Genomic DNA, 140,103 nt, shown 5'->3' with positions numbered 1-140,103 from the left:
TGCCCTTTTGGTCTTACAAATGCTGCAGTTTAAAGTAGTAGATTCACAATAAGACAGATTCAAATGGAACAAGACTTTAAATGCTTTACAATGAGCGTAAAAATGTACATAGGCTTGAAAGAGAGAGAAAAAGGAATATATACAGTTATATAAAAAATAGTTTTTAAAAATAAAGTCTTTAAAGAGACAGTAAAGGTAGTATAAAAATAAGCCATGTAAAGATGGATATTACACAGAGAATCTGGATTGTGTTATCTTTGGGATTCTTAACTGCAGAAAAACATTTGATCATAAAAGTCGTTGAGTTAAGCCAATATGTATATTTTAAAAATACCTTGACTTCAAAATCTGGATCTAAGGATATGTTGCTTTGGAAAGGAGGCTCTGCTTTTGTTTCCACAGAAAGCCAGAGGCTATTGATTTGTTCCAGATTAAGATACATCAGGTTTGACCAGCCAAGACCCCCTGAAAGGTCTCCGATGACACCATGGCCCAGATGATCCAACATCCAGAACGGTTTCAAGACAACTGGCTCAGACAATACGCCCTCACAGACTACTCCATAATCCTAAAATTTTCTTTATGTCCCCATAATACAGCGCCCCCATCCAGCAGGAAGTAGTAAGAGAAGCTACACCCAAATTCCCAAATATATCAAGCTGGCTTTGGAAATGGAATTGGCTCACTCCTTCTCTAAACCCAAACATATTGCAAAAAAAAAAAAAAAAAGGTTAAGAGATTCTTTTGTCCCATATCAGAAGAGCCCTCTGGTGTGGGACAGAGAAAAACCAGTATTTGTTTTCCCCCCAGAGCTGAGGACCAAACCCAGGGCCTCAAGCGCTCTACCACTGAGCTAAATCCCCAACCCCCCAATGTTTTTATTTAAAACAGGTTAATTATAAATACCTTTCTAAAGAAGAAAGGCGGATATAATATAGATATATAGGACATAGATATGATAGGATAAAAGGGTAGATTGCTGAACCTATTTTTTTGGGGGGGGGGGGTTTCGAGACAGAGTTTCTCTGTGTAGCTTTGCGCCTTTCCTGGAACTCACTCTGTAGCCCAGGCTGGCCTCGAACTCACAGAGATCCACCTGGCTCTGCCTCCCGAGTGCTGGGATTAAAGGCGTGCGCCACCACCGCCCGGCCTATTGAAACAAATTTAAAGTCAATTTTGGGGTTGGGGATTTAGCTCAGTGGTAGAGCGAGCGCTTGCTTAGCAAGCGCAAGGCCCTGGGTTCAGTCCTCACCTCCGGACAATAAATAAAGAAGGAAGGAAGGAAGAAAAAAGGCAATTTTGTTATACTGTATATATATTTCTACTCTCGTTTGAGGTATTATGTTTATGTAACTCATTTAGATTGTAATGGATGATTAAAAAATACAGATTAATAGTCTTCTATGATAGTCAAACTTGTACCATGTTAAGTTTTCTAGGTATACATAGATATATTTCAGCTAGATAGGTAATCTTCAAACACTTCAAAGACCTACAGAATATGGCATTTAAAATGTTTCAAAAATTTAAACTTTCTGGACAGTGAGACATGTCTACTCCTGGCAGCACCAATTTACTTCAGAGAGGAGGATGGGCATCGAAGACACTCCATATGGAGTTTATCTTCTTCTTGGCAAAAATAGCCATTTGGGCAAGAAACTGTTCTTGCCTGGACTCCTTGAAAAAAATGTATCGACTGGACATGCAGGACCCATAGGAAAATGACCACTGAACTTTGCTTGGCAAAATGGTCCTTCAGGTTCCTGCTTCGCAGAGGAAACTGCCAGACATTCTACAGAACACAGAGAAAAATGACTGGGAGACTCTAGGCCTGTGGGCTAAAGACAGACGCCCCAACTTTACAAAGAACTTTGGATAACTGTCCAGGCTGCCAGCTGTCTGTCTACTCTCCCAAGACTCCCGAAAGTTACTTGTATCCATCTCTCGTTTCTCAGGTAGTATTATATCCTCCTGAGGTCTTTGATGTAGTTGAAGACTAGATAGTCATAATTTTCCTTAGTTATGATAAAAGATAAGTTAGATATGAAACCTTAGACTCACAAATATGGGATAGATAGGATATCTTCTTTAATTTTGCCAAATACAAATAGACTAGATATTATAAATAGACTAGACATTGTAACTGTAATTCTTGCTTGATAATTGTTTTGTTATATATAATTTTACTATGTGAAAGTTAAAACCTTCCTTTTGGAAAAAAAAAGGGGGAAGTGCTGTGGGATGTTCTGTATGTTAAATGTGTAGCTCTGATTGGTTAATAAATAAAATGCTCACTGGCCAGTAGCCAGGCAGGAAGTATAGGCGAGACAAGCAGAGAAGAGAATTCTGGGAACAGGAAGGCTGAGTCAGGAGATGCCAGCCTGCTGCCCAGGAAGCAAAATGTAAAGGCAACAGGTAAAGCCATGGAACATGTGGAGACATATAGATTAACAGAAATGGGCTAAGTTTAAGTGTAAGAGCTAGTCAGTGGTAGGCCTGAGCTAATGGCCAAGCAGTTTAATTAATATAAGCTTTTGAGTGATTATAAGCAGTTGTGGGATCTGTGGGGCTGGGCAGGACAGGAGAAAACTTCAGCTACTACATAGCTCTGGTGGCCAAATTCAGATCCATCTGCCTCTACCTCTCAACTGTGAGGGATTAAAGGTGTGAGCCACTACACTCAGCTAGGCTCCTTATCTTTGTAGTCATCATCACCATCACCCCTAAACACCTCAAATATATTCTAGGGCTAGCTGACCTTTTATTTAACTTCTGTCCCTGCCTCCCATCTACCCATAGGACTCATGAGATTACAGATGCTCACCCACTCCCACTCTCTCACCCAAACTACATAGCTATCTCCCTCTGCTAACACATCCACTGTGCACATATTTATGAAGGTTCTGCAAGTTCAAACTCAGGTCCTCAGGCTTGCACAGCAAGAACATTACCCACTGAACCATCTTTTCTTGAGACAGTTTTCACCATATAGCCCTGGCTGTCCTAACTCATCATCTTCACACCGTTCCTTTGGTTTTTTTTCCTTTGGTTTTTCCAGACAGGATTTCTTCTCTGTAACCCTGGATGTCCTCAGACTTAAAGATATGCCTGCTTCTGCCTCCCAATACTAGGATTAAAGGTGTGAGCCACCACACCCAGCATGCCTCTCCCTTTTTTTCAACTCTTCTATAAATCTAAAATTATTTCAAAATAAAAGATTTTTTAAACTGCATTTCTTTGAAGAATGTGGTAACACATGCCATTATTTCCAACACTCAGAAAATGGAAACAGAAGCCTGAGGGTGGTGGTGAATGCCTTTAGTCCCAGCACTTGGGAAGCACAGGCAGGTGGGCCTCTGGGTCAAGGAAACTCACAATAGCTGAGGTTCCAGGACAGCCAAGATACAAAGTAGAAACTGTCTGGAAAAGGAAAATGAAGGATCTGGAGTCAAAGCCAGCCCGGGCTACATAGGGAAATCTTGTTTCAAAAAATAAAATCTTTTTGCCACTGTAAAAGAAAGTGATGGCAGGCTTGGTGGCACTTGCCTCTACTGTCAGCACCTGGGCAGCAAAGGCAGGATAAGCATGAGGCCAGCTTAGGCAACAGTGAGGTACTGCCTCTGAAAAAAAGTGGGGAAAGGTTACAATCTACTTCTCAATTCTAATTTTCTTGCATTTTATGGAAAACTAAAACTTACACATCAACTACTCATGCTTGATGTTTAAAAAAAAAAGGTTGGGGGGACTGGGAATGCAGCTGAGCAGCAGAGCTTTCACCTACCCCATGTAAAAGTTTCAGTCTGCTGGGAGCCAGTGGTGCACGCCTTTGATCCCAGGAGGCAGAGCCAGGCAGATCTCTCTAAGTTTGAGGCCAGCCTGCCTTGAGGGGTCCAGGACAGGCACCAAAACTACACAGAGAAATCCTGTCTCAAAAAAAAAAAAAAAGTTCCAGCCCTTGAACTGGGTGTGGTGTTACATGAATTCAAAGTCAGTCTGGCCTATATAATAAGACCCCTTCCTCAATAATAATAATCCACAAATTTTATAAATTGTTAACTACAAAAGTCTACAGTCAAAATTGAATCACCAAATTCAGAAACATGGTTAGGAAAAATCAAATCTCTAGCTAAAGCTAAGCTATCTAGCTATAAGAAATCCCAAAGCTAGATGTGGAGATATAACTGTGATAATCCTAAGCAAGAAAGAATATGGCTTGAGTCCAGAAGCTCCAGACCAGCCTGGGCAATACAAGACCCCAGTCTCAGGGGGAAAAGAGATTCCAGGTGCTTCCTTCGCTTGTCAGCAAACAATGGAAAATGACTTTAACCTTATTTGTATATTTGAGATTTTAGCACAGGCACACTGTTAAACATATGAATAGATTTGTTTTTAAGCCTGGGAAGGGAGAGTATTGGGACACACCCCAACCTGGGTATGGTGACAGATACCTACAATCCTAGCATTTGAAAGGCTGACACATAGCCCAGCAGTGGTGGTTATGCCTTTATGTTCATGCCTTTAATCCTAGCACACAGGAGGCTGACACAGGTGGATCTCTAAATTGGAGGCCAGCCTGGTCTATGGAGGGAGTTCCAGGACAGTCTGGTCTACACAGACAAACCCTATCTTGAAGAAAAAAAAAGGGTGTCTTGCCTTTAATCCTAGCACTGGGGAGGCAGTGGCAGGCAGTTAGTTCTCTTGAGTTCAAGGCCAGCCTGCCAAGGCTGTTATACAGAGAAACCCTGTCTCAAAACACTAAAAAGGAAGGCTGAGGCAGGAGGACTGCCATGAGCTCATGGGCAACTGCCATGAGGCCAGTCTAGACTGGGCTACAGAATACACCTTGTCTCAAAAAAAAAGAAAGAAAGAAAGAAATCTAAATAACAGAGGCTTGAGAGATAGCTCAGAGATTAAGACTGTTGCTCTAGCAGAGGACCCAGGTTTGGTTGACAGCACTCACAGCCATCTGCAAACTCCAGGTCTAAGGGAATCCAACCCCCTCCTTACTTCCATGAGCACCAGGCACACACATGGTGCACATAGAGACACAAGAAAACACACTTATGCATAAAATTAAATCTAAAATAAAAATTTCAAAAATAATACAAGTCTCCAGAGGCACAGGGAGATGGATCTCTGTGGGTTCAAGGACAGCCAGAGATAGAGACCCTGTCACTGTTTCAAAAAAAAAGAAAAGATGATGATGATGATAACGGGAAGGTCTAATTGCTCAATGAGTACAAAAGCACTTGCTGCCAAGCCTGAGGACTTGAGTTCAATACCCAAAAAGCTCATGGTAAATAAAGAAAACTGACTCCCAAAGTTGTCCTTTAACCTCCACCCGACTCATGATGTGGCATACGTATACACACACACCCCAAATAAATGTAAAAAATAAGCAAATAAGCCGGGCGGTGGTGGCGCACGCCTTTAATCCCAGCCAGTACTGGGAGGCAGAAGCAGGTGGATCTCTGTGAGTTTGAGGCCAGCCTGGGCTACCAAGTGAGTTCCAGGAAAGGCGCAAAGCTACACAGAGAAACCCTGTCTCGAGAGAAAAAAAATAAAATAAATAAATAGGCAAATAAAATACAATAAAAGACACACTCTTGCACTTTCCAACTTCAGTGTTTGTGTTGTTAACAATAGGAAAAGAAGGCAAACTCAACTAAGCTTCAATAACTTGATTAAAATATCCCTGAGAACATTCATTGCCCTCATTCCAATATTATAGTCAACTGTTTTACTGATTAGGCTACCAGGAACAATGGAGGTATTTTGGGCCAGTGGATAATTAAATCCAATTGTGTACAAGGCATCAATACTTTCAACACTCACTGGAACCTGATTTACCAATCTGCTGAGTTTGCTTTGCATGACTATATTCCCTTTGAGAGAGAGAAAGAAAGAGAGAGAGAGAGAGGACCCAAAGTACCTGGAAGATGGTACTGGCTAAAAAAAACAATAGCTTTAATCACCTAACGCTAAATATGAAATGAGATTACAACTGAGATAAAAATATCACCTTTGAAAGGAAGTGCTATGGGCGATCAAACTCCATCAATTGAAAAGCCATCACCTGAACTCACTCCCATTCTAGAGAGTGGAGAAAAAGCAAAGTTACAGAGTTACAAGTATCTGCTGCACTGTACAGATAGATGGAGCTTCTTGCTTAGCAACTGTAGTGTTGTCTACCAAACACACAGCCTGTCATAGTTAGGACCTGACAACTGTTCACTCTAAATCCATGTGCTCAACTTGGATTCAGGATTGATTTATAAAAATAGCTGCTGCTATTGCTGGTCTTTGAATCTCTACGCTGATGACTGGGCAGTGTTACCCTATAGGCCTGGAGCAGCTGTATTTCCCTCACCACACCCATCGCTCTGCCTACCCAGCCAAGCTGCCGGCAACCGCCCCCCCCACCCACTTGCCACCCTCCCGCCCCCCCATCTCTGCACCATACTATTCTCCCTCCTCCTGGGCTGAGTGAGCAAATTACAAGCACAAATATCCCCTGATGCAATGCCACAACCATCCCTGGGAAAGAGCAGAGGCAGTTGCCAAAAGTGCAGCAGTAGGGAAATGGGCGGGAGACACTCACAGGGAGCAAGACACACTGCAGGGACCCTGAGGAGAAATGCTGTAACTGGACCAGAGGAGGGAAAGGGGGATTCCAGGAGAAAGCTGGGTAACACTACTCTTCCCTGAGAAGTACAGCTACACCACCCCACCTCACCCCGGGAGAGGGCGAGTTCTGGATTCCTAACACAAGCCTGTGGGGAAATCAATCTCTTCCCCTAAAGCAGCAAACGCACTTAATCTACACAATAATGGAGATAAGCAAAACCTCTCAAACACGCCCAGGAGGCAATCTCAACCAAAGCTGAGCTCCGGCTGTAACAGTCCAAAAGAGCTCGTCCCGTGTGCTAAATAAACCACAATCTCTGCTCTGAATAACGTTTCCAACGGCCGCTGCTAGTCCTGCTCCCTAAGTTTCCCGGCTCTGCACCCTTACAGTGACCCCTCTGCATTCCCGAAGCCAGACACTAGAAGCGCATCAGTCGCCAAACTGTGCGGGGCCCACGCACACAAGGGCTCGAGTTAAGATCTGCGGACCACCCCTCAGCCCCACCCATAACCCCCAAACCCGACACGCGGAGGCAATCCTCAGTCCCCACATCCACTGACGCCCCTCCTGAAGCCTGGAGAAACGTCCCCGGCGTTCTGCATCTCCCAACCCCCCGAACCCCACCCAAGGCCCCAGGCTGTAGCCGACCCTCGGTGCCTGGACTCAGCACATGCCCAGGCTGGGGCAAGCCGCTCGGCTCCACAGCCCCAGACGCCCTAAAACAGGATCTCTTGGCCCGTCTCGGCCCCTACGGTCCCCTCAGAAGGCGCCACCGAGACTCGGAAGGTCACGCCCGCAGGCCCCCCGCCGGGCCCCCTCTAGCAGCTACCCGGGCGTCCGCAGGCGGGCAGCCACCGCCCTTCCCCGCCTCGGGCGGGACCTGCAGGGGTCCCCAGCGGTCACCAGGAGGACCTAGGGCAGTGTCTCGGGGGAGAGGGGGGGACAGTGAAGAGGCCGACCCTCGGATCCCGACCTCACCAGCACTCACCCGCCGCCGCCAAGCCCAAGCCGGAGCCGCAGGAAGCCGGGAGAGGGCAGAGAGGAGCCGGGAGCAGCCGGGAGGAGCCGCGGGAGCCACAGAGCAAGCCGGAGGGGCGGGGCGCAGGGAGGTGGCCGCTTCCTCGTCGCCCTCTTGAAGGCCGGCACGAAGGCGGGGCGTCCCCCACAACCAGCGGCCGCCGCCCCAACCAATGGGCGCCACCGAGGGGCGGGCCAAAGCGCCGCCAGCCAATCCACGCCTGCCCCTGCGCCTCGACCTCTCCGTGGAAGCGGCACGAGCGACGGACGGTTGGCGAGGCGCGCGTCGGAGGTCTAGGCTGCGGCCTCCTGCCCGCGGGTACCTCCGCGAAGGGCGAGCCTCAGGCCGCCTCCGCCGTTCTGAGATGGCCACTGCTTCCTTTCCCAGCAGGGAGGATGCTGGTGTCAGGCGCACACGGCCGGGGTGCGGGTGGGCCCAAGTGGGCCCCGCGGGCGCTGACTGGTGGGCTCTATGATGTCATCTGGGAGGGGCGGGGGCGGGTCCTTGGGCCCTCTGCCGCAGGGAACCCTGACGGGCGAGCAGAGGGCACGACTCTGGGCAGCTCCCTAGAGCCGGCCTTGAAATGTGACTCGACCAAGTTGAGAAGGGACATTGTTTATTGCAAAACTAATTATATAGTTTGGCGAGTATTTAGTAACTTAATTTCATGTTTCTTTTAGTTTTATTCCGTTCAGTTACTTAAAAATCGCCTTTGTTTGGTTTTGATTTTTTGAGACAGAGTCTCACACCATAGCACAGGCTGGCCTGAAATTCACTATCACCCACCTGCCTCAAAGTGATGGCAGTCCTTCTGCCTCAGCCTCCCGAATTCCTGGCAGCATCCACACCCAGCTTAATTACCTCCTCCTCCACCCTCTCCTTTTTTTGAGACAGAGTCTCACTATGTTTGATTCACATTATATTGCCTGTGGATAGTACTGGTCTGGAAGAAACAATGGTACTTAATCCTTTTGAGTGCTTATTCCATCTCCCAGATAGCAACACTAGCTCTTAATCACAACAATCCTATATGGTTAGGAAATAGATCCTCATTCCTGTTTATATTTTTGGTTGTGAGCCTGGCCACAGTTTAGTCGTCTCTCCAGCCCTCCTCATTCCCTGTTTATGAAGGAGGGGACAGACAAGTTTAGTAACAACATAATGACAAGGCAGTATTTGCCTAGTGGGGCTTTAATTTAGGTAGCCAGGTGATAGGGTTGTAAACTCAGCCCTATAGAGGTTACTAGGAAGACTTGTTGAGAAAGCACAGCTGTGTTTTGTAGCTGTGTAGCCTTGAGAAAACTAAGGTTCAATTTCCTCACTTATGAAAATTAGATAATAGTTAGATAATAGTCACTCTCAATAGAGTTATTAATAGGATGCCAGTGGCAAAATGCTGATGACCCATATTCCCTGTAAAATCTCAACACAGCCTAACAAATTGTGTAAACTTGTGGAAGACTTCTAAATCTATTCTAAATCACTGTTGTGTAACAGTTTCCTTTAACATCAGAACTTTCCATCCTCCAGGGAAGCTCCTTAAGCATGAAGGTAAACAACTCAAAATAGCTTCAGGAAGTTCCTGAAACCAACCAGATTCACCAGGCTCCTCTCTGCCAGAATTCAGTGTTCCTCTCAGACCAGAGCCAGGCTGCAAAAAAGACTCTCAGAAGAGCAAAGCGGCAAAGACTCTGAAACCAGCCAAACTGCCTAGAAGAGGTTTAGACCAGAGTTACCTGGAAAGAATACTCTCCAACCTGTTGAGTGGCCTGCAGGCTGTGGAGTGTTATCCAGGAATCCCAATTCTGTGAGCTGTCACCCATGCTGGGGTGGGCCTTGGTGATGCGGCTGTCTTTGAGTCTTTTCTGCTCCTGTAAGTAACCCCTCTCTCATATCCCTTCATATTCTTATAAGTAACCCCAATAATACTTATTGTTTGACCAAGATGAACTTTGGTCTGTCGTGAGTTCCCTATCTCCCTATCTGGGGTGAGTGGACATGTGTATTGCATCTCCCCAGGGAAAGTTTTGTCATTGATTTTAACTGTAAATGGAGATGATAATTTCATGGGATCCATACTAATAACTCTCCTAGAGCTTGGCAGTGTTGGCACACACCTTTAATCCCATCACTGAGGTGACAGAGGCAGGCAGATCTCTGAGTTCGAGGACAACCTGATCTACAGAGCAGGAGAGCCAAGACTACACAAAAAAACTCTATCTCAAAAAACATAATAACAATAATAATAATAATAACTATTCTAAAGTACATACATTGGTACTTAGCATTTATGGTCATGGTTCATGCTGGGCAGCAGTGGCGCCTGCCTTTAATCCCAGCACTCAGGAGGCAGAGCCAGGCGGATCTCTGTTAGTTCAAGGCCAGCCTGGTCTACGAATCGAGTTCCAAGATAGGCTCCAAAGCTACACAGAGAAACCCTGTCTCAAAAAACCAAAATAATAATAATAATAATAATAATAATAATAATAATAAGCCAGGTGTGGTGGAGCTTGCCTTTTACCCCAGCCCTCGGAAGGCAAAGGCAGGCAAATCTCTGTGAGTTGGAGGCCAACCTGGTCTGCAAAGTAAGTTCCAGGACAGCCAAGGCTGTTACACAGAGAAATCCTGTCTCGAAAAACCAAAAATAAATAAATTAACTAATTAATAATAATAGTAGCAAAAAGCCAGTAGTCCATGCTTGTAATTCTAGCATTTAGAAATGGGAGCCAGAGGATCAGTTCATGAGACCCTGTATCAAACAAAAAGGTAAAGGTTTGGTAGGAAAGATCCAGAACTATAGAGAGCGCGCTCTCTCTCTCTCTCTCTCTCTCTCTCTCTCTCTCTCTCTCTCTAACAAACACACACACACACACCAGAACACCCACATACACTCAACTCAGCACACCCACATACACTCAACTCCAAGGAGAATGTAAGGAAACTAACAGTCATTTTTCTAACAAATATATGTATAGTGCACCATTCTGTTAGGTAAGCCACACAATGAGTAAGCAAATTCACAAGGATACATTTGATAGATTTCCTAACTGAATGAACTGGTACACACCTGCAATATCAGCACTCTGGAGGCAGAGACAGAAACTACTGAGTTTCAGATCATCCTAGGCTCTACGGCAGGTTTGATTCCAGTCTGCACTACATAGCAAAACCCCATCTCAAAAAAAAAAAATTCTGGATCTTGGAGGCTGAACTTGGTTGGGAGCTGTCCCACACGTAAGGCAGGAAGATGGTGGCCTCAAAGAAGACGAAAAAGTCTCTGGAGTCAACTCTAGGCTCCAACTTGTTATGAAAAGTGGAAAGTACGTGCTGGGATACAAATAGACTCTGCAGATGATCAGACAGGGCAAAGCGAAATTGGTTATCCTTGCCACCAACTGCCCAGCTTTGAGGAAATCTGAAATAGAATACTATGCCATGTTGGCTAAAACTGGTGTCCCTCACTACAGTGGCAATAACATTGAATTGGGCACAGCATATGGAAAATACTACAGAGTATGCATACTGGCTAGCATTGACCCAAGTGATTCTGATATTATTAGAAGCATGCCAGAACAGACTGATGAAAAGTAAACCAGGAAAGTTTTCCTTTGATAAAACTTTACCAGAGCGCCTTTAAAAAAATTCTGATTGGTTAGCATTATTTCATATCAAGACTCTGGATTTTGTCTAATACTGGATTATTATCCTGAAAAATATAAAGTAAGTGTTAAAATGATTCTTCCTGGAGACTGAAGTAGCCAGTCCCAAGACCTGTCTCAGACTCCATGACTACAATTGTCTTTGAGCCCATTTGAAGTCAGATGTCTAGGAAAGCTTAAGTGTTAGAATCCACAGGGCAGTGGTGGCTCATGCCTTTAATCCCAGCACTCTGGAGACAGAAGTAGGCAAATCTCTGTGAGTTTGAGGCCAGCCTGGTCTACAGAACTAGTTAGACGACAGCCAAAGTTATACAAAGAAACCCTGTCTCAGAGGAAAAAAAAAATGTTAGGAGCCTACATTCTTTAAATTAATAGATTCCCCATATTATGAGTGCCTAGGGTTGAGTCCAGGAAATCTTTTCTTTTTTTGTAAGACAGGATCTTGCCATATATGTAGCTCTGGACTAGATTCCCTATTTAGACCAGGCTGCTGTCAGATTCCCAGAAATCAGCCTACCTCTGTATCCTAAATGCTGGGATTAAAAGTGTGTGCCACCTTGGGGTAGGGGGTTGGCACATGCCTTTAATCCCAGCACTTTCAAGGCAGAAGCAGGTGGATCTCTTAAATTCAAGGCCAACCTGGTCTATGGAGTGAGTTCCAGGACAGCAGGGCTACACAGAGAAACCCTGTTTCAAAAAATGTGTGCCACCATGCCCAACCCAGAAATCATTCTTTTTTTATCTTTATTTTATTATTTTTTTTAACATGTATGGGTGTTTTACCTGCATGTATGTCTGTGCATCACTTGCATTAGGAAGGCCAGAGAAGGTTGTTGGATCCCCTGGAAGTGGAGTTACAAACAGCCACCATGGGGGTACTGAAAATCAAACCTGGGTCCTCTGGAAGAGCACCAAGTACTTTTAACAACTAAGCCATCTCTAGCCATCTTCCAGCCCCTAGAAGTCATTCTTAGTTATTCCTTCTTCCTTCCTCTCAGGCCTGTCAGATATACCTGCCCCAGAAATTGCAGCAGCAGCTAGCTTTAGTAATACACACTTGGAATCTCAGCACTCAGGAGGCTGGAGCAGGATTAGGAATTTCAGGCCAGCCTTGGCTACATGAGATTGTATGTCAGAACACTAGAAGAAGAAAAGCAACAGCTCTGAAAACGCTGATACTATTCAGGCTCAGTCTGTCTTCTCTTTTCTCTTTCATGTATACTGTCACAGCTTCTTCCAAACCCTCCTCTTGCCCCGCCTACAGTTCAGTTGCTGGGATTAAAGGTATGCTTCCCCACTGCCCAGCCACAAATGCCTTTAATCCCAGCTCTAGGATGACAGAGGCAAGTGGATCTCTGTGAGTTTGAGGCCAGCCTGGGCTACATAGTGAGTTCCTTGCCATCTAGGACTACGTAGTAAAACCCTCACTCAAAAAAAAAAAAAAAAAAAAAAAATCCAAGTCAGCAGATTCTTCTTTGTGGTTAGCCCTAGCCCAACCTCTGTTGGTGCAAACTGCCAATAGTCATCTGTAGCAACTACAATCCCAGCCCTGGACTGTAAGATAAAGAACTCCATTACAGATTGACCTGCACCAGGAACAGACTGTGTAGCCTTGGGTGAGCTATTTCCCATCCCTGGGCCTCAGGCTTCTCATGTCTATCAGGGGAAGTAGAACAGACAACAACGACTTCTACTTCTTGCTTTCTGTGGTCTCATCGCTCAGTGCACTGGGACTTCCTTTCACTTGAAATAAAGACACCTCTCTCAAGGCCGACTGATGTATCCTTGTTGCCTTGACTTTAGGAGCCTGCATGCTCTCAGTAGCTATTGGGAAGCACATACCTTTGGGGCATTCCCTTAACATCAAGTCACCTGAGTCAGGGCCTGATTCTGTCTTCCTTTTATGTATCTTCTCCTAGAGTGGTCAGAAGGCAGAGAAGGTTGTTTTCTACTTGTAAGGTAATGCTCACCTCATCCAGTACTGCTCCTGAACTTGCTGTGTGATTTCTCCTTGTAGAGCCTCAAATGAGAGGGTTAGAGACCCTCAACTGATCCTCCCAATGATGACATTCTAAGATTGAATCACATTTTTAGAAGATTTATTTTATTTTTCTTTATGTGTGTATGTATGTGCATACAAGTGCCCAAGGAGGCCAGATAGGGTATCAAATTCCCTGGAGCTGGAGTTACAGAAGGTTGTCAGGAACTGAACTCAGTTGCTTTCCAAAAAAAAAAAAAAAAAAGTGCCCTTGGTCTCCAGCTCCAACTTACTTCTTTTTCTTCTCTCCCTCTCTCTCCCTCTCTCTTTGTTTTGGCTTGTTGAGACAGGGTTTCCTTGTGTAGCCCTGGCTGTCCTAGTCCTAGTACTTGCTCTATAGACCAGGCTAGCCTCAAACTCACAGAGATCTGCCTGCCTCTGCCTCTGAGTGCTGGAATTAAAGGAGTAAGCCTCAACTGCCCAGCATTACATTTTATTTGAGACAGATTCTCATGTATCCTAGGCTGGTCTGGAACTCACTAAGTAAACCAGGCCAGTTTCAAACTCAGAGATCTACCTGTGTCTGCCTCCCAAGCATTGAGATTAAAGGAGTGCACCACCAAGTTCAGCCAACCCTGAATTCCTGGCCTTCTTGTCTCCCCAGAGCCTAGACTGGCCGCAAACTGTCTCACACTCCTAAAGTGCTCAGGTTCTGGGATTACAGGCATGTGCCACCATACCTGGCTAGTTTTTTATTTGTTTGTTTGGTTGTTTGGTTGGTTTTTGGTTTTTCGAGACAGGTTTTCTCTGTGTAACAACTCTGGCTGTCCTGAAACTTGTTTTGTAGACCAGGGTGGCCTCAAACTCACTAAGATCTTTCTGCTTCTGCCCGGCAAGTGCTGGGATTAAAGGCATGTACCACCACACCTGGCTTGTTTGTTGATTTTAATTTTATGAGCATTGACTGGTGTTTGACTGCATGTGTGGTCGTGTGAGGGTATCAGATCCCCTAGAACTGAAGTTACAGAAAGTTGTGAGCTGCCACGTGGGTGCTGGGAATTGAACCTGGGTTCTCTGGAAGAGCAGCCAAAGTTCTTAACCCCTGAGCCATCTCTCCAGCCCCAACCTGGCTAGTTTTTTGTTGTTATTTTGTTTTGTCTCTCTTTTTCCTTCTAGGATCTACTTCCTGGCTGCAGAGCATAACCACTGAGCTGTGACTCCAGGACTGCTCAAGTGATGCCCTCAGGTCTTTGGCATGCCTAACAGACACCTGGCTGCTCTCCAGTTCTTCTGTGTTCCATTCTGAACCCCAATAAAATATCCTAGTTTCAATTCTGACTTGTAATGTCAAACCCTCCAGATGGCCACTGTGTCTATTGGCCTCCTAAGCTAGAATCCAGCCCCTCTTCAATCAGTATCCTTGATACTGATACAGGATGATCATTCTCACCCTGGTTGCTTCTACATCTCACTCTGAGCTCCATCTAACCCCTTTCTTGTTCACCATCTGCAGCCACAAAAGAAATGAGTCATGAGGCTGGGGTATATAGTTCACAGGCCGAGTCCTGCCTGTCATCATGCAGGAAGTGCTGGGTTCCACTCCAAATTTGGGGTATATGAGTGTATACATATCAGAGATATCATGAACTAGAAGACTCTTTTTGATCCTTTTCTAGTCTCGAGACCGAGAAGAAACAGAAAGTAAGCAAGATTGCTGGTCATGATAGGAAAGGGCAAAGGGGGGCTCTGCAGAGCAGAGGTGTACAAACCCCAGCTCCTCCCAGTTGCTGCCAGTCACTAAGTATGGATACAGCATTGTGAGAGAACAGTCAAATTTTTCCATGAAATGGCCTAATTGTTGAGTGTAAATAACAATTAATTGAGAAAAAATGGGCTGGGTGGTAGTAGCACGCATGCTTATAATTCCAGCACTCAGGAGGCAGACGCAGGCAGATTATCTGTGAGTTTGAGGCCTGCCTGGCCCATTGTGGTGGTTTGTAAGAAAATGGCCCCCAAAGGGCGTGGCACCATTAGGAGGTGTGGCCTTGTTGGAGGAAGTGTGTTGCTGTGGGGGCAGGTTTTGAGGTCTCTTTGTCAAGTTTCCCTCAGTGTGACAGTTCAGTCAAGTTCCTGCCACCTTCTGGTCAAGATGTAGCCAGCACCACGTCTGCCTGCATGCTGCCATGCTCCCCTTCATGATCAGAATGGACTGAACTTCTGAAACTGTAAGTGAGCCACCTTCAATTATAAATATTTTCTTTGTAAGAGTTGCCTTGCGGGGGGCTGGAGAGATGGCTCAGAGGTTAGGAGCACTGGCTGTACTTCCAGAGGTCCTGAGTTCAATTCCCAGCAACCACATGGTGGCTCACAACCATCTACAATGAGATATGGTGCCCTCTTCTGGCCTGCAGGCTGAACATTCACTGTATACATGATAAATAAATAAAATCTTTAAAAAAAAAAAAAAAGAGTTGCCTTGGTTCCTGGGTGGTGGTGGTGAATGCCTTTAAACCCAGTACTTGGGAGGCAGAGCCAGGCGGATCTCTATGAGTTCGAGGCCAGCCTGGGCTACAGAGTGAGTTCCAGGACAGGCTCCAAAGCTACACAGAGAAACCCTGTCTCGAAAAACAAACAAACAAACAAAAAATGTGGGTTCTGAAGATTGACCTCCTAGCTGGGGAGCTGTTGGCAGTTGGTGGCTGCTAGAGGAAGGGGAGCCATTTTTCTTTGGGGTTGTGGCTACTGGTCATTTTTTTTAACGTTCCTGTTCATGTATGGCCCTACACCTATGTGTATGCAGATAGCACTAATGCGCTCAGTGGGTTGTATTTTAAAAAAAAAAAAAAAAAAAAGAGGACATGAAAGTGGGAGAAGCCTGTTTTGGAGAGGAGGGGAGCTGGAAGTAGCTATGATCAAGATACCTTGCCAGGCTTGGTGGTACAGACCTTTTAATCCCAGGTGTCAAAGCTCCAGGCCAGCCAAGGCTACATAGTAAGACCCTGTCTCAACAAACAAACAACAAAATGATACCTGATATATAAGTATGGAATTATTGAAGAAAAACATTAAAAACATTCTTAAAGAATAGCTAATTGTAATTACTGACTGTTTTTCAGGTACTTTTCTGGTGTCCAAGAAAGGAGAAGAATTCAGTCCTTAAAGCAACAACAAACCTCACACACCCATTAAGAGGAAGAACAGGTTCTTGACTACAGACAGTCTTCCATTGTTTTATTATTATTAATTGTATTTTTATTTATTATTACTGTGTGAGTGGGGGTGTACTATGGTGTGTTGTGTGTGTGAGAGAGAAAGTTCGGAGGACAACTTTATGGGGCCTATTGTTTCCTCCGTCATGGGCCTGGAAAGCCTTGGGTTCTGGGGATTGAACTCTGATCCTCAGGCCTGCTTTTCACCCACTGAGCCATCACTGGAGGGTTGGGGGGTGGTGAGGCGGGGGTGGGAGCCTTGATACATTATTGGTAAGAAGATTGTAGTAGCTGAGAGTTTTATATTTACACTTTCAAAGACATTAATGTTTCTGTTTCATTTATAGACTGTCTGAGATGCCTGAAACATCACATACCATCTGTTCTGCACTCTGTAGTGTGAGTGTTTTATACAGTCTGAAGCTTTCTCCTGAGGGGATGTTGTGTAGAGCAAGAAATTGATTCCTTCTTAGTATCGCTCTGCCAGCACTCCTTCAAGACTCTCATAAGCCACCACATTTATTTATGGTACTATAAAGATGCTTATTTTAAAATTTTTAATATATTAATTTATTTGTGCATGTGTGTGGGTGGGTCCTTGGACACACTGTGAAGGTGTGGAGGTCAGTGGACAGCTTGGTTGGTTTTTTCACCATGTGGGGCCAAGAGACTGAACTCAGGGTGTTAGAACTGGCAGCAAGCACCATTGAGCTATGTTACGGGTCTCCAAGATGCTTTATTAATTAATTAACTAATTTATTTATTTTTGATGTTGTTGTTTTGGGTTTTTCTTTAGGAGAAAGGGTTTCTCTGTGAAGTCCTGGCTGTTCTTTCAGTTTTTTGAGACAGAGTTTCTCTGTGTAGTTTTGGTGTCTGTCCTGGCTCTTGCTCTGTAGATGAGGCTGGCCTCAAACTCACAGAGATCCACAGCTAGGTTTGGTGGTTTGGGTGGGATTAGAATCCTAGTCTGAGGAGGTGAAGACCAGTAGTGTTTACACACTTACACACACACTTACACACACACACACACACACACACACCCCAAAAAAAGGAAAATAGAAAAAAGTCAGGTGTATAATTGGGTGTGATTCAGTCAGTTATAACCAAGGGGAGACAGATAACCATGGGGAGGCAAAGAGAAAAGATTCTTCCAACTTAAATCAGAGGAGAGGAAGGAGACAGAGAGAGCCAGGTACAGGGAGCAGGGTTGTCAAAGCAGACAGAGGTTTTACTTGATTTTGGAGACAAGGTCTCTCTGTATAGTCTTGCTGTCCTGGAACTCACTATGCAGACAAAGTGGACCTGGAACTCTCAGGGATCCGCCTGCCTATGCTAGGATTCATGTGCCACCATGCCCACATAATTTTTTTTAATTGAGATTAAGTCTTGCTATATTGTCCAAGTGACTGAACTCCTGGGCTCAAATGTCTCTCTTGCTTCAGCTCCTAAGAAGCTGGGCCCACAGTGTGCCCCACCACTCCCAAGTCCGGTTTGATTAACTAGCTGACCACAGAGGGCAAGTTTTATGAGAGAAAAGTGTTCACAATGTGATCTTCCCAGAGGCAAATCAGCAAGATAAATCCATATATTCTAATCTCAGTCCCTCTCCCAATACATCCTGTTCTCTTTTGTCACTCTAGGCTGGCCTTGGATTGTCCCTCTGGCCATCAGCCACCACACAGGGATGCAACTACAGAAGGAGCCCTCAGGGAGTCTGGAAGCCAGGTTTCAGGGCCTGTTCTTGCGCCCTTCCCTAGCTACACCCAGCTTTCTCCCCACCTTCTGTGGCTGCACCCCAGGATCCTCAAGAGTAAATTGGGTGTATTGGCCTGATCATTCTCCAGGCTTCCTTCATCATCCCATCTTTTTTTTAATTAAAAAAAATTAAAGCCAGGCAGAGTAACACAGCCTTTAATTCCAGCGCTCAGGAGGCAGAGGCAGGTGGATATATGTGAGTTCAAGGCCAGCCTGGTTTACATAGTGAATTCCAAGACAGCCAGACTGAAAACCTGTCTCAAAAAAAATAATTCTTTTATGTGTATGAGTTTTTGTTGTTGTTGTTTTGTTTTTTTGAGACAGGGTTTCTCTGCATAACTGTCCTGGCTGTCCTAGAACTTGATTTGTAAACCAACTCACAGACATCCACCTGTCTCTGCCTCCGTAGTGCTGGGATTAAAGGCATGCACCATCACTTCTGGCTTGTATGATTGTTTTGTCTGCTTGTATGTCTGTGTACCACGTGTGTGCCTGGCGCCCATGGAGGACAGAAGAGGGTGTCGGATCCCATGGAGCTGGAGTTATGGATGGTTGTGAGCCATTATATGGATTAGAGTACCGAAGCTGGCCAATTGCCATCATTGGCTGGCCTTATAGAATTTGTTTTTATGAAGTCCTGGGGTTTGAACACAGGGCCTTGTGCATGCCAGGCAAGCACTCTACCAGCTGACCTACTTCTTCAGTACATGTTTTTCAGTTTTTGAAACAAAGTCTCTAGAATCCTCTATGCAGCCAAGCTGACCTTGAACCTGTGATAGTATTTTTCCTCCCAAGTGTTGGATTACAGGTATGCATCACCACACCCAACTGTCAACCTCCTGTCTTCCCTCCTTGTCTCCCATTAAGGACCATTGTAATGTCCAGTCCAGTTCCTAACAAGGGCTTGAAAGAGCAGGCAGAGTCTCTGAGCCTGGGAATGAGTGTGTGAAAGGGGTAGCACTTTTGGCCCTCCCCAGGTTGTGGCAATGAAAAAGAACTGGAGCTAGCCAGATTTTGTGGCTAACTGCTACAAATCCAGTACTTGGGAGTCTGAGACATAGGATTGCTATGAGTTCTAGGCCAGTCTGGATGACAATGAGACTGGGTGGGGCCCACACAAAGAACTTGAGCTTGGAAAGCACATGGTCTAGGGCATTCAGTTCCTGTCTTGTACCCTACCTTTCCCCTTCCAAAGAGCTTATATTTATTTAAGAGGGGAGTCCCCAGGGATTGAATTTAGGTTGGGCAGCAAGCACCTTTACCTGCTGAACCATCTCTCCGCTCACCGCCTCCCCAGAGATCTTTTCTGAAAAGACCCCAGAATAGTCTCTGCCTTCCTTTATCCAGAAGCTGCAGTCCTCCCTTCTGGTCCTCCTGCTGACTCCCACAAGAAGGGCCAGACAGAAAGGCCCCGTTATCTGAACTCTGCCTGAGCTCAAGGAAGGACTCCAAATTTTACACACATCAGCACCTTTCATCCTCCCCAGAAGGTCATATTTATTCCTCCTCCGACAGATAAGAAACCAGGGGCTCAGAGAGGTTATTCAGCTTCTCCAAGATCACACAGTCAGAGCCAAGCAATTTTTCACAAAGGTATCTAGTAACAGAGTTTTCTCAGGCCTCATTTTATTTGTTTTTATTAAATATTTCAAAATTTTTATTTATTTTATTTGTAGGAATGTTTTGCCTGCATTATGTGTGTGCACCCAGTGTATGCCTAGTGCCCTCCGAGGTCAGAAGATGTCAGATCCTCTGGAATGCATGGACTTAAAAAAAATATTTCATTTTGTCTGGCAGTGGTGGTGGCACATGCCTTTAATCCCAGCACTTGGGAGGCAGAGCCAGGCAGATCTCTGTGAGTTCGAGGCCAGCCTGGTCTACATAGTGAGATCCAGGACAGGCACCAAAACTACACACAGAAACCCTGTCTCGAAAAATCAAAAAAAAAAAAAAAAATTAAATGTTTTACTTTGCTGTCTGTTCCCAAGCCTACATGGGATCTAGCTGTGAGAATGATGCTATTTAAAATCAGACCTGAGGCAGTGGAAAGATGGCTCAGTGCTTAAGAGCACTGGCTGCTCATCCCAAGGACCCTGGTTCAATCCCAGCACCCACAAGGCAGCTCACAACTGTCTGTAACTCTAGATCCATGGGATCAGATGCCCTCTTCTGGCCTCTGAGGGCACCAGGCACATACATGGCACAGACAACAGGCAGGCAAAACATCCACACACATTCAAAAAATATTTTTTTCACAAATTCTTTGACAAGTTCTGCTTTTTTTGTTTTGTTTTGTTTGTTTTTGTTTTTGTTTTTCGAGACAGGGTTTCTCTGTGTAGCTTTGGTGCCTGTCCTGGATCTCGCTCTGTAGACCAAGCTGTCCTCGAACTCAGAGAGATGCACTTGGCTCTGCCTCCCAAGTGCTAGGATTAAGGCGTGCACCACCACCGCCTGGCCAAGTTCTGCTCTTTAAGGCAGAGACTAGTTTTCCCTCTCCTGGATCTGAGCCAGACTTGTAATACAGACTGTGACAGAGGGAACAGTAGAGTACTTTGGAGGTTTGGCTGTAAAAAGATTGACAGCTTCCTTCTGGTTTCTTGCTCTTTCTGATGGCTCACTCTTGAGAAAGTCAGTCATTGAGTCGTCAGGATACTTCAGCAGCTGTGTGGAGGCGTCTCTGTGGGGAGGAAGTAATGGGTGAGCCTCCTAGAAAGGGGATCCCCCAGTCTTAGTCAACAATTGAGACAATACAGCCTCGGACAACACATGGCTGGTTCCTTCCTTTTTGTGTCTGTGCTGTTCTTTGTTGTTCTCTTGTTGTTGTTGTTGATTTTAAAGATTTATTTATTATGTATACAGCATGTACGCCTGCAGGCCAGAAGAGGGCACCAGATCTCATTACAGATGGTTGTGAGCCACCATGTGGGTGCTGGGAATTGAACTCAGGACCTCTGGAAGAGCAGTCAGTGCTCTTAACCTCTAAGCCATCTCTCCAGCCCTGTTGTTCTCTTTTTTAAATTGTTATTACATTATTTATTGGGGGGTGTGTATGCCATGACACGTGTGGAGGTCAAAGGAGAGCTTGCAAGAGTTGGTTCTCTCTGTCCGTCGTGTGAGTCCTGGCGACCAAATGCAGGATCATCAGGCTTGGCAGCAATTGCGTTTTCCCACTGAGCTGTCTTTTCTTTTTTCTTCCTCCCTCCCTCCCTCCCTTATCTCTCTCTTATCTCCCTCGCTATTTTTTCCCCTCTCCCTCTCCAACTCCCTCTTCCTCTCCTCCTGCATCCCCTGCTCCTCTCTCTTTCTGAGACAGGGTTTATGTAGCCCTGGTTGTTCTGGAACTCACTCTGTAGACTCATTCTGCTGGCCTCAAACTCAGAGATTTGTCTGCCTCTGCCTCTGTCTCCACAGTGCTGGGATTAAAGGCATGCACCACCACTGCCCAGTGGGCTTTTTTTAATTCCTTTTTTATGTATGTGCCTGTGTGAGTGTTTAAGTGTGAGTAGCTGTATGCAGTGGTATGCATGTGGGCGCAGAACAATGTGCAGGAGTCTATTCTAGCTTTCCACGGTGTGGTTCCCAGGAATTGAACTCTGGTTATCATCCTTGGCAGCAAGCACCTTTATCCACTGAGCCATCCCGCTGGCCCTGTTTTTTATCTGTTGACTTGGGTTTTGTTGTTTTCAGGAGGCCGAGATCAAACAGCCTTTTCACTGAGCTGTAGCCTCAGTTCTTCCATTTATTTATTTGTTTGTTTTTCTGGCCTTTTGAAACAGTGTTTCACGGTGTAGCCCTGACTTGCCTAGAGAGTGTAGCAATGCAGTTTCTTCTGCCTCTCAAGATTACAGGTGTATGCCACTATATCTGGCTGGGGTTTTGGTTTTAGGGTTTGTGTTTTGTTTTGTTTTCTCTTTGTTTAGTTGGGGTTTTGTTTGTTTGTTTTGAAACAGGGTCTCACTATTTAGTCCTGACTAGCCTGGAAGTCACTATGTAAGCCAGACTGGGCTCAAATTCACAGAGATCTACCTGCCTCTGTCTCTGGAGTGATAGGATTAAAGGCCTGTGCCACCACCACCCGGCTGGGTTTTTTGTTTTTTGTTTTTTGTTTGAGACAGTGTTTCTCTGTGTAGTTTTGGTGCCTGTCCTGGCTCTCGCTCTGTAGACCAGGCTGGCCTTGAACTCACAGAGATCTGCCTGGCTCTGCCTTCCAAGTGCTGGGAATAAAGGCGTGCACCACCTCCGCTGGGCCTGGTTTTTTTTTAAGACAAGGTCTCATTGTGTAACCCAGAGTGGCCATATTATAATTCTCCTGCCTCAGCCTCTTTAATGTTGTGTGAGCCGCTACATCCACCCTCTTGGTTTGCTTTTTTATCTTAGAGTAGTAGCTGGGGGCTCTTTAGCCCAACCCTGAAGTCAGGCTCAGTCAGAGCCTCTGTCCTTTGAGGAAATGCAGCTGCTCAAGACACTGATTTTGATGGCAAGTTCTACCACACCTTGGGTTGTTTTGTTTTGTTTTGTTTCGTCTCCCCGCTCCCCAGCTGAGGACCGACCCAGTGCTCTACTACTGAGCTAAATCCCCAACCCCCGCAACTTGTTTTATTTATTTTTTCACTACAGACCCTCCTCATGCTTTTTTTTTTTTTAGTGGTGACCTATTGAGTTTAATTAAGGTCACTTGCAGGGAGCTTGGGTTGGGGTTTATTTACTAACGCATTGGCATTGGCGACAGAAGAAAATGACCCCCATCCTACAGCAACCATTAGCTGCTACTATCTCCTCAGGGAGGGCTGAGCACTCTGTTAGCCTAACAGACTGTCACAAGTAGGCTAGAGAAGATGAACGAAGACAATTAAGATTCGTGACTACGGCTAGACACATCTGACTCCTTCATCAAGATAGTCCACTCTCCTCCCTACCCAAGCAAGCTGGGCAAGAGCCACCTCCGGGCATTTTTCCAGCACACGTCACCCCAGAACCTAGCCAGAGATGAACACTGATATCAGTGGGGAATCCCAGCCACTCAGCACTCAGGTCCAGGACCCAGCCGCAGAGAGGGAGACGGCAGCTTGTTTGGCTTGCCAGGTCACCCAGGCGAGAAAAGTAGTGCCCAGAGGTTTATTTAACTGGTTTATGCAGAAAAGCTCCTGCCGCAGAGAACTTGGCACCATACGGGCAGGTTTTGTACCTTCCCAGCCCACACCTGAGTCCCATAGGTGTGTGCAGCATTCTTCATTAAAAACTGAAGCTGGGCCAGGGGAGATGGCTCACAGGGTAGTGTCAGGCCGTCAAGCCTGGCAGTTCGAATTGGGTTCCTGGGACTGAGATGGTGGAAGGAGAAACCTTACTCTATGATCATGGGGGCTTTTTGTTGTTCTTGTTGTTATGGAGTTTTTAACCTACAATGGGTAAAGAGACCTAAAAGACTAATGGAAAAGAGAACAGTGGACAGGAATGGAAAATAATTTCCAGATTGCTGACAGACCTCAGGGCACGGACAGCTTTTTCCTAGGTTGAGTTTGGGATACAAAAGTCATTAGAGAGGACCCTGTTCAGCTGAAGAGCAAGAGAGGTGGAGGCAAGAAGATCAGGAGCTCGAGGTTATCATCTGATACATGTGTTTGAGGCCAACCCCGACTACAAGAGACCCTGTCTCAAAACAAACAAAAGAAGAGAGAAATAAGGAGGAAGAAGAGAAGGGGGAGGAAGAGGAGGCTGGCAGAAGGGAAGTTGGAAGAGACAGGAGGAGGAGAAAGACAAAGACTATAGTTTGCTCTTAGGCGCCACCTGGAGTCTGGGGTTGTCGTGCTCTGAGCCCCTCCCTGGGGTTCTAGGCACTGGGGTACTGCTGATGTGATAGAGAATGAAGGGCAAAATAAGTAGATTGGGAGCTGAGCATTTGGCCATGAGTCTGGGTGATCATGAGCAATCTGGTTAAACTCTATAAACCCCAGTCACTCTACAAAGACACCTATAAAAACAGAGGTCCTAACACTTGCGTCTCACAAGGTGAATGGAGAAAACATGCAAATGTTTTGTAAGAATGAGACAGTGTATGAAAGACAGGCACTAGTATTATTAAATAGCACCATGGCCAGGGGTCAGGGTTCTTGTATTGGCCTTGACCTTACCCAGAGTGCATCACTTCTTACCTGGAAGATCTTCACTGATGGATCAACAATGACCATTTTGGCTGGATGGTGAGATGGCTCTGCAGGCAAAGGGGCTTGCCATCCAGCCCTACAACCTAAGTTTGATTCTCAGGGCCACATGATGGAAGGAGATATAAGAAATAGATTGTTAGCCAGGCAGTAGTGTACAGGCATTTAATCCTAACTCTCGGGAGGCAGAGGCAGGTGGATCTCTGAGTTTGAGGCCAGTCTAGTCTACAGAGTGAGTTTCAGGACTATTTACACAGGGAAACCCTGACTCAAGAACAAAACAAAACAAAAAACCTGCTTTGTTTTCATTAGTCTCTTGAATTTGCTATCATCTTATTTCCAATGGACAGAACCAGTTCTGGCAGATTGTCCTCTGACCTCTGACACATGTTCTGTGGCATATGCATGCAAGCATGCATGTGCACACACATCGTACAAACACACACACACCCTGTCAAGATGGCTTAGTGAGCTAAGGCACTTGTCACATAACACACACAAAATAAAAAAGTGTAAAACAAACACACAAGAATGGTGGGACAAGCGGGCTGTGGGGACCTCTCGGAGGGCCAGGCAAGCCACCTGTGCTGGATGATGAAGGTGAGCCCACACGATGCAGGCCAGGATTTGGGCAGCCCGGGGTAAGCAGGAGGTCCCAGCTGATGGGTTCAGTTTCCCCAGCAGCCTTGGGAGGGATAAAACCTACCTTCTGAGCACCAGGCCAAACCTGGGACAAGACTTAGGGCCCCTGCTGCTTGGAAGGGCCACTCTAGCAGAACTGGCGTCTGCAGGCCAGGCAGACATTATGTCATCTGTGCCTCTGGAAACCACAGTCCCGCCCTCCTGGGTCCCCAGAGGCCCTTCTCCCCTGGCCAGGATCCCTGACTTCCGAGCTCTCTCTGTCCCCAATCAGGCTCCCAAGGAACTGAGTTGAAACCTCTTGGGCTTCTGTCCAAGCGATACTTCTAATTCCCCACTCCCCCATCCCTTAGGAGTAAACAATATAACCTTAAACAAAGGCCATGGCCTGGGCCTTGAGGAAAACACTGAGCCATGATGAGTGTGCTATTCATGTTTATTTCTTTATACCCACACTTTGTTCCAAGATAAAACCAGAAGGAGCTGTGTTTACTGCTATTTCCCTGTCCCACCCTGAACCTCCAGAACCATGGATGCCACTTGAATCGGGGAAGTGGAGCATGCATACTTCAGAGAAATGTGGGGAGTCCATCTTGACCCCTTTGCAGCCCCTTTTTAGTTTTGGGCTCTATTGTCATTATGTAGCCCAGGCTGGCCTCGAACTTCTAGGCCTTGCCTTAGTGTCTAGGATTATAGGTATGAGTCAACCAGAGTCACTATATGCAGCAGTTTTTGTTTTGTTTTGAAGGACAGTTTTTTATTTATTTGTTTATTTTTGAGGCAAGGTCTCATAGCCCAAGCTGTTCTTTTTTTTTTTTTATTTTGCAATACAATTCAGTTCTACATATCAGCCACAGATTCCCTTGTTCTTCTCCCTCCCGCCCCCCCAAGCTGTTCTTGAACTTGCCATGTAGACCAGGTTTGCCTTGAACTCCTGATCCTCATGCTTGTATGTTCCATTCCTTTAAGAGCTAATATTTTTTGTTTTATTTTTGATTTTTGAGACAGAGTTTCTCTGTTTCCCTGGCTGTCCCAGAACTTTCTCTATAGATCAGGCTGGCCTCGAACTCATAGAGATTGGCCAAGTGCTGGGATTAAAGGCATGAACTACCACTGCCTGGCAAGTTAGTATTTCTTACGATTTATTTATTTTAGGTGTATGGGTGTGCATGGTTGTGTGTATATATAGCTGTGCATCATGTGCTTACAGTATCTATGGAGGCCAGAAAAGGGCATCAGATCTTCTGAAACTGGAGTTACAGATGGTTGTGAGCCACCATGTAGATGCTGGAAACTGAACTCAGGTCCTCTGCAACAAGTGATCTTAACCACTGAGCATGTCTCCAGCCCAATCTCTCTCCAATTTATTTATTTATTTATTTATTTTGGTTTTTTGAGACACAGTTTCTCTGTGTAGCTTTGGAACCTTTCCAGGAACTCAACTCTGTAGCCCAGGCTGGCCTCGAACTCACAGAGATCCACCTGCCTCTGCCTCCCGAGTGCTGGGATTAAAGGCATGCACCACCCACCACCGCTCGGCTCTCTCTCCAATTTATTATTTCTAATGAATTCCTAAGTACTGGTCCAGGCTCACACACTTAGAGACCACTGTGTTAGGAATGTGGACTGTCATGGGCCTTCACTGTGGACAGGAAGTAAAGAGGTGTAAAGTGTGTAAGTTTGAAAGACATCAAAAGATAGTTTTGGGTTGGTAATACAAGTTAGGATAGAAAGTGAATTAGGTACAACATTTTGAACTCACCAAAATAGGATAAATAATGAAGTATTTTCTCTGAATCTGTCAAATGATTATGGACTGGACATTGTTAATGTAATTTTTGACTATATATTATATATAGTTATTGTATATAGTTTTTCTTATATTAGTTATAACTTTTTATTATTTTAGACAAAAAAAGGGGAAATGTGATATATTATGTGCCCTAATAAAATTTGCCTGAAGATCAGAGAACAGAACAAGCCACTAGATTAAACACAGAGGCCAGACAGTGGTGCATACACCTTTAATTCTAGCACTTGGAAGGCAGGAATCCATGTGGATCTCTGTGAGTTCAAAGCCACCCTGGACTACATGAGATTGACTCAGTCTAGAAAAGAAACAGAGTCGGGCAGTGGTGGCACACACTTTTAATCCCAGTACATGGGAATCACACACCTTTAATACCAACATTTGAGATCTCACACCTTCAATCCCAGTATTTGGAAAGCACACACACGCCATTAATCCCAGCTTTAGGAAGGAAGTGATAGCTGGGTGGAGAAAGCTATAAGGTGTGAGGAGACAGGAGCTAAGGTCCTTTTCAGCTGAAGCTTTTTTAGGCTGTGGAGTCCTAGAGGTAAGAGGTGGCTGTGGTTTGTTCCTTTGTCTCTCTGATCTTCAGGCATAATTTAGTAGGGTACACAATATATCATCACAAGGAGGTGGGAGGACTGTCCGCTGTTTGGGCTACTCCCAACATGGGTGCTCAACAGGGCCCTGTGATATATGGGTTAAATGTGAAGGGCTTCTTCTGTGTGTAGGTGTTTTGCCTGTGTGTGTGTCTCTGCAACCATGTGTCTGCTGTCAGAGGCCAATGATAGACTTTTAAGTTTTTGTTAAAACTACTGTGGTTGAACTGGTTGTGTTGGTGACCTGTTATCCAAGAACTGAGGAAGTAGGAGCAGGAAGATCAGGAGTTCAAGGTCCTCTTTAGCTAGATGATGAGTTCAAGAACAGCCTGAGCCACATGGTACATTCTCAGAAACAAACAGCTGCACAGCTCCTATACTAACCTCAGTTTCTCTAAAGTGAACTCTACAGAGACAGATAGAAAGCCTGGCAATGCCAGCATTTGGAAGACAGAAGCAGGAGGAGCAAGTTCAAGGTCATCCTCAGCTGCATGTAGCCTAGGCTACTTGAGACTGACTCAAGGAAAGAAAAGAGGGGGAGGGAGATGGGAGCCCCTTGCTTCTCCATCAGCACCTAGCACAGAAGCCATCCCTGAGCATCTCTCCCCCCATGGTCATCGCTCAAGTGCTTTGATTTAAAGCTGCCGATTATAGCATTTTGCCTTTCAGCTAGATGAAATTTCTCAAAGCAGCCAGGATGAGAGCGGCAACAGGATTGACCCATATCTCTTGAAATCCTGGAGCTTCTCATTCCTGAGCATCCCTAGGCCTTCGATGTTCCTCTGCTCCAAAAATAGCATGCTGTCTGTGCATGGCCAGAGACAAAGCCAGCACCCGATACGCAGCTTCCTACTGCAGCCTTCTGATTCACTGCTGGTTCTTGGCTTCCTTGACCAGACTGAGTTTGTGTCTAAAATGTCTCCCGGCCTCTGTTGCTTGTGTTGTAGGTCCATCCTGGGGCTGAGAGGTAGAGTGTTTTTGTTCATTCACTAGATTTTTCATTTTTTTTGGGGGGGGGGTGTTTTCAGACAGGCTCTCTGTGGCCCTGGCTATCCTGACACTCAATATGTAGAACAGTCTGGCCTCAAACTCACAGAGATCCATTTGCCTCTGCCCCAGGCACGTTGGGATTAAGGGCATGTGTCACGATGCCCAGCTGTTCTTTCTCTTGTATTTTATTATTTTTTGATAGTTTGAGATAGTCTCAATATATAGCTTAGGCTGGCCTCAAGCTTGTGATCCTTCCGCCTCAGCTTTGTAATGGCTGGCATTACAGGCCTGAGCTACCACATTCAGCTCTGTGTTCTTTCTGAGATATTTAAGTGCTTGCGAAAGGACAAAGAAGAGGATCACTTATATAGATTCTGTACACAAACACATTCCTTTGTAAGGGCTCAAAGAAATCAGTAGAACGAATACCATTTGCTCCAAGCCCGGGGCCACCTCTTTTCTTAGTGCAGTGGCCTTCTTCTATGACCAGGCAGCTTCTGGGCCCCAACCGTATACTGTGCCGCTTGGTAGAGAAGGTTCTGGCTTCACATCTAAGGTCTGGGTTTATATTCCTGTGCAGACTTCCATAAGCCATACCCTAGGGCTCCTGAGCTATGTTTGGAGTGATATTGTCCAACCTGCCTGCTCCCTGGGACCAAGATGACAGCTGGGGTACCCATCAAATCATGGGAGACTGATGACAGAGGAGAGGGAGGAAGGACTTTGTTCTTGGCAAAGGTGTAAATCAAAGTATCGACTCCAAAGGGCAAAAGAGAGGCCCTAGCCTCTCCTACCAGCAGCTCAGCCTTTAACGTGAAATCCAGACGCCTTCCCAGGCTGTCATCCCACAGCACTGCCCCATTACCCAAATGCTATACTTCCAATTAAAGCTGGTGATTAGGGAATGTTGCTTTCGGGGGTTTTTTAAAATTATATTTTAAGGGCTTGGCAAGAGCATACACACCTTTAATCCCAGCACTTAGAGGTAGAGTCAGGTGGCTGTCTGTGAATTTGAGACCAGCCGAGAGCAAGTTCCAGACTAGCTAAACTATACAGTGAGACTCTGTCTTAAAAAAAAAAAAAGCAGATGGGGAGGCTGAAAAATGGCTCAGTGGTTAAGAACACTGGTTGCTTGGTTGCTCTTCCAGAGGGACCAAGTTCAGTTCCCAACACCCATAGCTCATAACTGTAACTCCAGACATACACACAGACAACCACCAATACACATAAAATAAATTAATTAAATTAGAAAGAAAGAAAAAAATTACATTTTATTTAATTGGTGCACATATGTGTTTGGCTGGAACCTCCAGCTCCCTCCTGCTTGATCTGGAAAGCCTATTCCTTTTTCTCCAAATTCTGCCCTCTCAGAAAATCTCCAAAACAGAAAAGGTGCCAAAAGCCCTGTTCCACATTCTTGGTGGCTGCAGCAGCTCCTCCCCTAAAGTTGCCAGCTGCCCAAGTCCCCACCTAAAGCGTTCAGCTTTTGACCATACTTGGGCACAAACCCAGCTTGTGGCAGGCACATCATCACCCCTTGCCTACAGGCTATATAACTACCCTGCTTTAGTTTGGGTGTGTGACTTCTCCAGCCTGATGTCTGGGACAGGAGAACTTACCTGGGAGTTGCTTTGTTTGAATAGACCTGTTCTTTTACTTTTTCAGTTTGGCTTGATCTGGCTTACTGTGTTGGCAGAGAAACATATTATCTCCATACAGAGAAAATCCATTAGTGTTTATGATGTATGTCTCTCTGTGTATGCATGTGCATGCTCAGGGGTCAGAGGACAATTTTGAGAAGTTGGGCCTCTCCTTCCACACTATGGTTCCTGGGCAGCAAGTACCTTTACCCTACTAATAAATTTTCTGCCCCCGCAAGCCTTAATAAGTTTCTCCACTGATGCAGTGAGCCAGATCAGGCCGGATTGAAAAAGGATAACAAGAAGTTTATTGAAGCCAGGCAGTGGTGGTGCATGCCTTTAATCCCAGCACTCAGGAGGCAGAGCCAGGAGGATCTCTGTGAGTTCGACACCAGCCTGGTCTACAGAGTGAGATCCAGGACAGGCACCAAAGCTACACAGAGAAACTCTGGCCCGAAAAACAAACAACAACAACAACAACAAAAAGAGGTTTATTGAGCAGAGCAACTCACAGGTGGGTTCGAGGGTCTCAGAGAAGGAGGCCAGAGAAGTTGGGCACCCGAGTCAGGACAGGAAGGTTTCATAGATTGTAGGCAAGGGGTGACGACATCACAAGTTGGGTTTGTACATAAGTATGGCCAAAAGCAGAGCGCTTAGTCGGGGACATGGTGGCTGATGGCATCAGGGAAGGAAGTTGCAGTAGTCGCCAAGGATGTGGAACTGGGCTTTTGGCGCCTTTCCTTTGTTTGGAGGCTCTCTGAGGAAGATTTGGAGAGAGACAGGAATGGCGCTTCCCAGACCATGCAGTGAGGAGCCGGAAGCCCCAACCTAGCATCTACCCTCTTGCCAAACTTGTTTGTTTTTGGTTTTTGTTTTGTTTTTCAAGATAGGATTTTGCTATGTAGTTCTGGCTGTTCTGCAACTCATTCTGTAGACCAGGCTGGCCTTCAACTTACAGAGATCCACCTGCTTCTGCCTTCCAAGTGTTGAAATTAAAGGCAAGCGCCACCACCACCTGGCATTGAAACAGTATTTTTTTTTGGTTTCTCGAGACAGTGTTTCACTTTGTTACAGTACTGACTGTCCTCGAACTTGCTTGGCCTGCCTCTAACTCACTGAGATCCACCTGCCTCTGCCTCCCAAGTGCTGGGTTTAAAAGCATGCGCCACCACTGCCCAGCTGAAACAGGATCTTAGCATAGCCTGGAACTCAACATGCACCTGAGGGTAACTCTGAACAGTTGATCCCCTTGCCTCCTCCACTTCCCAAATACTGGTCTTACATGTGCCACCACAGTCTGCTGCCTCTCAATTACTTGAAACTTCAATTAAGCTTTTTCAGTTGAGTGACTATAAAGGGCTTTTGGGGAAGCAGCCTTTCAGAGGCAGCCACTCACTGCTTGCTCTCTAATGTATGAGTCAGATGCTGGCCTCACACTAGAGTGCAAGCTACAGTTCCTATAGTAACAACACAGGTTAAAGTTATCCAAAATGATCTCTCAGGGACCAGAAGCCTGGCTCAGTAGGAGAGTGCATGTTTAGCATGCTCAAGGTCCGGGGTTCAAGGGCCAGCACCAAAACCTCAATACCTTCGTGTTTGGTATGGAAAAGATAATTGGTGGTCAAAAATAAAGACTAGCACCGGTGGCAGCGCCTGCACAGGCCTTTAATCCTATCACATGGGAGGCTTGGCAGGCGGATCTCTGAGTTCGAGGCCAGCCTGGTCTACGGAGTGAGTTCCAGGACAGCTAGGGCTACACAGAGAAACCCTATCTGGAAAAACAACAAAACGAAACAAAAGAATGAAGACCAGGAGTATGTGGGCTTCTGCTAGCTCTTGACGAACTATTAGCATCTCTGATCTTAGTTTCTCATTCATAGAACAAACCTCCTTTCATGTTCTTGGAAGATTGAGGGAGTCCTTGTCGTCTTCTTCCACCTCCTCCTCTTCCTTCTCCTCCTTCTTCTCCTCTTCTTTTTTTCTTTTTGCTGTTGTTGTTGTTATTGTTTGGAAACAAGGTTTCGCCATGTAGCCCTGGGTGTCCTAGAACTCACTATGTAAACCTGGTCTTGAAATCACTCTGGCTCCTGAGTGCTGGGATCAAATGTGTGGGGCACTGTGCCCAGACTGTTAAGACGAGCTCTTTGTGTGTGTATCACTGGCTGTCCTGAACTAGCTCTGTAGACCAGGCTTGCCTCCATTAAAGGTGAGAGCCGCCACCACCTGGCTCTTGTTTCTTTTTTTGAAACAGGGTCTCTCTATGTAGATTTGGCTGTCCTAGAACTTATTATATAGAATGGGCTGACTTTTTTTTTTTCTTTAAATAAGAGTCTCATGCAGCCTAGGCTGGCCTCAAGCTCACTGCGTAGCCCAGGCTGCTGCATGTGAACTCTGGATCAGCTCCCAAATGATGGCATTGTCTGACTTTCTTCCTATTCTCTACAGAACTCACGATAGAGATTTGAGGCTAATGGAGGAGCTCTGCAGGTTTCTGTTGTTTTGGGCAGAGTTCCTGTAGCCCAGGATGGTCTTGAATTCCCTGTGTATGTAAAGATGACCGTTAAGGCCTCTGCCCTCTGTGCTGGGATTAAAGGCATTCGCCACCACACCCAGCTCACTGTGTGTCTTAGGCTGGAGTCAAACTCTCAATCAAGTACTGTGTATACCTGCACTACCATGCTCAGTTCCATGATTAAGTAATTATTTGATTGTGTTGTCATGTGTCAAGCTTTGGGCTTCATGTCTGATGAGCACATGATCTGTCACTGAGGTATGTCCCCAACCTATTTATTATTATTTCTTCAACATCTCAAAGTGGTACATTATTTTTTTTTAATTTATTTATCACACATACAGTGTTCTACCTACATGCCAGAAGAGGGCACCAGATCTCATTATAGATGGTTGTGAGCCACCATGTGGGTGCTGGGGATTGAACTCGGGACCTCTGGAAGAGCAGCCAGTGCTCTTAACCTCTGAGCCTCCTTTCCAGCCCTACATTATTATTTTTTAATTATATGTTTGTATGTGTGTGCTTGTCTATGTATGTGAGTTCAGGTACCTATGGAGGACAGAGGCATTGAATCCCCTGGAGCTGGAGTTACAGGGAGCTGTGAGTCACCTGATGTGGGTGCTGGGAACAGAACTTGGGTCCTCTGCAAGAGCAGCAAACACTCTTAACTGTGGAGCCATTTCTCCAGCCCTGTTCTTAAAAGCACTTTAATACCAAGTCCGTGTGTAGCTTCTTACTCCATCTCCTTGTTCTAAAATTCCATTTATTATATTGGCTTTGGATAGAGGATATATCAGTAGTAAACTGATGAGAAGAGGTGCTACCCATGTTTTATTTATTTACTTATTTATTTGGTTTTGTGATACAGGGTTTCTCTGTGTAACCTTGGCGCCTTCCCTGGAATTCACTCTGTAGCCCAGGCTGGCCTCGAATTCACAGAGATCTGCCTACCTCTGCCTCCCCAGTGCTGGCATTAAAGGTGTGCGCCACCACCGCCCGGCCAGCTTAGTTTTAATAGTATCCACTAGTGGTTTTTGTTGTTTGTTGTTTTGGTTTTGAGATAGGGTCTCATATAGCCCAGGCTAGCTTACCTTTAAACTTGCTAGGTAGACAAGGCTAGCCTTGAACTCCTGATCCTCCCACCTCCCCTTCCCAACTGCTAGGATTACACCTGTCCTGTACCACTTTGCCAACACAGCAGAAACCTCCAAATGCTAAGCCAGAATCTAGGAAATGCATCAAGGAAAATAACCAAAGTGAAGGTGTGTGTGATGGTTGGCCTTCTTGGTGCTCTTTCACAAGCATGGCCTTTCTGGCCTTCCCAGGTCCTCATCTGGGCAGTGGCGGTCCACAACTTTAATCCCAGCACTCGGGAGGCAGAGGCAGGCAGATCTCTGTGAGTTTGAGGCCAGCCTGGTCTACAGAGCAAGTTCCAGAACAGCTAGGGCTATACAGAAAAAGCCTGTCTCCAAAAACCAAAACCCAAACAAAACAAACCAAAAAGAAAAAAGAGAGAGAGAGAAAAGAAAACAGGATCCTCAGATGCAGTGATTCACCCACAGTACCAAGTAAAAATTGCCCCAGCCACACTCGGCCTCAGGCCTTCGGACACTGAATCCAGTTCATTTTACAGGGCACCTCCTGCTAGAGAATGGGGTAATTAATAAATGAGTAAGCTTGGGCCCCTCCCTGTGAGGCTCCATCATTGAGGCTCTCGGGACACTGAACATGGCCCCTCGCTGTAGCTTGTCCCTAAGCACCCCATTAGAGGGGCTTGTTTTTGCAGCTGCCTTCTCACCTCGCAGGATCCTGGAAGGCAGATGTGGCCCTGAGACATCTGTAGTCTAGTCTCCCAGAATAAGTGTCTCAGTCAGGCTGATGTCCTTCAAGGACCTCAGTTGCCAGCAATGGAGCAGGGAGGGTCAAGAGCATTGGTAGAGTTAGTTCCAGCTAGGAAGAGGCTAGGAAACAAAGGAAGGTCTGCCTTCTGACTGGAGGAATCAGACCCTGAGAGGAGCATCTCTAAATGTGCTCTGTGCTGGTCAGAATGTGGGGGCAGGGAGACCAGGACGCACCTATCCCTAAATAAAGGCCAGAGTAGGAAATCTTATCTAGGAGGGGCTCTGTCTTCAGTGGACTGGGAGTCAAGGTCTATATCTTCTTGTGGTGGCCAGAGTTGCCCAGACAAACTCCTGGGCAGGAAGGCCTCTGTCTGAGAGGCCAGCAAGACCGCTCAGTGAATAAAGGTATGTGCTGCCAATTGATCCCTTGGACTCCATGTGGTAGAAGGAGAGACCTGACTCCTGCAAGCTGTAGCAGCCTTCACACTGGCACTGTGGCCTGTCCCCCAATAAATAAATAAATGTAAAATTAAAAAAAAATTATTTAGCCAGGGAGTTGGTGCATGCCTTTAATCCCAGCAGTCAGGAGGCAGAGGCCGGTGGATCTTTGTGAGTTTGAGGCCAGCCTGGTCTACAGAGTGAGTTCCAGGACAGCCAACAGAGAAACACTGTCTCAAAAACTTTTTAAAAAATTATTTTTTTTGTATAAGTATTTTGCCTGAATGAATGTCTGTGTACCATGTATGTGTCTGATGCCCAGGAATGCAAGAAAAGGGCAGTAGATCCCCTGGAACTTTAGTTACAGATGGTTGTGAACTGTTATGTAGGTGCTGGGACTAGAGTCCGGTCCTTTCGAGAGCAGTTAGTGCTCTTAAATGTTGAGGCATCTCTCCAGCCTGCCACAGTATTTTTTAATTTTTGTTTTTTCAAGACAAAGTTTCTCTGTGTAGCCCTGACTGTCCTAGAACTCACTCTGTAGACCAGGCTGGCCTTGAACTCAGAGAACGGCCTGCCTCTGCCTCCCAATCTGCTGGGATTAAAGGTGTGCACCACCACCGCCCAGCCAATTTTTTTTTTTTTTTTTTTAAGAAAAAGAAAAGAAGCCTTTGAATTGTCCCTGGACAGCCCCTCACCCTGAACAGGCATGGAAACATGTGACTTTGTGACCCTGCCCTGTCTGAGTGTGTGGGCAGGATTCAGAGAGCCAACCACTCCCAAGTACCCAGGAGCCTCTGTGCCCAGGGACAGGCTGTGGTCTGGTAGGAGACATCGACTTGGGGAGGGACCTCAAGCCTGAGGGTGAGCATTCCAACAAATGGGGTCCAGCTAAGCTGCACGTTCCATGGGATGGTGCTCTTTTACAAACTCTGATACCTTATAGATGCACAAACTACTCTACTAATCACTGTTCCTCTGAAGTAGACTTTGTAGAGAACAGGGAGAAAGCCAGGCCTGGCAGCGCAAACCTGTGATCCCCCTACTTGGGAGGTGGATGCAGGAGGAACAGGAGTTCAAGGTCATTTCCACTACTTAGTAAGTTCAAGGCCAGTCTAAGCTAGATGAAGTCCTTGGGTGAGAAAAAAAGGTAAGGAGGGAGGGAAAGAGGGAGGGAGGGAGGAAGGGAGGGAGGGAGGGAGGGGGAGAGAGCGAGAGAGAGAGAGAGAGAGAGAGAGAGAGAGAGAGAGAGAGAGAGAGAGAGAGAGAGAGAAGGAGAGGGAGAGGGAGAGAGAAAGAAAGAGAAGAATATATAACTGCATGCATGGCAAGTTGTGGTGATCCGCAATCTTAGCAACTCAAGAGGCTGAATCAAGAATCATTAATTTGAGGCCAGCCTAGGCTGCCTAGCAAAACCTTGTCTCCAAACTAACTAAATACTTCAATGATCTTAATCCAAATGCTGAGAAGTTGAGGCTGGGAGTGGTGGTGCTCACCTTTACTCCCAGCACTCGGGAGGAGGCAGAGGCAGGCAGATTTCTGTGAGTTCGAGGCCAGCCTGGTCTACAGAGTGAATTCCAGGACAGCTAAGCCTACGCAGAGAAATCCTGTCTCGAGAAAAAAAAAAAATCCAGAATGCAGACAAGTGATTGATTAGATGAAGTAAATAATTGTGAGAACAAGCAAAAGGGTCACTGGTGCCACCCAGGGTGTCTCTGGAGGAGGATCGAATTGGGCAGAAAATAAGAGGGAAGGGTGTCTCACACATGAGGGAACAGCTTGTTCAAGGATAGGCAAGTGGCTGAGGAATGCTGAGAAATCTGGCTGGACCAGAGGATGGACAAGGAGACAGGAAGTGAGGCAGGAAAGGCCAGCAGGGCGAAACGGAACTCGAGACCTTGCTGTGACCTTCAGACAGACACTAAACAGCTTGGACGTGTGAGAAGCTTTGGATTTGGAAGAGAAATCAACATCTGGGATAAGAAGGAAAACTCCTGGCCTGGGAACACTGCTCAGTGTCACAGAACTTGCCCAGCTTGAGCAAGGCCCTGCGTTCATTCTGCAAGCCTCACTACAGGGAAAAAAGCTTTCAGGTTGAGGAGATGGCTCTGTAGATAAGCACTTGCCCCCAAAGCCCGAGGATCCACAGTTTGGATCCCCAGAATCCACATACAGCCTGATGAAGCTCTGTGTATCTACATCCCCAGAATACCTGAGTCAAGATGGGAGGTGTGGACAGAAGACTCCCAGGAAGCTCGAAGTAGAGCGTGAGGACCAACAGGAGGTTATCCTTTCTCTGACCTTGGTACACGCGCCATAAAACCATGCTCTCACACACATGCACATGAACAGTCACATGTGGGGAGCAAATGAAGTTCTGAGTGAGTGTGTGTTGTTGACATGACTATGACCATATCAAGGACCCCAATGCCTCAGATTCATGGAAAAGGGAAAGTCCTTTGGTCCATGTTGACAGTGTGTGCAGAAGGTATCAATCACAGCTTCCTCCTGGATTTTTATAGCTGAGACTGCGCCCTGCTGAGACTTCTTACTGAGATTAGCTAAATCTGCTTCCTTGTTCATCTGTATACAATAAATCTGCCTCCTCAATCCAGATGTATTAAATAAATGCACTGAGTTTCCAGGCTGCTTACTCCATTAGAGTGTATGGCCCACGCGAGCCCAGCTTTTCTGTACACATATCTGTGTGTCTGTCCTTTTCATCAACCCAATCAGGGACACAAGTACAGCGTTGTATAGGTCAAGGTGTGCATGAGCAAGCATGCACATGCGCGCGTGCACGCACACACACGCACACACATACACAGTACCACTCACATTAAAAAACAAAACACAATGGGCTGGAGAGATGGCTCAGCAGTTAAGAATGGGCACTATTCTTCCAGGGGTCCCAGGTTCAGTTCCCAGCACCTACATCAGATAGTTCATAACTGCAAGTAACTTCAGTTCCAGTAGATTCTAAATCTTTGAGCTGCCTGCACACACATAGTGGATATACAAGCATAAAGGCACATATACAGGAAATTATTATTATTATTATTATTATTATTATTATTATTATTATTTTTGGGAGGGAGCAGAGTCTCTATGTAGATCTGGCTGTTCTGGGACTCCTTATGTAGACCAGGGTGGCCTTGAACCTACAGAGATCCGCCTGACTCTGCCTGTTGAGTGCTGGGACTAAAGGCGTGCGCACTACTCCCAGCTAAACTTCTGTTTTAAGAAAAAATAAGAACAGCAAAACCTCATATGACACATAAGAACAACCTCTCCCCCTTTATTTTGAGACGAGGTCTCATGTATCCCAGGCTGGCCTCAGATTCCCTATACAGCTAAGGCTAGTCTTGAACTTCTGATCCTCTTGCCCCGCTTCCTCAGTATTGGCATTTCAGGAATGCACATCACGGGTTTATGTGGCATTGGGCTCATGCTTAGAAAGCACTTTCTCAGCTGAGCTTCATCCTGAGCCTTCACTCACCTCCCAGGAGAAATCACATGTAGCTCAGGATGGCCTGGGACTTGCAATGATTCTTTGGCTTCTGCCTCCCTAGTGCTGGAATTAGAGGCATGCAACACCATATCCAGCTGTGTTTTGACTTTGACCAACATCTGCAGGAAATATCAACCCCTTGTCTCTGGCTCAGGAAAGTTATTTGGAAAAGAAAGGGTTCCGTTCACTTCCCTTTAGGGTGAGTTCCTTAGAGCTCTTCCCAGTTCAATGAGCCTCTGAGAAGACTCCTGCTGGAATAGACATCTGGATGATCTGGGGAGGGAGGAGGGGAGGGATGGAATGAGGTCAGGGTCTGGGGAGGCTACAACCAGGAAGAATGTCAGTCAGCTCTATGCTGTGCCTATCACCTCCCAGGGTCTTATTTCTTCATCAGGGAGAGTTCTCATCAGCCCCCTTTAGGTAGTGGTGGTGTGTGCTTATAATCCTAGCACTTAGAAAACTAAGGCAGGAGAATCACCATTGGTTCCAGGCTAGATTGGGCTACATAGTAAAACTCTATCTCAAAAAACTGAACAAAAACACAGGGCTGGGGGTGTTGATTAGTTAGTAGAGAGCTGGCTTAGCATGCAGGAAACCCTGAGTCACTTGTACACACAGAATAAAACCAGGTATAGTGGTCCATGCCCTCAATCCCAGCACTAAGGGGTAGAGGTCCTCCTGTGCCATACAGTGAGTTTGAGACCAGCCTAGGCTCTGTGACACCCTGTTTCAAGGCAAAACCAAAGAGAGATGGCCTTACACTACTCAGTATAATATATTAAGAAATATAATCAAGTAAAAATAGAAGGTGGTTCTTATTCCTGTCTCAGCAGGTTCCTGTGACTAGGTGGTGGGTGGCATGAGAGGGCACAGGGAGGAGAGCACAGTGGAACGCCAGCTTTGTAAGCCAGAACCTAGACCAGGCTGCAGGCTGGGCGGTCACTGCATGCCTCAGCCTGGGTTGGCCAGGTATGGTGAATCACAGCCTCTCCTCAGGGCCTGTTTGTCCATTTGCAAATGGAAGGACTCCATGAGGACTCACTGAAATGTTTTCTGTTGCAGTCTTGATTTTTGTTTGTTGTTTTGTAGCTACATGGAGGCTAAGAATTGAATCAGACTGAATTTACCCTAAGTGCTGAACTCATATCGACTGTATTTGAGATTTTTGAGTACTTTCGGGAATAGCAGTAAGTACCTTACACTTATCACGTCACTTAATTCTCCAGCCACTCCATTATTTATCTGCATATTAGGGATCATAAATCTGAAGTTTCCATCCACCCATCCTCTCATCTGCTTAATTGCTCACCAAATCCTGGGGCCAGGAGACATTTCGTGACCTGTGTTTTGGGTCATCCCCCACCTGTCAGCACATCTGGACCTTCTGAGCCAGCCAGATGTCTAGGCAGGCCATGAGGCTCCCAGGCCAGACACCACACCCTATTTCAGCCCAGCCCGACCAGCTTCCCTACCATGGTATGTAGCCTGGCAGCTGTCAAGGCTTGTCATCCTTCTTCCTGCACACCCAGTTGTTTGGACACTGACAAATGCCAGGCAAGTGACAGGTGACCTGCCTCGGTTTCCACCAGCCTTACCCTTTTACCCTCCAGTGCAGGGTAGGTGTGAGACAGGGAGCAGGGGAGAAGCAGGGTGTGTCCCAAGATCAGGAGAGCAGAGCATGGACTGCCTCTGAACCAGGGCATGAACCTACCTAGAATTGGGACTCAGGACCACAAAATGCTGGGTCTGGGTACAGACATGACATTCAGAGGACAGGAGTAGCCGGGAGGTAGCCTTTGCCCAGGTCATTTCTCTCCTATGTCCAACTTGGGTCAAGTGGTGTTCAACCTCTTTCCGTATTCAGAACTCTGCTATGAGGACCCAGCAGGAAGAAGGAAGGAGAGCTGGGGCTGAAGCTAGAAAATTAAATCTCATGATACTCATTGCTGGAGTTAGCCAGAGACAACCACTGTAGTCAAAAAAATGAAGCCTCCTGGGCAGTGGTGCCTCATGCCTTTACTCCCAGCGCTTGGGAGTCAGAGGCAGGTGGATCTCTGAGTTTGAGGCCAGCCTGGTCTACAAAGCTAGATCAGGACAGCCAGGGCCACACAGAGAAACCCTGTCTTGAAAAACCAAACGGGGGCGGGGGAAATTGAAGTCAAAGCTGAATGTGGTGGGACACACCTTTCATTCCAGCACTGGGGAGGCAGAGGCAGATGAATCTCTGTGAGTTCAAGGCCAGCCTGGTCTACATAATGAGGTCTAGGATAGCTAGGACTACATAAGGAGACCGTGTCTCAAAAAATACATACACATTCACAGAAGGATGCACGCGCGCGCGCGCGCGCGCGCACACACACACACACACACACACACACACACACACACACACACACACACAAACACACACACATTGGGGTGATAGGGAACCCACCAAATCCTTAGCATACCAGCACTCCCCTCCAGACTGTGCTGTTTTGTTGGGGAAGGAAGTGTTCTTTGTGGAAGTATTCTGCAGTAGAAGAAGATAAAAACTTGTCTAAAGAGGGTTGGGGACCTGGAGAGATGGCTCAGTGGTCAAAAGGCTGCTCTTCCAGAGGACCTGGATTGGATTCCCAGAACCCACATAGCAGCTCACAACCACATGTAACTCTAGTCCCATGGGATCTGACATCCTCTTCTAGCCTCTGTGGGTGCTAGGCACACAAATGGTGCACAGATATACATGCAGGCAAAATACCCATATACATAAAAGTTAAAAAAAAAAAAAAGGTCTGAGAATGTAGTTCAGTTGGTATCGGCCCTTCCTAGCACGCACAAAGCCCCAGGTTCGATTTTCCAGCACTGAATAAACTAGATAAGGTATAGAAAGTCTATAATTTAGTGGTGGTGGCAGAAGACCAGGAGTTCAAGGTCACTCTCCACTGAACAGTGAGTTCCAAGCAAGGCTGGGTGACATGAGATTGTCTCAAAAAAAACCCAAAAATTGTTGTTTTTTTTTTTTTGAGACAAACTATAAAAGACCCCGAGTGTGGTAGGGTCTTTAATCCCATCAGGAGGCAGAGGCAGGTGGATCTCAATAAGTTTGAGTTCAGCCTGATCTACATAGTGAGTTCCAGGACAGCCAGGGCTACATAATGAGATCCTGTCTCAAAATACAAACAACGGCCGGGCGGTGGTGGCGCACGCCTTTAATCCCAGCACTCAGGAGGCAGAGCCAGGCGGATCTCTGTGATTTTGAGGCCAGCCTGGTCTACAGAGCAAGACCCAGGACAGGCTCCAAAGCTACACAGAGAAACCCTGTCTCGAAAAACTAAAAAATAAAAAGAAAAGAGACAAAAAAAGGTCCTGAAAATACTCTTCCACCCGTTTGAGGGCCTCTGTATTCTTTGATGGGTGTTCCTCGAGTCCTGCATAAAGGAATCGGTATATTAGGTGTCAGTGGATTTTCTTCTCTTTCCCAGACTAGTTCTTGTGGGCCTCTTTTCTCCCTGCCTTTTGTATGTTCAGGGACTCACACTCTGAGGGGTGTATAGTATATGTTTGTGCTCCTGCGGGTGAATATATGTATGTATGGGGTGATGCACTTGCATGTGGAGGCCAGAGGCTGACTTCAGGTATCTTTTTCTATGGCTCTTCACCCTCATTTTATTTTATTTTGCTTGTGTGTGTGTGTGAGCATATGTGCACACATTTGATGGCAGATGTGCATATGTATGTGGAGGTCCAAAGTTGAAATTAAGAGTCTTCAGTGCTAACTTTCTCAACTGTATTCTTTGAGGCAGGGTCTTTCAATTAACCCAGGACGCAGAAATTCCCAGACTAAAACAGACATTCTGACACAGGGCTTTGTCCCCAGTCACTAACTGCAAAGTCAGCCAGGAGTGATTCCCTAGAAATTCTCTTCGCATATTGTTCTAGTCAGGCAAGAAGCAAGTTCACAGCTCACTAGCAGTTCTTTGGAAGGTGACTTGAAAGCAAGAGAAAGGAAAGAGGCAAGGGCTTGGAACTGGAGAGCAAAGGCCTACTCCCACTTCCGCTGTTTGTTAATGACTAACCAGAAGGAATTCAATCACTGCTGGAGCAGGGGTGTTCCCATTCATAAAACGTGGGTAGTCTGCATCAGCACCAAAACCAAACCAACAAACAGTGGCTATGTAAAAGTCCTGGGAAACAAAACCAAACCCCAAGTAACAGTTGTTTAATGTGGGTTTTCCCAAACTTATCTGGACTAGAGTTTCTTTTTTTTAAAGATTTTTTTTGGGGGGGGCGGCGGTGGGCAGGTACTGTGGCACGTGCCTTTGATCCCAATACTTTAGAAGTAGAAAGAACTCTGTGAGTCAGCCTGGCCATCCGGGGCTACACAGAGTTTCTGTCTCAAAAAACAAAATCCCAAGACTTCTCTTTATTTGTGTGTGTGTGCCTTTTGGGTGCCGGTACCCTCAGAGGGCAGAAGGGAAGGTCAGGTCCCCTGAACTGGAGTTACAGGAGATTGTGAGGTGCCTAATGTGGGTGCCGAGTCATCTCCTCAGACCCCACCCCCCTTGCCTTTTCGGTAGGTCTCACTTTGTAGTCTAGGCTAGCCTCTAGGTTACTATGTAGCCAATGCTGGATTCAAGCTGGCAGCAAACCTCCTGCCTCCACCTCGCAAGTGCTGGGATTACAGGAATAAATCACTATGTCTAGTTAAGAATTCTTTACATTTTTTTTTGTAATTGTTTTTTTGAGATAGTTTCTCTGTATAACAGCCCTGGCTGTCCTGGAACTTGCTCTGTAGACCAGACTAACCTCAAACTCACAGAGATCCACTTGCCTCTGCCTCCTGAGTGCTGGGATTAAAGGTGTGCACCACCACCGCCTGGCAGAATTCTTTATATTTTTATTTTAATTTTATGTGTGTGTGTACACTTGTGTGTGCATGTGTGAAGGTGCCCCTAGAGGCTAGATGTGGAATTCCCTGGAGCTGAAATTACTGGTAGTTAAGACATATATACACAGGGCTTAGAGAGACAGCTTAGAGGTTAAGAGCACTGACTGCTCTTCCAGAGGTCCTGAGTTCAATTCCCAGCACCCACATGGTGGCTCACAACTATCTGTAATGAGATCTGGTGCCCTCTTCTGTATACATAATAAATAAATAAATCTTTGAAAAAAAAGATATATATACACATACACATATGAAATAATATCCTTTAAAAATAAACACTCCTTTAAGTTTTTATTTCCTAAAAAAAAAAAACAGAATATAAGCTTTAAAGAAAGCAGCATCTGGGGCTGGAGAGATAGCTCAGAGGTTAAGAGCAATGACTGCTCTTCCAGAGGTCCTGAGTTCAATTCCCAGCACCCACTTGGTGGCTCACAACCATCTATAACGAGATCTGGCACCCTCTTCTGTATACAAAATAAATAAATAAATCTTTAAAAAAAAAAAAAAAAAAAAAGAAAGCAGCATCTTTGTTTCTCAAATACATACTTGCCTCAAATTGCAAATCCTGTCTTTGCCTCCCAAGCAGTTTGGAGTTAAGATAGTGGAAAGGTTGATGTGGGGCTGGAGAGACGGCTCGGTGATTAGGAGCACTGGCTGCTCTTCCAGAGGACCCGGGTTCAAAATTCACACCACCACATGACAGCTCACCACTGTCTGCAACTCCAGCTCCAGATCTGACATCTTCACCCAGACATGCATGCAGGCAAAACACCAATGCATATAAAATAAATCATTAAAAGACAGGAGACAGAAAGAGAAAGTTGAAGTGGACCCCACCCCGTGTCTTTCAAAATAAACCATAAGGGACCAGGGACAAACAAGGAAGCAAACTTGTGGCCCAGGCTTCATCTCAGTTTCTTTCTGGGAAAGACAGCTGCCAAGGGACTAACCTGGGCACCATCGCCATCTGGTGGCCACAGTGTAGCTATGGCAGCATTCCTGCCATAGTGCTGACTGAAATCTGACAAGACAAAGGGGAGGCTGTGAGGGAGGCTGACTGGACAGCTGGGAGCGCTTCCAGGGTCACAGGAAGGGACTGTGTGTGCTGTTTTAGGAGTCCTTGTTCAGCCAAGGGCTCTGCACTTCCAGGAGTCCCTGCATGCCCAAGGTCTTAAGGTTTTCACATAGAGCTGAGAAGGATCCCAGTTCACCCATCTCGGCCTAGCTGCCATCAATTTCTACCTTAGTGTGGCCGCCTTACCGTGGGGCCCACAGCCTGGCCTCTTTCCCTTCCTTTGCTTCTCGCCTCCTTCCTGTTTCCAGCCTTGCTATTTTCCTACAGTATTCCTCATATTCATCTCAGCCATCTAGCACTTGACCAATCAATCCACTGCTCAGACCCACCCTGTATACTTGGGAAGCAATCCCCCCTCCCCACAGCCCTCACCTTTCCAAACATCTCCTTTGAAATATCAAATAGAGAAGTGAGGGTTTTCAGAATAAAGAGGTTTTTTTTTTAAAGACTTATCATGTATACAGTGTTCTGCCTGCACACCAGAAGAGGGCACTACATCTCATTACAGATGGTTGTGAGCCATTATGTGGTTGCTGGGAATTGAACTCAGGCCTCTGGAAGAGCAGCCAGTGTCTTTGAGCCATCTCTCCAACCCAAATAAACAGCTCTTTTTACTTTTTTTCCCCCTTTTTTCTTTCTTAAAGATTTATTATGTATACAATGCTCTGCCTGCATGTATGCCTGCAGGCCAGAAGCAAGCACCAGATCTCATTATAGATGGCTGTGACCCACCATGTGGTTGTTGAGAATTGAACTCAGGACCTCTGCAAGAGTAGACAGTGCTCTTAACCTCTGAGCCATCTCTCCAGCCCTAAAGATCTTTTACAGCCTTTACCAAGTCTCTCCCCTCCTGTTCTCCCAACTCCTGCCACTGCCCAGAGACTAGCATGTATCCAACATGCTAGACAATACTCTACCTACCACCGAGCTCCATTCCAGACCTTTAAATCTTTGAGATCAAGTCTTGCTAAGGTGCGAAGGCTGGTTGGTCTTGAACTCAATATCCTCCTGCCTTGGTCTGTAAGTAGATGGACCTGTCTCTGCCTCCTAAGAGCTGGGATTAAAGGCGTGCATCACTACCATCTGGCAACTAAAACTACTTTGAGATAGGGTCTTATCATGTGACAATGGCTGGCCTGGAACTACGAGATCCACCAGCCTCTACCTAGAATGCAAGAATCAAAGGTGTGCATTGCTTTGAGGCAAAAGCTTAATGCACACACCCATTTTATCCTGTTAATCACTGAGTACGGTTTTGATCTTCATTGTAATGGGATTGTTTCAGCCATTACTGAAGCCAAACTAATTTTTTTGTGTGTATAATTTTTTTTTTAATCCTCTTGAGGAAATATGATGGCCTTAGTTTTAGTTAGTGACCCTAGAACCCTAAGGGCAATGAAACTCCCTTTGAGTATATTAGGAACTAGGCAGAGAACATGGGTTCAAGATCACTTTTATTTGCAGAGCCTGCAACAGTTGGTTAACAGTGCTAACTAAGCTGGTACAACCCAAAAGCCATTCTCCTCCAAGGCATTCAACTAACAGAACCTCTACAAACCAGACCAGAGACCAATTGGGACATACTTCAACACTGGGGAAGGGGCTGCTCATTCCCTTGTTCTCCACATATTTTCCAACAAGATTTGTTTTATAGCCAAATGCAACTCAAACCCATAACAAAGCAATTAGCCATCTTCAATGCCACTGATTCCCTCCCCACCCCCAGATGAAAGCAGAGGCAGAGGGGAGACTTTTCCTAGGAAAAACCTGGCTAGACCCCAGCGGAGCAAACATGAGCAGGAGACTGATGCCTGAGGGTTTCCATGAATAGGCACCACAACAGGCAGCACAGAATTAAAGCAGCCCAGCTCCTCAGATGGAGGTGGTCCCTCGAGAGCCTCCCTTCCACGGGGTTAGATTAGGGGGTAACTGGTGTGATTCATCACTCCCTGTCCCTCAAATTAAAACATGATAAACCCGGAACATTTTTCTTCAATATTTACCACTCTCTCCTGAGAAATTCTACAGTCATCTGTAGACCAGGACCCCCCTCCTTCCACCTAATGGCCTGGACTTCTGGCCCCCTTCTCACCCTTGGGTGCCCACCCAACACTGATTTGATACCCCTCAACTCATAAAACGACTTTTTTTTTTTTCTTAAAGGACATTCAGTGGGCATGCTCCTCCCTCACCCCGTGGACTCCACTCATTCCTTCCCACTCTCACCTTGGGGTACCTACACTACAGCATACCAACACTGGCCTGGGGGTGGCCAGATGGAAGCTGCCTGAAGTGCTTTCCTGTGACTCTTACACCAGCCACTATCATGGGGTCCTGGGGCGAGGAGGATGGAGACAAAACTTCCCCAAGGACATCCCAAAGGACAGAGGTAGGTCTGGGAAGGTTAGCTTATGTCCTGTAGCCAAGCCTGGAACTGGTGCAGGCTCTCACCAGCATCTCAGTCCTTGTCTTTGAGTAGCAGCAATCCCAGTCCACAGCGCCTCCTAGGGGTGACTGAGCTCCTAGCGCTGGCCACAACTCGACAGGTTGCCTTTTCTTATTCCTGGCCCAATGTTTTTCTAAAAATTAAAAGTAGAGGTAGTTCCTGGGATGATAAAACTCTACCTAAAATGGCAGTATTTTGACTTAATGAAGCAGTAAAGTGAAAGTCTTGAGGAATTAAAAAAAATAAAATAATTGATGAAGCTGAATAAATTAAGTTATGGGTCATCCACGAGGACCTCTCCCTTCCAGCCTATCTTTGGTATTTGGCCAGCAGCACTCTGTCACGTATCTCCCCTCGTGACAGGAGGCCAGGGTCCGCCCATGAAGGCTCCAGCTACTTCTTCATGGGATGCTCAATCAGAGTAGCTTGACATGGTGTTCGAGACTATAGACTCCAGTCTGCGCTGTGGCATGTCCAGCTTAGGCAGACAGTCCTGACAGGGAAGGAGTCTTATAGGACAGAAGAGCGGACCAGCAGGATGCCCTGGGCTCCAACCTGGGAGTGTAGGTTTAAGGCACGGAAGGCCCAGTCTTTCTCCTCGTACCGCAGTCGGCTCCTTCACTTACTGCTCTGCAGCAAAGGGAAAGGGAAGGGACAGAGAGAAGCTCAGGCTGCTGCTGCCTGCCTTTAGAGCTTCTTCAGGCGACTGTACATCTCTCTTTTGCTCTTTTCCCCAGCCCAGGTCCGGCTCTTGGTACGGAACTTCTTCAGGTCTTCTTTAAAGTCTTCATGGTGCATTGGTCGGTAACTGGGGGGCTCACAGTGAGACTACAGGGACGTGAGAACAAGAGGACAAGGTCAGGACATGCCCGCCTCACACAACCTGGCTTCCCCTTGCCTAGAGCTGCAAGGCTGGAAGAAGCAAGAGGCAGGGCCAGTGAGTTCCACGGGAGCCTAGTGCTGAGTGGACGTTTATCTTGTCACCAGACCCCGGCAAACAGCAGCAGCTACAAACCCATTGGTCCAGTGTGGGCACATGGAGACATGCTCAGCACAGACCCCTCACCTGGCATTTCAGGAAAAACTCTTTGTATCCTCCCTTCAGGACATACAGTTCAGGGTAGTGGAGTTTGGGGTATTCATTGCCAAGTCGATCTCTTTCTCTCACATATCGGCACCTAGTGAAAAGGGAAAAAAAAGTCAGCTCACCCCCTTCAGTGCAGGAAACTGGAGACAACAGTCAGTAAGAACAGGCGGTGGTGCAGGCACTCCTTCCCAAGAACGCGCTGCTGACACCACCTGCAGCAGCTCTGAACCAACTTGCTCTCCATTCCCTGGTATCATCTCCTCCATTCACCTCCCTTTATCAATAGAATCCTTCTTCCTGGGCCTTTAGACAGACTAGCCCTTCTACTTCTGGGAGTACCTACTGGAACCCCATGCTGGGAGTGAGTACAGAAGCCCTTGTCTCCCTAGTCCACTCACCCAACCCTGTGTACAAGCTGCAGCTTTTGTGCCCTCCAGTGTGTGCTGCCACGTCTCACTCAGCCCACTATAGTCTCCTTGACCTTCTGCCTAGGAGCTTCTACCTTTGACCTCATTTTGAAGGACTTCTAAACATTTTGCACAATTTTAACTATTTGTTATGTTTCTCTGCTCCTGCTTACTCTGAAATGGGACCTCCACCAAAACAGGGTTTTGGTTTTGTTTTATAGTGTTATTGCTAACGTTTTCCCAGTGCTTAGAAGAGTGTCCGGCATATGAAAAATATGAAGCTGGGACACAAGTCCCTGCTATTTCCATTCATGTGTGAATACTCAGGTCCTGCTCAAATGTTACCTTTTCGTGTGTTAAATGTGGGGGTGCTTCTGGATTGTTTTGTTTTTCGAGACAGGGTTTCTCTATGTAGCTTTGGAGCCTGTCCTGGAACTCACTCTGCAGCCTGGGCTAGCCTTGAACCCACAGGGATCTGCCCGCCTCTGCCTCCCGAGTGCTGGGATTAAAGGCATGTACCACCACTGCCTGGCTTTTTTTTTTTGGTAACAGGATCTCACTGTCACTATGTAGTCCAGACTGACCTTGAATTCTCAGAGATCCATCTGTCTCTGCCTGAGTGCTGGAAGTATGCCATCACACCTAGTCCTTAAAAGTTGTATCAATACTGGCTAAACACACAAGGGTGGAGCTCAGTGACAGATCACTCGCCTAGCATGAATAAGGACCTGGGCTGGCTAGCTCTGAAGAAAACCAAGACCGAAAAGCAGGGCAAACTCCTATTCACACGCCTGAAGGACTTGAGATGGTGTTGTCCATTAGTACCTGCTGTCGTTATGAATGGAATGTGTGTGCAAATGTGGCAGAATAGTAGCAAGATGAAACCCCAAGTTTGCTTAGCTTAGCAAAAGGAGGAGTGCAGCTCTGCAGCAGCGCCTGCCCAGCACACCAGCAACCTGCTGTCAACCTCAGCAGTGTAACCCGAAGAGCAGACAAGGCCCTGACCAAGGCCCAGTCTTCTGAGCCTGTGCCCTTCACAGCTCAGTAGCCCACTCCCATCTATGCAGCGTGTCTTTCTTAAGAAATTCATTCAGAACAAAAACAAAACAAGGGCCCAGGACTTGGCTTTTCCGAAGTCTTTCCAGCAATCCCAGTTGAAGCGGGACTTACCCACCTGTCTAATTATCTGCCTTTATTTACTTGCACTTCTCATGACCATCGTTCTCCTCACCGGGACCACTTGTTAATCCTGCTCATGAATATTTTCTTGTTTGTTTGTTTATTGAGACAGGGTTTCACTGTGTAGCACTGGCTATCCAGGAACTCATTCTGTAGACTAGGCTGGCTGCTAACTCCCACCAAGCATGCTCAGTCTCACTACTGTATCTTTAATGAATGGCTCCATTTTATTGTCTCAATGGTATCTGCTATATAGCACATTTCTACTCCCCTGTTCTTTTGGGCGTGAACCCAGGACCTCACAAATACTAGACAAGTACTCTGTCTATCACAGACTTGAGCCACACCCCTAGCCTGTCAGTAAGTTAGTTTCTAAGTTTCTTTGAGGCAGGGTCTCATATAGCTCAGGCTGGCCCAGGAACTTCAGAGGTAACATTTGCATAAGAAACAACTGCTTGGTATTTAAAGGATATTCCATGAGACCACTAGGTAGAACTAAACACAGTGGGGCAGGGGAACTGGGTGAGCCAAAGGGGCAGAGGTCAAACTCAGGCGACAGTAGAGTTAGCACTGGTATCAACAATGACTGGTCTAGAGAAGCCTGAAAGTCATTTGTAACCGCAACTTCTAGGCTAAGTGCATAAATTACATTCAAGAAATCTTTTTGGTCTGGGCATTTGGGCTTGGGTAGGTCTTTAATTCCAGCACCTGGGAGACAGAGGCAGGTGGACCTGGTCTACAGAGCAAATTCCAGATCAGCCAGGATTACATAGAGAAACCCTGTCTCAAAAAAAAAAAAAAAAAAAAAACAAGAAAATTATGGCTCAGTGGGTAAAGGTACTTGACAACCTGAGATTGATCCCAGAAATCCACATGGTAGTTGCCTTCTGAACTCTACATACACGCACAATGTAAATAAATAGTAATAATTGAAAAAGGCTGTTTTTAACACAAATCGCTGAGTAGGAAACAGAATTAAGGGAAATTATGTTCTATAGAGAGTAGTTTTCATAAAGGCCAGGTTTGTGTGTCATGTGTAGACTAAGGCACTGGAGCGACGTGCCCGATGTGCTATGATTCTGCAGACAGTGAAAAAGGCACACACTACCAGGCTCCACAGGAACACGAAGCCTCCGCCCTCCAGCCTATTCTGTGAAGTACTCACATTCGAGGGCCTCTTTCGGAAGAAAACTCACAGTGGAACACAACAATGACACGCTTGCCATCAGTAGGCACGATAGGTTTCTTGAGTAAGAAGTCCTCAACCTCTTCCTCCATGTGCAAGTTCACAGCACCCTTTGAAGACACCAACCAGACAGTCTCAACACCCGCTGAATCACACTGAAGTAAAGCCTCAGCGAGGGAGCCAGCTCCTCAGACTATTTCATGACTGCAGGTCTCCTGGCACAGCAGTCCAGTATGCTACCTGCTTTTACATCTCCATGAGGCTTTCTCTGTAGGTCTATATACGTTGGCCATTCACTAACAAATACAAGAACTGGAAATGATCTCGAACAGTCGCTTCATAAAGTTAGAAGCTAATGCCTCCTTGCCACATTTAAACACCGCTTTACAAGGTAATATTAAAGTGGTGTGACCAGCTCCTTTCTTTCCAGAAACGTGTGTTCCAACATGCCCCTCCACCAGGTAGGCAGCTTGATTGAAGAACAGAGGCCCAGTACAGAAGGCATGTTATGTTGCCAGACTGGCTTCTTCTAGTCAGGAGTTCTGGGGTGGTCAAACATTTATATTTAAGCATCTCAAATGCTATGGAATCCTTTATGGCCCCACTGAATAGCTTAGACATCAGGGTGCCACCTGAAACAGGATAGTATGAGGGACAGACAAGGAGAGCATTGCAACTCTGTGGTAGAGAGGAACTGATGGGAACATTCATTCAGCTCACGTCTCCTGGCGTGTTCTAAATCCTCACCACCAGCTGAGAGGTGTCACTATCCCACCTGTCTAAGCCTCCCAAGATGTAAGTCTCAAGAATTCAAACCTTGATGTGACCTCCTTCATATTCATATGGGTATCGGCAGTCAATGATGACAAACTCTTTAATGACATTGGCAAACTTGCCATTTAAAACAGATGCCATCTGTGAAGAGAAAGGAGGGTGGGGTGTCAATGTTCGCAGTCAGGTAACAAGATTCCAACTCCCCATGTGCAATGGGTTCCACAAATCGGACTTACAATTTCTGGAGAAATATATTTCAAATCCTGATGCTTCCCAGAGACTGTATGAAAGAGATAACCCTTTAAAGAAGGAAACAGAAGATACTTAGGGGAATGTGAAAGCTTACCAATGCCGTTTACTCTGCTGCCTAGCTGGCAGGAAGCAGCTCAAAGAAACGTTAAGTGAACAGTATATGCTAATTACCCTTCTATGCACTTAACTAACATCTGGATATTTAATTGTTATTTGTTTAAGGAGGTATAGTCTCATGTAGACCAGTCTGGCTTAGAGATGTGTCTGCTCCTGGGATTAAAGGAATAAGCCACTATGCTCGCTCAGCCTTTGAGGCGGTATAGGCCAGGCTGGCCTGGAACTAGTCACCCTGAGGCTAGATTTGAAATTGCAGGCAATTGCCTTTTTCTTTTGTTTTTAATCAGGAACTCTTATCTTAGTGGCTAGCGTATGAAGACTTAAAAATGCAGCAAGAACCAGATATGGTGGCTCAGGACTGCAGTAACAGCTTTTGGGAGGAAGGAACAGGAGGATCATGACTTCAAGACCACTCCCAGCCTGAGTGTGAGCACAGGGCCAACTTAGCCAATATGAGAATCTGTAACAAAACACAATGAAGGAGCAGGCATGGTACTATATACGCGAACCCTAGCAATGGGAGCCTGAGAAAGGAGAACTGCATATAAGTCAGCTTGGGCTAAATAGTGAGACCCTGCCATGGAAGTGAGACATCTGATGAGGACACGGTTGCCCAGTATGGGGTTAGGCAGCGAGAACGGGAAAACAATCTTGGCCCAGCCTTAAGAAAAATGAACGTGGTATTGTTACTTAGAGGACAACTGGCCAAATTAAGAGCTGACCCATGACCCCAAGACAAACCACCAACGGTCTCAACCCAAGCTGAAGGTTACACAAGGGCTTTGCTTGTTCTTCTCTTCAAACTCCCCGTTCTTTTTATTTTTTTTTTGAGACAGGGTCTCTTGTATAATCCCACCAGCCTGGAACTCACCATGTAGAAGATCAGGCTGGCCTTGGTCTATCGGCCTCTGCCACCACCGCCCAGCAAATCTGGACCTTCAACACCAGGGACTCAAAGCGTGGCTATACACATGTGTACTATTTTTACAGTCAGAAGCCCCATTCCCAAAGAACCTGCACTGTGGGTCAGCGCGAAGGTGGGTAACCATACAGGAAACCACTAAGCTAGCAAGAGAATGGGAGACCAACATGTACCTCATCATCAGAAGCTCAACTTGTTCTTTAATTTTTTAAACTGTTGCCTTGGTGGTACCCCAGGAACCACACTGAGGAAGGAGAAAGGCTAAGTGGGGTGCTAGCTACCCCCACATCTTCCCAGTACTACCCAACTCTTCTTGCAATTACCTTGGAGAAATCCCCTATAAGGTCTCTTGGGTCACTGTCCAAAATGTTCTCAATGGTTCCTTTAGGTGAAGATGTCAGGGATAAAGACTGGTGTAGAAGCTGTAACAAACCAGAGGTAGAGGATGACACCAGGGTTTTGACTAGAACTCCTAGAAATATTTACCTTGACCATGCCAAAAGGAGACTGAAATATGAATGTCTATATTAAGTAAAATATTTTGTATTGAGACTGAATCAGAAGGAAAAAGAGAGGCCCTAATATTTATTAACTAGTTAAATTTCCCCAAAAACCCCCTCTATCCTTTTTTGGAGACAGAGTTTTATCATGAGTCTTTGGCTGGCCTGGAGCTTGCTAATGTAGACCAGGTTAGCATCGAAATCAGAGATCCATAGGGATTACAGGCGTGCCTCAGCATACCCAGCACCCCTGCTTTTTTATTGTTCACGTTGAACTACTGAGCTGATGATATCAAGCTGAGGCATGGTAACCCAAGAAGCAGGAGGATTGCCACAAGTTTGAGCCTAGCCAGGGCTACATGGCAAGAATCTGCCAAAAACAAACAAAACAAAATAAATAATAAAAAACCAAACACCAAAACCAGAAAATCATTGTCACGTATCTCACAACAGAAAACGTAATTACTTTATCTCAGTAGAGTTCCTGAACTTCTGATAAGCCCTTTTTTTTTGTGAGAAAACAAATCAAGAAGTTGTAAAGATCATTTAGATTGCTTCTAAATAAAGAGCCTTCTATGATCTAGGCGCTCCTCTTGCAGGCTGGCACAGCACCAAAGAACCGCTGTGGCACAGCACACAAGGAACCACTGTGGAAGCATGCTTGAGAACTAGTAATCTAGAGACAACATGAACATTTATATCCAAAAAGGGAGATCTGGACTTTGAACCAACTATTTCTTTTGGTTTTGTTTTTTCCCCTCTTCCAAGGACAGGGCAGTAAGTCTTTCAAAGGCATGGTGAAGTCAGTAAGGTGGCTCAGAGGCTAAAAGTACTTGTATACATCTGACTACAATCCTGGGAACCCACCGTGGAGAGAGAACCAACTCTGGAAAGTTATCCTCTGACCTCCATGCATGCCATGGCACATACAGGTCTTGCACCAAAATAGTATTTAAAAAGAGGGTAGAGCCCGACGGTGATGGTGCACACCTTTAATCCCAGCACTCAGGAAGCAGAGGCAGGTGGATCTCTGAGAATTCGAGGCCAGCCTGGTCTACAAAGCTAGTTCCAGGACAGCCAGGACTGCTTTACAGAGAAACCTTTTCTTGAAAACAAAACAAAACAAAAAAAAGAAAAAGAAACCATAGGACCTAGCACTCAGGAGGTTTAGGCAGCAGGATCATGAGTTTAAGGTCAACCCGGGCTACATAGGCGCTGCCTTAAAGGAAAACATCAAATCTATCCTTCGTTTAGCAATAGCCAAAGATGGAGCCATTCTGTTTTATAGACAGGTCCTTATGCATCATGGGACATGTGCAAACACACACACACACACACACACACACACACACACACACACGTACGTTTAAAAAGACTAATAAAATGCTGGGTGGTGGTGGCTCAAGCCTAGGAGGTAGAGGCAGACGGATCTCTGAGTTCTGAGTTTGAGGCCAGCTTTGTCTACAGCCAGAGCTACACAAAGAAAAAAACCTCGTCTCACCGGGCAGTGGTGGCACACGTCTTTAATCCCAGCACGCAGGAGGCAGAGCCAGGCAAATCTCTGTGAGTTCGAGGCCAGCCTGGTCTACAGAGCAAGATCCAGGACAGGCACCAAAACAACAGAAACCCTGTCTTGAAAAAAACAAACAGCAACCCCCCCCACCCCAAAAAAGAAAAAAACCTTGCCTCAAAAAAAAGCGAAACAAAAACAAAGAAATATAAACCAAAACAAAAACCTGGGCATGGTTGTGATTCCACCACTAGGGAGACAGAGGAATCAAAAGTTCAAGGCCATCATAAGTTATATAGCTTGAGGGCAGCCCAGGCCACAAGAGAGCCTGCTCCTAAAAGGCAAAAACAAACCATCAGAACACAGTTGGGTGTCATAACATTTGCCAGCAGCCCCAGTGTTAGAATGCTAAAATAAAAAGATGGAGAGATAGAGAATAAGGCTAGCCTGAGTTGCCTGTGAAACATGCTGAACGAAACCAGCAGAACATGCCAACTCTCGGGAGGCAGAGGCAGGCAGATCTCTGAGTTTGAGGTCAGCCTGGTCTACCTGTTCTACATAGTGAGTGCCAGGACTGCCAGGGCTACACAGTGAGATAGTTTCAAAACAAACAATAACACAGAAAAAAAAAAAAAAAAAAAAAAAAAAAGACAATAAAATAATTATTTATACTAAAGAGTCCTATGTAAGTATGTAAAAAAAACTTCTTCAAATGATCCATACCGTAGCACACATGGATCCACACACCCACATTTTCCCAATGCAGCTACAATGAATTCGGCTTTAAAAACAAACAGGGGCCAGTGAGATGGCGCAGTAAGTTAAGAACTGCAGAGTTCTATGCCTGGGACCCACATGGTAGAAAGAGAAATGTCTCCAAGTCATACAATGACCTCCACATGTGCACTGTGGTTATGTGCCCCTACCCCTAAACAACAAATAAACAAACAAATAAACATATAACCAAATAGGAAAATAAGAGTAGAGATGGAGCTTGTGACCAAGCTCTTGAGTAGTATGCACAAAGCCCTAGGTTCAATCCTCAGCAACAAACTGTGGTTTTCACAGCAATAGAAAAGAAACACCAAAAATGAACAGACATACATTACCAAATACTACTCAAAAATACAGAACTCATACACTGCCACTGAATACATCACTCCAGAAAACTATGTGGCAGTATCTGAAAAATCAAACCATGCACTGGCCCATGACCCAGCAATTCTACCCCTATGAGAAATCTAGGGGATAAGAGACAATATTGGACTTTATAGGCCAGTGGGAACCTCTAGATTTGTAACAACCGACAAGTTCGTTAACAAGTAAGACAGACAAAAAGATACAGCACAGACACTCAAAGAATGAGAGACTGATAAAAGTCAGGTATAGTGGTGCACACCTGTAATCAATCCCAGCATCAGGACAGAAACAGGAGAATCATTACAAGTTCTGGGCCAGCCTGAACATAGAGCAAGACCCCAATGCTATGGAATAATGCTTTTGTACACACGTTTAATAAAATGCCAGTAGCCAGGCAGGAAGTATAGGTGAGATAAGCAGACAAGGAGGATTCTGGGAGGAGAAAGGCTGAGTCAGGAGACGCCAGCCTGCCGTCCAGGGAACAGCATGTACGGCACACAGGTAAAGCCACGGAACATGTGGTGACATATAGATTAATAGAAATGGGCTGAGTTTAAGAGTAAGAGCTAGCCAGTAGGAAGCCTGAGCTAATGGCTGAGCAGTTTTAATTACTATAAGCCTCTGTGTGTTTACTTGGGTCTGAGTGGCTGAGGACCAGGCGGGACACAGGAAAACTTTCAGCTACACCCTGCCTCAAAAGCCAAAGCAAAAGAAAAACCTAATACAAACAAATAACACAACCCACTAAATAAAGCAAACAGAATAGAATAAATAAAAATAGAGCTGTATTGCATCATCAGAAGCCAGGTGGTGGTGCATGCCTTCAATCCCAGCACTGGGGAGGCAGAGGCAAGTGGATCTTTGCGTTCAAGGCCAGCCTGATCTACAGAGTGAGTTCCAGGACTGCTGTGGATTACGCTCATTATTAATAAAAAACTGACTGGCTGACAGCAGGACAAGAGAAGATTGGGCGAGACAGCCTCACACAGAGAGAATAAAGAAAGGAGGAAGGGCAGAGTCAGGGGAGTTGAGACACCAAACAGCCACCAAGCAAGCAGAATGTGTAAAAAATGAAGTAATAAGTCATGAGCCATGTGGCAAAGCATGAATAGAAATATGAGTTAATTTAAATGTAAGCATTAGCTAATAACAGGCCTGAGCTATTGGCCAAGCATTTATAATTCATATTCAGCCTCTGAGTTGGTTATTTGGGACCAGGCGATTGGGACAGGATACGGCCACTTACAGACAGCCAGGAATATACAGAGAAACCCTGTACCCTGTCTCGAAGGGGGGAGGGGGAGGGGAGAGGAGTAACAGCTGGCAAGGACAGGACCACCAAGTAGAAAAGTTTACAATTGTTGAAAGACAGTTACCACTCTAGACCAAAGGAGAACTCGCAAAACTAACCTCTTGGGTTGGCTCTAGAATATCTGCTTTTACAGGACTGGACATGCTCTTCCTCCGCTTTGTACTTCCTCGAGGAGACTCTTCATGAGATCGTTCTGTTCTCTTCAACACTGACCGAGTGCTGGAGCTGCTGCTGGAGCTGCACGGGGAAGGGGAGTCAAACAGCCTGCACCGATTGCCCTTAGGGTGGTGAAAGAGACAGATCCACCTTGGATTAAAATCTGACCACTTGAATGACAATTATTCCAGTCAACATAGTTAAGGACTACTTTGTTCAGTGGCTCAACTACTCAAAACTGCACATACCGGAATAACTTACAAGGTTTGTAGGTCTTCTCATGACAAGGGGAGCTGTCCAGAGGCTTGCCATGCATGAAGGGGTCTCCTCATCATTCTAGAGGAAGAGAAAAACTGCTTTTAAATAGATCCAGCAGATGGGCTGGAAAGAAAAGGACCTAGCCGAGACTAGCATGAATTTAAATGCTTTACATTTAACTCTCCTAAAGAATGCCAGACAAGTCTGGATAAATTTTATTGTTTTTGGAGACAAAACCTTACTGTGTAGCACAGGGTGGCCTAACTTGTGGCTTATGGCAATCCTGTTCAGCATCCTGAATGTTGAGATTACAGGCATATACCACCAGGGAAAGCTAGTATCTTTTTTTGGTACAAGAGATTGAACCTATGGCCTTGCACACCCTAAGCCATGTTCTACCACTATGCTATGTCTTAGTTACAGAAGTATCTCAACACTTTCTTCCTTACTCCTAAAAGCCTGGCTAGCAATAAGATGGAAGGATCTCACCAGTACCATGTGACCTCCCACCCTGCAATAGGATTTAGTCAAGCAGGGAAGTCTCTCAAGAATCTCACAAAATGAACTATCAACTAGCCAGCTAAGACCCCAGGAGCTGTTTTTACTTGGGAGTCCTCCAGTGGTGGCTAGAATGAGTAGGCACACCCACACACACCCACAGATGGTACCTTCAGATTCTCTCCATCAAGAAGGTCTATGAAGCCATCATCCTCATCAGACAAAGTGGCTTTCACAGGTGACTGGGATGTAAAAAGAAGACTGAAATTTCCTGATTCACTGCTATCACTTTCATTTGAAGACAGCTGAAAGACAAAATTAGCAAGAACTCTAGTCCACTTTGATTCGCTTAGCTGGATCACTTTAAAAAAAAAAAGAAAAAAGAAAAAAAGGTGATATGCATGTGCACATTTGTGAACCTGGTATCCTCAGAGGTCAGAAGAAGGCACTGGAGTTCCTGGCTCCTGACCCCTTGCTTTTTTTTTTTTACCTTCCTCATTGAGACAGGGTTTCTCATGTAGCCGTGACTGTCCTGGAACTCATTCTATAGACCAGGCCTCGAACTCAGAGACCAGCCTGCCGTTGGGATTAAAGTCAAGCACCACCACAGCCCAGCCCATGAGCTCTTCTTGCAATGAGAACTAAGAGACTATATACAGTACCATGTGCAAGCTGACAGTATACAATTTGTTGAAAATATAAGTCTCTATCATAAAATAGCATACAAAACAAAATACATATGTAACTCCCATTCAGACAGACGGAAACAAGGAAGCCTGTTCTAGAGTCTGTCCTACTCCTTTATTTTTTGGAGATAGGAAGTCCAGGCCGAGCTAATACCTGTGAACCTCTTTCTTCTACCCGCCAAATGTTGAGATCACGAGTGCACACTACTAAGTATGGCCTCCAACCTAGCTCTTCATTGGATTAAACAACTAGGGCTAGAGAGACGGCTCAGAGGTTAACAGCAAGCACTGCTCTTGCAGAAGCTCTGAATTTGATTCTCAGCAACCACCTCAGACAGCTCCATGTGATCTAAGCCTCTGGCCTCTTTAGGCATCTGTACGCATATGCACTCCTCTCCCCCATAATTAAAAACTAAAAATAAAAAACGAAGCCGGGCGGTGGTGGCGCATACCTCAGGAGGCAGAGCCAGGCGAAACTCTCTGAATTCGAGGCCAGCCTGGTCTACAGAGCGAGATCCAGGACAGGCACCAAAACTACACAGAGAAACCCTGTCTTGAAAAAACAAAACAAAACAAACAAATAAATAAATAAATAAATTTAAAAAAATGAGTTAAAATAAAACACAGCTGCCCAATTTTAAAGTGAGGGGTTATGATGTCCTTAGACATTATGACAAAACCTTTACAACTACAATCCCATTTAAGCCACAGCACACACTATTTTAATCAATTCCCTTTTTCTTCCTTGAAACTAAGTGCTCCTAGACTCCACCCTGTCTCAGTCCCTGGAGGAGCTGGGACTGTGTGTACCAACATACCCACAGAATCCTTTGCTTTTCGGTTAATAAAAAGAAACTGATGCTTAAGTTACGAAGATCATACACCTCATCTATTTGACACCCAAACCTGGAAACCAGCTGGCTGTGGTAGCCAACACCTGTAATACTAGAAACAGGAGCATTAGGAGTTCAAGAAGTTTTTTTTTTTTTTTTTCGAGACAGGGTTTCTCTGTGTAGCTTTGCGCCTTTCCTGGAACTCACTTGGTAGTCCAGGCTGGCCTCGAACTCACAGAGATCCGCCTGCCTCTGCCTCCCGAGTGCTGGGATTAAAGGCGTGCGCCACCACCGCCCGGCGAGTTCAAGAAGTTTTGAACTACATAACACATTTGAAGCTAGCCTGGGGTTTTAAGTGATTCTGTCTCAAAAGAAAGCAAACAAGAATCCTAATCTAAACAAAAGTTAAACTAGTAAAATTAACACTGGCTTTTTAAAAGTCTGCATCCTCAGCACCTATAATTATTGGTGCCTTTAATGATTAAGCAATCAGAGAAAATCTTAGCATTCTGATCCCCAAGCATCCACCAAATACATTCTATTTCATATACATTCTCAAACTGTTAATTTTTTTTGTTTTTTGTTTTTTTGAGACAGGGTTTCTCTGCCTCCCGAGTGCTGGGATTAAAGGTGTTCGCCACCACGGCCCGGCATATTCTCAAACTGTTATCACAAACTGGAGAATCTACAGTTAAATTCTAGTCTACTATTTACATGTCCTTTGACAAATAAATCAACTTCCCTAATGAAACTTTCTAATCTGCCAATTGAGGTAACTCCAGATAATTCACAGGCCTCAGCCTCCCAAATGCTGGGTTTACAGACATGAGTCACCACACCTAGCAAGTGAACTTGCTTTTTTGTTTATGAAACAGGATGTCATGTAGCCCAGGCTGGCCCTGAACTCCTGGCAGAGCTAAGAATAACCTTGAATTCCTAGTCCTCCTCCCTCTACCTTCCAAGTGATTGGGTTGTAGGCATGCACTAATAAATTTACTCATAAATACATTAAATTAATAAATTTCATGCTGGTACAACATGCATGAATGCAGGCACTCATGCATGCTTGCAATGTTGTAAATTCTCTTCCCATGAAGAATTCCCCATATGAAAGCCAGAACACATACCATACGCGCTGGGGCTGAGTCCTGCCTGTGTGTGAAGAGATCTTTACTCTCCTCATGTACATGAGCATTGAGGCAGCCACGAGATGCAGGTCTTATTGGCTTTTTAAATTCAAATGCTTCCTGTAAAACAATGTTTGATATATTTTCTACTGTCCATAAAAACCAGCTTTAGGGCTGGTGAGATGGCTTGGCAGATAAGCACACTCGCTGAGAAGTCTGAAGATCTGAACTCCATCCCCAAGACCCACACGGGTGTAGGGAGAGAGCAGACTTCTGAAAGCTGGCCCTTGTCTTTCACATGTGCACTGTGGCAAGCTCCCACCTGCGGCTTTCTCTTCCACTAAACAGGATTAATTAAAAATTACTGTTGGGGCTAGTGAGGCAGCTTAGCAGTGAAGAACATTCTTCTAAAAAGACCCACGTTTGATTCCTGGCACCCACAGGGCAGCTTACAACCATCTGTAACTTAAGTTTCAGGGGCTATGACACGCCCTACTGGCTTCTGCAGGTATCAGGCATATACATGGTACACAGACATACACAAAAGCAAAACACCACACACATAGAAATGTATGCCTCCTATCTTAAATAGTTACATAAGCACTTGTTATTAAGCACTAAAAACAGTAACTGCTAGTATCTGTTTTCATATTACAAAATACTTTCTGAACATAAACTTGTCTAACCATCAGGTACAACCTGACTGCTCCTATTTTACAAGCAAGGACGCTACTAGGTCTGTTTGTTTGTTTGTTTTTCCAGTCAGGGTCTCTCTGTGTAACAGCCCTGGCTGTCCTGGAACTTGATTTGTAGACCAGGATGGCCTCAAAACGGAAGCTAGGTCTTCCAAGTTAAATGGTGTGCCTAAGATCTTGAAGCCAGATAGGATAACTCCAGAAAGTTCTTTAACCTATGCTATTATTCCTTTAGAACAAAGCTTCCAGGAAGGCAACCTTGGGACAAGTCAAGTTTGGGTCAAGAGCCAGATTATACAGTTTTGGTCTGGTAGCACTAGAGGTTGACAAACTGTTTCAAGCACACAAGTAGGGAATCCATTTCTACAGAACACTTCATGGCATCTCCCAAAGCTGCCAAACAGAATCTTCATTCCTGCAGGCAATTGGTTTTGCATTAGACCTAGAAACTATAAGGGTGATAAACTCTGGTATTTTAGCAGGGAATGAATGGGAAACAATAACATATGTAAGTGTTGGGGGAAAGCCAGCAGGGAACACATGGACTTCTGGGTGAACTACATCATCCATCCCCAAAGCCACTATTTCAGATATTTATATATATTTCTGATATCCACAGATGTTGCATGGCTTTGGAAGTTAGCTTATATATTTGGCAGGTATTCACAGGAAATAAGGTATAAGAAAAACATGCTGATAGGCAGGCCCAGTAGCACACAACCTCCAAACACAACAAAGATTTTCACAAGCTTACAAGTCACCCTAGGGCTTGAGCCAAGAAAGGAAAAGTCTTGAGTAGATTCTTCTAGAAAAAAAACTACTCATGGATATAATTACTCCTCACAAAAGCTACTAAGTAAAATTAAAAAAACATTTACCCACCAGGTACCATTTTAAATTCTCTACAGATACAATCTTATTTCATTCTAGACAACCCACAAAGGAGCCCAACAGAAGCTCCAGCATCCCAAAGCAAGGCAGAAGGCAAGATTCACATCCAGACTTCTCTACACAAAGGCAGGCCTGGTGTGGCTTTCCTTTCCCATAACTTAGTCTTCAGGCAGCAGCCAGCCACCTCGCTTGTAAGCCACTGGCACTTGGAGGTGTCACTCCAGCCTGGGTCACCATGCTGATGCTACACTCACATTTTCTTTATTTTCATCCTGGTCGATGAGCTGAAAGATGTCATGGTCTAGAGAATCAGAATGACTCCTCTTCAGCGCTGGGCTACATCCCAAGAGTTTCTGCTATCAAAGTCAAAAAGAGAAATTGAATTCTTAAAGAAAAACACAATTGAAAATTCAGTTTTCTTTTTCTTTTTTTGAGATAGGGTTTCACCCTGCAGCCCAGGCTGACCTTAAACTTGAGATGACCCTCCTGCCTCAGTCTCCCCAAGTGCTAGGATTATAGGTTTGACCCATTACACCTAGCTAAAACCTCAATTTTCTTTTTCTTTCTTCCCATATACTACAGCAGATAACCAGTAAATGTGACCAAGGCTCCACCCTGCTGTAACTTAGAACAGCCTTACACCTAATCATACAAGGCCTAATAGCCCTCTTAGCAGGTATATTATAGTACCAAACCAACCCCTTAGTGACATTTGCGTAAAAAGAACCTTTCCTGGTTTGATAAAACTAAGACTGAGGACGAAGTCCACAAGAGGCAGCAGCCACTGTTGAAGCTGCTCCAGGTAATGCATAGTCTTAGTATTTACAGGAATGCAGAAAAGCCATGTCCACTTCATAAATGTAGGTGACGCTGGCATTTAGGGGGACAGTTTACAGGTATTAGGTATTAGCTGAAAATGACCATGGAACTTACAGGTAAGGAATTGATTCTCCTCAGGGAAGTTTCAAGGCTGTAATGAGATCAAAAGGTAAATGAGAATAAAGAGGTATTTATATCAGCAGATTCACATTGCTTAGCCTATAGTTTGGGAAGGGGTGGGCAAGTCAGGTTCTCACTGTAGCAAAGATATCCAAGAATGAAAGTCTAAAGTTTCTTTGGTCTCAGGAGCATCCCAAACACTAGCTAGATTGAAAAAAACCTGTTGTCTCTTAAAAGACATACATCCATTAATTCATTTAAGGCTTTAACGTCCAAAATGCAGAGCAAGGGAAATTACAGCTAAAATAAAGGAGGGAAAATCCTGGAAACCACTGACAGAAAACAATACATCCATTCTCAGCAGTGTTTCTGGGATCTCACTGGGAGCAGCTAACTGAAGACTCTAGTCCACTGTATGAAGAACTTCATCCAAAGATTAACAAGTTTGGACCAGGAATGATGGTGCACATGTTTAATCCCAGGACCCAGGAGGCAGAAGCAGACATATCTCTGAGTTCCAGACCAGACTGGACTATAAAATGAGATATCAAAAACTAATGAACAAGTTTCTTTCCTCTTCTTTTTGGTGATTCTAGTGATTAAACCTAATCTAGGGCCTCACATACACCACACAAGCACTCTATCACTGAGTTCTTCACCTTTTACTTTTATTTTTTAAAAATAATTTGATTTTTTTTATTTTATATGCATTGGTGTTTTGCCTGTATGTGTGTCTGTGTGAAGGTGTCAGATTCCCTGGAACTGGAGTTATAGACAGTTGTGAGCTGCTATATGGGTGCTGGGAATGGAACTCAGGTCCTCTGGAAGAACAGTCAGTGCTCTTAACCACTAAGCCATCTCTCCAGTCCCTTCACTTTTTATTCTGAGACAGGCCTTGAATTTCTGATCCCTCTGCCTTAACTTTCCAAGTAGGTGAGACTGTGTCAGTAGGCCTGGTTAAGGAAAATTTTTCTTCAAAGTATAAAATTTGAAAGGAACGAATACATACTTTTCTTTACTGTCCAAGGGTCCAGGAGAATCTAGACAGAAACCTTTGAGAAATAAAAACAAAATTCTTAGGAAATAATGCTCATTCTATTGTTAAGTAACATTTTCTAAGTACACCAATGGATTCTCTTCCATTTGCAAATACCAATCAAAGAAACAAGATTTAAGAGCCAATTATTATCAAGATTGACTGCTTTTCAGACAGGAGTGACGCGTAACACTTTTTGTGGAGTTATTTTATTTTTTCAAATCATATGGCTAATATAGGAGTATGAAAAATATAACCAGCTAGGTATGAGTTCCAACAGGCCAGTTTGGTGTACACAGTGAGATCATGTCTTAAAAAAATAAGAGTCCTGGAAAGATAGTTCAGAACAGCACAGCTATTCTTATAGAGGACCTAAGTTCAATTCCCAGCAACCACATGGCTGCTAACGCCTTTAACTCCAGTTCCAGGGAATCTGACACCCTCTTCTGGCCTGCAAGGAAATAGCCGCACATGGTATGTAACATGAGAGGCATGCAGGCAAAACACCCACACATATAAAATAAAAATAAATATTTTTAAAAAGAAATGGAATAAAGACTTGACACTTATTCTCCCTCTGGACTGAAGGGCATGTCACTCCAAATCATGACTTCAATGCGGATTGTCACCAGTTAAGGTCCTAGGAAAAAGACATGATTCAGGAAATTCCCAATATTGCTCCCCAAATGGCTGGCTCAAGATGAATGGTGAAGATTAAACAAATACCAGGATCGGGCAAGGGCATGGTGGTTTACACCCTTAACCATAGCACTCGAGAGGTAAGAGGCAGGCGGATCTGAGTTTGAGGCCAAAGTGATCTACATGGTGAAACCCTGTCTCAAGATAAATAAACTGAATTTTAAAAAATAAGGGACTGAAGAGACAGATGTTCAGTGGTTCATGGCACTTGGTGCTCCTGTAGAAGGGACCATTTTCAGTTCCCAGCACCCAGATCAGACAGCTCACAATGGCCTGTAAGTCTCCAGCTTCAGGGGCTCTAATGTCTTCTGATCTTGGCAGGCACCTGAATACATATGCACACACACTCATAAATAATAATACCTGAATCGGTCGATTCGGAGGAGCCCACTCTCTGTAGACTGCTGCTGTTTCTCACCTCCATTGGCTTCTCATACTCACTGAAACCAAGAGAAGTACCGTCACATGAGCAATTTCTAGGACATAATTAAAAAGTCACACCCAGGGAGCTGGGTCATAAAGTAGCCAGGCTGCCACAAACTACCATTCTGATAAGAAACCAAGGACACCCCACACTCACACTTGGCCACCCACAAGACCTAGTTGGTATTTGAACAACGAAAGGAGTGGATCTGGCCTTGGGCCACATTGTAGGACATGCCTGTGGCAAATGCTGGGTTGTTTCCTTAAGTGAGAGCCTTGGTTTGAGGTACTATGCTGGGCGTAAGGGCAAAGGTGAGTAGGACAGCAATCCCAGCTTTCCAGGGGCTGGAAAAATCCTAAGACATGTTTAGAAAAGGAGATGCCCAAGACTGGAAGAAAAGTAACCACTAAAAGTAGTGGAATGTGTTTTTGTTGGTGGTAGTGGTGTAGGGCAGCCTACTACTAAGTCCTTAAAGATTTCCAATATAGAAAATTCAGTAAAAAGGGCTAGCTATAAAAAGGGAGACGGGTAGATATAAGAAACGTGCCGGCCAAGTGACTGCATAGATTTTGCACAAATGCAAGAAAAGAAAATGCCATGTCCCTTTGTTGAGAAGGAACAAAGCTTACAGGAAACTAAGATCCGGCGCGGTTGTTCAGTAGAGTAGAAGTGAGGGCCTAGGAGGGCCCATTTTCCCCCGTGGGGGTAGATTCCAAAGAGCTCCCTGGAATAGAGACAGAGTACAGAGAAATCTGAAAGGGGTGAACAAGATAGGAAGCCCAGCAGCCTCCCCGGCTCCCCGGTCTGGCTCGGGTTGAGGATAGTCCCGGACTATCCGAACGGCCTCTCCCGCCCAACATTCTGCCCGGGGGGGAGGGTGCACATGGCGGGCCCTGGCCAGGCCATCCCGGATCGGAGCATCAGGACCAGCTGGACAAACCCTGCTTCCTGCCTGACCATCCCGAGGGCCATCAGAGGCCAGTGGCCTGGGGCATCGCTCGCCGGTCTCTCACCTGCCCAGCCCTTCTAGCTGGTCCATGGTGACCGTCAGGTTGGTGACAGGGGACAGTCCGCCAGCAGCCGACGCGCCAAACAGTGCCTTCCCCGTGGGCTGCGGCGCAGGAGTGGGGCTGCAAGCGAAGAGCAGGCGGCGGCGGTGGGGGGGCTCCGGGCCCAGTTCCATGGCGCCGCCGGGCCAGCCCGGACTCCCGCTCCGTCTTCCTCCGCCTCCGCTGCGCCGGGCCCCGCCCCGCTGGCACCGGCTTCAGCCGCGTGCCACGCCGCCAGCGCCCGCGGGTCAAACACAAACACGACCCCGCGGTTCAGAGACGCGACCGCCACGGGCACCGGCGCGGACGGGCGAGCGTCGGGGACTCGGCAGGCGCCAGCCACAAGCACCGGTGCTTCCCTCTAGGCCCCGCGAGGCCGCAGGCGGGCGGGCGCCTGCAACCTCAAGATTAAATCCAAACAAACTCCGCGGGGCGAGAGTCTCGAGGCGACCCCCCCACCCCCACCCCGATTAACTCTCCTCACTTTTTTCTCCCTCCTTGCTCGGTCCCCGACAAGCGGAGAAGCGACCCACACCTCCCTCACCACCAAAGTGGCCTTAGCGTTAATTGCTGCACAACTAGGAACGCCGGCGCCCCGCCCCTTTCCTTGTTGGCGCCAAACGGAATTCACCAATCAGGAAGCAAACTTCCCCTCGCTCCCGAATGACAGCCGAGCTGGACCAATAAGAGGTAAAGGAGGAAGACTCTCGCGGGCCTCCTCGAGGTCACTCCCTCTCTCAGACCCCAACTAGGCTTGAAGAGTTGGGAGGTGGCAGAAATGAGAGGAGAGCTCAGAAGTCAATGAAACTCCCTGCGAGGCGCTAGTACGGACGGAAAGGCCAGCTGCTCTTTTCCAGTTGCATTCTGGGTAATGTAGTTCTCACAGAGCACGCTGGGCTGGTCTCATACCCTGTTTGAGCTCCCTTTTCCTAATGCTGCACACCCCTAGGGGGACATAGAGACTGAAAGGCCATCTGGACGTGGCTTTGGCTCTTCCTCTAACTATGTAGTATCATGGATCCTTCATTTCCTTCACAGGTCTCCAGGCTCTGATTGTGTTTGTTTGGTTGATTTTCTTTCTTTTTTTGTTGTTTTTGGTGCTTTCGAGACAGGTTTTCTCTGTAGTCCTGGCTGTCCTGGAACTCACTCTTTAGACCAGGCTGGCCTCGAACTCAGAGATCCTCTTGCCTCTGCGCCCTGAGTGCTGGGGTTAAGGGGCCCAGGTTCTGATTAAATTAAATTAATTAGTTTTTAAAATAGAGATTTCTTCTATTGCCCAGGTTGGCCTCGAACTCGCGGTAATCTTACTGCTTAGACGTGAGACACCATACTCTGTCAGGCTTGGGATTTATATGGAAAAAGAGATGGAAAGACCTCTAGTACTGGACTCCTGACCATCATAGTGAACAAACTCTGGGGGTTGTTCTTGTCACAGGAGAGGTAAGACCTATATACAATATGACCTTAGCATTCTTTATGTTTCTTGTATGCTCTCAGGTCATTCCTTCTTTTTTTGTTTTTTCTTCCCTATCGAGAAGTTCTAGAGAGCAATATTTCTAGTAAAGTTGTCTTAGTTACTGTTCTATTTGCTGTGAAGAGATCCAATGACTGAGACAACTTATAGAAGAAAGCATTTGTTTTTGAGACAGGGTTTCTCTGTGTAGCCCTGGCCATCTTGGAACTATCCCTGTAGACCAGGCTAGCCTTGAACTCAGAGATTCACCTGCCTCTGCCTCCCAAGTGCTGGGATTAAAGGTGTGTGCCACACCATCACCTCCTAGCAGAAAGAAAGCATTTAATTGGGGATTTGCTTACAGTTTCAGTGGGTTAGTCCAAGATCAGTGGGAAGCAGAGCGGCATGGCCCTGGAGCAGTAGTTGAGAGCTTTACATCCTGATTCACAGACAGCAACCAGACAGAGACAGAGACAGAGAGAGACAGAGAGAGAGGCTGGGCCTGGTGTGGGCTTTTGAAAACTCAAAGCCCACCTAATCCTTCCCAAACAGTCCCATCAATTGAGGACCAAGCATTCAATCATATGAGCCTTTGGGGTCTATTTTCATTCAAATCACCACAGAAGTGTTTATGTCCGTGACAGTGTTTCAAGTGTGATAATTATATTAGTTCATTTAATCTTTATAAGTTTTATGGATGACTTTATGAATAACCGCACTATATGATTTGTAGCCTTTGCCCTACTGGTGGCTCCAACAATAGTAAGACAGGCATAGGTGTAATGCCTGTGCCACTAAAGGACTTATTTTTAGACAACATTTTCAGAGCAGACAGTATGCTTTGGAAGATTATGTTTTAGCCAGGTGGTAGTGGCCTATACTGTTAATCCCATCACTCAGGAGGCAGAGGTAGGTGGATCTCTGAGTTCCATGCCAGTCTGGTCTACAGAGCTAGTTCCAGGACAGCCAAGGCTACACAAAGAAACCTTGTCTCAAAAAACAAACAAAAAGATTGTGTTTTAGGTTGTTTTTTAAGTACCCCTGAAGATAATGACCACTAACTCTGCTTAGGCTAACCACTGTTACAGAAGTCAGTAGGATTTCTGAATATCAATAATAAGATGCTGAAAAAGAATTCAGAAAATCAATCCCCATTTTCAAGTGTCTCAAAAGAAAATCTAAAATACCTAGAAATAAACCTAACCAAGGAAGTAAAAGATTTCCACCAGAATTTAAAACACTGGAGAAAGAGCTTGGTGAAAACACTAGATGATGGCATGACATCCCATGCACATGAATTGATGGAAAAAACATTATAAAAATGGCTATCTTTTTAGATTATGGATTAGCCTATAGAAAAATGTCTGCCGTAAATCAAACAGTGAAGGGGAAGAAGAATAGGAATCTCACTTACACAACTTAAGTAAAACATAGCTCTCTGAACAGATGAAGATAGCTTTCTTCAGTATCCCAGAATCTAATTGATATTTATATGTATGATTCAGCTATCATTTGGCTTAGAAGGACTTATTGGGAAATGTTATCATTTATACTATTTTCTACAGAGAAAATATTTTACTGTTTAAAGTAACCTGGACTTTTAAATTATAACCTGTTTTTATGTTCAGAAGAAGAAGAAGCTGCGCACTGACTTGCCTGGAGGCTGCCGTGAGTTGGATTCCCACTGACACGTGTCTCTGTCTGTGTTCTTCTCCTGCATGTCTTCAGTGTTTGCTGTTGTTAGGACCTTGAGTGTAGACACTGGGAAGAGACGAGATCTCAGTGTACATTAGATGAGCATTTTCTTCATTCCAGTAATTGTGGAGAACGTAATATGTACATTTTAGCTGTTTTAACTGCTTTGATTATGGTCCTTTTTTGGCTTATTTATTGATTACAATATTACTTATTTGCTTTGTATACTTTTCTATTTTAACATCTTGGTAAAATATGGGTATTTGTGCTTTGTACTAAGGAAGGTTGCTAATAAATTTATCCATTCTGGAAAAAAAACAAAACAAAACCAAACCACACACACACACACACACACACACACACACACACACAATGACTATCTTACTTAGGACAGATTCAAAGCAATTCTCATGAATGGCATTTTTCACAGAACTAGAAAAAAGCAGTCCTAAAATCTACATGGAGTACCAAGTACCAAAAACCAAACAAAAGAATGGAGAAGAGGGAATTTCATTCACAAATCAGCTGGACATGGCAGAGGTAAGAGGATAATGAGCCAGCCTGATCTACATACCTGTAGCTCAGTGCTCTCTGTCTCCCCCACAAGGAAATCCCTATGTCCCCGCTGGGGATGATGAGATAGAGCCAGGTTAGTAAAGTCCCACTGTCTCCCCCAGTCTTATTCTGTGTTTCCCTCATGGCAGCCGCAGGTTGTCGTCAGCATTGGAGGGAGGAAGAAGAGAGGCAGAAGCCAAGGTTAAGTCAAGTTAACCCTGAGTTACAGTTTGGGGGCTTTTGCTTGTTCACTTTTTAAAAAAGATTTTATCTTTGTATATGAGTGCTCTATCTGCATATATGTCTTTATGATGGAAGAGGGTATCAGATCCCACTGTAGAGGGTTGTGACCCACCATGTGGTTGCTGGGAATCGAACTCAGGACCTCTGGAAGAGCAGCAAGTGCTCTTAACTGCTGAGCCATCTCTCCAGCCCCAGCTTGTTCATTTTTTAAGACAGGATCTCGTCTGGCTTCAAATTCAGTATATAACCATGGATAACCTTCAAGTCCCTAAAAAGTAACCTAGGTAACTGTTACCATATTCCATATGAGGGAACTAGTAATCTACTTTACCTAGTAGGAAACTAGAAATGTGTTAATGTCCAAAGTTACTGGGTTTTTTGTTTGTTCTGTTTTTTTGTTTTATTTTGTTTTTGCTTTATCGACACTGGGTTTCTCTGTATAATCCTGGCTGTCCTGGAACTCTGTAGACCAGGCTAGCCTCGAACTTGCCGAGATCCACCTGCCTCTGCCTCCTGAGTACTGGGATTAAAGGTATGCGCCACCACCACTACCACCCCAGCTGATATCTTGTCTTAAAACAAAATATAGTATTGGTGGAAACAGCAAAGCAGATAATCTCTGTATAGGCTTCCAGTGCCCTCTTAACCACTGAGCCAGGTCTCCAGCCCCTTATCTAATGACATTCTTAGCCTTTGGGCTGATGGAAGCAAGGAGTCTGTGTGCACATTCCAGAGTGGGTTTTACCTGGTAGTTGTGCCTGTGTCAAATACAGAGGTGGGCAGTAAATAGCTATTTAGAGGGTTAAAGAGAGCCCAAGATAATGTGACTCTAGACTTGCCACGGTCTAGCTCTGCCATTTTTGGAGTCAATCAGCCTTGTCAGATGTTGCACTCCAGTGTGACCTTCTGGAAACTAGTTCCTCTCCTCCTTGTTAAGTGCCCGCTCTGGGATACCAGCATTTTCTAGTGGAAGTCCTGTGTTCTTTCATAGGCTTACCAGTACATTCCCACTGCTTCTGGTCTCTCCCTTAGTTCACAGAGCTCTTTTTTTTTTTTTTTTCTTTTTTGAGACAGGGTTTCTCTGTATACTCTGTATAGCAGCTCTGGCTGTCCTCTGCCTCCCAAGTGCTGGGGGGTGTGAGCCACCACTGCCAGGTCAGTTCATGGAACTCTTTGAACATTCTTCTCGCCAGTAGGACTCTGCCCTCAAGCAGTTCACTGGCATCCACAACTCTGCTAACTTTATGGAAATAAATACTCTTTCTAAACGTCCTGCCCCTCCTGGTGCAAGGCAGGAAGCAGTCCTTCCCTCTCCTCCTCTTCAGATTGCTGGCTGGGTTCAAGTGACCCTCTGAGCACCGACTCCCCCGGGTTGGTCTTTCTAACTGTAATCTAACCAGTGATTACAAAGCAAGGGTTTGTCTGGCCTCAGTAATCCCAGCTGCACTTTTGAATTCTAGGCTAGTCTGGGCTACCTAAGACCCTGTCTCAAAAAAGAAATGAAGGCAGAGAGAGGCAGGTGGATTTCTGTGAGTTCAAGGCCAGCCTGGGCTACAGAGTGAGTTCCAGGACAGCCGGGGCTACACAGAGAAACCCTGTCGTCTTAAAAACAAACAAACAAACAAAAACAAATGAGCTGGGCAAACACCCTTAATCCCAGCATTCGGGAGGCAGAGGCAGGTGGATCTCTGTGAGTTCAAGGGCAGCCTGGTCTACATTATCAAGTTCCAGGACAGCCAGAGATACATAGTGAGACATTGTCTCAAAAAAATGAGAGGGGTTGGGGATTTAGCTCAGTGGTAGAGCGCTTGCCTAGCAAGTGCAAGGCCCTGGGTTCGGTCCTCAGCTCTGAAAAAAAAAAAAAAAGCAGCCCTAAATCCATCTCTTGGGCCCAAAAAAAAAAAAAAAAAAAAAAAAATGAGAGAGAGAGAGAGAGAGAGAGAGAGAGAGAGAGAGAGAGAGAGAGAGAGAGAAAGAGAAAAAAGGCAGGTAAACAGTACAAGCTTTCCTATGTTTTGAAATGACTGAAGTTATAGAAAATAATCGTTACCAACCACGTTTCCCAGGAGTACAGGTAGCACAAGCCTTTCCTTTAGTCATAGTACTCTCGAGGCAGAGACAGTCAAGTCTCTGTGAGTTGGAAGCCAGCCTGGTCTACATGATGAGTTCCAGGCCAGCCAAGTCTACACAGTGAGACCCTATTTTAAAACAAACAAAACATTTTACTAGTGGGCTTAAGATGAAGCTCAGCTGGTAGGGTGGTTCCTGGTTTCAGTTCCCAGGACCACATAAAACCAGGCATGGTTTTAGGGTATATGTCTGTAATCCCAGGACTTGTGAGGTAGAGGCAGGAGGATCAGAAGTCATCCTTAGCTACATAGCAAGTTCAAGGCTAGCCTGGGCTCCAATGAGTCCTGTCTCAAAAAATAAAATAAGGGCCTAGAGAGACTTGTTGCTCTTGTAGAGGATCGGGGTTTGGTTCTGAGCACCCACATGGGGTCTTACAACCATCTTTACTTCCAGTTCCTGGGGATCAGAAACCCTCTTCTGACTTCTGTGGGCACTAGCCATGCCTGTACATATACACATGTACGCAAAACATGTACACATAAATAGATTTAAAATAAAATGAAATTTACCAGGTGCATGCTTGCAACTCCAGTTTTTCAAAAACTGAGGCATGGAAATCTCAAATCCAAGACCAACTTGAGTAACATATTGACACCCTGTGTCAAAAAACAAAAAACACAAAAAAGGTAACTAGAGTTTTTAGGGCAGAACCATGAGCCACACTTTGTCTCCAGTGTCTCAGTGAGCCAAACAAAGAGACACTAAAATGCGGAGATTTATTCAGTATAGCTAAGCTGGGAAGAAGAAATAGGAGTCCACTGACCTCAAGTCTGTCTTAGGGTACTGACATGTGCTTTAGGTTTAAATAGAGGGCAAGGATGCATAACTAAGCAGTCCTGATCAAGATGTGGTTTTGCCCAGCACTGTCGGGCATCCTGCAAATTGCTACTCTGCCATCACTAGCATCCCTGAGGGACCAATCTGGAAGATGATTGCTTCTGCTCCAGGGTAGTCCCACTCTCCTGGAGAATGGCCTTCCCCTTGGTGTTTGTGTGTAGGGGTCTGCCCTGTGAAGTTCTGCTGTTCCAGGAATCCAGGGTGTCTCAAGAGGAAGAGGAAGGACAGTGATTTGTCTGTACAGGCATAAAATGAGGTAGAAATGCTAGGCTCTCATTCAGCTTTAGATACCTTTTAGACTCAAGAGGAGTCAATGCTTTTTTAGCAAAAAGCAGTTTCTAAGTGTTTATTTCAAAGGTAGTTTAAAATTTTTTTTTTCAACCGGCATGGTGCTGCAAGCCTTTAATCCCAGCACTCAGGAGGCAGAGGCAGGGGCGTGTCTCTGAGTTCAAGGCTAGCCTGGTCTATAGAGTGAGTTTCAGGACAGGCAGGGCTACACAGAGAAACCCTGTCTTGAAAAAAAACTAAAAAAAAAAAATTCAGTAAATGGTTTATTCATACAATATGTAATACACAATTGAGAGTCGGGGGCGGGGGACTAAATAAAACTTCTGAAGCTAGAAGGTGTGGATGCACACACACATATGTTTGTTTTTTTTTGAGACAGGATTTTACCAGGTTGGCCTCAAATTCATGGTCCAACTCCCAAAGTGCTAGAGATTTTAAGTATCAACCACTATGCCCAGTCATGGACTAACAGCCTAACAGGTTATTTCGCAGTAACTAACTTCCTCTCGAGCTTTATCTCCTCTTTGGCTCACAGTCCCCCAGCACTAAGAAGCCCCTCTTTCTCCAGAAACCCGGGGCCTGGAGCTCTCTCTGCTCTCATAGTTCACTAGGCCTCTGTAGGACCCTCCCCCACATCAGATACTCTACTCACCATTTTAAATATTTCCTCCATTATAGTTCTGAAAACTTTCTGTCCTCTCCAGAGCTGTGTAATTGAATACTTGTTTCAACAGTCTCGCTGGTTCATTCATTCATTCACTTATTCAACAGATATTTAGAACTTGTTTTTTTCTTGGCAGTGCTGGGATTAAAACCATAGAGAGCTCAGTGTTCTGCCACTGAACTCTGCCCAGCTCTGTCTGGTGCTTACTGGAACAAATTCAGTGCTTGAAAATGAAGAAGCCATGAGTCTTGTCCTCTGTAGTCCAGGCTTCAAACTCTAGCAATCCTATGCCTCAGTCTCAGAGAACTGGGATTACACCATGTATAAGTCACCATGTCCCACTGGGCTTTAGGTCTAAATCAAGGGTAAGAGGATAGAGAGATGGCTCAGTGGTTAAGAGCACTGATTGCTCTTCCAGATGATCTGGGTTCGTATCCCAGTACCCACATGGCAACTCACTACCGTCCATAACTTTAGACCCAGGCAGGAGTTGTAATAACCATATACATTAGGCAAACACACAGACACATAAGATAAAAATGAATACAATCTCAAAAAAACTTAAATAGAAGGCAAGATATATATATATATATATATATATATATATATATATATATATATATATATAATTAAGTGGTTTGAATCAAAGGAGGCCACGGCAGCTAACCATCCCACTATGTGGTATGTGGTTCTGGCTTGGCTGGAGCTTGCATGTAGTAGCCCAGGCTGGCCTCAGACTCATAGATCTGCCTGCCTCTGCCTCCTGAGTGCTGGGATTAAAGGCTTTTCCCATCTTTCTCAGAAGCGTCCTTAGAGTAATGGAATTCTCACCATCATAATGGTTGCCTTTTGTGGAGGGATGTTAGGGACCAGAAAGAAGGGCAAATGGAGAGGCCCGTGGGGAGGGAAGGATGACTCCCTAGAGACTGAAGATGCTGAAGCTGGAAGGTATGAATTCCTAGAAAATGGTCATTTGGGGGCAGGGAGACCTCTCTGAGGAGAGGAACACCCAAGGCTGCCTGCAGGTGAAGGAATGTGGCTCTGCTGAGAAGTAAGGAGTTGCTGCTGGGAGTGGCTGTGAGGGGCCCAGGTTGGAGAAAGAGACAATTCTTGAAGGGCTTAGGTCTGATAAGGGGTTTGGCAGGACTTGTCAGCAAAGGGTGTGGAGATGGAGATAACAGCATCAGATTGCTGTGGGCTTGGGGAAAGGAGAAGTCTGAGGAGCCAGGAGCTGGCTAGCCCAGCTGGGCGGTCCTGAGCCTGAGGCCTCAGAACAAGAGGAAGAGGAGGCACTAGAGCCTTTGAGGGGAGGTTTCCTTGGCCTGCCTGCCTGCCTGCCTGCCTTCTTCCCTTCCTTCCTTCCTTCCTTCCTTCCTTCCTTCCTTCCTTCCTTCCTTCCTTCCTTCCTCTCTTCGTCTCTCCCTCCATGCCTGCCTTCCTCTTACATTTATTTCTTTATTCATCTATTCCTTTTGTTGTGGAGGTTAACACATGTCTGTCACTCTGCATGTGGAATCAGGATATCTTCTGGAAGTGAGTTCTCTCCTTCCATCATGTGTGTCCTGAGGATCAGACTCAGGTTGTCAGCCTTGGTGGTAAAACCTTTACCTGCTGAACCATCCTACCTGCCCCTCCTCTTTTGTTTTTCCTTTCTCTTTTAGAGACAAGGTATCTAGCTCAAGCTGGCCCTGAACTCCCTGCCTATTTAAGGGTGACATTAAGGGTGACATCCTCCTCCTCTACCTCTTGAGTATAGCACATGTGATTTTTGCAGTACCGTCTGAACTATATCCAACCCATCTTTTATTTATTTATTTATTTATTCATTTATTTATTTATTATTTTAAGTTTTTTCTGAGACAGGGTTTCACTGTGTATCTCTGGCTGGCCTGGAACTTGCTACTTGCAATGTAGACCACGATGGTCTGGAACTCGGAATGATTCTATCTGCTTCTATCTGCCTTTCTTTCCCAAATACATTCTGACATGCTGGTTTTTTTTCTTTTCTTCTCCCCACCTTTTCTTTTTAAAGAACTTTATGTTTTATGTGTCTTGAGTATTTTGCATGTATGTGTATCTGTACACCACATCATGCCTGGTGCCTGCTGAGGTCAGAAGAGCGTGTCAGATCCCCTGGAACGGGAGTTACAGATGGTTGTGAGCTGCCAAGTGGGTGCTGGGAATTGAACCTGGGTCCTATGGAAGAGCAGCCAGTGCTCTTAACCATTGAGCCATGTCTCATCCCCACATTCTGCTGATCTGGTTATTTGAGTTTCTTCACATTGTGGGAGTTGATTGAGCTTTATGTATATGATTTGCTCACAATTTTTTTTTAAGATTTATTTATTATGTATACAGCATGTGTCCCTGCAGGCCAGAAGAGGGCACCAGATCTCACTACAGATGGTTGAGAGCCACCATGTGGTTGCTGGGAATTGAACTCAGGACCTCTGGAAGAGCAGCCAGTGCTCTTAACCTCTGAGCCATCTCTCCAGCCCCTGCTCCCTATCTTGTGTGAACGGCTTTTAAAAAACAAACTTGGGATTGAGTTTAGAACATAGTGAACACGTGCAACTTTCTGATAGTTGGAATACTACGATGTTATTTACAAAGTTCTTAGTCGAAAACTGTACAATCTAGTCTAAAAAAAATCATTTTAGCACTTGCCTTTAGTCCCACCACAGAGGCCAGCCTGGTCTACAGGGTGAGTTCCAGGACAGCTAGGGCTACACAGAGACATCTTGCCTCGAAGAACAAACGAACAAACAAATCCTAAAGTTTTAAGTTAGGTTTATGATTTTGTGTGGGGCTACGTTCTTAGCTGTGTGGGGCCGCAGGTGGCTGTCTGGGCCCCAGGCCCTGACGGCTGAACATACCTGACAGTGAGTGCTGGCCAGAAGCTCTGCTGCTGAGCTCTCTCCCCAGCCCTCTTGTCACGTTTTGTTTTGAAACAGGGTTTTGTTAAATTGCCTTGGCTGGCCCTTTCCAGCTTCCACCTTCTGAGCAGCTGAAATTACAGAAGCTTGTGCTACTAGGCCTGGGCCTGACTGGCATATTTTTTCCCTTAAAGATTTATTTTACTGGGGATAGAGAGATGGCTCAGCAGCTAAGAGCACTTACTGCCCTTGCTGAGGACCCAGGTTAGGTTCCCTGAACCCACATAGGTGCTGGTAACCATCTGTAACTCCAGCTCCCTCTTCTGATCTCTGTTCCCTAAGCTTGCATGTGGTGCAGGTATGTGCATGCAGATAAAACACTCATACACATAAAATAAAAAATAAAGCCGGGCGGTGGTGGCACACGCCTTTAATCCCAGCACTCGGGAGGCAGAGGCAGGTGGATCTCTGTGAGTTCAAGGCCAGTTCCAGGAAAGGCGCAAAACTACACAGAGAAACCCTGTCTCAAAAAACCAAAAATAAATAAATAAATAAATTCTGAGATTAGATTTTTTCATTATTATTAATTGTTATTTTATTATTTGTTTCTTTCTTTATTTTGTGACAGGGTTTCTCTGTGTATCCCTGGCTGTCTTGGAACTTGCTTTGTAGACCAGACTAGCATCAAACTCAGAGATCCATCTGCCTCTGCTTCCCAAGTGCTGGGATTTAAAAGTGTGTGCCACCACTCCCAGCCACATTTTATTAGTTTAAATTATGTGTGTGTGTGTGTGTGTGTGTGTGTGTGTGTGTGTGTGTGTGTGCATGTTAGTGCAGGTGCCCACAGAGGCCGAAGAGGGTGTCAGATCCTTTGGAGCCGAAGGTGCCGGCAGTTGCGCTGGGAGCCAAACTTGGGTCCTCTGTAAGAGCGATTCATGCTCTTAACTGCTGAGGCTTCTCTCCGCCCCTGTCTGGCACATTTCATTGAAATGAAATGTTATAATTTTTAAAGCAAGGGTTGGGGTGCAGCCCAGTGGTAGAGTACAAGTGCTTAGCATGTCCAAGACACTTTCCATCCCCAATGCAAAAAGCCAAACCCAAACAACAACAGTAAAAACCACCTCTGTGTGGTGGCACACAGCCCAGCACTGGGGAGGCAGAGGCAGCCTGGTCTACAGATCCAGTTCCAGGACAGCCAGGGCTACAGAGAGAAACCCTGTCTCAAAAAGCAACAACAGAGCCTCACCTTCTCCTGACACTACTCCCCTTTCAACTTTATTTCTCCATGGCTGGGTGCATGGCTCAGGAATGGAGGGCATGCTCACAGGCTCAGTCCTCAGGACACGCTCTCCTCAGTTGTCTCTCTGAGTTATCTCCTTTCCTCTTGAGCCCAATCTAGTCACACATTCGCTCTCTCCACTGCATGGAAAGAGCTTTTTGTCACGTTCTCCAGGGGCCTTCATCTGCTGAATTTAGCAGGCAGTTTGCAGGCCTGGTCTTACTTCATCAGCAGCCACCATTAGAAGCATTGGAACAGCTGACCACTTCCTGCCAGAGACATCTGCTTAGCATTGTTCCCACAGCACTGCTCTCCAGATTTTATTTGTTTTTTCAGTTGCTCCAAAAGGAATAAAAATGAGCTTTTAGAGAGGACATACTAGAGAGAGCCCTTTAGCTTCTCCAGGGTGGGAATCGGGCTTAGGGGAGAAGACAGCTAGGTGCTCCTTTGGGGCAGCATGACCAGCAATAGCCTAAAGCCTGGCTTATAGAACCAGGAGAGATGTTTGTGTAGTGAATGAGGACCAGATGTATGAATATTATCCTGAAGGCAGTGGGTTTATAAAGCCCTCTACAGCGCCCTTACCCTTCCTCTCTCTTCCTTGGGAAAGCAGACTGGGAAAGTTTTTGAGTGATGAGATGGATTGGTCCATCCTTAAACCCCATTTCTCTTCTGAGATTGAGGTCTTTTCCTCTAGACCCAGGCAGACCACAAGAGGGCGCTTGTTTCCCTCTGGCGAATATTTGGTCAAGAATTGAGTTGCTAACTGAAAAGACAGCTAGCTGTAGTTAGAAGGTTTGGGGCTGAAAACTAAATGCAAGTGTGGGAAAATAAATGTATACCAATTCAGGGAGGGACATGCTCAGGGCTAGGAACCCACAGCTATATTGGTTTTTTGTTTGGTTTGGTTTGGTTTTTCAAGACATGGTTTCTCTGTGTATGTAGCCCTGGCTATCCTGGAACTAACTCTGTAGACCAGGCTGGCCTCTAATTCACAGAGATCCTCCTGGCTCTGAGTCCCGAGTGCTGGGATTAAAGGTGTGCGCCACCACCACCACCGGCTGCAGCTATACTGTTCATTTCTTCTGGCCATTTATCTTATATGGCAGCATCTTGACCACTGCTGATCTCAGTTTTGTTATAGTCCACCCATTCAAGGCGTTAGCAAGAGAGAACAGACATGTAGTGTGTATGCTTTTCAGAAGTCTGCCCTTGCCTAGCATGCGTGAGGCTCTGAGTTCAATTCCTAGTCATGAAAAAAACAAAATCTAAACACAGTATACTCTCTTGCTGATCCTCAATGTCCCCTACCTGCCTCGTGTTAACCTAAGTATGGAGGTTGTGACACTCTACTCATATATCCTACAGTAAAGTTAGTGTCCAGCAGTGGACATTCTGGGGGAGGTGACAGTGAATGGAGGCCACTGGCCGATAGGGAGCCATGTAGGTTCTGAGAAAAGGGGAAGACTATCTCACAGAGCTCCGTTCCTTTTCTTTTCCTCCCTCCCTTCCGATTCCCTTCCCTCCTCTTTCTCTTCTCTTTTTCTCCTTTCCTCATGCATTTCCAAAACAGGATCTTGCTATGTAGATGAGGCTAGCCTCCCAACTTACGACGATCATGACTTTGGCCCCTGAGTGCTGAGATGACAGATGTGAGTAACTGCACCCACCAAGGGCTGAGTTTTCGGGGTTCTCCTAAAAGTTGAAAGTCCTGGGAAGCAGCTAAGCACAGTCTTATGACCTCTTTTGAGTGCTACATCACTGCCCCACTTAGAAGAGGGGAAATATGTGTTGGGGACAAGGAGGAGCTGGACAGGAAACTGGACTCCGTGATGTCTCCACCGTGCCCTTGCCTTTCTCAATCCTTGGGCCTTGGTGGGTGACATGGTTTCCTGGGGCTCCCTCCTGTCCCCTGGTCTCTCCTCTCTTTCTTCATCTTCCCATAGCTAGTTGACAAATGTCCACATTAGGTGAGGTGCTTTGTGGGAGGGAAAAGGGGTGACAAGGTGAGGTGGGAGTCACAGTGCCATGACCTGCCCCTTTGTATTCTGGAGCAGGGCCTTCCTCAGAGGGAACTGAGGCTGGGCCCTTTGCAGTCTTTTAGGCCTGTTTTGTGGAAAGGGGCAGATTTGAGAAAACCAGGGCCTAATCAGGGGAAACAGAGTCCCTTTCTGTGGCGTTCCTCGGGCTCTGTAATGAGCTGTGTGTTGAGAGGCTGAGAGACAGCAAGGGAGGTTCTTAGACTTCCTGAGTGATAGACACTGTACACAGAGAGCCCTGCTGCAGGGAGCATGGTCTGAGAAGTTCCTGCTCATCCGATTTAGCCCCCTGTTCTTTTCATGGAGTTGTGAAGCAGGATGGACTTGTGCCTGGCCTCGGCTGAGTGTGTATGTGTGTGCGCATGCCTGTGCCTGTGTGTGTGTGGGGGGTGTGTGTGGGGTGTGTGGTCAGAAACTTAAGAACTGGATTAGGCCCATACTGAAGGGGTGTTGGCTAGCATGAGTACTTCCTTAGCTTGAGGCCCTTTAAGTGGCGATCATGGCCACCTGGAGCCACATGTCCAATTGCCTCCAGGAAAAGTGTCCTCTAGGCACTCTCAGTAACCCTGAGGGCCAATCTGGGCAGAGGCTCCAGCGGTCTCAGCCTTGTTATTATCCAGTGAGTTTACCTGACCGGTGCCCTCTCAGCCGTTCCAGTGAACGGTTTTCCTTGTTTTTCTGATTACACTTGTTTGCTTGTTTTGAGACTGGGTCTCACTGTATAGCTCTGCTGTCCTAGAACTCGCTCTGTAGACCAGGCTGGCCTCAAACTCAAGGATCTCCCTACCGCTGTCTCTGGAGTGCTGGGATTAAAGGTGTGCACCATCATGCCTTGCCTAAAATTGTTTTTAAATTCCGTTTGTGTATGTATGTGTGTGTGTGTGCGCGCAGCAAAGGGCATGTGTAGAGGTTAGAGAACTACCTTCTGGAGTCTGTTCTCTCCTTTCACAAAGGTTGTCAGGCCTGGGGACAAGTGCATGTCACCAGCTTTTTGACTCCTTGTGAATCTCTTTTTGGCCAGGTTATGTGGTCTGGGGACAGATGGATGCATCTGAATTATGGCTGAATGGTGTTCTGAGCATAGATACTTGGCTAGGTTCTATCAGGATTGGCACTAACCTGAGGGACCACAAGGCTTTCTTGTCCCCAGAGAGTAGATAACCATTCTGGAGACTTACTCCAAGCATCTCCTTTGGGCAGTTCTGTATCTGGTACCCAAGGCTTCCCAAGGCCCATCCCTTTCCTACCCCACACTCCACCCAGCTTTTCCTCTTCCAGAGGGCAACTGGCATTTCCTGTTGGTGAGTGAAGGAAGGCCCAGGCCTGTGACTTACACATGCTTTGGTTAAGACCCAGCCTGAGGTGGCTTCTGGGCTTCTGAAGCTGGAACTCTGCAGGCCGGGTTCATCCGCCAGCAGCCAGCACTGGGGAGCAGGAGACAGCATGGCATTCTTTTCCACTATGGTTCCTCGGAGGTGAAGAGAGGGCTTAGCAGGGAGGCTGGGACCACAGTTGTCCCCCGTTCCCAGCAGGACTTCTGAAGGATGTTGAGAAGAACTCCCTCATGTGGTTTGGACAGACTCGCAGTGCTTGAAGAACCGTTGGTGTTGGTTAGGTCCAGTGCACCCTGTGGCATCAAGGAAGGTCTCAAGAGTTGCTGTTTTTTTGTTTTTGTGGTTTTTTTTTTGGTTTTTCGAGACAGGGTTTCTCTGTGTAGCTTTGTGCCTTTCCTGGATCTCGCTCTGTAGACCAGGCTGGCCTCGAACTCACAAAGATTCGCCTGCCTCTGCCTCCCAGTCCTGGGATTAAAGGCGTGCGCCACCACCGCCCGGCTGAGTTGCTGTTTTTAAGAGCTGCGATTGAACTCAGGGCTCTGTGCCTGCTAGTCAAGTTCTCCACCACTGACATAGTAGTGCCAGAAATAAACCTTGGTTATCTTGATATGTTCCCTTATTTAAGAGTCTTTTCTTTTTTTTTTTGTGGGGGTGGGTCAGGGTGGGGTGTTTTCTATGTAGCCCTGTGGGGGTGGGTCAGGGTGGGGTGTTTTCTGTGTAGCTCAGGTTGATCTTGAATTTGCTGTGTAGCTGAGGCTGGTCTTAAAACTCCTGACCTTCTGCTTCCCGAGTGCGTGCTGAGATTAGAGAGCTGTATGGCCATCATCAGTGTGTGCGTTCTTGGCTTAACTGTCCTGAGCTAGCACCCTGCCAGCTGAGCCCCCAACCCCAGGGAAAAACATTTTTCTGTTTTTTTCCACCCCAGGACAGTGAGTCTTACTCTGTACCTCTGGAGTCTTTGAACCCACTTATGTAGTCCAGCCTAATGGCCTTGGATTGTTCCTTTCTCTGCTGCTATGAGGGGCCTGATGTGCAAGGCCTGCTTGACCAAGAGGTGACTGGAGCAATCCTGCACTGTGAAACCAGGTTGCACAGAAGCCCACTTCTCCTTCACCCCCCAGGGTGGAGTGTGCAATCAGCAGCATTCACTCAAGCTGCCACCCTCCAAGGTGTCCTGTCCAAGCCCCTAAGGGTCCCACAGCCTCTGAAGCCAAGAGTTATTTCAGGCCTCGCAGGCACATGGGTCAGTTCACTGAGGAGCTGGGACCAGAATCTGCCTCATGGTCTGTCTCTATACCCCTCCATTGCTGTGGCCCATCCTCTCGTCTAGCTATGTACTGTATGCTTTAATACACCCTGTACATTGTGGGGGAGAGTACAGTACTGTCACTTTTAAAAACTTTAGAGAAAATCCAAAGAGCTCCTGCCTTGATGCTCTAGATAACTGTTTCTCTGATACATGTAGTTTATTGTAATTTTAAAACTACATTAGCCGCGCAGTGATGGTACACACCTTTAATCCCAGCACTGGGGAAGGAAAGGTAGGTAGATCAAGGCCAGTCTGTCGGAACTCACAAGGTGAAGTGAGTTCAAGGCCAGTCTGGTCTACAGAGTGAGTTCCAAGATAGCAGGACTGTTACACAGAGAAACCCTGTCTTGAAAAACAAAAATACAAAACACACAAGCAAAAGAAAACTACATTAATTAATTTATTTGAATGTGTGTGTGTGTGTGTGTGTGTGTGTGTGTGTGTGTGTGTGTGTGTGTGTCTGTGTCTACATGCGTCCATGTGTGTTATGGTGTAAGTGTAGAGGTCAGAGGACAACTTTGGGGAGTTATTTCTTTCTTCCCATCAGGGTCCTGGGGATTGAACTCTAGTCAAGTGTCTTTACCTGCTGATTTTTTTTAACTGTGTGGGTATTTTGCCTGCATGTATGTATATCTATGTACCATGTATGTCAGTGCACCATGCGTATACAGTGCCCATGGAAGAGGTCACCTGATCCCCTGGAACTGGAGTTACACATAGTTGTGAGCTGCCATGTGGGTGCTAGGAACCTAACCCGAGTCCTCTTGAAGAGCAACCAGTGCTCTTAACTGCTGAGCCATCTCTCCAGCACACTGATTTTTTTTAAACTTTTTATGGGGCTGGAGAGATGGCACAGCAGTTAAGAGCACATACTGTTCTTGCAGATGACCCAGGTCCAGTTTCCAGTACCTACATAGCAGATCACAATTGTCTGTAACCTAGTTCCAGGGAACTTCATTCTGTTTTCTGCATCAAGTATGCATGTGGGGCACATGTGTGTGCATTCCTGTGCAAGTGTGTGTGTGTGTGTGTGTGTGTGTGTGTGTGTGTGTGTGTGTGTGTGTGTGTAGACAATCACTCACACACATAAAATAAAAATAAATAAGTCTTTTAAAAATAATTTTTATTAGATTTATTTATTTTGTGTGTGCATATGCCCATGCATGCATGCCACAGTATGTGTGGAAGTAAGAAGACAATTGCTTACAGGAGTTGGCTCTTTCCGTCCACCATGTGAGTTCTGGGAATTGAACTCAGATCATCAGGCTTGGAAGCAAGCACCTTTACCTGCTGAGTCATCCTGCCAGACGATAATATTTTTTCAATGTATACTCAGTATAATTGTAAGGTACAAAATGTGTTTTGATCGACACACCTTTCTGTCTCTTTTTTTTTTTTTTTTTTTTTTTTGGTTTTTTTCGAGACAGGGTTTCTCTGTGTAGCTTTGCGCCTTTCCTGGAACTCGCTTTGGAGACCAGGCTGGCCTCGAACTCACAGAGATCCGCCTGGCTCTGCCTCCCGAGTGCTGGGATTAAAGGCGTGCGCCACCACCGCCCGGCACCTTTCTGTCTCTTTAACTTCTTCCTCTGTGTAACTGCCCTGGCTGTCCTGGAACTCACTCAGCAGACCAGGCTGGCCCCAAACTCACTGAGATCCACCTGCCTCTGCCCACATCCCCCACCCCTGAGTGCTAGGACTAAAGGTGTGTGCCACCACCGCCTGCCTAACCTTTTTTAGATGAAAGAAGTATGTTTATTGTTACATCTTTTTTCACTTACAAAGTTTATTACTAAAAAAATGAAAAAAGTCAGTTTTTTGCTGGGCGGTGGTAGCACAGCCTTTAATCCCAGCACTTGGGAGGCAGAGGCAGGTGGATCTCTGTGAGTTCGAGGCCAGCCTGGTCTACATAGCAAGATCCAGAACAGGCACCAAAACTACACAGAGAAACCCTGTCTTAAAAAACAAACATACGCCGGGCGGTGGTGGCGCACGCCTTTAATCCCAGCACTCGGGAGGCAGAGCCAGGCGGATCTCTGTGAGTTCGAGGCCAGCCTGGACTACCAAGTGAGTTCCAGGAAAGGCGCAAAGCTACACAGAGAAACCCTGTCTGGAAAAAAAAAAAAAAAAAAAAAAACAAACATACAAACAAAAAATCAGTTTTTTAAACTTTTCAAAAAATATGTCAAATGAATGATGTTCTAGTTTTGTTGTTGTTGCTGCTGTGATAAACACCACAACCAAAAGCAATTGGGGAGGGAAGAGTTGATTTCATCGTACAGTTAACAGTCTGTCATGGATGGACAGACGCCAGAGCAGGAACTCTAGGCAGGAACATGAAGCAGGGACCATGGAGGAATGATGTCTACAGGCCTTTCCCAGGCTCCCGTTTATCCACTTTTCTTGTAGAGCCCAGGCCCACCTGCCCAGGGATAGCACTGCCCTTGGTGGGCTGCCTCTTGTACATTAACTGGCAATCAAGACAGTGCCTCACAGAGGAGCCCACAGGCTAATAATCCACCGGCAATCATTCAGTTAAGGTTCCCACTTTCCAGAGGTAACAGGTTGATAACACGACTATCCAGGATAGGACATAATTCTTTAAAGAAGTCACCTTTAATTACAGTTGAGGAATAAAATGCCTGCATGTTTAAATTTTCCTCACATTTACCTTTTTCTTTTGTTTAATAAAGTGATGTTTATAGTTGTGTGTATAGTGGGGGTCTATAACAAGAAAGTGTGTTTTCAGACTGTTAAAAAATGATTTAACAGGGGCTGGAGGAATTGCTCAGTGATAAAGAGCACATACTGCTCTCGCAGAAGACCCAAGTTTGATTCCCAGCATCCATGTCAGGCGGCTCACAACCACCTGTTAACTCCAGCTCCAGGGGCATCCAGTACCTCTGACCTTCAAGGGAAACTGCACTCACATGCATGTATTCACACGTACTTACTCATGCACACACACACACACTTAAAAGTTATAAAAACTTCTTTAAATGATTTAACAATTTTTGTGAATCATTTCAGACATTTTCGGCTGTGGATACCCACTGTGAGTCCCCTACTTGCTAATGCATATGCATATTTGTATTATGTGTATACACTATTACATTCTAAACATACAAGCATAGACTCTTGAGTTTTGGCATTTTTGTCTCACATGTAGTATTTGTTTGACATGTTAAATGGCGGACGTATACTGTGCCTGTGAATGTGGAAAGCAATCCTAACTGTATTCGGCCACAAGGCCTAATTTGCAGTAACTATTGCTGCTTTAAAATTTTTTTGGTTTTGGTTTTGTATTTTGAGAAAAGTCTTACCTTGTAATTCTGGGTGGCCTAGAACTCTATACATGAACTCATAAAGATCTGCCTGCCTCTGCCTACTGAATGCTGGGATGAAAGGTGTGTGCCACTATGCCTGGCTGAGACCTTTTTTTCCTTAGTTTTTCAAGACTGGGTTTTTCTGTGTTTCAGTGCCTGTCCTGGAACTCATTCTGTAGACCAGGCTGGCCTCGAGCTCACAGAGATCCGCCTGCCTCTGCCTCCCGAGTGTTGGGATTAAAGGAGTGCGCCACCACTCCCTGCTGAGTGCTGGGATTTTTAAAATACATATATTTCACCAGGCAGTGGTGGCGCACGCCTTTAATTCCAGCACTCGGGAGGCAGAGGCATGTGGATCACTGTGAGTTCGAGGATAGGCAGGGCTACACAGAGAAACCCTATCTCAAACAAAACAAAACAAAACAACCCAAAATTTTATTTCCTCTGTGTGTGTGTGTGTGTGTGTGTGTGTGTGTGTGTGTGTGTGTGTGTGAACGCTGTCAAGTGAGAGAGCTTGTTGTGTGCACTGTGTACCCACCGACCCATCTCCCTGGCCCCTGTTGCTCTTTTCTTTCACAGTGGCTCATTGCTTTGTATGCACTTGACATTTGGGAATGAAGAAATGAAGATTGTGTGTCTTCCCAACAGGAAGTATAATCAACCAAGCTAAGCAGGATGTGGTTGTGCCTTTTTGTAATCCCAGCACTTAGGAGGTGGACACACACACACACACACACACACACACACACACACACACACACACGTAAGTGCACACATGCATGCACACATGCACACACTAATTAAAATAAGACAAACAAACAAAAAGCTAGTGTGACAGCAAATGCCTGTAACACCAGCATTTTGGAGGTTGAAGGCAGGAGAATCAGGAGTTCAGGGTTATCTTTGGCTGATACATACAGAGTTTTAGGCCAACCTGGGCTACATAAGACCCTGTCTCAAAATAATAAAATAAAATGACCAGCCTAATGTTACAACTACGTTGAGGCCAAATGTAAACTAAAAGCCTTAATTGAAGTAGCACAGTCTTTTTTTTTTTTTTAAGATTTATTTATTTAGTATGTATATAGTGTTCTGCCTGCATGTATGCCTGCACACTAGAAGAGGGCACCAGATCTCATTGCAGATGGTTGTGAGCCACCATGTGGTTGCTGGGAATTGAACTCAGGACCTCTGGAAGAGCAGCCAGTGCTCTTAACCTCTGAGCTCTGTCTCCAGCCCGAAGTAGCACAGTCTTAACATAATTTAACATTAGTAGTTCAATCATTTTGGATTACCTCACATACAAACCAAAAACAACAAACAAAAACAGCCACAATGGAAACCCCAAAACACCATGCTGGGACAGAGGCTCCGTGAGTCAGTGCTGATGTGTGTGTCATTCTGGCGTCTGGATGTGCAGGGGACTATGATGAGTGCTGTGGGGGAAAAGGATGCAGGCTCTGATGTGGGTTAGAGGGTTGTGGGCTGCTGAAAGTAGGGGTTGAAGTGGCCATCCCAGTGATTCCAGGGAGTCCCCGGACAGTTGTGCGGAGGGTGGAATGTGGTTGGGGGAGCAGCCTAGGGGAGATGAAATCTAGGGACTTAGGTAACTCATAGGAGGAAAAAGTGGAGAAAAGCAGGGTGATGATGTGGGAGGGGAGAGGGGAGTGTCCCGGGAGAAGAAGGAATAATTAGGTTCTTTCTGCTTCGAGATCAGGACTCATGCAGTGGGTACTCAGCAATCAGATGAGAGGGTCCATGGGAATCGTCTTTCTTTTGGCTTAAAAAAATAATAATGTTGAATTGGAAAGATGTTTCAGTGGTTAAGAGCACTTGATGTTCTTCTGAATAGTGTTCCCTGTAACAACATAGAGGAGCTCATGATTGCCTGTAACTCCAGCTCCAAGGGATCCATTGCCTTCTGGCTTCTTCAGGCACCCACGTTGATGTGGCATACATTCACACAGACACGTATTTCTTTTAAATGTCAATATTTATTTATTTATTTATTTATTTATTTATGAGGCAGGCCTTCATGCATCTCAAATTGGCCTCAGACTTATTGTAGCAAAGGATGACCTTGAACTTCTGACCCTCCATTTTCTAAGTGCTGTGATTACCGGCTTGCACCAGTGTGAACAGGTTAAGTGGTGCTGTGGTGCCGGGGTTTTGTATGCTATAGGTGAGACTATGACTACTCGCCAGTCCCCATTTCTTTTTCTTTTTTGGGGTTTTTGAGATAGGATCTCACTTAATAACCCCAGTTTGCTTTGAGCTCATAGTAGTCTTCCTGCTTCAGCTTCTGAGGTGTTAAAATAATAGGCATGAGCCTCCATACCTGGCACTTATAGGAATCATGAGCTCGGAGATACAGACCATGTAATGCCTAGTCATTGTAACCTACGTTCTGAGGGGTGCTATTGCAAGGAAGGCCTGAATCCTGGGGACAGAACCGGCCCTGGATGTAACCCTCAAGCCCTCAATGTTAGGGAAACAGCCCTTGGAGGATAGGAGAGGGACTGTTCCAGGGGACAGAGGGAAACCTAAGCCTTCATGCACTGAAAAAGTTTCAGGGTGGTCACCAAACCCAGAAAAGGCTTAAGCGTGAGAGAAAGTGGAAATGCCGACTCGGTCAGTGTAGATGGCCTTTTGTGGGCTTGGGCTAGGGCCACATCTGCGGGAGGATAGGGACATTTTTATCTTGAGAAAGGCAGCTGAGAAGGATCCAGGAGAGGGTGTCGTTCCTGCTGCTGCTGAACCTAGTGATGTGTCTAGGAACCCATGGTCCACGCCGTGGATGGCTTCACCTGGCAGGGCCTGGTTGCCAGCCTCACCGCCTCTTGGCCCTGTGCTTCCAAACCCTTCAACTGTCAAAGAAGATAATGTTGTGGTCTTGAATGGCAGGGGAAACTTCTTCCTTGGGAGGCTGGGTCTCTGGGTGGGGCGACCATGGTCACGTATCATCAAAGGCCAAATGTCCACTGAGTCAGTGCCTAGAGCTGGAGACTAGCAACGGGCACTCAATCCAGACTCATTCCCAAGGAGTAGACACACTTAGGATCCTCACTGGCTCTTCCTTTCTTGAGATTTTTACCCCATTGAGCCATACTGCATAGGCCAGTCCCCCTGGGGCCTGGGAGAAGCCAAGGCTATCTCAGGGAGATGGGGAAATGGTTTCTTCATTTGGTATGCCAGGCCTGCTTCACTCACTGCCCATAGCCTCATGAGGCAACAAGACTCTGAAGCAAGCCCCAGCCCACACCCTGGCAGGCAGCCAGTGCAGGAAGGGGCAGGAGGCTTCTGCATCAGGTTGAGGCTGAGCATAAAGGAGGCTCAAGTGGCCTGGAGGAGGCAGTCTTGGGGACCATGCACACCCAGAGGGACAACCCTTCCCTGCGATGGTCACTATCACTGCTTCTGCTGCTGGGCCTGGCGCTGCCTTTAGCCATCTCCCAGACCCGCAGCTACAGGGAGGCTGTGCTCCGTGCTGTGGATGAGTTCAATCGGCAGTCCTCGGACACCAATCTCTACCGCCTCCTGGACCTGGAGTCTCAGCCCGCAGGGGTGAGGCTGCAGAAGAGCAGGCTCTAATCCAAGCCCTCTTCCCCTTTTAGTGGGTCTCTCCTGTTCTCGGGACACTCCCTAGACCTGTCTCCTTCTAGATTGATAGCTTTCAGCTTTGGAATACCTGCTGTGGCAGAGTGCCCTCAACCCTAGTCTAGTGATGCATGGGGCCTCCATTCCAGGGACAGGGTGGAATCGTTGGCCCCAGGAATTGGCTTCCTTTGCTCTAAGTTTTTTTTCCATATCCAAAGAAGGATTGTGCCTAGGCTTGAGGTCCCTAAGGATGTTTCCAGAAGGGGGTGGGTGGGGACGAGCTCTTCATTTCAGCTGGCTGGGGGCTGTTCCTACTCCCTGTGTGTGTGGGGAGGAAGGAAGGGGCTCATTTTCTCTTCCCCCTGTACCCCAGCACTAGGTCCTGTTTCAGCACCTAGCATGTAATGCTGGAAGGCCACTCTGTTAGTGGCTGTCAGGAAGAGTGACCTTGTAACTGAGGATGGGCCTGAGGCTAGTCTCCCCACTTTTTCCCATGACCAGGATGAGGACCCAGATACCCCAAAGTATGTGAGGTTCAGAGTGAAGGAGACCGTGTGTGACAAGGCATTGCAGCAGCTACCTGAGCAATGTAACTTCAAGGAACATGGGGTAAGCCAGAGGGCTGGGGTGACTGGTGGGTGCCTCCTGGGGAACTAAACAAAGTCCCGAGGGAATCTTTCCATCTAGTGGGCTAGGGTTTGGGGGCTATGGCAAATGGGTTCTAGTTTGACCTTGAACTTTCTCTTCTCAGCTGGTGAAGCAGTGTGTGGGGACAGTCACCCTGAGCCAGGACACAGATTCTTTTGACATCAACTGTAAAGAGGTGAGTGGGATGCAGGGAATGATGTGAGGATGGGACATGGATTACCCTATGGACCAGTTATCCCTATTCCTACCCATCCCCTTGGTCCTCCTTGTGCCTGAACTTCAACTCCACCACTGGTTCTGTTGTCATCCTTTAGTGCAGTGACTCTCCAAGTCTGGCTCTTGGGAGGCAGAGGAAAGGAGGCTCTCTATGGGTTCTAGGCCAGCCTTACCTACATCATGAGTTCCAGGCCAGACATGGGTACATGTGAAGGCTTATCTCAAAAAAAAAAAAAAAAAAAAAAGGTGGTTTTTTAGCTGGAACTTGTTAAGAATGAAGACTCTCAGGCCTCACTGAGTCTTAATCAGACTCAGGCTGAGGACCTCACCACCCGGGTGTTAGCATGCCCTACTGAGTCCTGCTAATGCTCACAGCATCCTCCAGGGTACACTCTCAGACCCCAGGGAGCCTCTTGCCATTCCAAGGCCCCAGTGTTCTCATCTTTTATTGGGTTAGGGATCCAACTACATGTCCCAAAGGCTGAACTAGGGCCCAGAGGCTCTGAGAGTATCCCTGAGTGTGGTCCAGATGGGGAGGACCTCGGGTGCCCTGGGACCAGCCTCACAAGGAACCCATCTCTTCCTGGTACACAGCCTGGGACACAGCCCCAGAAGTTTAAGAAAATTGCCAAGATCGCTGGACTCCTCCGAAAAGGTGGGCAGAAGATTGGTGAAAAGATTAAGAAAATTGGCCAGAAAATTGCAGATTTGTTTGGGAAAACTGCACCTGAGGCGGAAAAGTAGGCCTGCCTTGGCCTGTTTCTGGATTCCAAAAATAATAAATTTGGTGAAGGAAACTTCTCAATGGCTTTCGTCTTCTTTTAGTCTTTAACCCTGGAGGTTCTCTGAGCACGTGTGAGCCATCACTTTTGTATTCTGTGTGTGTGTGGGGGGCATTTGAGACAAAAAGGAAGGTAGCTATCCCATCAGAAGGTATATGTAAGGCAGCAGGGCAAGAGGTCCATTTAATATATATATATACATACATACATACATATATGTGCATATATATATATATATATATAATATTAGCTGGGCAGTAGTGGTACACTCTTTTAATCCCAGCACTCTGGAGGCATGGGCAGGCAGGTCTCTCTGAGTTCAAGGCCAGCCTGGTCTGCAGAGCAAATTGCAGGACAGCCAGGGCTACACAGTGAAACCCTATCTTGAAAAGCAAACAACAACAAAAAGATAAGGAAAAAACAAAGAACTATTATTTTGTGTGTGTTTGTGTACCTGAGTATATATATGTGCATTATGTCCTGCTGGTACCTGCAAAGGCCAGAAGAGGTGTCAGATCCCCTGAACTAGAGTTACAGGCAGTTGTGAGTTGCCAGATGTGAGTGCTGGGAACTAAATTTAGGGTCCTCTGCAAGAACAGCAAGTGCTTGTTTTTTGTTTTGTTTTGTTTTGGGGGGGGCAGGGTTGCTCTGTAGCTCTGGCTGTCCTGGAACTCACAAAGATCAGTTTGCCTCTGCATCCCAAGTGCTGGGGTTAAAAGCATGTGCTATCACTGCCTGGCAGCAAGTGCCCTTAGCCATTGATCCATTTCTCTGGCCCCTAGACATCCATTTATTGCTTACCTGTGTGTTAGACCTAACATCTGTGTGACTGTCAGGTAAAATAGTTTTGGAATGTCAAACAGACCTCTAGTTTCCAAAGGCTGATAATGTCATCAGATAATATCTGAGGCCCACAGCAGATTCCCACTTTGTACACTCTCCTACCTGATGCTTCCAGAAATGTTTTTTGTTTTGTTTTTAAACAAGGTCTCACTATGTAGACCAGGCTGGCCTTGAACTCAGAGATCCTCCTCTGTATTCCTCCCCAGTGCTGGGATTAAAGGTGCCACCATGACCAACTCAATCAATGTATTTTAAACTTTTTAAATTAAAATTTATGCATATGGGTGTTTTCTCTGCTTGAATGTCTGTGTACTACATGTGTGCCTGGGTCACAATAAGGCATCAGATCCCCTGGTACTGGAGTTACAGATGGTTGTGAGCTGCCATGTAGGTGCTGGGAACCAAATCCAGGTCCTCTGGAAAAGCAATCAGTGCTCCTAAGCTCCCTCTGAGCCATCTCTTCAGCTCTAACCCCTCATTTTTTTTTTTCTTTTTTTAAAATTGTTTTTCGGGTTGGGGATTTAGCTCAGTGATAGAGCGCTTGCCTAGCAAGCACAAGGCCCTGGGTTCGATCCTCAGCTCAAAAAAAAAAAATTGTTTTTCATTTCTTGTGTGTGAAGCTGTGTTACTGTGTCTGTGTAAAACACCTGACGGTCTAATAAAGAACTGGCCAACAGCAAGGTAGGAGAAAGGACAGGAGGGGCTGGCAGGCATATATATATATATATCAGTATAAATAGAAGAAGAAATCTGGGAAGAGGGATCTAAGAGCTAGCAGCCAGAGGAGGAGGAGGACTCCAGGGGCCAGCCACCCAGCTACACAGCAAGCCATGGAGTAAGGGTAAGATTTACAAAAGTTAGAGAATGGGAAAAGCCCAGAGGCAAAAGATAGACGGGATAATTTAAGTTAAGGAAAACTGGCTAGAAATAAGCCAAGCTAAGGCTAGGCGTTCATAATTAAGAATAAGGCTCTGTGTGTGATTTATTTGGGAGCTGGGTGGTGGGCCCCCCAAAAAGAGTAAAAAAAAATCAACAACAATATCTTCCTCCAGGACACAGACACTAAGTGCACAGCATGGTTTTGAGTCCACACTCAACTCAGTGAATGGGTGCATTTATGTTCTACATAGTCAACCCACTGAGAGATTCTTACATGATTCTCTCTTCAGTTAGCACAGAAACCTGGCTTCAGGGCAGAGGCCACAACTCCAATGAAGGACAGGAAAAGCTTGTACAGCAGTGCTACCAGCCTGGAGGATTCAGTAACACAGAGTTTATTAAAGAAGCCAGACCGCCAGATCAAATGTTAGTTACACAGTCACTGCATTTTCCTGGCTAGTCCACAGGCCGGCTCCTTCAGGAGGAAGGATGACATTTCTTTGCAAAAAGAGGAGTCACCAGCTGGGTGGTAGTGGCACACGCCTTTAATCCTAGCATTTGGGAGGCAGAGGCAGGCAGATCTCTGTGAGTTCAAGGCCAGCCTGGTCACAAAGCAAGTTCTGGGACAGCCAGAGCTGTTACACAGAGAAACCCTGTCTCAACTGCCCTCCCGCCCCCAACACACATAAAAAGAGGAGTCACCATCCTTCCTTAACACTCATGAATATTCCATAGAAGAGGTAGATAGAGCTAGATGACAGCAGCTGGGCAGTGATGTGCTAGGTCTTTGGGCAGGTGATGGGGTCCAGCAGAGACAGTGCCTTCAGCCCATGAATCCCCCTCAGACTGACAGGACTTTACTAGGCTGGTTTTGGGCCTCCTGTTTCAGCTGCACAGTGGATGCCCTCCTCTGGACTGTAGCGCACAGGACCACGGCGCAGCTGCGGTTCCTCCTCTTCATACCAGCGCTGTTCACTGAAGTCAGGGAAGAAAGCTGCAATCTCTCTGCTGGCGGAAACCGCGGAGTCTGTGAGGAGAGGAAAGGGAGAGAAGAACTACTTAGGAGGTTGAGGCAGGGGGACTGCAAGATTGGGACCGGTTTAGGAAACCAAACAAGACCATGTCTCAAAACAAAAGAAAGAGAAGAGTTACCACAGAGAATGTAGGGTAGAGGCAGGCAAGGCAGTCAACATCCGGTTCAGAACCCTGAACCACTCAGTACTGGAGTAAATAAAGAAAGCTCACAGGCCACAAGGCTGAGGCAGTTATAACAGGGCAGAAATATATGCAACAAAGCTCAATGGAGGGACCACTGGCTGTCAATCTCCTCACATGGCATATTCATCACCCCGAGACATCCTTCCTCATTTGTGGCTGTAGACAAGAGGTTTAGACTCACCTGAGCCATGGGTAGTGTTTCGGGTGTCAGTGAGGCCCAAACTCCCACGAATTGAATCTGGGGCCATGTGGCGTGCTCGAAATACTCTGGTGGGTCCCATCAGTGTTCTCCAAAGCTGGATGGCATCTTTGTGGGCAAGGATGTAGGCTCTGATTGGACCACTGAGAATAAAAGAAGGGATTTGACCACCTAATCTAGAACATGTTGTAAACAGGGCAAGAATAAAGTGAACTGTACGTCCTGAGAATTTCTTTGCCCTTCTAGTGAGTACTGAGCAGTGTCAAAGAGAAAGTGATGGGGAGAGGCAAGAAGTGATCAGCACAGTTGCTAAGCAGCATTCCCCGGCACTCCACCATAGCCATTGGTTCGGTAGCCATAGGACAGGCACCTACCCCCTGTGGCTCAGTGTAGCTCACTCATGATTCTGTTTTTGGTTTTTCAAGACATAGAGTTTCTCTGTGTAACAGTCCTGGCTCTCTTGGAACTGGCTTCTTAGACCAGGCTGCCCTGAAACTCACAGAGATCCTCCTGCCTCTGCCTCCTGAGTGCTAGGATTAAAAGTGTGCACTACCACTGTCCAGCATCAGTCAAGTTTCTCTTCTTTCTTTCTTTCTTTTTTTTTTTTTAATAATTTATTTAACTTTATTTTATGTGCATTGGTGTGAGAGTGTCAGATGCCCTGGAACTGGAGTTACAGGCAGTTGTGAGCTGCCATTTGGGTGCTGGGAATTGAACCGGGGTCCTCTGGAAGAGCAGTCGGTGCTCTTAACCTCTCAGCCATTTCTCCAGCCCCAGTCAAGTTTCTTTAGACTTTACATCTTTAAAAAGTGACAATTAAATGAAAGTGACAATTCTACTCATAGGGAAGAGGAGATAGGCCATAGCATGTGAAGATGTTGGGACCAAAGTTAGAAGTACCTGGCCATGAACTCCACCAGCCGCTGATAGAAAAAACGCCCTGCAAAGAGAGAGTTTCTTCATGAGGACATGGTGCCCAAGAGAGGTTTCTCACTTTTCACGACCTGTAACACCGCCCTGTTTACAGAGAATAACAAGAGCCTTGGAGCCTGACATTTCTGAGTGCAGATCTAGATTCTGCCACTACAATCTGTACAGTTTTGGTTAAGCCATTAACTTCCCTAATGTGTCTTCCAAATCTACGCTCTGGGATATGACAACATCAGCTTGCTATGATTAGGGGAAATTATTTTATCTTTCTACGTGTGTGTGCGCGCGTGTGCATGTGCGTGTGTGTGTGTGTGTGTGTGTGTGTGTGTGTGTGTGTGTGTGTGTTATAGAATACTACCTGTCACCTCTTTTTCTAAATCTGAGAAAAATTAAATGAAATAATGAGCATTAGGGAAATGTTTAACAAGATAAATGTTTACTCATTGTTAATTACTAATATTACCAAGACATAATAATTAAATTTCTGACTATACAGGAAATCTCTCCTAGGAGAAGAAAATACTGATTATCCTGAGAAGTCTGTGCAGAAACAAACACAAGAAGACATAGGGTTTGGGGAGATGACTTGGCCAGTAAAGGGCCTGCAGTACAAGATGAGGGCCTGGGTTTCATTTCCCGAAAACACATACAAATGCCAGGCATGGTGGCACACATTTACAAACCCAGTGCCGGAGAGTTTGAGGCAGGTGGATGCTTGGAGCTCAGTGACCAGCCAGCTTAGTCTACTTGTTGAGTTCTAGGCCAGTGATGGGGCCCTGATGGGGGGTGGGGAAGAGATGGTGCCTGGGACTGACACCTAAGGCTGTCCTCTTGCCTCTACATGCACACACGCACGCACACATGCACATGCACACACGCACGCACACACACACACACACACTCACACGCGCGCGCGCGCACACACACACTCTCACACACACACTCACACTCACTCACACACACGCACACTCACGCGCACGCTCACACGCACACTCACGCGCACGCACATACACTCACACGCGCGCGCGCACACACACACACACTCACACGCACACACACACACACGGGGTTGGGGCGCTGTAACGCAGACCCAGCCTCACCTTCATGCTCTCGGTAAAACCTCCGGCAGTCTTCTCTCTTCCACTGCAGCTCTCTCATCCGTACAATGAGGAACTTGTTGCTCAGAATCTGCTGGTGAACAGCCTGGAAAACAAACATCACGGAGATATGATTGTCTAAGGGGATCACTTAAAGTGTCTGTCCTGTGGATGGGTGCTATGGTCTAGATATTAAGTACCCTTCAACCCCCCCCCCCCCCCCCCCGAAGCTCATGTGTGAAGACAGCTGATGGCCATGGAAACTTCAGAAGGTGGGCCTTCCTGAAGAAAGTATCACTAGGCGTGTGCTCTTGAAGGGGAACCGGAACTCAGCCTGTCCACTCTTCACATCCCAGGCCATGCTGTGAGAACTCACCACAATGTTCTCCCTCAGCATAGGCTCAAGGAGACAGGACCAGGCGCTACAGACTACAATCTGTGAACCTCTGAGGCAAAAAAGCATCTTCCCTTCTTTTAAGTATGGCCCAGTGGCAAAAAGCTGATTAACATGGTGGGTCAAGACCTCAGATATACTACCAGAGTATGAACCTGGGGTACATGGGGACAAGAAGTAATGTCCCTAGGCCCCACCACACAGAACACCATACAAGTCTTTTTAATGGTCCTGTCCTCAGTTTCTCTCATTCATTCTAAACCATCACATTTGATGAAAAACTCAACTTATTTACGTGGTATGCTTTGGTCAGAGAGTTCTGGGTGGTTTCTACTGTGGGACAAGGTGTATGCCCTTTAGTCTAGCACTCAAGGCTACACTGCCCTTGCCCTCTTCCACTTCTCTGGTTGCACCGTCCAGGCAGCCATCCCTGCTTCAGCATCTCTCGTCTGACCTCCTCCTGGCGTTAATCACTGCTTGCTCATCCTCGGAGGCCTGGGTCCTCATACCATTCTAGAGCGCTGTACGCTTCCTGCGCGGCCTCTGTGCTACACACTCTAAGAAGCCCCGAGTTACCAACCTTACAGTAGGCAGAGTACCAAATGACCCCTTCCTTTTGTCTGCCGTCTTCCTTTTTTTTGAGACAGAGTTTCTTGTGTTTCTCTGTGTAGCCCTGCCTGTCCCGGAACTCACTCTGTAGACCAGGCTGGCCTCAAACTCAGAGATCCACCTGCCTCTGCCTCCCCAGGGCTGGGATGAAAGGCGTGCGCCACCACTGCCTGGCCTGTCTGCCTTGTTCTTATTAGAAGCAATTCCAGGCTGGGCGGTGGTGGCACATGCCTTTCATCCCAGCACTCGGGAGGCAGAGATGGTGGATCTCTGTGAGTTCAAGGCCAGCCTGGTGTACAGAGTGAGTTCCAGGACTGGCACCAAAACAACACAGAGAAACCCTGTCTTGAAAAAAAAGAAGAAGAAGAAGAAGAAGCATTTCCTAACTCCTAGAATTCACTGATATTTTGCTGTCATTCTGCCCTTGTCTTGTCTATTTCTATAGTCTCCTTCTTGTCAGTCTTGTTCACTCTACCATCCCAAATGGTAGTAATGATTTCCAGGTACTGCTCCTCAGCTCAGGTTTTCCACCCTTCCTCAGGCCTGTGAGTGTGACAAACATGATTAAGTCACAGCACACAACAAAGGGAATTTTACAGATACATTTCGGTTACTAATCAGTTGATTCTGCTTTAGCTAGAAGGGAGTTTCACCTGGTGGGACTAAATAGTCACCTAAGGGGCCAGCGAGATGGTTCAGTGGGTAAAGGCACTTGCTGTTAAACCTAAGGACCCAAATTCAACCCCCAGGATCCACACCGTGGAAGGCAAGAACCAACTCCCGTGAAGTTGTCCTCTGGCCTCCACACTCATCATGGCACACACACGCTCTCTCTCTCTCGTACACACGTATAACAACCAAACAAACCTAAATCAAAGTCACACAAGCCCTGTAAAAGCACTTTTCTCTGGCCAGGGGCTGAAAGCTAGAGAGGTCAGAAAAACATGAAGGATTAGCTACAGCACCGCACGTGTGAGGAGTGTGGGTTATCTCAGAAACTGAGTCCTTCCTGCCCGAAAGCTAGTGAGCACTAGCATTAGCAATCCTGGAGGTGGGAAATCCCTAGACACTCTGTGTAAGGGCCCAGGCAGTCCACAGCTTGTCTTTGGTCTCCAGAGACTCTAAGCAGGAGATAACCCAGGAAAACCTACTGACCTCTAAACTATGGAATTGGGAGACAAAAAACATGTACTCTTTTAGAAAAGTATTTTTATTATCTTATGAGTGTTTTGCCTGTATGTATTTCTGTGTAGTGTATATGTGCCTAGCGTCTGAGGAAGCCAGAAAAGGGTGTTGGATTCCTTGGAACTGGAGTTATAGATGGTTATGAGCCACCATGTAGGTGCTGGGAACCAAACCCAGGTCCTCTAGAAGAGCAACCAGTGCTCTTAAGTGCTGAGCCATCTCTCCAGTCTGAAATGAGCTGTTTTAAGCTATCAAATTAGCTTAAACTAGTATAATTTGTTTAAAAATACAGGCTGGGCATGACAGTGCATCCCTTTAATCCCAACACTTGGGAGGCAGAGGCAGGTGGATCTCTGTGAGTTTGAGGCCAGCCTGGTCTACAAAGTGAGTTCCAGGACAGCCAGAGCTGTTACACAGAGAAACTCTGTCTTGAAAAACAAAAACAAAATTATATATATATATATATATATATATATATTAGATAAACTAATATATATTAGATAAATTAATATATAATTTTATATATAATAAATATATAATAACATTTATTTATATATTATTTATTTATATTCATTAGTTTAATATATATAAATATATTTATATATATATTAAACTTATATATATTAGTTTATATAGATAAACTAATATATATATATATTAGATAAACTAATATAACACACACACAGAGACTAGAGTTTTCCTTTTTTTTTAAATTGGGGCTGGGCATGGTGGAATACATCTTTAATCCTAGCACTCTGGAGGCAGAGGCAGGTGGATCTCTGAGTTCTAGGTCAGCCTGGTCTACAGAGTGAATTTCAGGCCCGCTGTAGCTACACAATTGATGCAGGAAGATGGTTCAGTGGGTAAGAGCATTTGCTGTGCAGGCATGAGGACTTGAATTCAAATCCCCAGAACTCATGTAAAATAAATAAAAATATAAAATACTGCAAAAAAAAATGTTTCTTGTACTTTATATATGTCCTAACTCTCTAAGAGTATAGTGTTCTTAGGGTCAGTCCATCTCTTAGCTCTCCTTTTCTTTCTTTCTTTCTTTCTTTCTTTTTTTTTTTTTTTAAAGATTTATTTATTTATTATGTATACAGTATTCTGCCTGCATGTGTCCCTGCAGGCCAGAAGAGGGCACCAGACCTCATTACAGATGGTTGTGAGCCACCATGTGGTTACTGGGAATTGAACTCAGGACCTCTGGAAGAGCAGTCAGTGCTCTTAACCACTGAGCCATCTGTCCAGCCCCTTTCTTTCTTTCTTAAGGGTATTCTTTTTTTTTTTTTCCTGGAGCTGAGGACCGAACCCAGGGCCTTGTGCTTGCTAGGCAAGCGCTCTACCACTGAGCTAAATCCCCAACCCCTCTTTCTTTCTTTCTTTCTTTTATTTTTTTTGTTTTGTTTTTGAGACAGGGTTTCTCTGTGTAGCTCTGGCTGTCCTGGAACTCACAGAGATCCACCTGTCTCTGCCTTGCCACCATACCCAGCTGGCTATTCTTTTCTTTTTTAAAAAATTTATTTATTTTTTATGTGCTTTGGTGTTTTGCTTGCATGCATGTCTGTGTGAGGGTGTCAGATCCCCTAGAACTGGAGTTACAGACAGTTGTGAGCTGCCATATGGGTGCTGGGAATTGAACCCAGGTCCTCTGGAAGAGGAGCCAGTGCTCCTAACCATTGAGCCATCTCTTCAGTCTCCTCAGCTAGCTTTTCTTATTTATGTGTGTGTGTGTGTGTGTGTGTAGGTCAGATGACAACTTGCAAGAGTTGGCTCTCTCCTTCCACCATGTGAGATCCATGGCTCACACTCAAGCCTTTATCTGCTGAACAATGAAGCTGATCCATCTACTTTTCAACCTCAGCATCTAGCACATGACTGAGTTGTTAACTGTCACAGTTGGTCCTGTGGCACCTGAAACAGGGCAGTGGAGGCATAGGGTTCATTCTTACCTCCAGAATCAGTGGGTGGGCAACTGCATCAGGCTTGATCAGGGCTAGTGTGAGCTGGAGAGCCTGAGGACTTCGCAAGATGGAGGTCATCTCACCCCTGCCATCAGAGAGTTGAATTAAGGACCACAGTGTTGCGCTCTCAGCCTCTTCTATCCTGGAGGCCATCTAGCCTTGCAAGTCAACCAAGGCCTTTACCCAAGACTCACAGATCGTTTGGTTGTTATAAGGCTGTATATGATACCTATTCATTTGCCTATTTGCACGCATGAAATTGTAGAGGGGACACTCAGGTTACCCTGTGAGACATACAGTCTGGGTTATGCTGCTAGTATAAATGCATCAGGGAGTTCTCCATTGAAGAGAAATGTAAGTTGATACTGCCACCTGATTTTGCCAATACTTTCATATCTTCTAAACTCTTTTGTGTTTTTAATAAGGTTTATGATGTCTACTCTTAAACAGTCTAGCCTGAAGACTACAATGACTTAGCTGGGCAGTGGTGGCACATGCCTTTAATCCCAGCTCTCAGGAGGCAGAGACAGGCAGATCTCTATGAGTTTGAAGTGATTTTGGTCTACAAAGCGAGTTCCAGGACAGCCAGAGCTGTTATACAGAGAAACCCTGTCTCAAAGAAAAAACAAAAATAAAATAAAAGACTACAATGTGTAGTAGAATATTATTTTAAGGTATGTTACTTTTGTTTATGTTTAACTCTGCAAAGCTGTGTTACTGTGCTTGTCTAACATACCTGATGGTCTAATAAAGAACTGGCCAATAGCCGGGCGGTGGTGGCTCACGCCTTTAATCCCAGCACTTGGGAGGCAGAGCCAGGCGGATCTCTGTGAGTTCGAGGCCAGCCTGGGCTACCAAGTGAGTTCCAGGAAAGGCGCAAAGCTACACAGAGAAACCCTGTCTCAAAAAACCAAAAAAAAAAAAAAAACAAAAAACAAAACAAAAAAAAAAACCAAAGAACTGGCCAATAGCAAGGCAGGAGAAAGGATAGGCGGGGCTGGCAGGCAGAGAGAATATGAAGAGGGAGAAATCTGGGAGGAAGAAGTAAAAAGATCTAGCAGCCAGAGAAGGAGGAGGACTCCAGGGACCAGTCACCCAGCTACACAACCAGCAAGTAAGAGTTAAGATTTATGGAAGTAAGAGAATGGGAAAAGCCCAGAGGCAAAAGGTAGACGGGATAATTTAAGTTAAGGAAAGCTGGCTAGAAACTAAGCCAAGCTAAGGTCGGATATTCATAATTAAGAATAAGTCTCCACGTGTGAATTTATTTGGGAGCTGGATGGCAGGCTCCCGGAAAAGAGCAAAAACAAGCATCAATAATGACTGTTGTAAGGTCCTATTCCCACAGTGATCTTCCATCTACACAGTAGGGTTGGAAGACTGACTGACAAAAAAATTAAGCTGCCAGTGGATAATAAAAAGGCTTCAGGGCCACACACCATCTCTTTTTTTTTTTTTTTTTTTAAAGATTTATTTATTATCTATACACAGTGTTCTGCTGTGGGATATTCTGTATGGCAAATGTGTTGCTGATTAGTCAATAAATAAAACACTGATTGGCCATTGGCTAGGCAGGAAGTGTAGGCGGGGCAAGGAGGAGAATAAAGCTGGGAAGTGGAAGGCTGAGTCAGAGAGACACTGCCAGCCGCCAGGATGAGAAACAGCATGTGAAGATGCCGGTAAGCCACGAGCCATGTGGCAAGGTATAGATTAATGGAAATGGATTAATTTAAGCTGTAAGAACAGATAGCAAGAAGCCTGCCACGGCCATACAGCTTTTAACCAATATAAGTCTCTGTGTTTACTTGGTTGAGTTTGAGTGGCTGTGGGACTGGCAGGTGAGAGAGATTTGTCCTGACTGTGGACCAGGCAGGAAAACTAGCTACAGTGTTCTGCTTGCTTGCATGTACCTGCACGCCAGAAGAGGGCACCAGATCTCATTACAGATGGTTGTGAGCCACCATGTGGTTGCTGGGGATTGAACTCAGGACCTCTGGAAGAGCAGCCAGTGCTCTTAACCTCTGAGCCAACACACACCATCTCTTATCTAGTATTATGGATGGTCTCCTCTGCCCAAACTACATCTGTTAACATGCTCAGCTGTCCTCAGTCAACAGACTTAGACAACTGCGAGGTCATGGCCTGGCTGAACCTCTTTGTATGTGAAGCAGCTTCAACAGTATGTGGCACAAAGAGGCTCAAGTCGATGTTACTGATCAAATGAACTGACAGCATAGCCTTATTTCTATTCACCCTTATATTCCCAGTGTTCAATATTTTTTATTTTTTTTTTTTTGTTTTTCGAGACAGGGTCTCTCTGTGTAGCTTTGCGCCTTTCCTGGAACTCACTTGGTAGTCCAGGCTGGCCTCGAACTCACAGAGATCCGCCTGGCTCTGCCTCCCGAGTGCTGGGATTAAAGGCGTGCGCCACCACCGCCCGGCTCAATATTTTGTAAGTGATTTCAATCAATAATTGTGGAAACAACATAACAGACAATATTTCTAGACTTGGTTAAGCATCAGAGGTCACTTCCAACTGCGAAATTCTACTTACATGTGAAAAACCACTTTTGTAGGAGGAAAGATGTCAGCTGGGAGCAAAGGCACATACCTGCAATTCTAGCACTTAGAGGCTGACTGCACAGCTGAACTACACAGCCAGACCCTGACCAAACCATACCAGACCAAGCACGGCCTCAAATATCATCTCTAACCTGTTAGCAAACACAGAGGTGTCTGGCCACATGTGCAGGGCAGAATCAGATGATCTCATTCCTAAAGCCTGCACATAGCTCAGCCAGTCATGGTGGTGCCAGGGGCAGCCGAAACAAAGAAACCATGCTAAGGTCTCCTCTACTCACGTCTTCTCTACAGCTGATTACTGGATGTTCCATTCAAACTATGTAGCCAAGCTCAATCTAAGCAGTACAGGATCAGCATACCCACTTCACCTAATAACATTCTAGATGATAACACGGCAAAGTATACATGGGGATGTCCTTTAGCCCTCCAGTTCCCAACTCCCCACCTCCACACAAGTTCTAAAAGTCTTACCTATATACTATATCTCAAAGTCCATACAAACCTCTTCCTTTTAACTTCCTTTGGGACTTCTGTGACACCCTCCTCAATGGTGTCTAGGCTTTTACTCTTGACACTCTCGAAATCTGTTCTACAGAAGCCACAGCAATAAAAGCTAATTATACAGTCCCCTCCTCAACCCTCTTCAGTATTTTGATTTTTGAAGACCCAGACTTTAACCCGCTCTGGTCCCTGGGTCTTCTGGTCCCAGAAGACTTGAACTTCTTTGGCTTCATCTGGAGCCCCACAACCCTTAACTCTTTCGCTCCAGTTTCATAGGCTTTTTCAGTCCCATGCCTTTCTAGCCTGACAAGCTTTGTGTAAGGAAGTGTCTCCATCGCTCGTCTGCTTCCCCGATATGTCCTCTTTGCCCATTTGCACCCAGCTCACTTCTCCAGTCAGACTTTCAGGGCTCAGGTGCTTCTTTCAGCTACATCTTCTCCATTAAAGCCCCGCTTCATGAAAGCAGGGGTCTGTTTCGTTCACCATCCTCACCTTATTCCTACACAGGGTCCCCAGTATGTATCTGGCTTTCCACAGTATTTAGCTGGATGAATCAGTGCATGAACTTGATCCAGCCATCCCAGGACCAAGCTGTTAAGAGGTCTCCAAGAAAGGACAGGTGACCTATAGAGGGGGTGTGGTTCCTCTACAAACGCCCGTTGGTTAGGGCTGTCAGCTATTGGTTTACAAGAAAATGCTGTCATGTAAAGAAAGGCAGGAGGATCTCTGTGAATTCGAAGCCAGCCTGGTCTACACAGCGAGTTCCAGGACAGACAGAGCGGTTACACTAAGAAAACTTGTCTCCCAAAACCAAAGAAAATAAATAAAAAAAAAAAAAAAGAAAGAAAGAAAGTGGCTTGACTCAAAGGTCACCCTATCAGACAGTTAAAATTTTACCAGCTGCCCGCCACCTGAGGCCATTTTTTTTACTCCCACGATAGTCACGTACTTGCTGACCCATCCACACCACTTCGACCCCACTTCTGTGGCCACGCCCCCACCGAAGTCTGGACTCCGGAACCGCCTACTACCTCCACATTCTAGGCTTCAAACCTTACGATCTGGGCTTCTCTACACCGGGCCAAAGCCCACCCCAAACTCAGCTGCCCCGGCTCCAATGCAGGCCTGGGTCTTCAAAGATCCAGTGCAGATCAGGGTGTTCACCTGATCCTCCCAGGAACCTGGTCCTCCCGGCAACGCTCTAGACCAGCAGGCACTGAGCTAGTTAGCCTGCGGGGGCCCTTTGGGGTCCTTCAGGCACGTTGCCGGGCAGCCCTCCTAGGGTCCTACTGCCTAGCGGCCGTGTGTCGTGTGTGTGTGTGTGTGTGTGTCCGTGTGTGTGTGTGTGTGTGTGTGTGTGTGTGTGTGTGTGTGTCCGTGTGTGTCCGTGTGTGTCCGTGTGTGTGTGTGTGTGTGTTCTACTGCGTAGCGGCGGTGTGCGTGACTGAGATTGAGAGGGAACAATAATCCCTTCAAAACTTGCTCATTTAACTTTAGGACTTGGGTGCTCCGACATTGCACTCCTGGAATGTTGGAAGGCGGGGCTGCAGTGCTGACAGACAGCTTGTTTACACAAGATGTCTTCCCCAGGAAAGTCCCTTTTTTTCTTTCTTTTATTATCTTTCGAGATAGTGTTTTTCTGTGTAGTCCGGCTGTCCTGGAACTCTCTTTGTAGACCAGTCTGGGATTAAAGGCGTGTGCCACCACCGCCTGGCCCATTTATTAAAAAAAAAAAAAAACCTTAAAATTTTTTTTATGTTAACCCACATGCATGCCAGGTGCCCATGGAGCCCAGAGAGGGTGCTGGATCCGTTAGAACTGGAGTTAAAGATGATTTTGAGCTTACACTTGGGTGCTCAGGAAGAGCAGCCAGTGCTCTTAACTGCTGAGCTATCTCTCCAGCATGAAATCCATTTATTTATTTTATATGTATGGTATTTTGCCTGTATGTATGTCCGAGTAGCATGTGTGTGCCTGTTAGTAATAGAGGCCAGAAGATCATTCACCTGAGACTGGAGTTACAGGTGTTTGTGAGCCATGTGGGTGCTGGGTATCAAACCCAACTCCTCTGCACCATCTGTGAGTGTTCGTAAACACTGAACCTTCTCCAGTCTTGATAGTCTTTCTATCTGTCTGGCTGTTGAAGGCATGAGTCCATTTCTGTTTTCACAGGGTGAGATTAACCATAGTCAGACATTGCTTTAGTTTTACTTTCCACATGGACCAAGCCCAATTTTTCTATTGTTCATCCTCGTTAATGTACCTCTGGAGTATGAGACTTCTCTAGCTTTAAAATGATTGTCCTAACTCAGTTTTTCTTCAGCCTGTGTGGTTTCTACATGCACATAAAACACATACACAGTGGAAGACTAGTTGCATAATTAGTGGTTGTTTCGACCATTCTCAACAACAAACCAGCATAATAAAAGTAAGGGCATAGCCCAGCGGTAGTGGCGCACACCTTTAACCCCAGTACCCAGGAGGGAGAGGCAAGCAGATCTCTGTGAATTTGAGGCCACCCTGGTCTACAGAGTGAGTTCCAGGACAGCCAGGAGTTATACACAGAGAAACCCTGACTGGTGTGTGTGTGGGGGGTGGGGAGTAGGTCAAATGTAGTTTATTCAGAACTGGTGTTAAGAACCAACAAAGAGCCGGGCGGTGGTGGCGCACGCCTTTAATCCCAGCACTCGGGAGGCAGAGCCAGGCGGATCTCTGTGAGTTCGAGGCCAGCCTGGGCTACCAAGTGAGTTCCAGGAAAAAGGCGCAAAGCTACACAGAGAAACCCTGTCTCGAAAAACCAAAAAAAAAAAAAAAAAAAAAAAAAAAGAACCAACAAAGAAGCTGGGTGGTGGTGGTGGCACACACCTTTAATACCAGCTCTGGGGGATTGGGGGGCACAGAGGCAGGCAGATCTCTATGAATTCAAAGCCAGCCTGGTCCACATAGTGAATTTCAGGACAACCAGAGCTACATAGTATGGTCCTATCTTGAAAAACAAAAACAAGGGTTGGAGAGATGGCTCATCGATTAAGAGCACTGACTGCTCTTTCAGAGGACCCGGGTTCAATTCCCAGCACCCATCTGGCAGCTAACAACTCTGGAACTCCAGTTCCAGGGGAACTGGCATTCTCAGATATACATACAGGCAAAACACCAATGCATATAAAATAAAAATAAACAAATTAAAACAAAAACCAAAAAGAACCAACAAAAAGGAATGGCAGGGGCGGGAGGAGGGAGTTGAGGGGGATCTGTGGTTGGTATGTAAAATGAATAGAAAATTTCTTAATTAAAAAAAAAATGCGAGCCGGGCGGTGGTGGCGCACGCCTTTAATCCCAGCACTCGGGAGGCAGAGCCAGGTGGATCTCTGTGAGTTCGAGGCCAGCCTGGGCTACCAAGTGAGTTCCAGGAAAGGCGCAAAGCTACACAGAGAAACCCTGTCTCGAAAAACCAAAAAAAAAAAAAAAAAAAAAAAAAAAAAAAAAATGCGGGCGGTGGTGGTGCACGCCTTTAGACCCAATACTCGGGAGGCAGAGCCAGGCAGATCTCTCCGAGCTCGAGGCCAGCCTGGTCTACAGAGTGAGATCCAGGAAAGGCGCCAAAGCTACACAGAGAGAAACCCTGTCTCGAAAAACCAAAAAAAAAAAAAAAAAAAAAAAAGAATGGCAGGTAGGTGGAGGTCAAATTGTTAGGTCTATTGATAATCTAAGGAGCTGTTAGAGACTGTAGTTTAATGTGGGAACCAAATATGCCTGTCTTCTGACTCTGTTACTTCAATATGAAACTTAGGAGCTTCACTTGAAACAACAACAATAACAATAAGCATCTATATCATTACCAAAACATGGATGATATCAGAGCATTATTTTGCACCTACATCTTCAGGAAATTCTATGGTAGCTTTTTTTTTTAATTAAAAATATTAAAAAATTTTTTAAATTCATTTTACATACCAACTACAGATCTCCCTCTCATCCCTCCCATGGTAGTTTTTCAGTCTCCATTTTGTGAGTCTACACTCAATTGGGAAAAATCAACTATTAAGAGGTTAATAATGGGCTGGCAAGATGGATCTGTAGATAAAAGCAATTGCCACCAAGCTTGATGACCGGAGTACCATCCCCAGGATCCATATGGTATAAAGAGAGAATCACCCCTCATCCTCAGGTTGTCCTCTGACCTCCATGTGTGTGCTGTGGTGTGCATGTGCACACACAAACAAATATAATAAAATAAATTAGGGGCTGGAGAGATGGCTCAATGGTTAAGACCACTTGCTGCTCTTGCAGAGGACCTGGGCTCAGCTCCCACAGCTCACATGGTGCCTCACAACTGTCTATAACTTTATAAAACATACTGACTGCTCGTATGTACACAGGTAGGGCTAAACACTTGAGATTGGATAGGAGATCAGGGAGCTTGTGCCTGCAGAAAACTGATGGTCTCAGCTGGCATTGGTAACCTAGGGGTGGGGACTTACGGAATTTCTTCATCTATCTTGGCATGTCAACTGGTTTCGCAATTGTGCAGGTCTCTTCTAGGAAAATAGTGTTGATATTTCCTGGGTGCAGTTTCCCTGCCATGGTTAGAAGACACCATCTTGCAGCAGGCAGCCTGGTCCTCTGGCTCTTAGGATATTTGCACTCCCTTGGCCAGATTTACAGTACCAGGCATGTGCTGCCTCTTATGAAGTAGGCCTTCAACCCCCATCTGCTTGTGCCACTATGGCACTCACGGGGCATACCTTGCCATGCTAGTCACTATTATAGTTCACAGGGTTCACAGCTGGGTAAGACTTGCTGACTTTTTCCCCCTTAGCAGTCTGCAAGATGTTTTTGTTTGTTTGTTTGGGTTTGGTTTGTTTTTTTTGGTTTTGGTTTTTCGAGACAGGGTTTCTCTGTGCAGCTTTGGGCCTTTTCCTAGAACTCACTTGGTAGCCCAGGCTGGCCTCGAACTCACAGAGATTTGCCTGGCTCTGCCTCCCGAGTGCTGGGATTAAAGGCGTGCGCCACCACCGCCCAGCGATGTTTTGTTTTTTAATGAAATAGAAATATACTTCTCAGGCATTTTGTTGTCGTTTTGTTGATTCTGTGTTGTAGTAGAATATTATTTTAAGGTGTGTTACTTTTGTTTATGTTGTATTTGTTTAACTCTGTGAAGCTGTGTTACTGTGCTTATCTAACACACCTGATGGTCAAATAAAGAACTGGCCAATAACAAGGCAGGAGAAAGTGCTGTGGGATGTTCTGTATGGCAAATGTGTTGCTAATTAGTCAATAAATAAAACACTGGCCATTGGCTAGGCAGGAAGTGTAGGTGGGACAAGGAGGAGAATAAAGCTGGGAAGTGGAAGGCTGAGTCAGAGAGACACTGCCAGCCGCCATGATGAGAAACAGCATGTGAAGATACCGGTAAGCCACGAGCCATGTGGCAAGGTATAGATTAATGGAAGTGGATTAATTTAAGCTGTAAGAACAGTTAGCAAGAAGCCTGCCATGGCCATACAGTTTGCAACCAATATAAGTCTCTGTGTTTACTTGGTTGGGTCTGAGGGGCTGTGGGACTGGCAGGTGAGAGAGATTTGTCCTGACTGTGGGCCAGGCAGGAAAACTCTAGCTATAAGAAAGGATAGGCAGGGTTGGTAGGCAGAGAGTATATATAGAAGGAGAAATCTGGGAAAAAAGAGCTAGCAGCCAGAGAAGGAGGAGGACTCCAGGGGCCAGCCACCCAGCTACACAACCAGCAATGGAGTAAGGATAATATTTACAGAAAAGAATGGGAAAACCCCAGAGGGAAAAGGTAGACGGGATAATTTTAGTTAAGGAAAGCTGGCAAGAAACTAAGCTAAGTTAAGGCCAGGCATTCATAATTAAGAATAAGCCTCGCTGGGCGGTGGTGGCGCACGCCTTTAATCCCAGCACTCGGGAGGCAGAGCCAGGCGGATCTCTGTGAGTTCGAGGCCAGCCTGGGCTACCAAGTGAGTTCCAGGAAAGGCGCAAAGCTACACAGAGAAACCCTGTCTCGAAAAACCAAAAAAAAAAAAAAGAATAAGCCTCTATGTGTGATCTATTTGGTAGCTGGGTGGCGGGCCCCCCAAAAAAGAGTTAAAACCCCCACCAATACTGTGCTGTTTGGGGAACCTTGTACATGCTGGGTAAATACTCTACCGGAGAGCTATATGTACACCACAATTTCCCAGGCTGTTCCGAAACTATAGCCTAGGCATGCCTTGAATTTGCAGTTCTTCTGTCTCAGTCTCCCATGTAGCTAGGATTGCAGATCTGCTCCATCAGACCCAGCTCAAGTTTGTTTTGAGCCTTAGATACCTTACTGAGAAGTAGAGAGAAACACTACCATCACCAGGAATCACTCCAATATCATGCTCAACAAATTTTCTTTCAATAAAACTCTGAATTCCAAGCTGGAGACAGTTCAGTGGTTAAGAGCATGTCTGATTTTGCAGAGGATCCAAGTCAGGTAGCTCAACCACCTGTAACTCAAGTTCCAGGGGTCCAGTGCCTCTGGCTTTTGTGGGCACCTGCACATATCCACATCTAGACACATTCCCATAATTTAAAAATAAAAATAAGGGGTTGGGGATTTAGCTCAGTGGTAGAGCGCTTGCCTAGCAAGCGCAACGCCCAGGGTTCGGTCCTCAGTTCTGAAAAAAAAAAAAAAATAAAAATAAAAATAAATATAAACCTTTGGCCGGGCGGTGGTGGCGCCCGCCTTTAATCCCAGCACTCGGGAGGCAGAGGCAGGCGGATCTTTGTGAGTTCGAGGCCAGCCTGGTCTACAGAGCGAGATCCAGGAAAAGGCGCAAAGCTACACAGAGAAACCCTGTCTCAAAAAACCAAAAAAAAAATAAAAATAAAAAAATAAACCTTTGGTGCTGGAGAGGTGGTTCAGCAGTTACTGCTCTATAGAGGGCCAGGGTTTGATTCCTAGCACCCTCATGGTGTCACACACCCATCTATACCTCTACTTCCAGGAATATGACACCCTCTTCTGACTTCTACGGCATCACAGATGCTTGTGGTACACAGACACACATGTAGGCAAAACCACTCATAATTAAAATCTGAATCCCTTTTATGGTGTAGTTGTTATGAGATATGCTGAGAGCTATACAGTTAACAGGATAACTATCCAACTTAATTATGACCAAAGCCCTCAATTTGTAAATATTTCTGCTACTGAGATATTTATTCCCTCATTTTGCATTTCATTGGTTATTTGATCACTGTGTGAAAATATGGAGGGATGTGAACATAGAATATCTGATATATTGAAAGGTTCTTGCTGAGTGGTAACGGTGCATGTCTTTAATCCTGGTACTCGGAAGACTGAAGCAGGCAGAACTCTGAGTTCCAGAACGGCCAGGGCTACACAGAAACCCTGTCTTGAAGGGAAAAAAAAGGTTCTTATTAACTGAGAAAATATTTACCAGTCAAGCTATGCTGAGAATCATTTATTGAAGAAACAAATCAATGAATTTGATCCAAGTATCTTCTACTACCAGGATGCACTTCTCAAGGAGCTATTCTTTTTTTTCTTCCAAACATTGGAGATCGAACCTAAGGCTTCATACATGGTAAGCAAGTACTCTACCAAGAACTCCAGCCCCTGTCCCCCAAATTGGGTATCTTTGAAGATTCAGCCATCATGCTTCACTTGGCTATCTGAGGATCCAGTAACTTTTATTCCTGTTCAGACTCATCCAGGGAGTAAATCTGTAAGAGAAATATTTGCTTAGAGAATTGAAGTCAGTGCAATGAAGAGATAAACTACTGCAATGTCCATACCCACAATCCAGTAGGAGGGATGCTGACCCCTGAACTGATGCTGACGAGACATTCTGATTTCATTGAAGGATGAAAAGACAGCAGAGTAGAGGTGGGCAGAGCAGAGAGCACAGGGTGTGGGTGCCTGTGCTTCTGGAGACTTGGAGCCTCTCAGAACTCCACTCCAGCAGAGCAGATGGGAGGTATTAGATTAGAGGGATGTGACCCACGGGGTAGGCCAAGGGCTGTATGAAGAGCAGAACGGGAAACGGACCCCCATATTCTCAGTTCTCAGCTCAGAGGGTTTGAGACAAATCACATGGCCTCTCCAGACCTCTGCTTATTTGAATATGAGATGTAGCTGGGAAGTGTGCTTTTAAAGTGCCTGTGAGAGAGCTGGGGGAGGGGATAACAGTAAACAGTGTGATACTAGGCAGGAAGAAGGGCTGGGGAAAGGTGTAAGAACCAGCCCTCCTCCCGTTTATGATATAGATAAAAAATATATGCAAGTCTCTGGGGAAGAACTGCCATCCATCCATCCATCCATCCATCCATCCATCCATCCATCCATCCATCCATTCTCTTTTGCTTCACACCATGATAAACACCGCCATAGACTCCTATGTCACTTCGCAAAGTGATGAGAACATTTCTTGGTCATTTTCAAGGTTGGAAATGTTGCTTTATAAGATACGTATGTACATAATTCGTTACATTGTCTAAAACATGTGAGATTTTTCTCCGCCTTGACTTTAAGTCCTCATTGACTTTAAGTCCTCATGGTTCCCAGACATTGTGAGAATCCTGACGTCTAGTCTCCCCCAGCACTGGATACTTCCGGGCCTGACTTTTTCCAGTAGCCAGTAAATTGGCATCTCATTATTGTTTCGGTTTGAACCTGTCCAGTTATTCCAGAGCATTTGCGCAGACTTCACATGTCAATCAGCTCGTGAACAAGCCCAGGTGCATATTCTCTGTCTCTGATTTTTGCTTTAGAAACAGGGTCTTACAGTGGAGGCAGGGCTGGTTCAAATCTGTAATCCTCCTGTTGCAGCCTCCCAAGTGCTAGAATTTCAGATTTGGCTTTTCTCTTCCTTCTGTTAAAAAATTCTTTGCCTATTTCTTTTGTCATTTTTTTCTGAATATTAAGAACATATTGATATTAAGAACAAGCAGAGTGTGGTAGCCCATGGCTTGAATTCCAACACTCTGAAGGCAGAGGCAGGCAGATCTCTGTGAGTTCAAGGTCAGCCTGGTCTACACAGAGAGTTCCAGGATAGCCAGGGCTACATAGTGAGACCCTATCTCAGAAACAAAAACAGACAAAACCTAAAAATCTAAGGAAAAATGAGGGAAAAAATGAATAAATAAGTAACGATGCATATTCTTGTTTTCTGCCTGAAACACGGAATGTTGGGATGATAAAATATCCCTTCAGGTTCTGCCAGCTGTTTACTAACTCATTCACAGTGTTCTGCATTTATCAAAGATCTAGTATCAGCTGAAATAATCATGGAAATAAAATATTGTCTATCACAGTTTTAGAGAAGACTATCATAGTTTTAATTTTAACTAATAATTCAGGAAAATAGATTGTTTCTCTATTAAGTCATATAATTTTTGTTTCTTGTTTTTTAGTTTTTGGAGACAGTGTTTCACTGTGTGGCTCTGGTTGTTCTGGAACGCACTCAGTAGACCAGGCTGGGCTCTGGCGAGTGCTGGGATTAAATTCATGTGACACAAGGGCCACCCCACCCCCTCCTCATGCTGAGCAAGAAGGAATTCTGGTAGCAGACAGCTTTCAGCCTTCAAAGACCATGTTATTTCACCTTGCAGATTCACTGTGTTGGATGCCCAGTAGTCCTTGCTGCGCCTTGAAATGTGTATGGATAATAACCCTGCAACTTGTTTGACCTGTCTCTAACCTCAGGGGTAAGACACCAGAATCTTCTGTTTGGTCATATCAAGCTTGTAGGTTCACGTTTCTTTTAGTTTATCATTGATTTTTTAGGCTTGGTTACATACATTTATTTTCTGTCTCTCTGTGTATTAGGCTAGCTGCATAGGCAGTATGTTGGATTTTCTTTTTCTTCTTCTTCTTTTTTTTTTTTTTTTTGGTTTTCCGAGACAGGGTTTCTCTGTGTAGTTTTGGAGCCTGTCCTGGATCTCTTTCTGTAGACCAGGCTGGCCTCGAACTCAGAGATCTGCCTGGCTCTTCTCCTGAGTGCTGGGATTAAAGGCATGTGCCACCACCGCCCGGCCCAAACCTCCCAGTTCTTTGAATCTGTATGACAGATGTATGGGCTTCTTTTTACCACTATCTCTCCCTTTATGCATTTTGACAGTTTTCTTAACTGTGGTGATATATTGTGTACTCTAATAAAATTTGCCAGAAGATCAGAGAACAGAACAAGCAACTAGATTAAACATAGAGGCCAGGCAGTGGTGGCACACGCCTTTAATCCCAGGAAGTGATGGTTGGGCTGAGAAAGGTATATAAGGCGTGAGGAGACAGGAACTAAAGACTTTTCGGCGTCCCTTTCAGCTAGAGACTTTTTAGGCTGGAGCCTTTTTGGCTGAGGAAGCTCATTCATCATTCAGCTAGAGGCCTATCAGCTGAGGCTTTTTAGGCTGAGGAGTTGGTGAGGTGAGACGTGGCAGTGGCTTGTTTCTTTGTCTCTCTATCTTTCAGCATTTACCCCAATATCTGGCACCAGGATTTTTTATTAAAAGACAGTTTAGAATTCATGTTATAGTGTTACAAATCCTTGATAACAGTGGCTGGTGAAATGTCTCAGGAATAAGAGAAAATGCTGAACAAATGTGAGGACCTGGGTTTGAAGTCCCAGTACCAATTAAAAACCTGGGCATGGCAGTGAGTCCCTGTAAGTGGCACTGGGGAACTGAGGTAGGTGGATCCTCAGAGGGAGATATCCTGTCTCAAGGCAACAGGGCAGAAAGCAATAAAGAAGTCACACAAAAAGATACCTGGCAGCCTGCTCTGGGCTCCACATGTACACTCAAGTGTGCACATACCCAAATACTCATGCATAAACCACACACACATACAACTCACACTCATAAATCCTTGAAAATGGGCTGTTAAATACATGTGATTTACTTTTTAAAAGGAAAGAATAAAAGTGACTTTACTTACACATTCTCCATCATGCATTTTAATTATGGTTCTGCTTTCGTATCTGGAAGAAATTATATTATGGAATGATTATTTTTGTTCTATTGTATGCCATAAACCATCACCAACTCTTTCTTGGTAGTCTTAGGCAAAGTCAAGAAAGAAATATTTTGTTAATAACAGTGAATTTATATATATATATATATATAATGTATTCATTTTATTTTGTGTATATATGTGTTTTGCCTGCATGCATGTCTGTTTACCCACGGAGGTCAGAAGAGGGTGAGTTTGGACACAGCCTACATTCTAGTTCCAGGGGACCCAGTGACCTCTTCTGGCTTCCATAGGTACCTGTATTTATGTGTCATGCTCGTGTGTGTACGTGCATGTGCATACATGCACTTGCACGCTCATGTGCACTTGCACAAACACACACACACAATTAGAAATAGAACAATCTTAAGAAAATACCATGAACACATATATCAATTAGATAACCTAGATAACACTGAGAATTTCATGGAAATACAATTATCTAAACTGACTGATAAAGAAATAAAACATCTCGGCAGACCTCCAAGTACAGACATTAAATCTGTGATCAAAAACCTCCCAACTGGCCGGGCCGTGGTGGCACACGCCTTTAATCCCAGCACTCGGGAGGCAGAGCCAGGCGGATCTCTGTGAGTTCGAGGCCAGCCTGGGCTACCAAGTGAGTTCCAGGAAAGGCACAAAGCTACACAGAGAAACCCTGTCTCGAAAAACCAAAAAAAAAAAAAACCTCCCAACTGGTCTTGTTCAGGCAACCATACTGCTGAGAAACAAGATCTGCATGATGGCCACACCAGTCACTGTGCCTGCATGGGCAGGGGAGATCTCACAAGGCCCCACCCCTAGATGATGACCTACAGCCAATGGCTGCTGAGAGGATGAGGATCCGTTTTTTGCAGGAGGAAGCCCCTCTTAGGTTATCCCACCTCAAGTGGTCAGCCCTAAACACAAGTACACATAAGCAAACATAAATGAACTCAGGAGGGTGTGTGTGTGTGTGTGTGTGTGTGTGTGTGTGTGTGTGTGTGTGTGTGTGTTTACATGCAACAATAATAATTAAATCGAGAGGGATTGGGAAGGGGACACAAAGGAGTTAGAAAAGAGGGAAGGGTGGGAATGATGTAAATATGGTACTAATGTATAAAATTCTCAAAAACAAAAAAGTTAAGTTAAAAAAAAACCCTAAAGAACCAAAACTCTCTAACATCGTTGGTGAGATAGATGTAAACCCACCTGCTCCCAAGGTGACAACCTGAGTTCATTCTCAGAACTTATAAATGTGAAGGAGAGAGTCAATTCCTACAAGTTGACTTCTGGCCTCCATGTGTGCACTGTGACATGTACAAGTCTCCCTTCCCCAAATAAATAAAATGTGATTTTTTTAAATGAAAGGATTCTAGACAGAAACTTGAATTCATACACAGAAAATCAAGTGTAGTGGTTCATACTTGTAATCGTAGCCCTCAGGAGGCTGAGCCAGGAGGTTGAGTCTGAGGCCAGACTGGGCTATAGCAAGTCTGAGGTCAGCTTACAATTGTTTTTTTAATGAGACCCTGTCTCAACTGAAACAGACAAACTAGAATCTATGTGAAGAAACAGAGAGCCAGTAGTGGACAGCTCCTATGAAGCTAGAAAAGACAATGAAATGTACTTTTTACTTGTACATCTTTTTCTCCTGATTCAAAAACAAACAGCAATAGTAATGCCTGTGTTAACTGGTATACAATAGTAATGCCTGCGTTAACCTGGTGTACAATAGTAATGCCTGCGTTAACCTGGTATACAATAGCTATGCCTGCGTTAACCTGGTGTACAGTAGTAATGCCTGTGTTAACCTGGTATACAATAGTTATGCCTGCGTTAACTGGTGTACAGTAGTAATGCCTGTGTTAACCTACTGTACAATAGTTATGCCTGTGTTAACCTGGTGTACAGTAGTTATGTCTGTGTTAACTGGTGTACAATAGTTATGCCTGTGTTAACCTGGTGTACAATAGTTATGCCTGCGTTAACCTGGTGTACAATAGTTATGCCTGCGTTAACCTGGTGTACAATAGTTATGCCTGCGTTAACCTGGTGTACAATAGTTATGCCTGTGTTAACCTGGTGTACAATAGTTATGCCTGTGTTAACCTGGTGTACAATAGTTATGCCTGCGTTAACCTGGTGTACAATAGTTATGCCTGTGTTAACCTGGTGTACAATAGTTATGCCTGTGTTAACCTGGTGTACAATGGGTAAAGGTATAATTTGTATGGCAGTGACTGCTCGAAGAAGGAGGGAATATATACCATCTTCCCTTCCCTTCCCTATACAGCTTTGGCTGGCCTAGAGCTCACTATGTAGACCAGGCTGGCTTCCAGCTCACAGAGATCTGCCTACCTCTGCCTCCCTTGTGCTGGGATCATGGATATGCACTATAATTATCTTTTAATTGTTGGGGGTGTTGAATACAGGGCCTCACATATACCGAGGAAGAGTTCAACCACTGAGCTATATCCACAGATCAAGCAAAAAATTTTATTTGTTTATTTAGTGTTTATGTAGATAGGTGTGTGTGATATATGTGTGTGCTGTCTACACATGTGTATGTGCAGGGACCTGCTACTGTGTGTCCATGTAGAGCCAGAGGAGGAGATAGCCTGCTCTATATCATTTTGCCTTATTCCCTTGGGATAGGGTCTCTCACTGATCCTAGAGCTTGGCTGGTGCTGAAAAGCCCCAGTGGTCCCCTGCCTCTGCCCCTCAACAGCACTGGTACTGCATGTAGCCTTGTTTGGCTTCCTTGTGTGGATATTGGGAATCTGAACTCTGATGGTCATGCTGGGCCCACAAACATTTTTCCCCACGGAGCCATTTCCTCAAGCCCTAATTCTTTTTAATACAGTAAAAGTGAGTTTGTATACAACAACATCTCTTGTGGTGCTGTGGGTCCACACTGCCCTGTAACTGGCAGTTATCTGTGCCAGTCATTGAGACTGACATACAAATTGACTTCACAACTCTTTTGTGGGCTCTTAGTGTAAGTTTTAGTATTTATACAACCAAGAGCACCAAACAGCTGATTCCTATTTGGCCAAGCATCTGTCTTCTGACCAAGAAGATTATTCTTTTTCTTAAAGAAGACTATCATGAAGGATGGATGTTTGACCCAGTCTCATGTCATTCCTCTTTTCTCTCAAGATACTGGAGACCAGGCGGTGGTGGTACACACCTTTAATTCCAGCACTTAGGAGGCAGAAAGCAGGCAGATCTCTGAATTCAAGGCCAGCTGATCTACAGAGTGAGTTCTAGGATAGCCAGGGCTGTACAGAAAAACCCTGTGTTTGAAAACAAAAAACGGACATTGGCTTAACTGGGGAGTAGTACACAAGTTGTGGATTTCCTCCCTCGAGAAAGCAGCTTCTAGCCAGGAAGTCCCCACTTGTTTGTCCATTCTTTAATGCAGACTTCTGTGCCATGGACCAGAGAGTCGGGCATTTTGTACAGATGTTGTCAAAACCTAAATGTCACGGGCCCCAAACTGAAACACTGACAGGAGAACATTTAAAAAGTTGTTTTGGGGAATAATATTCATTCAAAGACCAATAAACCATGAGTTGGGAAAACTTACCCAGCTTTCTCCTCTTCTTCCCACTCTCCTCCTCTTCCTCCACCTTTTCCTCCTCCTCTTCCTCCTCTTCGCCCGTCTCCCTTCTTCCTCCCCTCCCTTAAAAAGCGTTTTAATTATATTGTATATTCGTGTGTTTGCTTGTGTATATGCATGGTCACGTGTGTGCTGTGACATATGTGTGGAGGTCAGAGGACAACTTTTGGAATGTAGGGCTGTCCTTCCACCGTGGATCAAAGTCAGGTCCTCAGGCTTGGTGTCGAGTGCCTTTACCTGCTGAGCCGTCTCCCCAGCCTACCTCCTCATCGGGCTGTTCTTTGGCCCGATGAGCCAACTGGGCTGTGGTTACATGGTCTGAATGCTGTGCCTACTTGCTGCTGAGTTCCCTCCACTTGGTGGTCCTCCGCACCCAACACCGCACTCTGACCTCTGTGGCGTCCTGTTTCTGCATTGCTGGAACAGGATCCCACTCAACTTTGAGGAGCAGGAGAGAAAAGGGAAGAAATGGAGAAGCAGGTAGTGGAGGGGTGTCTATGGGAAGATCTAATGGAAGTCGGCTGAGGCAGGGATAATAAAACGGAGACTTACAGAATTCTGGAGCAGAGATGGCACTCGCCGTGGTAGGTGACATGGTCACTGGCACATATAGGCTCACTGGGATTATGGTAGGAAACGAACCAGCAATTCCTTACGTTCTCCTTGCACAAATCCTGGAGTGAGACACAGAGCACGGCTTCCATCCCTCTCTCCAGGTCCTTTGGCCATTGTTACTGGTAGCAGGGATGGGGATGGACTAAGGAACACCAGGCCAGGAGCTTAGAGAATAGGCCTCAGATGCTCCACCTTTCTACCGGTCCTTACCATGATACCTACCTCACTGTAACAGATGTTCTGTGCATTCCCCAACCTCCCACCCGTTCCTTATTAGGAAGAAGTCTCTGTTCCTCAGACCACAAAGCATGATTATTATGGTACAGAGATCAAAAACTGGCCAATGTCTTTCCAAGCAGACATTTCTGGAGCTGGAGAGATGGCGCAGCACTGGCTGCTCTTCTAGAGGAACAGAGTTTGGGTCCCAGCTCCCACATGAGATGGCTCACAACTGCCTGTAACTCCAGCTCCAGGCTATCCAATTCTTCTGGCTTCCATGGGTACCTGTACACATGTGGCATACATCTATATAGACACAAATAAATTAAAATAAAATTTTAAGAAAAAAAAGAAAGGAATTTCTTTTTTTCTTTTCCTTTTCTTCCTTTTTCTTTTTTGGTTTTTCGAGACAGGGTTTCTCTGTGTAGTTTTGGTTCCTGTCCTGGAACTCGCTTTGTAGACCAGGCTGGACTCAAACTCACAGAGAACCTCCCACCTGTGCATCCTCAGTGCTGGGACTAATAGTGTAGGCCACCATGCCTGGAAAAATTGGAATTGCTTATGAGCATTGGTGAGTGACCTACAATCTGTACTGCCTAACATGGCAGTGTGCTTGAACTTACCACAACAAGGTAAAGATGCAGGACTGACAAAGAGTGCATCATGGGGTTCGGAGTGAGGGTGGCACACATGTGTCCTGGATATCACCATGGAAAAGATGTTCACATCATAGTGGGACTAACCTGAATTTTGTTTTTGTTTTTCGAGACAGGGTTTTTCTGTGTAGCCTTGGCTGTCCTGGAATTAGCTCTGTAAACTAGGCTAGCCTTGAAGTCAGAGATCTGCCTGCCTCTGCCTCCTAAGAACCGGGTTTAAAGGCATACATCGGGACTGGAGAGATGGCTCAGAGGTTAAGAGCACTAACTGCTCTTCCAGAGGACCGGGGTTCAATTCCCAGCATGGTGGCTCACAACCAATGAGATCTGGTGCCCTCTTCTGGCCTGCAGGCATAGATGCAGACAGAACACTGTATATATAATAAATAAATAAATAAATCTTAAAAAAAATTTAAAATAAAAAAATAAAGGCATACACCACCACAATCTGCCTGGGATCAACCTGAATTTGAACCATAACTTCCTCATACATTTAGTGGTGGCTATCACAGGAGGCTTGCATATTGGAGTAGTGTATAGGAAGAGCCCCCAGGGGCAACCAAATGAGTTGCATACACTCTGGGACTCTCTTATGATGGTGGTGCTCCCAGGCCAGTCCCTCCTGCTCCCCACCTCCCAGGGACCTGGAAGGGAAGCTGGCTCTTTCTCCACTCCTGTTCTGGGGAACCTGGGAAGTGGAACCCACCTTTGTCTCTTGGAAGAGTTCTTCCGTCATGTGACTGGCCATAGGAAGAGGGAAATCTGGAAGACAAAAGCATGCACATGGGAGAGTATTGCCCTGTCTGTGTCCTCAGAGGAAAAAACTAGGTGAAGGAGGCCCTCCTTGTCATTCAAGAGCACCCCATCCCATCATCAGAGCCCAGCATTCTCCTTTAACACAAGCTGGCCTCTACAGGAATGAAGAGAAGTAGGAAGCTCTACAGGAATGAAGTGAAGTAGAGACCTGGCCATCCCCTTCATAGGGGAAGTTATTTAACTTCCAAAAGCCTTAGTTTTTTTTGTCATTTTTAAAATTATTTTTTAAAATTGGTACATACTCATTTTATGCAGTACTGGGTTTCATAAAGACATTTTTACATACTCTTTGAGGCTGGACAGATGGCTCAGCAGTTAAAAGTATTTATTATTCTGGCAAAAGATCAAGGTTCAGTTCTTAGCTCCCACAGGGTGGTTTATAACCATAACTCCAGTTCTGACACCTTTTTCTGGCCTCTGAATGCAGTGCTCGAACATAGTGCACATATGAAAGCAGAGCACAGCCAGGCCAGTTCCCAAACCTGGTGCCATACACACGTGCAGTCAAAACACTCATGCACATACAATAAATCTTAATTTTTTTTTTTTTTTTTTGGTTTTTCGAGACAGGGTTTCTCTGTGTAGTTTTGGTGCCTTCCTGGAACTCACTCTGTAGCCCAGGCTGGCCTCGAGCTCACAGAGATCCGCCTGGCTCTGCCTCCCGAGTGCTGGGATTAAAGGTGTGCGCCATCACCGCCCGGCATTAAATAAATCTTAAAGGGAAGTTTTTTGACAGTATCCCTCCCTATCCCTCCATCCTCTCCCTTTTCTTCTCTCCCCTGACAGCTAGTCACTTTTGTTTTGGGTGGCCTTCCCTGCCTCCTCCTCCTTTCTTCAGAGTCTCATGTAGTCTAGGCTGGCTTTGGGCTTGCTGTATAGTCCAGGGTGACCTTGAACTCCTGAGCCTGCTGTCTCCACCCCCTGAGTGCTAGTATTGTAGATACTATGCTTGTTCATGGGGCGCTAGGGATGGAGCCCAGGGCTTCGTGCATGCTGGGCAAGCACAGTACCAACTGAGCCACCCTCAACCACCCTGCCACTTGTATTTTCTTTAGTTGTTTAAGAAAATACATTTTAAGTTATAAATTATCTGTAATACTAATACTGAAATGCCTTAAAAAGATGCTGAGTTTCACTAGCTTACATACTCATTCCAAAGCATCTTTGTATTGTGGGATAATCTTTTTGTATACTGTGAAGATGTATCTTTGCCAAAGCACCTACTGATTGGTTTAATAAAGAGCAGATTCGGAACAAGTAAGACCTACAGAATAGGAGAGAAGTAAAAGCCACGTGGTAGAATGTAGGTCAATAGAAACAGGTTCATTTGAGTTATAAGGATTGGTTGGGGGCTAGAGAGATGGCTCAGTGGTTAAGAGCACTGACTGCTCTTCCAGAGGTCCTGAGTTCAATTCCCAGCAACCACATGGTGGCTCACTGCCACTTGTGATGAGATCTGGTTCCCTCTTCTGGCCTGCAGGGACACATGTATACATAATAAATAAATAAATCTTAAAAAAAAAAAAAGAATTTGTTGGAAACAAGCCTAAGCTAACAACCAAACTTTCATAATGAATAATAAGTCTTCATATCATTATTTGCAGGCTGGTGGTCCCACAAAGGAAGGTTCGACTATATCTCTGCAGTCATATGGTGCCCACATGGCAAGAATCCGTTAAAAAACCATTGGTGGCTTCACAGGCCAGGGGTTACAGGCCTCAGGCCCAGCTGAGCTGCACTCGACCGTAGCTACTAGTGGCTACATGCAGCTGGAGCTGCTTGTGGCCAGATTGCCAACACATGTGGTTGGAGCTGGAGCTAAGGCCCAGCTAGCTCAGTCGGTAGAGCATGGGACTCTTAATCCCATGGGCATGGGTTCATGCCCCATGTTGGGCACCAAATGTAAATGAATTTCTAAACAGTCTTATTAAATAAGAAACACAGAGCAAAATACAGAGTTAAAGCCAAAGAGATCAGAGCAAGAGCCACCTAGCTTTAACTTACCAGCAGCAGACAGGGTCACTCCTTCTTTGGGTGGCAGAGTGGGACTCAGTTAATGTTTGACCCATGCAGCATGACAGTAGTCAGGCTGCTTCTGGACCCTGAGTAGTAGGGGCTGGGTTATACTACTGCCCTGCCTTCTGGTCTTCCTGCTTAGGGCCTGTTACCTACAGAGCCCAAGGATTGAAACATCCATCAGAAGGAAACAAGGTAGGATGCCCATGGGTAGTGCATTCAGTAGCAGAGGGGGTGAGGACTGAGTGAAAAGTGAGGATATGTGGAAATGTACCCAGTTTCCTTCAGATTACATTGGATACAGAGGGAGAGGAGATATTCAAGACATGAATAATAGTTTTCAGCTTTTTACAAAGCTTTTAAAGGTGTGAACCTTGTGGGGGGAAGTTCAATGTGAGAGACAGTAGCTATGGAAAATATGAGACTAAAGATGAACTGGGGAGTCTAAACGGGAAAAGAATATGTAGGGGTCCTCAGCTCTACAATTAACTGTGAATGCCACTTTTGCTAAAAATGGTCTATCATTAGCCAGAAGATCAGAATCTCCTTCTCCAGAGCCTACTGAAGTTCTTCTTGGGTTTGAGATAGGTACAGATACAAACCGAAAATCAATGCTTCCTAGGACTGAATATCCTTTTGATAACCTAGTATTGTGGAAAAGTCAGTGGCTCTGGATTTAAAAGGCTGGGATTCAACTTCCGGTTTTGATACTTAGCAACACTGTGTGAATCCTTTCTTTCTCTGGTTTTCAGCTTCATCTGTAACGTGAGGAATCAATGATCAAATGAATCTAGATGGTGTCTGGGGACGAGGCTCCATGGTACAACACTTGTCCAGTATGCACAAGGCTCTAGGCTCAATCTCCAGCACTGCAAATGAATGAATGAATGACACTGCAAATGAATGAATGAATGACTCTCTATGACACTGGCACCTCTAATTTTTCCATAGATTAGATCTATTGCAGTAAATATGGATAGAGTAAGAACTTGTAACTTACCAACTGCAAAGGAAGTCCACACTGAGACCGTTAGGACAAGGAGGGCCATTGAGAAGGTCACCTTCATGGTGGCAAGATCTGTGGAAGGAAGCACAGTTGTTTGGTGACAGCAACAAGGAAAGTGGGCCTGACTTTGCTCTCCAGTTTGTGGTGGTTTCAGCTGTGGAAGAAGACACTCCTGACTGAAGCAATCTGAAGACAGTGTCAGTGAATGTTATCAGCTCTATCCTGGAGGAGAGCGGCTTCTCTGCCTCCCCTGGTCCTCCAGTGTAGAGAACAGCAGCTGTCTCCCCGTTCTCTTAGGGAGAGAGGCCTTCTGCATCCTAATAAGTAGCTGCAGAATCAGTGTCGCTGCAGTAGCAACCACAGGGACAAGAGTCATAAGCTGTTCTACTCAGTAGCTTTTCTTTAGTCACAGAATCAGGACGTCCAGTGTCATACAGATGACATCAGCCTGTGTGTCAGAAAAGCAGACCTCCCTGGTCCCCACCTCACCAATTGCTTGCCAAGAACTTTCCATGTAACCCCTGCATAAGACCAAACCACAGAAGCCAAAAAAGCAAGGTTAGTACATTTAGAGACTTTCTCCTAACTATGGACTTTGATGGATAGGTCTTTGTTTTAGTTTTGACCTGTGGTACTGTCAATGTGCTGAGTTTTACAGCTTGAACAGTACTTCCATCATTGAGACAGTTGTGCTAAGGTCTCAGGTCTACTAAGTCTGGGGCCCTGTTACAGTGATTTAGATAAGAATGGCCCCCAAAGGCTCATATATTTGAATGCTTAGTCATCAGGGAATGGCATTACTTGAGAAGGATTAAGGTGTGGCCCTGTTGGAGTAGGTGTGGTTTTGTTGGAGGAAGTGTGTCACTGAGCATTCAAAAGCCCAAGTCAGGCCCAATATTGCTCTCTTCCTGCTGCCTGCAGATCCCAATGTAGAACTCTCAGCTGCTTCTCCAGCACCATGTGCTGTGGGATATTTGTTTAAATTGTGTGAAGTTGTGTCATTGTGATTTTTAATAAATTTAATAAAAAGCTGAAGGGCCAACAGCTAGGCAGGAGAGGTCAGGCAGGACTTCTGGACAGAGAGGAACTTAGAGGGTTAGAATCTAGGCGTGAGGGACACGCCAACGAGCCATGGAGCAAGTCAGACGTACAGAATGGAAGAGAGGTAAAAGTCACATGGCAGAATGTAGCTTAATAGAAGCAGGTTAATTTAAGTTATAAGAGCTAGCTGGGCCGGACGGTGGTGGCGCACACCTTTAACCTAGCACTCGGGAGGCAGAGCCAGGAAGATCTCTGTGAGTTCAAGGCCAGCCTGGTCTACAGAGTGAGATCCAGGAAAGGCACAAAAGCTACACAGAGAAACCCTGTCTCGAAAAACCACAAAAAAAAAAAAAAAAAAAAAAAAAAAAAAAAAAAGAGCTAGCTGGGAACAAGCCTAAGCTAAGGGTCAGACTTTCATAATTAATAATATGTCTCCATATCATTACTTGGGTGTGGCAGTCAACAAGAAATTACTACTACAACCATGTCTGCCTGTGTGCCCCCATGCTCCCTGCCATGATGAAAATGCACTAAACCTCTGAACCCGTAAGCAAGCCTGCAGGGAACCATGGAGTTGGCCTGGCCTAGCTGCCTTGGGAAGCATGCGTCATAGGTTTTTTAGGTTAGAGTCCATGACTGCAGGGGCACAATGTGCCTCCTGAGAGACCGATGCACTCCCTCAGGCAGTGAAGCATTCAGGCCACTTTGTGTTTCTTGGTATGCTCCCTTCGTAGTCAAGGAAGCATGGAAACTTGACAGGACAGTTGGTTTTAAACATTAATCTTGTCTACCCTGTGTGACTTGCAAACTTCACTGAATTCTGGCAACTACAACTATACTGATCCTGGCAATTGCCATAATATTCTGTTTCAGAAAAAGGTATAAAAGCTGATTGCTCCCCCTCCAGCCTCTCCTGATTTCATTCCTTATGGCCATATCAGGTGACGCTGGCCCAGTAAATAAGCATGGATGCTTACACAAGTCCCAGTTAGATGCTTTCTCTTAAGAGTTGCCTTGGTCAGCCGGGCAGTGGTGGCGCACGCCTTTAATCCCAGCACTCGGGAGGCAGAGGCAGGCGGACTCTGTGAGTTTGAGGCCAGCCTGGTCTACAAAGCGAGTTCCAGGAAAGGTGTTAAGCTACACAGAGAAACCCTGTCTCGAAAAAAAAAAAATAGAGTTGCCTTGGTCATAGTGTCTCTTCACAGCAATAGAACCAAGATAGTGTTCTTAGGAATATTTTCACGAGCCGGCATAACTATAGTTCAGTAGCCCAGTACAAAATATGGCTACGGAACCTCTCCTTAGCCTGGTTTTGTCATTCACCCCCTTTTTATGTACCCCAAATCACAGCTAAGCCATTCCTACAGCTTTTTGTTCATTTGTTTGCTTTGAGACAGGGTCTCCTCACTTTGTATACCAGGCTAACCTTGAACTCACTTTGTAGTTCAGGCTGATAATCCTCCTGCCTCAGTATGAGATTACAGACATGTATCCAATTTCCATGTCTCCTTTCATTGGCTTTTTCCTTACCTCCCCTCAATTTATCTGATCAAATTCTTTAAGCCCAACTCCGTGTGTGTGAGCACAGGTCTGTGTTTTATGTTTTCTGTCGTTGTAGACACGCTTTGTGTAGTGCTTCTGTAAAAGTGGCAAAACACCAAGAAGCTTTTTTTTGGTTTTGTTTTTTTCATTCTCAACAGTGCCTTTAGAGGACATGGGCAGGGTAGGTGTCTAGGGGAGGAGCCCACTAGTTTCTCTTTTAGTATCATGTTGGCTACAAAGAATGCCAGTGATTTCAGGGAAGAGAAATTCTAAAGAATGGGGAAGACTGTTACTGGCATTCAGACCACGGTCTGATTGTAACCAGTTGTAGAAGCAGCTCCTGTTGCATCGAGAGGCACAAAGGGTGACAAGCCACCTCCTTCTATCCAAATGGATTGCCACATGTCATTTAATAAATAAACACATCTTGCCAGGAACCTGTGGCAATGGAGTTCTAATACAGCATGGAGTTTTCTCCAGAGCAGTGGCTTCCTAGGAACAGTGTGCCTGCTGTCACTGTAAAGCAGGACCGCTGTCACCATAGCACATCTGCAGGAAATGCCTTCCAGAATGGTGATGAAAACTGGGTCCCCATCTCTCAGTCCCCACAAAAGGGGGAAAGGGGCCCCAAATCATGTCAGCAGTGGGAATGCCAGCATTGGACAACAGAAATGTCAACGCCATGTCATGTGGAGTAAGGGTAGCGGGATTTCAGCAGACTTCATGGGAGAGAAGTTACGTTCTTATGGAGCCCATTTCTGAGGAGAATTCCTAGTGTTCTGAAGCCCATTTTGTAGCAGGGAAGAGGAGGCTGAAACTGTTTTGAGTCCCCATTTACTGTTAAGTGAGCAGGTCACACCAGCCCAGAGGGAAAGAAATGTGGAGACAGCTGCCTTAGAGCAAAGGCCCAGCTATCTGGAGCATGAGAACAAGGGCTCAGACACAGCTCCTAAACACGGGAAAGGACTTTCAGACACGTGGCTTATGGCTAATGCGCCACTGTGCCCAAGAATGACTTTTTAAACATAAGAAATAAAACTATATATGTCTCACTGTTTAACAAAGAAAGAAGATGAGCCAAAGTTACTAAGATACCAGTAATAATGGGTAATAATATTTGTGAAATGAAGGAGAAAGTGCCAAGAGCTTTTCAACAAACTGTTTTAAAGTTACAATTACTTCTTGGGTATGACCTGTAAGTCAACAGATGGTAAGAAAAGAAAAGGACAGAATCCCAGACGCTCACTGCCATACTCTTTCTATTTTTGTTTTTTCGAGACAGGGTTTCTCTGTGTGGCTTTTGGAGCCTGTCCTGGAACTCACTTTGTAGACCAGGCTGGACTTGAACTCACAGAGATCCACCTGGCTCTGCCTCCTGAGTGCTGGGATTAAAAGCGTGCGCTGCCACCACCGCCCGGCCCACTGTCTTACTCTTAAACTTCGATAATGTATTGCTCTGGTGTTAATAGTTAGTTAATGACCAATGAAATTCCCCGAATGAAAACCGGAGAGTTGGTAGTGAAAGCTCACTTGCACTATTGAGGTGGTTATATGCTATTCTTTGTCTACAGCACATTTTGCTGTTCCCTTCATCCTACACACTTTCCAGACAAATGATCTAGCTGGGTAATTTCAGCCCAAGACTTCCCCTGAATAAAACTATATAGTAAAACACTCTTTCATCCCCCTGAATAAAACTATATAACGAAACACTCTTTCATTCTACAAAAGTTACCAGTTGGTCAGTCCACGTTACCTGCTGTGACTCCCGCAGCTGTTCTGAGAAGCTGACTGGCAGAGATTCCAGGTGATAAGGAAATAGCAGGGCTGGCAGGAGGTAGGTGTTGTCACAGAGGACAGTTCCCAGCACTGGAAGACAGTGAGCTTTGAAGTTCAAAAGTATAAATACAAGCCAGGGATGTAGTGATGCATGCCTTTGGTCTCAGCACTCAAGCAAGAGGCAGGCAGAGCTCTGGGAGTTCGAGGCCAGCCTAGTCTACATAGTGAGTTCCAGGACAACCCGGACTACATATTATATACATTTCAGCTTCCCGGGGGTAGAATACGTTGTCCACTGCCACTTTGAAATCTCCTCCTCTTGCCAAGTTTGCTATCACTTTAGAAATAGGCCTTACTTAATTTTTAAGTTTGTTTTTTGAGATAAACAGGGTCTCCTGTGGCTGGCTTTGAATGCTAAAGATAACCTTGACCCTCCTGCCTCTACCTTCTAAGTACTAGGATTACAGCTGTACACTACCATGCCACACTGATTGATTGACTGATTTTATTTGTTTGAGTTAATTTTTTTTTCTTTTTTTTTTTTTTGGTTTTTTCAAGACAGGGTTTCACTGTGTAGCTTTGCACCTTTCCTGGAACTCGCTTTGGAGACCAGGCTGGCCTCAAACTCACAGAGATCCACTGCCTCAGCCTCCCGAGTGCTGGGATTAAAGGCGTGCACCACCACGGCCCGGCTTTGAGTTAATTTTAAGCCAGGCAGTGATGGCACATGCCTTTAAACACATCACTTGAGAGGCAGAGGCAGGTGGATCTCTGTGAGTTCAAGGCCAGCTTGGTCTACAGAGCAAGTTCCAGGACAGCCAAGGCTACACAAAGAAATCCTATATGGAAAAACAAAAAAATAATAATAATTAATTTTATTTTTATGTGTGTATCTGCCACATATTTGTAGATACCTGTGGAGGCCAGAAGAAGGCATTGGATCCCCTGGAGCTGGAGTTACTGGTGGTTGTGAGCTAGGAATTGGGTGCTAGGAACTGAACTTGTGTCCTCTGGAAGAGCAGGAAGCTCCCCAACTGCTGAGTCACCTCTCTGGCCCTGGTTTTAGTTTTTTGAGACAAGGTCTCCCTCTGTAGCCCAAGCCTCACCTTGTAGCTGAAATTCTATTCTCCTGCTTCTGCCTCTCAATGACTGGGAATACAGGAGTGAGTTACCATTCAGGATGGCTTCAGATAATTAAACACCATATTAATTACCATCCACACATAGAGAGTTAATTTTTTTTTGTTTTTGTTTTTGTTTTTCGAGACAGGGTTTCTCTGTGTAGCTTTGCGCCTTTCCTGGAACTCAATTTGTAGACCAGGCTGGCCTCGAACTCACAGAGATCCGCCTGCCTCTGCCTCCCGAGTACTGGGATTAAAGGCGTGCGCCACTACTGCCTGGCGAGAGTTAATTATTTTATTCAGAGTCAAAACATACTCCTCTTTTGGGGGAGATTTTGAGACAGGGTCTGATTCAGCCCAGCCTGGCCTGGAGCTTGTACATTTTCCTTATTGAAGCATTTACTTACAACATTTCTATAATAGCCTAACAGAATCTTTGTGTGTGCACACGTGTATATGTGTGTAGATGCGTGTGTGGGGGTAGGTGCACACAAGGGCAAGCTTATAAATGGATGCCTCAGTTGTTATTCCTCAGACACTATCCATCTTGTTTTGGTTTAAAGATTTTTTTTTTAATTTTATATGTATGAGTGTTTTGTCTGCATGTACAGGCAAATAGTATCCATGGATGCCAGAAAAGGGCATTGGATTCCCTGGAGCTGAGCTACAACCTGATGTGAGCTGCCATGTGGGTGCTGGGTACCAACTCTGGTCCATTGCAAGAGTAGCAAGTGTTTCTTAATAACTGAGCTATCCCTTCGCCCACTCTGCCCCCACCCCATTATCTTGTGTTTTGAGAAAATGTCTTCACTGGCCTGGAGCTTGCCAAGTAGAACAGCCTGGCTGGCCATCCAGATCTAGGAATCTGCCTTCCTAGTGCTAGGATAGCAAATGCATATATAAATTTAGTTAGTTAGTTAGATCTGGGAGCTGCAGAGATTGCTCAGCTTTTAAGAACACTCCTTGCTCTTGTAGAGGACCTGGATTTAGTTTCCAGCATGGTGGCTCACAACCCTTCATAACTCCAGCTCCAGGGCATCCTATGTTCTCCTCTGGCCTCTGTGAGCACATGGCACACATGTGGTACACAGACATCCATGTGAACAAATGCTCATAAAATAAAAACAGGCTGGCGGTGGTGGTGCATGCCTTTAATCCCAGCACTTGGGAGGCAAATGCAAGAGGATCTCTGTGAGTTCGAGGCCTGCCTGATTTACAGAGTGAGTTCCAGGGCAGCCAAGACTACACAGAGAAACCCTGTTTTGAAAAACAAAACTAATAATAATAATTATGATGATGATGATAATAATAATAATATCATCTTTTTTTTTTTAAGTTAGTCCTGGACTGTCATGATGATTCAGAGGGTAGAGGTGTTCATCTTGTAAGCCTGGTGACCTGAGTTCAATGTCAAGAATCCACATCAAGGTAGGAGGAGAGAACTGACTCCACAAAGTTGTCCTTTGAACCCCATCATCTCAAACCATACACAATCTTCCTTTACACAATAGAAATAAGAAGCTAAGTTCAGCAAGAAGGCTCAGTGGATAAAGGCACTTGACACCAAGCCTGATAACGTGAGTTCAGTACCTGGGAGAGGTATCTACCATGGTGGAAGGAGAGAACTGACTCTCAGAATTGTTCTCTGACCTCCACAAGTGCACTATGACACACACATCTGACTCCCTCCCCCAAAATAAATAAATGTAATAATGAAAAACATTTCAAGTTAGATCATTTCATGTTCTCATCAATTCTCCTTTTATCTGTGTGTTCAATCAAATAGGCAAATGGAGGTCAAGGAGGAAGCACAGTGTGTCCCTGGGGGTTCTTACAGGAAAGTTATCCAGTGCGGCATGACTAGTTTTCCTATGAGTGAGATAATCAGAAAATTGCCTAGCTTATTATGGTGCAAATACCTCATAACAAAGGCAGCATGAAGAGAGAGAGTTGATGAAACTCTCTGGAACGGGCATGGCATCATGAATGTACAGCAGATATTTTTAAAAATAACATTTTATGTGATGTAAAATTATTACTCAAATTTAATGTTGTGATGAAGCAAATTATATATTAAGTTATACAATTACCAAGAATCAAGAAAATTGCTGGGCGGTGGTGGCACATGCCTTTAATCCCAGCACTTAGGAGGCAGAGGCAGGCAGATCTCCGAGTTCAATGCCAGCCTGGACTACCAGCCTAGACTACATAGTAAGTTTCAGGACAGCCAGTGCTACACAGAGAAACCCTGACCCCAAAAAACAAACAAAAAGAATCAAGAAAATCAGACCTGGGAAACTGCTTCAGTGTTATCTAGTCCAAATCATTCATTTGATACTGGAAGAAAATGAGACTCAAGTAATAGTGGCATTGGGTATCTCCATACTTGCAGGTAGCCAGGTTTCAGTTACTCACAGGAAAGAATGTCATCTATCTATCTATCTATCTATCTACCTATCTATCTATCTATCTATCTATCTATCTATCTATCTATCTATCTATCATCTATCTATCTATCTATCTATCTATCTATCATCTATCTATCTTTCTATCTATTAATCGATCGATCAATTGAGCATCATCACTTTCATTGGGGAGAGTCACCAAGAACTCTCGGGAAAGATTCTAAACCGATGTCTTAGAAACAGAACCCTGGTAGAGGCTACGTTGACTACTGTGGTGGTTTGAATGAGAACGTCCCCACAGGTCAGCTCTTTGAATACTTGGCCCCCAGTTAGTGGTGCTTTTTGTGGAGGTTTAGAAGGTGTGGTCTTGGTGGAGGAAGTATGTCACTAGGGGTAGGCTTTGAGGTTTCAAAGCCACATACCATTCCCAGTTCTTTATTTTCTCTCCTCCGGCTTATAGCTCAAGATGTGAGCCCCTCAGCTTTACACTCGGGCTTCCATGACTGCTGTTACCTGTCATGACATACTCTTATCTCCCTGGAATTATAAACCCAACCAAGCTCTTCTTCTATAAGTTGTTTATCATAGCAATAGAAACGTAACTGATACAACTACATTGTCACGACTCTTCAGGATCCGATGCTCCCAATCATGTTATCAGCCATTTTAGCAGCTGCACAGTGGTGAGATGGTTAGTGCTAACTGTGAACTCGAGAGGATCTGGAATTTCCTATGAGGCAAGCCTCCAGGCACCTGGGAAGGGTTATTTGGATTTGGTTAGCCTCTGGGCACCGCTTTGAGGGATTATCTTGATTGGGTCCATTGAGGTGGGAAGACCCTTCTAAAGAGGGCAACACCATGCCCTGGGCTTGAAGGGTCCTACTGAATAAAACGGAGGCTGTGCACCAGCATTGTCTCTTTCTGCTTCCTGACTACAGATGTGGTGGGACTAGATGTGCTGAGCTCCTGCTACCATGACTGTCCTCTTGTGGGATATTTTGATTGTACTGACACTCCCAAGATTGCCAATAAAGTTTACTTTGAATCAGAGGGAGGAGCTAGGTACTATCTGACCAAAATTAGCCATAGAGGTTTTGGAGGACAGAGGACATATAGAGAGACACAGAAAGTAGTAGGGAGGGGTTTAGAAAGATTCTCAGCCTTTTTGGATTGAGGAAGGAGAGAGAGAGGAGGTCACTGATCACTTTAACTGTCGCTTCTCTGATCATTCAGGTTCTTGCCCCGATATCTTACTCCTGAGTTTTTATTGATAGAGAATAATTAGATAAACTCGTCACTTCCCTACTGTGATGGACTGTGCCTGGAACTGTGGGGCAGAATCAACATGTCTTCAGGTTGCTTGTGTCAGGGTATTTGAAGTATGTGTATGTGTATATGTGGGGTATGTTCATGTGTGTAAATATGCCCACAAAGTCAAGAAGAGAGCATTGGGTCTCCTGGAATTGGAGGTACAGGTAGCTGTGAGCTGCCTGGTATGGGTACTGGGAACCCGGCTCCTTTATCTTCTGTCTGTTGAAGTGTGTGTTAAGTATTTTTAATTGAGTTATTTCTCTTTTTTTTTTTTTTGGTTTTTCGAGACAGGGTTTCTCTGTGTAGCTTTGCGCCTTTCCTGGATCTCGCGCTGTAGACCAGGCTGGCCTCGAACTCACAGAGATCCGCCTGGCTCTGCCTCCCGAGTGCTGGGATTAAAGGCGTGCGCCACCACCGCCCGGCGAGTTATTTCTCTTTTTATTTCTTTTTTTTTTTTTTGGTTTTTCGAGACAGGGTTTCTCTGTGTAGCTTTGTGCCTTTCCTGGGACTCACTTGGTAGCCCAGGCTGGCCTCGAACTCACAGAGATCCACCTGGCTCTGCCTCCCGAGTGCTGGGATTAAAGGTGTGAGCCACCACCGCCCGGCTTATTTCTTATTTTTTAAGTTCAACTTTTTTTCTTTGTAATAACTACAGATTCTCATGTAGTTATTACAGTTATAAGTAACAACACACAACCCCCTATATGCTTTACCGTGTTTCCCCAATGGAAGCATCCAGCAAACAAGTACAACATTACAACCAAGAAATTGAATGCGTAGAGTCAGCAGTATAACAGTTCCCCCACCCCACCCTGCTTTTTTGAGACAGTTTCACCATGTAACCCTGGCTAGCTTGGAACTTGCTAAATAGACCAGGCTGGCCTTGAACTCAGAGACCCACCTGCCACTGCCTCCCAAGTGCTGGGATAAAAGGTGTACCACCGCAGCCAGCTAGCATTTCCATCTTCACAAGCATGCTCACCTCCTAACTCACTGTTGGGACAGTGGATTAACAGTGACAGTCTGTGTGTAAGTGATGAGGAACAGCTAAGCTCTGGGTTACAACTTTGGGGTACTTTCCAGCCCTGGAAAGCAGATAGCCTCAGCAGAGGATCTAACTCAACTTTCTGGGTAGAATTATGGTTTCACTGAGGGATAAATTTCCCTAAAAGTATGGTTCCATGTACTTTCTTTTTTTAAAGATTTATTTATTTATTATATATACAGTGTAATGTCTGCATGTATCCCTGCAGGCCAGAAGAGGGCCCCAGATCTATTACAGATGGTTGTGAGCCACCATGTGGTTGCTGGGAATTGAACTCAGGACCTCTAGAAGAACAGCCAGTGCTCTTAATGGCTGAGCCATCTCTCCAGCCCCTCCATGTACTTTCTTACAGATCTTTGATACTCAGACATTTGAGATATAAACATGGAATTAGACACATGCACAAAAGTGGTATGTAGCACAGTTGGACAGTTGATGAGAGAGGAAGAGATTCATTCAGTGGTATAGCTACTAGCAAACATACCACCACCCATGTCTTTCTCTGGCTCTCCAAACAGCCATAATGGAACTTACTGGGTCACAAAAACAAAACAAAACAACAACAACAAAAAAAGCATAAACTGGGTGGTGGTGGCACATGCCTTTAATCCCAGCCCTTGGGAGACAGAGTCAGGTGGATCTCTGTGAGTTCGAGGCCAGCCTAGTCACAGAGCAAGTTCCAGGACAGCTAAGGCTACACTGAGAAACCCTGTCTCGGAAAACAAAACAGAAAGCCATGAAAGTAGAAGGGGGCTAATTGGGAAAAGGAAAGAGATTAATGGGCATGGGGGGAGGACAAGAGGGAGGGGAGGGGAGTAGGATTGAAGTGTATGTGCATTTTAAAGTGTGTAATGGAGCTGACAAGGAGAAGTAGATAAAGATCACTTCCCCCCTCCTATCAATGTTTGTTAAAACAGAGAAATGTTTATTGTGTCTCAGGCTTGGCGGCAAATGTCTTTACCAATGAGCCATCTCAACAGCCACTATTAACATTTTAAAAGTGAAAAGAAAGAGGAATTTAAATTCTTATTATGATACCACAAGGTCACTTGCTCAACCATGTTCATAGCAGCATTATTCATAATAGCCAGAACCTGGAAACAGCCTAGATGCCCCTCAACCGAAGAATGGATAAGGAAAATGTGGTACATTTACACAATGGGTTATTACTCTGCAGTAAAAAACAATGACATCATGAAATTTGCAGGCAAATGGATGGAACTAGAAAGACTCACCCTGAGTAACCCAGACCCAGATCCAGAAAGACAAACACGGTATGTAGGTATGTACTCACTTTTTTTTTATGGAGCTGAGGATCGAACCCAGGGCCTTGCACTTGCTAGGCAAGCACTCTACCACTGAGCTAAATCCCCAACCCCTGTACTCACTCTTAAATGGATATTAGACACAAAACAAAGGATAACCAGGCCACAATCCACAACCCCAGAGAAGTTAGGTGAAAAGCAGAACCCTAAGAGGGACACACATGGAGGGCCCCAGGAAGGGACAATAGTTAAGATCTCCTGGGTAAACTGGGGTGGGGGTGGTAGAAGGGAAGGGATGGGGGATGGGAACAGGAGGGACTAAGATGGCCGAGTGGAGGGAGGGACAGAGAGGGAGAGCAATGAAAGAGATATTTTGGTAAAGGGAACCATTATGGGGTTAGGGAGAAACCTGGTGCTGGGAAAATTCCCAGGAATCCACAAGGATGACCCCAGCTAAGAGTCCTAGCAATAATGGAGAGGGTGCCTGAATTTACCATCCCCTATAATCAGAGTAGTGAACTGTCATCATAGAACCCACATCCAGGAACTGATGGAAGCAGATGCAGTGATCCACAACCAAGCATGGTCTGAGCTCCTAGACTCCAGTTGAAGAGAGGGAGGAGGGATCACAGGAACAAGTGAGGTCAAGATCATGATGGGAAAAAACCACAGAGACAGCTGACCCAAGCTGGTGGGAGCCCAGGGACTCTGGCCTGTCAGCTGGGGAACATGCATGGGACCGAACTAGGTGAATGTGGGTGACAGTTAAATGGCTAGATCTGTTTGGGGAGCCCCTGGCAGTGGGATCAGGACTTATCCCGGGTATATGAAATGGCTGTTCGGAACACATTCCCTAGGGTGGGATACTTTGTTCAGCCTTGACACAGGGGGAGGGGCTTGGTCCTGCCTCAACTTAGTAGGCCAGACTTTGTTGACTCCCCGAGGGAGGCCTTACCCTCTCTGAGGAGTAGATGGGGTGGGATGGGGAAGGTGGGGGGTGAGGTGGGCGAAGGGGAGGGAGGGGTAAACTGACCTGGGATTGGTATGTAAAATGAAAAAAAAGTTTTTTAAAATTAAAAAAAAAAATCGTAATATGCCTTTTGGCACCCATTTGTCTTGACCAGATCACCAGATAGCTTCCTGCACCATTTGTGGTATCTTAGGACCATGTCATTTTCAGAATAGAGGGTCAGAGTTGAGATTCCTCCAGGTTATACTGTGATGTGCCAGAGAACAAAATGATCAGAGCTGTAGAAGGGTCAATGTGAGTGGCCTTCTTTTCCAGGAAAATGGAAATTGCTTTTGATCCTCTCTTCTGCTCTGATGGACAAGAACACATTCTTCCAATAAATAACTGGTGGCGAAGAACTCACCTGCTCCTGAAGATGGACACACGTGCACAGCGGCCACCAGGGACAGCCACAGGTCAGGTCGTGCCAGCTGACTCTCCCCTGCTGTGATCTGCGTCAGACACAGGATGCGATGGACATAGTGACCCCAATGAAGCATGGCTGCTTTACAATGCTTTGATCCTTCAAGTCAGTGTTTGGCCTACTCCACAGGCAATCTACCATTCATCTGCCACTGCCTTGCGCATCTGTATAAGTTTACATCATAGACCAGGAATGATGAAGTGAGTTCACAGGACCACTGACCTACATAAGATGGACTTGGGCCATTTTTCCTCAGGTCTCGGTGTTTCCTAGTTTATTATGAAAGCTTATTATAACTGACTTGTTTTTTTTTTTTATCACCATGTCACCAGAAGGAGCTCACTGTCTAAATCCAACTGCACTCCAAAGGTCTAGGATTATTCTTTTCTCCAGTGGATAGTCCCATAGGTTCCACTGGACAAAGACTAAGGGATAAATATTTTCTATATTTGCAAAGGTCCGTTCTCAAAAACATCCAAATAATGGGCTGTGTGTAAGACCTGTGTGTAATCCATATCAAAATTGTCCGGAGGATCACGATTTTCTACTTGGTGGCTGACATGAGTACTTTATACCCCTGTTCTTTGTGGCTTCTGGCTGTAGGTCATAAATGTTATTATCATCATCACCTGCGTAGTGTCTCTCCTGGGAACAGCAAGGCCTGTTTGCCATTGACATGAATCCTTGTAGCTCAAGGCCTCCAAGTTGCAAAGACAGCCTTGTTTCTGGTTTCAGCAACTGCACCTCTCTCGCTTTGGACAGTGAAATGTTACCTCCAGGCCCCTGTTAGATAGAATTCCATCATCTCACTGGTACCCAGGGAGCTTAGTTTCTTAGTAGCTCTCTTGCCCTCATTTGAAGACACATTAGATGACAGCCCTCTCAAGGATGCTCCACTCACTTTCAGAGTACATTCTGTGTTGCCTTGTGACAGGTGTGGCTGTGATCTCTCTGGGAACATGATGGGCTAGCAGGGACTCACGTTCAGTTCTTATAGGCTTTGCTGAAATGTCTGACCCTCTGCATTAACCACAGCATCTCCACATCATTCGCTATGGCAACTCATGTCTCATCTCCAAAGAGCCCTGTCTTAGGGTTTCTATTACTGTGAAGAGACACTATGGGACACGGCAAGTCCCATAAAGGAAAACCTTTAATTGAGGCGGCAACTTACAGTTTCAGAGGTTTAGTCCATTATCATCATGGGGGGAACATGGAGGCTGGGGCTGGGAGTATGGCAGGATGCAGGCAGACTCGGTGCTGGAGAATTCTACATCTTGATCCAAAGTCTCACTGGGAGTGGCTTGAGTGTGTATGAGACCTCAAAGGCCACCTCCACAGTGACACACTTCCTCCAACAAGGCCACACCTCCTAATAGTGACACTCCCTTTGGGGGCCCATTTTCTTTCAGAACCCCACAAGCCTCATAGCCACAGTTAAGGATGAATATCTTGTGTCTTTGTGGGATGTTAAATCCCAAGTCATTATGAACACTTCTGTCCTCAACCTTGAGTCCACAGAAGGTAACAAGTCTCAGTCCGCTTCTGGACTTGTTCCTTCAGTTCCCAGCAATACAGACTAGACATACCACGTGACTCATCTGCTCGCTCACTTCTTTCCTTTCCTAACAGTAGCTTTACTCCTTCTCTGCTGAGATATGAGCCTGATTACTACTGGTCTGGAGATACCACATGGAGAGACAGGGTGGAACCTGCAATGAAGCAGCCACTTAAGGAGAGAAGATATTGAGCCAGGCAGTGATGGCGCACACCTTTAATCCCAGCACTCAGGAGGCAGAGGCAGGAGGATTTCTTTGTTAGAGGCTAGCCTGGGCTACAGAGTGAGTTCCAGGACACCCAGGGCTACACAGAGAAACCTTGTCTCAAAAAAACTGAGGGGGAGAGTAGGGAGAGAGAGAAGAGAGAGAGAGAAAGGCACATACACACACACACACAGGTTCGTAGACTGTTCTCATCTAGCAAAAGTAAGGAGAGTTTTGAAGGAATCTGGGCAGTTCATGGGTCTTGGGAAAAACAGTATACACCTGCTTCCCTGGTGTGTCTTTCATCGTGAGCAGAGAAGATACACAAGGTCTGCACATTCAGTATCCTGTTAACTCTCCACATCTTCAAATCAAATCCCGAAAACCCAATCAACTTCTTGTAAATATCAATTTGCAATGAAGGGATAGAATTTTCCACAGGGAAAAAAAGGTAAATTAATGAGTCATTGGTAAAGTGTTTGTCTGGCATTTGTGAGAACATGGTTTCAAACCACAACTCAAAAAAAGAAAGAGGTGGGCTGGAGAGATGGCTCAGAGGTTAAGAGCACTGGCTGCTCTTCCAGAGGTCCTGAGTTCAATTCCCGGAAACCACATGGTGGCTCACAACCATCTGTAATGAGATCTGGTGCCCTCTTCTGGCATGCAGGCATACATGCAGGCAGAACACTGAATACATAATAAATAATAAATCTAAAAAAAAAAAAGAAAAAGGTAAAATTAAAATTCAAGTAAATGCTACATGAGGATATGGAAGAAGAATCATGTTTTCCTCCATATTAGAGAGGCATTGCTTCCCTTTTGTATCTAGGTAGAATCACATTGAATACCATCACGCATGCCAACACCCACTGCCACCCACACTGAGGCAGTGGTGTGTGTGACTCCTGCCCTGGGGTGTTCACAGAGTAACTGGGTTTCACCATTGCTTTCCATCCTGTAAGGTGAGCTCTGCGGCCACAGTGGGCTTCTGGGTAGGTGGGAAGTAGAGGCTGTATGTGGGTTCAGGGGAGAACTTAAGTACTTAGTTAGTCTGATCAGAAATAGCCCCTGTGGACACGGAAAAATATCAACTCGGGATAATAGATGTTGGATTCTAACTTAGGTAGTAATTCAGTAAGGTCCACATGGCCCCCATGTGGAGAGGACCGCAAGAGAAACATCAAATTCCTTGTCTGGCTCTAGTAATTATGCCGTAGATACAATATAGATTTGCTCTTATTTCTGAGTTTATATTTATTTTTATAATCTAGT

At 45.5% G+C, this 140,103-nt stretch overlaps 5 protein-coding genes, 1 long non-coding RNA gene, 1 other non-coding gene and 1 pseudogene across 30 annotated transcripts in view; 4 read left to right on the top strand and 4 right to left on the bottom strand.

Annotated features, from left to right (window-relative positions):
* Positions 1 to 8,076, bottom strand: part of Map4 (microtubule associated protein 4) — a 147,343-nt gene extending 139,267 nt beyond the window's left edge. For 4 of the 6 annotated variants that reach the window (XM_052721673.1, XM_052721698.1, XM_052721714.1 and 1 more), the window contains exon 1: positions 7,617 to 8,076. The gene's annotated coding sequence lies outside the window, so the exon portion shown is untranslated. Of the gene's footprint in view, positions 1 to 6,022; positions 6,083 to 7,616 lie in introns of those variants that run through there. The other 2 variants (XM_052721757.1, XM_052721684.1) reach the window with 2 other exon arrangements.
* Positions 8,077 to 9,525: 1,449 nt separating this feature from the next.
* LOC128099893 (60S ribosomal protein L30-like) lies at positions 9,526 to 21,687 on the top strand (annotated as a pseudogene).
* Positions 21,688 to 45,821: 24,134 nt separating this feature from the next.
* Positions 45,822 to 67,177, bottom strand: Cdc25a (cell division cycle 25A). 8 transcript variants are annotated; one of them, XM_052721569.1, is made up of 16 exons: positions 66,472 to 66,585; positions 66,088 to 66,182; positions 65,398 to 65,474; positions 64,309 to 64,351; positions 63,294 to 63,330; positions 62,615 to 62,716; positions 60,775 to 60,894; positions 58,299 to 58,433; positions 57,634 to 57,708; positions 57,315 to 57,494; positions 53,078 to 53,176; positions 51,700 to 51,762; positions 51,506 to 51,604; positions 50,669 to 50,799; positions 47,897 to 48,008; positions 45,822 to 47,658 (listed from the first exon to the last, which is right to left on the bottom strand). In XM_052721569.1, exons 3-16 carry the CDS (start codon positions 65,456 to 65,458, stop codon positions 47,518 to 47,520), a joined length of 1,398 nt encoding a protein of 465 aa, XP_052577529.1. In that variant the 5' UTR covers positions 65,459 to 65,474; positions 66,088 to 66,182; positions 66,472 to 66,585; the 3' UTR covers positions 45,822 to 47,517. The 8 variants fall into 8 exon arrangements, with proteins under 8 accessions (XP_052577529.1, XP_052577514.1, XP_052577512.1 ...); XM_052721554.1 differs by lacking the exon at positions 66,088 to 66,182 and having other exon boundaries at positions 62,615 to 62,713; positions 66,472 to 67,172; XM_052721552.1 differs by lacking the exon at positions 66,088 to 66,182 and having other exon boundaries at positions 66,472 to 67,171.
* A 21,036-nt stretch (positions 67,178 to 88,213) lies between these two features.
* On the top strand, positions 88,214 to 91,798 carry Camp (cathelicidin antimicrobial peptide). Its single transcript, XM_052721599.1, has 4 exons — positions 88,214 to 90,096; positions 90,631 to 90,738; positions 90,881 to 90,952; positions 91,588 to 91,798. The coding sequence occupies exons 1-4, from the start codon at positions 89,899 to 89,901 to the stop codon at positions 91,735 to 91,737; spliced, it is 528 nt and encodes a 175-aa protein (XP_052577559.1). The 5' UTR covers positions 88,214 to 89,898; the 3' UTR covers positions 91,738 to 91,798.
* A 2,078-nt stretch (positions 91,799 to 93,876) lies between these two features.
* Nme6 (NME/NM23 nucleoside diphosphate kinase 6) lies at positions 93,877 to 105,445 on the bottom strand. 12 transcript variants are annotated; one of them, XM_052721532.1, is made up of 6 exons: positions 105,342 to 105,445; positions 101,082 to 101,178; positions 96,945 to 97,047; positions 95,815 to 95,854; positions 94,897 to 95,057; positions 93,877 to 94,524 (listed from the first exon to the last, which is right to left on the bottom strand). In XM_052721532.1, exons 2-6 carry the CDS (start codon positions 101,169 to 101,171, stop codon positions 94,358 to 94,360), a joined length of 561 nt encoding a protein of 186 aa, XP_052577492.1. In that variant the 5' UTR covers positions 101,172 to 101,178; positions 105,342 to 105,445; the 3' UTR covers positions 93,877 to 94,357. The 12 variants fall into 12 exon arrangements, with proteins under 12 accessions (XP_052577492.1, XP_052577493.1, XP_052577494.1 ...); XM_052721533.1 differs by having other exon boundaries at positions 105,270 to 105,381; XM_052721534.1 differs by having other exon boundaries at positions 105,236 to 105,347.
* A 6,189-nt stretch (positions 105,446 to 111,634) lies between these two features.
* On the bottom strand, positions 111,635 to 124,467 carry Spink8 (serine peptidase inhibitor Kazal type 8 (putative)). Its single transcript, XM_052721524.1, has 5 exons — positions 124,121 to 124,467; positions 120,995 to 121,050; positions 119,351 to 119,472; positions 115,120 to 115,162; positions 111,635 to 111,911 (listed from the first exon to the last, which is right to left on the bottom strand). Exons 1-5 carry the CDS (start codon positions 124,185 to 124,187, stop codon positions 111,879 to 111,881), a joined length of 321 nt encoding a protein of 106 aa, XP_052577484.1. The 5' UTR covers positions 124,188 to 124,467; the 3' UTR covers positions 111,635 to 111,878.
* LOC128099627 (uncharacterized) lies at positions 111,669 to 139,272 on the top strand. The gene is made up of 4 exons (XR_008214560.1): positions 111,669 to 111,772; positions 113,799 to 113,894; positions 130,946 to 131,037; positions 136,921 to 139,272. It is a non-coding gene; the product is annotated as an uncharacterized LOC128099627 (long non-coding RNA).
* Positions 122,928 to 123,000, top strand: Trnak-cuu (transfer RNA lysine (anticodon CUU)). Its single transcript has one exon. It is a non-coding gene; the product is annotated as a tRNA-Lys (tRNA).
* Positions 139,273 to 140,103: the final 831 nt, after the last annotated feature.

This window comes from Peromyscus californicus, unplaced genomic scaffold (genome assembly GCF_007827085.1).
Source record: "Peromyscus californicus insignis strain IS unplaced genomic scaffold, ASM782708v3 Scaffold_11__1_contigs__length_118956290, whole genome shotgun sequence".
Taxonomy (NCBI): Eukaryota; Metazoa; Chordata; class Mammalia; order Rodentia; family Cricetidae; genus Peromyscus; species Peromyscus californicus.
This window is presented reverse-complemented; position numbering and strand designations above follow the sequence as displayed.

Bases quoted from the DNA above. Each gene is read 5' to 3' on its own strand.
- Spink8 (XM_052721524.1), bottom strand. From the start codon at position 124,187: ATGAAGGTGACCTTCTCAATGGCCCTCCTTGTCCTAACGGTCTCAGTG. The intron at 121,051-124,120 runs GTAAGTTACAAG...TTTGTCTTCCAG, and splicing joins GTGGACTTCCTTTGCAGTTG to ATTTCCCTCTTCCTATGGCC. The intron at 111,912-115,119 runs GTAAGTAAAGTC...TTTCTCTTACAG, and splicing joins AAATGCATGATGGAGAATGT to ATTTACTCCCTGGATGAGTC.
- Camp (XM_052721599.1), top strand. From the start codon at position 89,899: ATGCACACCCAGAGGGACAACCCTTCCCTGCGATGGTCACTATCACTG. The intron at 90,739-90,880 runs GTAAGCCAGAGG...TTCTCTTCTCAG, and splicing joins GTAACTTCAAGGAACATGGG to CTGGTGAAGCAGTGTGTGGG. The intron at 90,953-91,587 runs GTGAGTGGGATG...CCTGGTACACAG, and splicing joins TTGACATCAACTGTAAAGAG to CCTGGGACACAGCCCCAGAA.
- Cdc25a (XM_052721552.1), bottom strand. From the start codon at position 66,641: ATGGAACTGGGCCCGGAGCCCCCCCACCGCCGCCGCCTGCTCTTCGCT. The intron at 64,352-65,397 runs GTATTATTATTT...TATTTCTCAAAG, and splicing joins CTCCGAATCGACCGATTCAG to GTTTCTGTCTAGATTCTCCT. The intron at 62,717-63,293 runs GTAAGTTCCATG...TGACTTTGATAG, and splicing joins GGAGAATCAATTCCTTACCT to CAGAAACTCTTGGGATGTAG.
- Nme6 (XM_052721525.1), bottom strand. From the start codon at position 104,881: ATGACAGCATTTTCTTGTAAACCAATAGCTGACAGCCCTAACCAACGG. The intron at 95,855-96,944 runs GTGAGGCTGGGT...CTCTCTTTGCAG, and splicing joins GTTTTACCGAGAGCATGAAG to GGCGTTTTTTCTATCAGCGG. The intron at 94,525-94,896 runs GTGAGTCTAAAC...CTCTCCTCACAG, and splicing joins AAACACTACCCATGGCTCAG to ACTCCGCGGTTTCCGCCAGC.